At 36.6% G+C, this 144,179-nt stretch overlaps 1 protein-coding gene across 1 annotated transcript; it reads right to left on the bottom strand.

Annotated features, from left to right (window-relative positions):
- Positions 1-40,769: 40,769 nt before the first annotated feature.
- SLC15A5 (solute carrier family 15 member 5) lies at positions 40,770-110,653 on the bottom strand. The gene is given in 11 exon segments (XM_019744690.2): positions 40,770-40,917; positions 45,450-45,558; positions 66,916-67,047; positions 75,069-75,257; positions 82,861-83,047; positions 87,101-87,321; positions 95,335-95,505; positions 106,209-106,430; positions 110,305-110,526; positions 110,529-110,581; positions 110,583-110,653. Coding segments are annotated over 11 exon segments (1,725 nt in total).
- Positions 110,654-144,179: the final 33,526 nt, after the last annotated feature.

Raw genomic sequence — 144,179 nt, 5'->3', positions numbered from 1 at the left:
AGGCTATATAGGTTTGTAGAAAAGATCAGCATTATGCAGAAAAATTCAGAGACACACTAACATTTTTGGGAACTGTGGGTTTACCATAGAATACAAAGCATCCAATATCCCAGTAAGAAAGTTATGGGTTTCTTAGGGTGGCCATGGCTGATCCACAATTGACTTCGGCAGATGTTGCAACTGGTATTATCTTGCATTTCAACATTCATGAACAAATTCCCTCAACCTAAAGTATATAAACACACATTCATGAAAGAACCCACATGACTATTTTTAGGAGATTACATAAAATATTTATGTTCTTCTGTCCTTCTAACCAATTATTTTCACTAAGAAAAAAAACACATATGAAATGTGATTAAAAATTTACCTTGTAACAAATAACTGGCAATTAACTCATTCATTTCCACGTTTCTTCATTCTCTGCTACTGTATTGTAAAATAACTATCACTTTTGAACCTTTCACACTGGAAATACACCATATCAATGGTGGCAGGCAAGTCAAAACACAATGTAGATTTCATATCAATCAGAATGTCAAATGATCTCATTAGAGTTTCAGGTCTATATGTGGGTGCATTTCAGCTACTCCGCTTTTCCTGCATAAAAGTTTAGCAAAGATTAAGTCATTTACCAGCGACAGTTGGCTAAGGCGGTTGAGTGGAAGCTTTGATGAAATGTGTCAGTCATTTTCCAGCAACTCTGTCTTCGACAGGAGACTATCGGAGGAACCGCTGTCACTGAGTTATTGCCAATATGGCTGGAATTCTTTTGACAGAATATTTCTTCTCCAATTTTTTTCTTTAACTTGTTTGTGAGCCTTTTCCTTCTATGAATGTTCATTTACCACTAAAATTAACCTTCTGAACATCGGGATCTGGAATTCTTTTTTGAAAATAATTTTGGGGAGTAATGAATTGAAAGGATAGATTTTAGTATTTGTATAAAGAATAGAACATACGTAGCAGACAATTAAACAATGAAAGCTACATATGATCCTATTATATATTTTGTTCTAAGTTTTACTTAAAATTAATTGCCCGTTCTTATTAGCTTCAAAATGAGAGTCAAATATCGTTCTGGTCTTGTCCCTCTCATAAGTCAGAAGCAAATCCAAATGTCTGGTGGTGCTGGTACCCAGCATAAACTCTAAACTCTAAACATCTGCTGTGGCCCTTTTATGTAAAGGAGAAAAACCTTGGCCTCCCATGGCCAAGTAACAGATCACTCCAGAAACTATTCCAGTTATTTCAGATGTTGAGCTTCCAAAATTCTGCTAGTACTTCTCTTTCTTTGAGGAATTGGTAGTGATCAGATTTTAACAAAATTCGGAGTCTCTGAGCGTGTGTACACAAATAACACATAAAATGATAAGCAAATTTACCACCTAAGAAAATGAATTTGAAGCATTGATCCTCTGTTATTCAAACAGTGATTTTACCTAATCTTTAAATATCTTTCTTAAACTAAAAGAAGCTACTTTAAATTTATCTTGTATAAAAAAAGCAGCATAGGTCTGTGACTTCTGCCTCATGAAATTCTTAGCCACACAACACTTCTTTCAGCCAGTAACTTGGTAATAACTGCGTAGACTAACTGTTTAAAATGAAATGTATTATCCTGAGGGTCATTGTCATCACGTGGAAGCAGAGGACCTTCTAGTTCAAAACTACTCTCAGCTTGTTTGTATTTCAAAAATTGAATATTCATTGTAGGATTTTACATGTTGATTTAGCACTTTAGTGAAAGGCATGTATTACATAAACTGAACTCAGCAGTGGAAGCGTTGTTAAGTATTTTCTAATTATAAAGGACCTTTATTTTGGGTAAACTTTTGAAAGAGAAAATTGTACTTTAAAAAATTGTGTTGTGTTTTGAGATCTTGAAAACTTTTAGTAGGTGAATTATCAAGTGGTATTGATTTGAGGAGAAAAAGACATGTCAACAGATAATTACAATAAAATGTGATAAGTGCTATAATAAGGATTTGTGCCGAGTCCTCTGAGAGGGCTCCTCCCCTTCCATATGGGAATTTTGGCAATGACAGAATCAGGGTGTGGGTGAATTTGCTGAAGTGATTGCAATCAGGTCAGAGGATTAAAGAACTCTTGAAGCAGGGACTTTAAACAGTCTTCCTATTGATGGTATGTTGAATATGAAGGAAATAATGTTAAATAGGATAAAAAAAGACATTATTAAGATTATCTAAGAATTCACTCTGGCATTCTAATTGAAATTAAAATTCCACCTAAAATTGAATACAGTTATATTGCTTAAAATTTATATGGCACTTTGTGCTCTTTAGAGTAATTTCTCATTATATTAGCATTTGCCTTAAAAAGTAATTTAATTTTTAATGTATCCATTCATATACCATTCACTAATTCATTCAATCAGTATGCTTTGTGTCAGATACTGTGTCGGGAGTTGATAATCTCAAGCTGAATAAGATGCTGTTGCTGTGTTTATAGAGTTGTATTCTTGCTAGACTGTAAACATTTTTGAGGGCAAAGATACCTGTAATTAAAAGTTACTCTCTAAATGTTTGTTGAGTAAGTAAATGAATACACGTTTTGATCAAGTTGACAAATAAGGGATTATTTGACCAAATAGAAGTTTGGGGACAATAAACTCATAGGTGATGGAGTCAGAAAACCTGGCTTTAAGTTTTAGGTTGATACACTAGTATGATACTGGGAAATTCACTTAACCTTTTCCAGTCTCAATTTCCTCACTGTGTAGATGAAATATGTCTCTTATAAGGTTATTAAGTGGATGAATGTGAAAGTGCTTTCTAATCTAACATGTTGTTTAGATGTTAGTGATTATTACAATAAGATTCAAATATTCTACATTATAGTGAAACATTTAAAGGGAAGTGGCTCTATCAGGAGAAAGGAACATGGCTTTTCCAGAATGGGTAAATCGAGTGCTAGTCATGGCAGGATGCCAGATACCCTGGGGGGAGCTATACCAATGATTAGAATCTGAGGTCAAGACGGAAGTCACTGTATAGACAGGCAGACAAAAGAACACTGGAAATGTTGTGACTTGGTGGTAGCACAGACCCCAAGCAGTTGTAGGTGAAAGAACAGGGTGCAAAGTCTGACTAACAGCAAGGTAAGCTTGCTCCAAGGTCAATGAATCATCCCAGCAGTCACCTCTCAGGCAACTCAATCTGTTTCTGCTATTTTGACGATATTTGGAACTCCACTGAAAGGGATGTAAGGAACTGGATGAGTTTATTGATAAAGGGCTATCATGTTTGTTGCTTAAGATATGCAAAGACAGAAGTAACTGAGCTGAGGTGGGGCTAAGAGGCAGTTGGCGAGGTGACAGATGATAATTATGGTACTATTACTATTAGTGCTGCCACCACCACCACCAACATCAACAACTCTATTTTGACAGTTTACCATGCATTCTCCATCATCTCTGTTAATACTCATGAGAAACTTGTAAAGCATGTATTCTCATTCTATTTTATAGAAAAAAACCATACATCCAGATACATCAAATGACTTGTCTGGGCCAGGTTGACTCAGCTCCTGTGAATCCAGGTCCCCTGCTATTTCAAATAAGATGCCTACCTCTTTATGTCAGGGTGCCAGGATGTCAGGGTGCCATGCAGAGTGGATTTGGGGAACAGACGTTGCTATAGGATACCTTGAATTATTAGGTTGGTGCAAAAGTAATTGTGGTTTTTGCAATTTTTATCCTTTTAGACCTCAATTACTTTTGTACCAACCTAATATTTTTTTCACTTGTGTATTTTCTCCCTTATGAAGTGAAAACTTGAGAGAAATAAACATGATCTTCTCCCTTTTCATTCCATGCAGCTCCAAGGGCAGTATTTGTATCTACTAGACTGGATAAATAAATTTTAGCGATTATTAATATTATAATAAATACTATTTATTAAAAGTTTGCTTCCCATTCAAATAGCTCATTAGCCATTCCTCCCCTCTGTGACAGATATACACAGATTTCACTACTGAACCATTTATTTTCCATATGGCTAGATCCGTCTAGTGCATTCCCTAGCTAGCACATCACAATAAGTCCCATGGCAAGTTGGGAAGTTCCTGAGCATGACCTCTTGTCATCATGTTGCCCATGACGGTGATCCTCTTTTCTATAAACATAGCACGTGGCATATCTAATCTACAATACATTATCCCATTTGTTTTCTTCTCCATTATTCAAACTTAATATTTCAAAATTAAATATTCAGCTTATTAAAGGAAGGAGAGACAGAAGGGAAAGCATCATAAGTTGAATAGGTGAAGAAAAACAAATTAAATAAATATTGGACTTTAAAATATTACTTGCATTCAAAATTAATTTGTGTGTCTCATCTTTACTGACTAGACTATAAGCTTATTCATGGAATGGAAGCTTAGGTGTGACCAGAATGTGGGATCGACACATATTTTTGTTGTTTATGAAGCTTTCTCTGGTAAGGTAAGATCTGTCTGGCTCTCGTCATGTGAGGCTCTGTCTCTCCTTGCCTGATGTTTCAAGAAACTGGGTAGCAAGGGCTTCACACAGTAGCCAGCTAAAATTGACCATGCTGAAACTGATGCCTGCACAAGAAAGCCTTACTCAGTAATTCTCAACCAGCAAGTTATAACAGAAAAACACCACTCATCCTCTCTCTAATGAGATATTAGAACGTCTAGATGGGTGGCATGTTTGAGTTGAAAAAGTTTTCTAGTTGATTCATCTCCCTCTGCCTGTCTTTGCTCTAAGAATTGCTGTCCTCGTGGTTAAGAATATGGTCTTTGGATTCAGTCACTTCTGATTCATATCATAGCCCAGCCACTTGCTATCTCTGTGACTTTGGATGAACTCCATAACCGCTCTGATCATCTTGTTCTTTCATTTGAAAAATGTAGTTAATAATTCCTGAAATACTTAGACAAAATTTACGGAAATATGTGCAAGACCTGTACAGTGAGAAACAAAAGAACATTAAGGGAAATTAAAGAAGACCTAAATATGGGGAGAAGTATATTATATTCATAAATTGGAAGATTTAATATAGTTAAGAGGAATTCTTTACAAAGTGATACGTAGAATCAGTCCAATGCCAATAAAACTTTAATATGCATGCGATGTTTATAGTTGATTCTAAAATTTATAAGGAAATACAAAGGATCTGGAAACAATTTTGGAAAGGAAAATTGAAGATGTGAAGTGTATACCACCTGATGTCAAGACTTACTATAAAACTATAGTAATCAATGAAATGTGATATTGTCATAGTGGTGAATATGTATATCAATGGGACAGAATAGAGTATAGACATATGTTGTCAGTTTATTTTCAACAAAGGTGCCAGGGTAATTCAATGGGGAAAGGATAGTCTTTTTAATGAACTTCTTTTTAAACTGGCACTCTATATGGGGGAAAAAAGAAAAGAATCTCTACCCATACTTTGCAACATATACTAAAATAAACTGGGGATGGATCATAGATGTAAAGGCAAGTGATAAAACTATAAAACACCTAGAAAAAAACATAGAAAAAAAATTTTAATATTGGAATGGATAAAAATTCTTAAGAAAAAAGCATACAAAAAATAGTTGATAAATTGGACTGCATCAAAATTAAAAGCTTCTGCTCTTCAAAAGACACCATTGAGTAAATGAAAAGAAAAGCAACAAACTGAGGAAAAATATTTGCAAAGTCTAACAAAGAACTAAAATTCAGATTAGATCAAATACTCTTACAACTTATTAAAAGACAAACCACTTTCCAAAATGAACAAAAGATTTGAACAGATACTTTTATAAAGAAGATGTATAATGGTCAGCAAACACATGAAAAGACGCTTAACATCATTAGTTATTAGAGAAATTCAAATTAAAAATTAAAATTAAAATACTACTTCACACACACTAGAATGGTTAAAATGAAAAAGATTGACAATACCTAGTGTTGGTGAAGATGTGGAGCAACAGAAATAAAAAGACTCTTATTGTGTGGGTGGAAATGTAAAATAGTAAAATCACTTGGTAAAACAGTTCGACAGTTTCTTACAAAGTTAAATATACCCTTATCATATGCCCAACAGTTCTTCTTTTAGATATATATCCAACAAAAATAAAAACATGTCCGGAAAAAGACGTGTATACAAATCAGTGGCTTTTTTTCTCCTTTGTGACAGCCCCAAACTGGAAACAATTCAAATATCTATTCACAGGTGAATAGATAAACAAATTGTGTTATAACCACACAATGGGATAGTACTCAGAAATAAGAAGGAATGAAATATTGACACAGCAATATTTGTTAATCTCAAAATATAATACTGAGAAAAAGAAACCAGTATTAAAAGAGTATATACTATATAATTCTATTTAAGTGAAATTCTAGAACAGGGAAAAGTAATCCATGTGACGGAAATCAGATCAGTGGTTGCCTGAATGGGAAAACGGGGTAGTGTTGACTTAAAAGCAATCCAAAGGAATATTTTGAAATGTTTTGTTATTTTGATTTCAATGGTGGTTACATGATATATTCACTAATCAAAACTCATCAAACTCTACACTTAAAATGAATGCATATTATTGTTTAAAATTATACCTCAATATAGTTGATTTTAAAAAATCCTGCCTCCTGTAATTGCTGTGAGAAAAAAAATTATAGACAACTATGTGATCTTATATAAATGTGTGTGTGTGTGTGTGTGTGTGTGTGTGTGTGTGTAATACTTGGCAAGTGTCTTGTGTATAGTAACAAAATAAAAATGCATACATACATACATACATACATACATAAATATAGTTCACACTTGAACAATGCAAAGGTTAGGGATGCCAACCCCCACACAGTCAAAAATCCACATAAAAGTTTTGACTCCCCAAGAACTTAACTACAGTTATTGCTCAGTGTCTGTGAGATGTTGTTTCCAAGATCCCTGCATATAACCAAATCCACAGATGTTCAAACCCCTTATGTAAAATGGCATAGAACAATGCATGCAGTCAACCCTATGCATCTGTGGACTACCAACTGCAGATGGAAAACATATTTTCCATCTGCAGTTGGTTGAATCTACAGATGTGCAACCCAGGTATATGAAGGGCTGACTGTATATTTATTGAAAAAAATCTGCGTATAGGAGTACCTGTACAGTTCAAACCAGTGTTGTCCATGGGTCAAATATATTTAATCAACTCACAACAGTAAGAATATACTGTTGTCATCAGGAGAATTTGAAAGAAATACAGAAATGTAAGCTATGATCATTATTGAGTGCCGGAAGCTTATAGACAAAGACTTTGGTAAAACAAACAAGATACTTTGTTAGTATAACAATCTTTTAAGTTCTTCAATGACAGCTGGTCAATATTAGTGAGAGAAAGGTTTGTTGGTCTTTTAAGTGCTTCATTTTGAAGCATCTGGAAGACACTCTTTACTATGCATTGATGTCATATCCATACTAAGAACATGGGTATAATGACTTCAGGTACACTCATGTACCACCAAAATGGAGGTAGAAACTTGGGAGTTGGCCAGCAGTGAGAAGGGATGCTAGACACCTTTCTGAGGCCACCCATCCAGAGAAATAGAGTATGGATTTGTACCATCTTCTGGGGTCTGTATACTTATGATAGGCTAATAATGAGATTGTTTTGAATCTGGTAATGGACTTGACTCATGTGCCTTCCTGAGCACTACCTACAATATTATACTTAGGGAAAGAACAAAAATATGCAACATGTTTATACAATGGCTTCAAAAATATTTGTAGTTTTAGTAGTTCAATGTTTAACATGTCTTCAGAGTTGATTTTCTACTTAAAATCATCTAACCATTCAACCAACCAACCAACCAACCAACCAACCAACCAACCAACCAACCATAACATAAAAAGCAGGTGCTGTCTAAAGCAGCAGAGATGGCTAAACTGCCCTGAAATGGTAAGATCAGCATGGAGAGGTTGTAGAGATTTCATTAGGAGGCAGATCAGGTAGGTTAGTGAAGAATATGAAAACTATGTTGAATGAAGAATTAATGAAAAGAGAAAGTTCAGATATTTGAAAGTCTGTTACATAGAAAAGAAAACAGAATTTTTCTTAGTATCTCTCAAGGCTGCCAACAAAGCCAATGGGTAGAAATTACAAAGTGGAAGATTTGGGCTTAAACCATTGTGTCATAATGGGTTTTCAGATGTTTTGCCTCTGTTGGCGTATTTCAGGGGACAGGGAGAACTCACTTCACCACAGCGTAGCTCAGTCGTCAATGAACGGCTGTAGTTAACAGTGGGAAACCATTTCATAGCGAAGAGAGTAGACTCTAGAGTCTGAAGTCCATCTCTGTCATGTACTAGCTACATGGCATTGGACATGCTGCTTAACCTTTCTGAGTTCATTTTTCCCAACATTAGAACTGTACTTATAACATTTTTTATGAAGAACTAATACATAGATGGTACTTAGAACAGGATCTAGCACTTAGTAAGTGTACATTAAATGTTAACTACTAATTACAATTATTACCTTTCTGGGAAATTGAGGTGTTGATTTCTGTGTGAAGTGGGAGGCTGGGCAAGATAATCTCTAAAATTTCTTCTAATTCTATGTTTCAGTAGATTCAGTATATTGGGAAACAGACTTATTTTTAGAGGTTTGAAGATCATTGGAAAGTGACATCCAGACTTGAATGTGGAATTCGCTTCCATAAAGATTTTGACATGTCATTTAAGTATGACATCACATGAATTTTCAGACCACTTAAAACACTTGCAGATGAGCCTCGCTTTTCTCTCCAACAAGTCCTTTATCTACACTCCTGGGTCAGTTTTCACGTGTGAAAATGTCAGTGAAAAACAGAGTGGGACACAATGCTTTTTTCCATTTTTTCCCCAAGCATTTACAAAAGTATGGAGGGCATAGTTATATGCTATGAGTTTATTAGAACATATTGACTAAAAGTCTAAAATAGATAGATTGCTAATCAACTATAAATGAAAAAATATTTATCAAACACATGCTATGACATCAGCATTGTGCTAAGCATTGGAAATCATACTCTTCATTTAAAATCCAAATTAAATATGACTTAAAAATCTGATCCTGATGTATATCCTTACCCATTGCTGTATAACCAAGCACCCCCTCTCCTCCTCCCCCAAATTGATGAATTTTTGTCTTGGACAGCCAAGCAGTTCTTCTGGTCTTGGTTGTAGTCAGCTCCATTTTCGGTTAGGCAGCTGTGTCAGAGAGTGGGTTGGATGTTGGCAGTGCTTATTGGGTGACTGGGGCACAGATCTGTTATTTTTCATCTGGCTAGCTTGGGCTTGTTCTCATTGCAGAAACGGGTTCAAGAGAAAGAGCAGGATGTGCAAGGCCTCCAGAGACTAGGCTTAGAACTGGCACATCATCCGTTTCACCAAACCCTGTTGACCAAAGCAAATGACAAGCCTTGCCCAGATTCACGAGGTGGGAAAATAGATTCTACCTCTTCATGGCAACATCTGCAAATTTACATTGCCACGAGCATAGCTACAGAGAGGCCAATAATTGGGGCCATCAGTGCAATCAGTCTGCCATAAAATGCAATCATTAAGTAGATGAGAAATGCTAATATAACCCTCTTATAGAGTCAGACACTCTGCAAGATGTTGTGAGATTGTAGTCACTGTACAAAGTTTCTTGGAAGTGATGCAAAGGTGAACCATACTGGGGTTCTGTCTGTCTTTATTTTTACTTAATGTTCCCAACAGATGTTCAATAAGCTGACAAAGATATAAAAATTTTAAAACAGCAGATGATATCAATTATGAAATTATAGTGTCCAGAGTAATTTAACCAAGAGTGTCAGAGTAAATAGCCAACGATGTGAGTGTTCTAAGATTAATTACATAGTGTGAGACCAGGGACGTCTGTTTACAGACAAGGAGTTAAACTCACAGCAGCTCCAGAGAAGACTTTTGAATTAATGACTAATTTCAAACAAAGCATATAATGTCACCACTTGAAATGTTTCAACAATAATTCAAATGGTTTAATTCTAAGCCACTTATGATTAAATTTCAAATATGCTGAGGTATTATTAGACATTTATGGGAAAAATCATTTTTCCCCCTGCAAATTAAATGTTCTTCTTTGACAGTGATTCAAGTTATGATGGGGATTCTTGTTTCCTTTTAATTATAGCCCAAACACTTATATGGATAAAGTGGCAATATGATCACTATTTCATTTTGGAGCCATTATTACTGAAATGCAAAATATCTCAATCTCTAGCCCTCTCCCCCTCCCTCTAGGTTTTCTTTTTAATCCCATAAAAGCATCTGTCTTTGATTTCAAGTGGAGTACCTGCTGTGCAGGATGCAATGCAAATCCAATTTGTGTGTAACAAAACCAAATGGGCTGAAATGAACTCTGCATTTTAAAGATGTTTTTGTTTAATCATCACCATCACTCGTCTTTAATGAATGCATAATCAAGTTAAACTTCAGGCATGAACTGGAATGATTCTTCTTAAGACAGAGAAAGCAAATTCCTGTGATATCCCTCATTGCTGATCTGCCTCCTATCCCTGGGATGGCAGGAAAGAAAGAAGAAAGGTCTTCAAATGCATTTTATGGCAAACGGTTGAGAACCATGGCGTGAGCAGCAGCACTGCTCATTTGTTTCTCTTTCCCTTGTCCCAGAAATTATTGTAATAATTGTTCAGAGCAAAGAGTGAGGATGCGGCATTCCTGGGTTCTCATTTCATCCTCTTCCATTTTTCTGCATTTCACAGAAGATAGGAGGTGTAATAAAGTCCTTCGGGAGTTTAGAGGAGGATGCACCACAAACCTTTTCTGTGCCATGCATCATGTAGCCTAATTGTTGGAGTATAATTTCCTAAGTACAGAGGATCTTTCTGGTAATGAAACTTCTGTGGTTCTTTCATGTAGAAAGAGAGAATCTTCTACAAAGACATCAAGGTGTCAGATGGTTTAATATATTCATAATACTGGACAAATAGATTAATTACAAACAAGGAAATGGGATGAGAGAATGTTGTATAATGTCAGACCCTTGGAGGTCATCTAATCTACTCATTTTACAGATGAGAAAGCCAAGTTTCAAGTGTGCGCTGAGTAATGTGGGGTCAGATGGTTAACGAGTGGTTGAGTCAGAGCTGGAACACTGGTCTCTTGATCCTCAGTCTTTCCAAAGCAATTCTAACATATAACATTGTGTTACTACAAAACAGAGATGGCTGACCTCAAAGAGGAAATATATTTTAGAGGAATCATTAGGTGATGAACTGTCAGCATGAGCTTGGTATTGAAGGCGAATGTGGTTTTTCCTCACTGAAAGATTTCAATTTCCAAATTGCCTAGCTGGTCAATGAGACCTCTTGACCTCTCAAACTTTTTCATTTTTTTCATGCTGTCAAACGGACGACTCCTTCAACATTGATGTACTATGCACACCCTGGGGCCAGAAGGTCATCCATATAAATGGATTGAGTCAAACAGTTTATTATATTGAGGGTTTTTTAAAAATAAGTTAATATCGTCATGTACTTTGGTTTAATGTGGTGGATAATTTTGAGCAGTGGACAATATATGACCCAGTTATCCAAAAATATGATTTTTTTGGAAGATACACTTGCCAATTGAACTCTAAATACAAGTATGCTGGCTACCAAAGCATCCCACTTCTAATAATTTAAAAATTATCAAAACCAAAAATGTCTTAAGACTCTTTGCAACACAAGAGTTTATATGAAATCATAACATATCGTTATAGTGATATTTCAAGTTGTTATCAACCTATGTGGCCACTGGATGTCCCCACTCTTCCTCAGATGCAGCTGAGGCATCACTTAACTGGCAGTGATAAAAACAATGCATTTTGCTGGGAACCTTTAGAAAAAGATTCTGTGTAAGTCCTAGTGTGCTTAGCAGCATAGCCTGCCCCTGGCAACTGCAGGATAGGATAGAAATGGGTGACTCAGAGACTGAGTTCTGTGGAAGGAATTCTTTGGGTCATATCACACTGTGTCATTGCATCTTTAGTTCCATAATCCTCTCCAATTCTAGTTTTTCTAAAAAGCTCTAAAAAAGAAGTTAGTCGGAGGATACGGCTGTTATAATTTCTGCAGGCGAAACAAGTATGAGTTGGGAAGAATAAGAACATGGAAGCATGCCAACCTGGCAAAACACATGAAAAACTCCTTCATGGGATAGAAGGTATATGGGATTCTTTAGCATGGTAAAAGCTCTGAATTTTTATCACTCATTTATTCTGAGCAGTTGTCCCTACCCAGGTAATAGTGATAGTGCAATTGAGTGAATATTGGACTTAGAGTTAGGAGGCCAGGATTTGAATCTTATTTCTATTATGTACTTGCTCTGTGACGTTGGACAAGCATACTTTGTTTTTCTGAACCTCGGGCCCTTGCTTGTAAAATAGGGATAATAGTACTGTCCTCAGATTTGTCGAGAAACTGAAGTAATATTTTATATATATCAAAGAGCCTAGAACATAGTGGTTACAGAATAAATGTCAAATATATTAGGAATTTGGAAGGCAATTAAAAAAGGATTTTATATCTTAAAAAATCTTTGGTCTGGTTAAAATGGGAAATAGAAAGATTTAGTTTTACTTACAATATATTTTATGATATACTCAGAGTTAATGAAAATATGTTTAACTACATCAGCTCTTCCTTTTGTGTGGAGGGAGGGAGATGGTCCAGAGGGGAGAATTATGCACAGCTACTGAATGCTTCATGGAAAACAAAACAAACAAACAAAAAACAAACAAACAAAAGAACTCTTGGAAGATGGAACCCTCTTAAAAATAAAGTGCTACAGACAGTTAATTCTTAGGATTTTATAAAGAGGGAAGGAGAGTGCAAATTAAATGAGTTGCTTTACTGATGAAAAGCTGAAGCACAGAATGCTGTAGAAAGTTGAGGAAAACTGATTTTGTATCATCAATCACATGGCTATGTAGAAGTCAAATTCAGAGGGCAAAGTGTAGTAGAATTTAGGTCATTTGTTCTGGAGCCATCATCTGAAACAGAGAATATGGAAAACTGAGAAATTTTCCTTTCTGGGTAATTTCAATCAGGCTCCCAAATGAAGTCTTGTTTCTCTAATTCCATTCTACCACCAGACTTGTTTTCATTTAGGGAAAAACCATAGAGCTTGCTTGCAACTGAGGAGCAGTCTCCGCACACAGTTCCTGCTGGGAAAACAGTGTTGGAGCCCATCTTCTGGGAGAGCGCCTGTGCTCACTTCCAAGCATTGACTACCAGGCTACTAATCAGTACTTCTTAGAGGAGGAAGCCAACTCCTTTTTTGGGTTATGCGTTCTCTACAATCTCATCAATGTTTCTATATGGTTTAGGGAAAAAAAAGATCAGATAGTACTTCTGACATCGGCAGCTTAAATGAAAGTTAATTCAGATTCAGAAATACTGTGTGATCTAAATGAGGGTAAGATTCAAAGGCTTTCCTTCGCTTTGGCTTGATTGAGAGTGATTCTAAACTGATGAGAGGTTTGGTAGTTCAGGAATTGAGTGAATGAAGAAATCATACTAATCAGGGTCCATGGCTGAGACACAATTCTTGTAAATTGGCATTGGCTTGCCCATTGAGAGCTTTCATTCATCATATTTCGTAAAAAGAATCCACCCACAATGTAACCATGCAAGATGCTTGTGCGGCAAATTACGGGCTCTGCTGCCTTTAAGATCTTTGGACAGAATGAGTAAACATGCAATAACATAATCATGAGTTAACCAAGAACTGGGGTATGTCTCACTGATGGTTTCCCTTTTTTGGAAACTAATACTATGTCTTGATTATGTTATTGCATGTTTACTCATTCGAGAAATGCCAATGGAAAAAAATAATTGCCCATTGTGAATAAAAAATGTGCCCTTTATATTAGTTTTCCAGTTTGGGTAATAAGCTTGACTTTATCTATGCAGACTGTTTCCCAACATCCTGCTGTCATCTAGCTGTTTGTTGTTTGAAAGACCACTGAGTAAATGAGGAAAAGGTAGGAGAATTAAACTGTAACCTAATTAGCTCTAACTAGCTGAGGTAACCAATCACAGAAGTCTAAATTGAGCGCAAAGTTTTGTATGGGATCAGAATCATCTAAGGTGCTTGTGTAGAAAACAGTCTTGGGCATCTTCCTTGGCAATTTTAATTCAGGGGATTTATGGTAGGTCAAGAATCTGCATTTTTAATAAGCATTACTGGTGATTCATCCTCAGATGGTTCCTGGGCCAAACTTTGAGAAACAATGGTTAAATGATGCCTGAATCATTTGGATTCATTGGAGACTAGCTGGGATGCTATGAGGAAACAAAGCTTTACCTTCCTCCCAAGGGAAAAGAAGCAGTAGAGCCCAGGAAACTGAGGGAGAAAAGGAGACAGGGAGGAAATGAAGTTGGTTAGATGTCTGTAGTATTTACTGCTATCATACACCCTGGGAAATGTATGGAGGCTTTCTCTCACAGTTAGATAAATATCACCATTGTCTAGTTAGGACTGTGGGCTACACGTAGTTTGGAGGGCAGAGGAGCCAAGAACATGGACGCTGGGATCAATTTGTCTAGGTCTGACTCTTGGTTCTGCCACTTATTAGCTGTGTGACTTTGGGAAAGTCACTTAATCTCTAAGTGCCTGTGTAGCCTTGTCTGTAAAATGGGAATTATAATAGTACTTATCCCATAGAGTTATTGTAAGGGTGACATGACTGAATGTATAAAAAAGTGCTCAGGGGCAGTCGCATGGCTCAATTGGGTAGAGCATGAGCTCTGAACAACAGGGTTGCCATTTCAATTCCCACATGGGTCAGTGGGCTGCACCCTCCACAACTAGACTGAAGACAACAAGCTGCCGCTGAGCTTCCGGAGGGGCAGCCAAATGGCTTAGTTGATTAGAGCGCAAGCTCTTAAGAACAAGGTTGCCGGTTCAATTCCCACATGAGATGGTGGGCTACGCCCCCTGTAACTAAAGATTGAAAACAGCGACTAGACTTTGAGTTGAGCTGCACCCTCCACAGCTAGATTGAAGGACAACGACTTGGAGCTGATAGGCCCTGGAGAAACATACTGCTCCCCAATATTCCCCAATAAAATTTATAAAGAATTAAAAAAAAGAAAAAGGAAAAATGCTCAGAACAGTGCCTGGCCCTTAGTGATAGATACAAGTTAGCTATCATTACTCTTCCAAGTCAGTGCTTTTCTGGAAAGAAAGGGGATGCAGGTAGAGACAGAAAATGAAGCAATGGAATAAGGTTATTCAGAATTAAAAAAAAAAAAAAATGTAGAGCTTGTGAGCCCTTAAATTGTGCCATGCCATTTTTGTGACTGGACTTCACCATTTTAAGATAGCTCTATCTTGTAAATTGGTATTTGAAAATGTGTGTATTTGAACTTCTTGTTTTGATTTTGCTTTGCTTTTTGGGAAAGTCCCAAGAAGAAAAATTCCCATGTTGATGTAAAAGAATTAATGCCCTAGAACATTAATTCCGGGGCTTGAGGGAGTCTTGGAAGTAAAATTTTGCCTATAGATACTTAGGTGCACTTGTGGAAACCAGGTGAAAAATTTTTCCCAACTGAATTCTGTGACAGTACTGAGCCACTTAAAAGGTTCCCAGTCATCCTCTGAGAGCCAGTGTACCTATGGCCGCTTCCTGACCCCACTTTCTATGACCCAGGTGTGGGTTTTTAGCCCAGGGCAGCTTTGCCCCCTCCTTCTCTGGGGGCATTTGGCAATATCTTGAAATATTTTTGGTTGTCACTAGTGGGTACCACTGGAATCTAGTGGGTAGAGGCCAGGGATGCTGCAAAATAACCTACAATGCAGAGGATAGCCACTTCCAACAAAGAATTATCCAGTCTAAGATGCCAGTAGTGTTGAGGGTGAGAAACCCTGCCCTGGAGGTAATGTCAGTAGAAGCTCAGCTGGAGACTAGAGGCAGATCTGGGGAAGGTGGGCACTAAGTGAGGAGGGGCAGAGCTGGGGGCAAGGGAGACACCACTCCTTTCCTTCCTTTAACAATAGCAGGGGCTTGCTGTCAGTGCTGTGCCAGATGCCAGTGGCAACTAATCTTCATTTATGTATAGAGATATTCCTACCAATACTCTTTTTGGGTCTTCATGGCTTGGTACTATGGGGTACACTTCTGTCGAGTTGAATTTTACCACTTACCCCACTCATAGGTCAAATATTAGTTAGGCTCACTTAAAATTTGAATGTTTGATTCATAGGCAGACAGATTTAAATTTCTTTGTCTATAGCATAGACTTTATCAGGGGAGACATTTCCTCACTTGGGTAATGGAATCCTTATAATAAGTAGCACTAATTGAGAATCAAGGAGGCAGTTTTGGTAGAAAGGCTGACAACTAATTCACTCATTGTGGTGACCTAGGGGACTAGTCTTGCAGTCCTCATTTTGTCACATGGATGAAGAAGAAGGAGGCAGAAGTGAATGAGATTATTAAATTGTTTTTCAAGAAGCATTACATTTGTTGTAAACAATCAGGAAAATATGTATTTGGGCCAAATGCCGTGAACCAAACACACACACACACACACATACACTTCTCTCAAAGAGAATCTGATCTCTACTTAATTATAGATAGAGATCAGAGGGTCAGCAAGATTATTCTTTGAATAATATATAGGTTCTGTTTAGTAGCCTGGGGATAGGATCACATGTGTCCCAGTCATGTCCCTAGAGTGTCTTTGTGTGACTCCTACTTAACTTTTCTTCAGTTTCTCCATTATTAAAATGACCTAAACTTTTATTGTTTTCTGTTCTGTGAAAACTCTTCCTTCCCTCTGGAGAACTACATTTGAAAGTGAGGTCAACATCAGAAAGAACTGTGAAATTTAGAGAGATGTGAGTTCATTAGCTTTCTAGAGTTATATCTTAGTTATCAGGAAATAGAATGAGTATGAGAAAGTCATTTAGATGAGAACATTCCTTTTTGATGAATCACAGATGAGAAAAAAAAAATCAATGAAAAAAAAACTGGAAGAGCTAGGTTACTTGCTATAGAAAATGAGGTATAAGACTTTGGCTTTGTCATATAGACCTAGGGAATAGATGCCAATCGAAGTTTGCAGGATTTTGAGTTTCTCTCTTATATTTCTCATGAGAGTACAGAATAAGAAGTGGTGTGGATTGTATGAGGGCAAGTTTTCCATACTCCAGGACAAATGTGGCAGATGCCAAAGCTATGAGAATATCAGTAATCTCTGCCCTGTTGTTCTTGTGATTTTTTCATGAGGAGTAAAAAGAAAGAATTGTCTGGATTCTAGTTCCAGCTTTGTCAGTCACTAGCTGAAAAAAGAAAAAAAAACTTTCTTCATATGTCAAGAAGAAGGGATTGTGCTAGATGACATTTGAGTTCCCATGCGGAGCTAAGTTTCTGTAAAACTAGACTCCATGATGTTTCAAGAACACAAATTCAATCCCCAAAACTTTTTATGACAGAAATTTCTATGAGAAATAGAGTAACATTTCTGTAATTTATATCCCTGTAACTCCCAGTTCTGAACAAGATCTCAAGCTCAGACTTTCTCCTGGCCAAATTCATCATCAGAATTAAATTACTGCTAGTGAGTTCCAACCTTGAGTCTAAGCTGCTGTCACTGGAGACAGTTGGACATGTCTCCTTTTGGCAAAATAAAGCCAGTGAGATCACTCACCAGGAGCCTATTTGTACAATAGCCCTGCCAACTCTGTGTATTCTCTGTCCAAGGAAGAAATTCTTAGAGAAGAGAGTTCTAGGCACCCAAGCTTGCTCTAACTACTGGCCTTGGTAGTTGAAAGGGTTTTGAAAACATAATGGTGCCTATTATTTCTATTTGCCTGTTTCCACTGACATCTCCACAAGACCTAAAAGTGTGTGTCCTCTGTTTTTGGTAATGGGGGGCGGGACAGAGCACAAAACGGGCAAACTGTTTGGCAGGGAAAAAGTGTGACTTCAGCGAGTTGAAGGCTTCAGAATACAGAATCTAAGAAGCTTTAACAAAGTAATAATGTCAGGAGCTGTCAAGACACCTAGAGGCTCCAACAAGGGTATCTGGTAATGGTGTTACCTGGGTGGGGTGGTCTCGGGTATACTGGAAAGCAGGACTCTTACAGTAAGTGGCTTCACTGTGGATACATGCTGTAGCTGTGCCAGCAAGAGCCTCTTGAGTGTTTTTTTTTTAGTGAGTATGTATGTGTGTGTGGGGGGGTGGGACACGATGACGTGTACACCACATGGGGTGGAGAAGACTCTTCCATGAGAACTTGTGAGGCCCCCAAGGGTGAGACTTTGAGTAGGGCAGATGCTCCAACAATTCCAGGTCCAGGGGTGAGTTGGATAGACTTGGTGTATAACTGGAAATATGACTCCCTGTTTTCACTCTCCCTCTTTTACCTCTAATAGCCCTCCACCCCAAGCTCCTCTCACCACTGCCTCTCTCTGTCCCCCAAATGAAAACTACTTAGAAGTGAAATCTCACGGGAAGTCTGAACAGAACAGAGCGAAAACAGTTACAGTAGTGGGTACTGCAGTGTTTGAAAGCAGTTCTTACATACAAGTTAGAAATAGAAATGACATTTTGGGGTCCAGGATAATTTGATGGTAAATTTGTGTTGATAATGGTAATGCTAAAGGAAAATGCTAAAAGAAGCATCCAAATGGAATATCCTGGGACACGGAGGTGAGTAGAGACAGATAATGGTTAAAGGTACATTGAGTTCTGATGCTATTATGACCTTTCTATAGCATCATATCAGACTGGTTTCATGGCTTTATGTCCTGCGCAGTTGCACAGGACCTGTGCTCAGAAGGACATTGTACTTGGTTTAATGTTCAGCTGTTGCTGTCTTGAAACTCTTACTACATTTTATGTTTGAACTTGTGTTTTGTAAGTGAAGTTCAGTGGGACGATAAAGCATGCTTGTGAACAGAGGAGTACATGTAATATGTGTCTGCCATTCCTTGTTACCTCACTTGCATATAACATTCATGATGAACCAAAAGCACAGAATTCCAGTGTACCCCAGAATATGTAGAGGTTCAGTGAGACTCAAAGAGAGTACAGGGTAAGCCCGTCATGTTTATGACTGAGTAAGCATGGGTGCTAGCAGTCCTGAGAGGCCATGCTTTCCCTTTGAATCAGAACTTGCTTTGAATGCAGAAAGAAGTCAGTGACATTCTAAGAAACACAAATGACCAGAGCACCCTGTCAGAGCTTCTCTTACTTGTGTGTAACTTCCCTGTATTAGTCAACCATTTATACTGAAAATTATGACGTAGGTGAAAGGGGAAAGAGAGGACAACCTTCGGTACTGTTTCTGTTCAGTCCTTCCATACTCATCAATAAATCTGGGGTAGCAAGTGCAGGGAGAATATGGATGCATCAAGAAGTGAAATAAAAATAGTTGAGTGAGTTTCTGCAGTGTTTCCATTGTTCTGGTAAGAATGACATACATATGCAAGTACAGGCTACAAAATATGAATTGTGCGATCTTGGTGATCCTGCATGTGAGTTAAATGCGCTCACATTTGCATTTAAAACTAGCATTGCATAATATAGAGGTGAATGGTAAAATTCATGGTAATAATTTAACATTTAAATGTTTTCTTTTCTTAGAATCATTTAAATAGCAAAACAAATAAAAAAAAACACACCAACCAACCAAACAGAAAAACCACTCCAAAAATCCAAGCAACAAAACCACCATGACAAGTCAGAGGAAGGCTCGAGAAGAAGGAAAGAAGCCTAATGTTTTAGTATCTTAAGTGGCAGTTTTTACCTGCATTTTGAAGCAGAAGCATGATATTTGCATTTTTCACTGGATTCTGCAAATCATTTATTCAGTCCTGCAAGGGACTTGTGTTAGTTTCCTGGGGCTGCTATAACAAAACACCAGACTGGGTGACTTAAACAACAGAAATTTATTTTCTCACAGTTATGGAGGCTAAAAGTCCGAGATCAAAGTGCTGTTAAGATTGATTTCCTCTGAGGCCTCTCCTTGGCTTGCAGATAGCTGCCCTGTTGCTGCCTCTTCACTGGCCGTGCCTCCGTGCACACTCATCCCCGGTGTCTCTCCTGTGTGTCCACATTTCCTCTTCTTACAAGGACACCAGCTAGACTGGATTAGGGCCGACCATAGGACCTCATTTAACCTTAATCATCTCCTGAAAGGCCCCATCTCCACACAGACTCACATTCTGAGATACTGGGGGTTAGGGCTTACACATATGAATTTTGATGTGATACAATTCAGTCCATGACTAGACTTTGCAATAGCATGAGCCAGTACATTGCCTTTGTCTTTACATGAGGTGTCTTGGGCGGCCTGTAGATGGTGCATTAAACAACTGAGAATGTGCAGATGATGAGCTGCTTGAACGAGGAGACACAAGCTGCCCACGCGGACTTGGTCAGTAGCTCCCTCAGCATCTGAGCTCCCACTCTGGGGAAGTGAACACCCCTGGGTCGTTTTCATTGAAGGCGTAGTTTCAATACACTCACTCAAAGGGAGTAAAATCATAAGATTTATTAAAGATCACAGAAACAGGGTGGCATGGGGGTGAGGTTGGCGACTGCAATGAACCTGGGGAAGGGCAGTCCTTCATCCCAGGTCATGACTGAGCAGGAGATAGAGAGCAGGGTAGCAAGAACCTATTACTTATAGGTGGTTAGGGCGGAGGTCACTAACTTTTCTTGAGCTCAACTCTAAGTATTATTTTAAAAAGTATCCTAGGATACCCTACCAAATCTTTATGGACAGTGTAGATGCCTGACCACTGCAGTGTACACTTGACGCTGAAGTTGGTTAATACTGAATGTCAACTGTAATTATATATATATATATATATATATATATATATATATATATATATAATTATTAGATTCAGGTGTACAAAACAATGTAATAGTTAGACATTTACACCTCTAAAAAAATGATAACCCTCCTCCCCCAATCTTCTACCCCTCTGACATTGTATATAGCTGTTACAGTTCCACTGATTCTATTCCCTATGCTGTATATACTCATATATATATATATATATATGTTGAGTATATATGAGTATATATATATATGTTGAGTATCTGAATATATATTTATATATATATGAGTATATACTCAACATATATATATATCCAGATTCTGGGTGTGAGCAGAGCTGTCATACTGTAAAATGCCTAGGCAGCAATTAAAAATAGCTGTTTTCTCCTCATGTCAAATTAGGTCATTTGTTTTTGTTTGTTTTGGTTTTCTGTTTTCATCACTAGAACTTGAGTCTAATTGAGACTGCTTCCCAGTGCAGCCTCTCAGCGCGTACTCCTCGGTATTCTGATCTCCGTGACAAAATATTTCTTTTTATTAGTTTCAGGTGTACAAAACCATGTACTGGTTAGACATTTGTACCCCTCACAAACTGATAACTCCCCTCCCCGAATCTACTACCCCTCTGACATCGTATGTAGCTGTTACAGTTCCACTGACTCTATTCCCTATGCTGTACTCCACATCCTGTGACCATATATATATATATTAAATTATGGTTGACATTCATTGTTATTCAGCTTCAGCCTCAGGTGTACAGGTCAGTGGTCAAGCATCTATACTGTCTATGAAGTGATCTCCCTAATAAGACAAGTGCCCGTCTGATGCTCTTCAAAATCTTTACAACATTATTGATTATATTCCCCAAATTGTCTTTCGTATCCCCGTGGCAATCTTGTGGTTACCGATTTGTGCTTTCTAATCCCTTCATGTTCTCCCTCATACCCACCCCCAACCCATCTAGCAACCCTCAATTTTTCTCTATATCTCTGAGACTGTTTCTGATTAGTTTGTTAATTTATTCTATGCTTTAGAGTCCACAGATAAGTGAGATCATATGGTATTTTTCATTCTCTGTCTTATTTCACTTAGCATAATGTTCTCTAGGTCCATCCATATCATTGCAAGTGGTAAGATTTCATTCTTCTTTATGGCCAAGTAATACTCCACATGACAAAATATTTTTAATGTTCTCAAGAGACCTGGAAATGAGGGAAGAGAGACAGATAAAGTTGCCGCGAAGTGCAGCCAGGTGCTTAGGAAAGTATAGTTTCACACTTTGTGCATGAAGCTCTGAAAATATCAATGGTAATGGAGATCAGATATCAGTCAGCCCCTTCATTGGCACAGATAATAAAAGAGAGTTTGGAGAAGTCAAATCCAGATAGCTTGGGAAGCAAGTACTATAGTAAACCCACCTCTTCTGATGCCTATGTTAGGATTCTTTTCATCCTATTGAATGGTATTTACCTCAGTTGTCCATAATACAAAGATGAAGGGAATAATTTTTATCCCTGAATTTGCTCATCTTTGTGATAAAAAACTCACCTCTCAGGTGGTGTTTGCAATTTTTTTTAAAGCAAAAGATCATTTGAATGAGATATGTACCGATATACCAAGATGCCTGGCTAAATTCAAACCAGCAAAATATATGCCACAAAAGAGTGTTTTCTCATTTTTAACAACTTATTTTATAGAAGTAATGCAAATAAATGAATTTCTTATTCAGGAAAAATCACTAATGCTACAATCTAAACTGAGATCTTTGTAGATGTGACTTCAATTGCAGTATGTGCGAGGTAATCAATAATTATAGAAGGCAACTTCTCTAAGGCAGTATTGGGCTTCAGAACCAGGATTGAGATTTAAAATTTAGAACACCCTCCACCCATCCCTGGAGTCAATTCCACATGCACAGCATAGACTTTGGTCTCAAGAACAAACAGGGAGCAGAAAAAACACTATTTTACTTGCACAATTTTCTAAAGAGGAATCATGTACAGGGTGGATGGATATTTTTTATTTATTGAATGTTCTCAGCATTTCTCATTGGTGTCTCTAAGCAGCGGAACTAAGATCAATATGAAGACATAAAGTTGCAAGATGGGAATGAAAAATGAGATTAAGAGTAATGCTTGTAAAAATGCAAAGATCCTTGTAGAGAGACAGTACAGGCTGCATGACCCAGACTCCCTCACGCTCTCCTCTCTTCTTACCTGATAGCACTTACGCTGCAGCTTCCTTGAAAAAGCTCTTTCCAAGATGTGGAGAAATAGAAGGCATTCTGGAGATTGAGACAGTGACAGAGAGCATACGATTTCAAGGAAAAAAATGATAGTTCAGTCAAAGTTGAGATGTTTGTCACTGCCCTAAGTACCCATAACTACAATGTGGCTGTGTTTTGGATTGGTTTTTGTTTTTCACATATATACAACTACATCCAAATGAATATTTTCATTCAAAATAGTCACCTTGACAACACATGTATTACAAAACAATAGCCATTGCTTCAAACATCTTTGGAATTGCCTTTATTCTTTGAATATATTCAGAGCTAATAAACATGTATTTGTTGAATTTTGGAAACTGCTAGAAGCCTGCAGGTGCCAAGTTTGGTGAATAAAGCCATGATTTAAGTGAATCATTTTTTCTTCTTTTTTTCCCACTCTCTTTCTTTTACGATTGGTAATCAAACATGAAGAATCAATATAAACTAATGGAATTGATTTTCTTGTATGGTTTGTACAATGATGCTGAAGGTTTAAGAAAGAGTTTGAACAATGACAGCACCGTAAATAGAACCTCCCAAGGTAGATATTCTGAAAGTTCCAATATTCAAGTACATTTGGTTATGTTTGTAAACACACACACACACACACACACACACACACACACACACAGTTTGTATTGTAGTATTTTCAAATATCATGGTTGTGTAAAAAATGTAACTTTATTTTATATACATTCAAAAGCACTATTACTCTTTTCTTATAAACAACAAATCTAAGTCAATTCTGAGTTTCCTCTAGCTCTGGTTTAAGTTCTACCAAGTCATAATTTCCCCTTTTTCCTGGAACTAATCTAAGCTGTAAGGTTTTCACAGTCTCACAGCAATAGTGAAGAGATAGTACTTACTCCTTGATCTTTGCTCATCCTGCACTGGTCTCCCCTGACATGTGCAATTTACCCATTTGGTCCTCCATGGTGCTTCCTGCTGTGTGCCCCTCATCATGCCTGCAGGGCCCACTGGGCTCTTGTGTTCTCTCTCTTACTTTTCATTCTCCTCTCTCTTTTAGAGAATAACTTCTGTAAACCAAAAAAGGTGGGAACAACGGAAGGGTCAGTGTATCTCCCACACCTTTTGAAGTGCTGGGGACTTGGAGAAATCTTGGGACCTCTGCCCCAGACATTTCTTAAAGTTATTCGGCTCTACTGCTGCCTTGCTTTAGTGGCATAAAAGAAAAGCCCTATAAAGATATGCCTGGGACAAAAGGATCTCTATGAATATTTGTTGATTGGCTAAACTGAACGTACATGCTATATCCCAGAGTTCCAGAAGGGAAGTAGGGAGTCAGTTTTCCCTTCTTTTGGATTCCCCAAATTACCTAAGGATTTGATTCTCTTCTCCACTCTCTTTGAAACTAATCCTCAAATGGAAGTGGAGAGAAGAGGATGAGGCCCTTTCTAAAAGGCCTCAAAAGAGTAATTCTAGATCTCTAAGGACTTCCTATACCAATGTATTCACTTGAGGAGGCTGCCAAGTGTCCCATGTTGTTTGGTTAAATTATACTCATCTTTTAGACTTTAGCCAAGACCTACCTCTTGATTCTTCTTTGGATTGTGTGGCCCATGAGGAGTCTTTTCTGTCTTCATCACCTTTGTATTAGTAGGTATTATGCCTGGCATATCAGCAGTCAATACATATCTTTGAAACAATGTGAACATGGATAATTGAACTATTTGAATCAAGCTATATTGACATTTCAGAGGGTTACTGGTGAATAAAGCCATGATTTTGCTAGTTCAGTCATCTCAGAAGACTGAGAGGGAGTACCAATCTAGCTCTGGCTGCATCTTTACAAATCTGGAGATAGTGACTTAAGAGGGAAAGGTTACTATTCCCAAGTAAACATTCCTTGTACAGCCCAAACTTAGAGAGATGATCTGGTTTTAGGATGTAATTTATCTAACTTTTCAGATAGTTGGTCAAAAAAATTTTTTTGCACACATTTAAGGTCCTATTAGAGTGCTTTGGCTCAACTTGAGATGTGACAAAGTCTGTACCCATATGTAAATTTCTGGTTATATAACTGATAATCCATTTCTTACAGTTCAGATTCCTCAGTGACCATAAATGACTTTGAAAAGAAAAGTAATCGTCACCAACTAGTGTACAGGGAAATCTCCAATGGACACTTTGCACAGTGAGGATTAGGAATGGCTGGTAAATCTTTAATGGACAGTTGGCTCCACTCTTCATGGGTTTATGAGAACAGCTGCACCAAACTTACTAAATTGAAATATTTTGCATTCTGCTGAGAAGGGTCAGTTTTTTTCTTCTTTCTTTCCCTCTTCCCTTCCCCTTGTCCTCCCTCCCTTCTTTCCTTTTTATTTTCCCATTACATTTCTAGCCCCCATGTCTTTAAACTAGTTAACTAGATTTGCACAGAAGTAATTCTACTTATGATTGGCATGTGGGGATAAGAAAGAGGGCTTATTTCCACTTGTTCCACCTCATCCATATCCAATTCAGCTGTACATGAGAGCTAAATATTTTTAGGGGTGAAGAATAATATCCAAGGAAGATACCAGTAGTCTGAAATTTCTTCTGGGCATAAGCCTTCCTTTTATCAGATACAAATGATGGAGGGTTGTTATATATCCTCAGAGTCAAGACAAAAATTTATCATGTGCATGCAATATTTGCTCTTTATTAACTTGAATCATCACAATGAGGCAGTCAGCCAATAGGAAGGGTGGGAGTTAGAAGATGTTAGTCCTTAATATTAGATTTGGGGTATATTATTTAACTATAATTTTGAAATCTGAAACTTTCCCTGGAGCAAACATACACGTTCAATATGGTTTTTTTCTTATTTCCTTTTTCTTTGTTTTGCAGTGGATCTTCCAAACATTAGATAAAAAACCTGGATTATTAAGAATCATCTATTAAGCACCTACTTGCATATGTCACTGACATACCAATAGCATTTATAACAAGCACACTTTAAACAAAAGTTTTTAGTATGGAACACTTTAAACACATATACACAAAAGTAGTGAGGATGGATTAATGAACTCCTGTGCACCCAATCCTAAATCAACAGTTATGAACTCATAGCAAAATTTGATTGATCTAAACTCCCACCACTTTTCATCATCCTAAATTATCTTGAAGCAAATACTAGACATCTTGCATCAGCATTTCTATGTGGATATCCAAAAGATAAGAATTCTTTTAGAAAACCACCGTGTCATTATTATACCTAAAAATTAACAATAGTTTCTTAATATCATCAAATATTGTCAATGTTCAAATTTACTCTGTATTTTTTTTTACTTTTGTTGATTGAATCAGGATCTAAATGAGTCCAAGTGTTGCAATTGATTGATATGATTTTTAACTTTGTTTAAAAAAAATATATATTTTTCTGTGGTAAGAAAATTTAGCATGAGATCTACCCTCAACACGTTCTTAAGTGTACAGTACAGTATTGTTAACTATAGGTGCAATGTTGTACAGCAGATCTCTAGAGCTTATTCATTTTGTTTAACTGAAACTTTATGCTGATTAGTAACTCTCTGTTTCCCTTTTCCTCAGCCCCTGTAATCACCATTCCATTCTTTGATTCTATGAGTTTGATTATTTCAGATACCTCATCTAAGTGGAATCATGCAGTATTTGTCTTTCCGTCTCTGGCTTATTTCACTTAGAATAATGTCCTCAAGTTTCATCCATGTTGTAGCAGTACTGGGTCTGGGGTAGCTCCACAAAAAACCAGGATACACTGAGGGCTGCTGCCACCTGCCTGCTTCCTTAAGTTTCAGTCTCTGATAAAGTCTCGTGCAGTGCACAAGTTGGGTGAGGCAGGGTCTTGGGAAGTCACTAGACTTTTATGGTCACCAGGTTAGTGCAGATTCTGTTTTGATGCTGGTGCTGAGCCTGGAGCTAGTCAGCAAGTCTCAGAGCAGACCGAGGCCAGTCACTACCTACTCGGGGCCCGCGGACTCCAATAATTTTCCAAGAAAAAGTACAATGTGGCCAGTGCTGGCTGCACAAGGAGAAAGTGCCTCTGGTGTTGGGGGAGGGTAGGGCAGGTTTCTAGTGAGTCAGTACCATGGAGCAGCAGAGCTCACCAGACCAATCAGGTTCAGATTTGGCCGTGTGGGGGTGGGCTCAACACAGAAAAGATGGTGCCATCCTGCTGGCTGCACAGAAGGAGAAGGAGGCTCCCTCACAGCAAAAATGGCAACTGTCCAGCCCTCACCTTGGAGCCACATGCTTCAGTCTGCCCCCCATATGACTCTGACGTGTCCCATTGCTGGAGCCCAGGGTGAGTGCCTGCAAGTGAGTGAGTCTGTGAGTGTGTCCCTTAAGAGGACATCTGGGTTTCCTGCAGCCTTCTGTCCAACTCAGAGGGTCGGGATCCCCACTGTTGTTCACAGCCAGATGTTGTGGGGACTCCTCTTCCTGGCACCAGTACTACGGCAGGGGAGTGTGGTGTGGGGCTGGGGTCACTTGCTCCTCTGGGAGGAACTTCCATGGCCCAGAAACCCCTCCTCATTCTCCACCACCACACGGAGGTTTGAGCCAGCCCTTTTTGCGTCTCCACCTCTCCTACCAGTCTCAACGTGGCTTCTCCTTTATAGCCTTAGTTATAACAACTTCTGTTTAGGTAGACTTCAGATGATTCTCCAGGTTGATTGTTCTATTATTTAGTTGTAATTTTAACACATTAAAATTATTATAAATTGTGCATGGAAGGAAGCATGCACAGTGTTTATCTGCTCTGCCATCTTGGATCTTTATCTTTGCCTTTTCCTAATCTTAGAGGAAACGCTTTCAGTTTTTCACCATTGAACTTATTGTTAGCTGTGGGCCTTTCATTTGTGGCCTTTATTGTGTTGAGGTAATTTCTTTCTAATCCTAGTTCGTTGAGAATTTTTATCATGAAAGATTGTTAAATTTTGTCAAATGCCTTTTCTGTATCTATTGAGATAATCATGTGATTTTTGTCCTTTGTTCTGTTAATGTGGTGTGTCAAATTAATTCATTTTCATATGTTGAACTATACTTGCCTCCCAGGGATAACTCCCACTTGGTTTTGGTGATCCTTTTAATGTGCTGTTGGATTTAGTTTGCTATTATTTTGTTAACGATTTTTGCATGATATTTATCAGGAATATTGGCATGTAATTTTCTTTTTTTGTAATATCTTTGTCTGGCTTTGTTGGCAAAGTAATGTCAGCCTCATGAAATGAGTTTGATATCTTCTCCTCTTTAAGTATTTGAAAGCGTTTGAGAAGCACTGGTGCTAATTTTTCCTTAAACGTTTGGTGGAATTCTCAGTAAAGGCTTCTTGTCCTGAGCTTCTCTTCATTGGGATATTTTTGATAACTGATTCAACCTCCAGGCTAGTTATTGGTTTCTTTAGATTTTCTATTATCTGCATGACTTAGTCTTCATAGGTTGTGTATTTCTTATAGGTTATCCAGTTTGTTGGCTTACAGTTGTATGTAGCAGTCTCTTCTGCTCCTTTTTATTTCTGTGGTATCAGTTGTAATTTCTCTTTTCATGTCTTAATTTGTTTATTTGAATCTTCTCTCTTTTTAGCTTACATAGTCTAGCTAAGGGTGTGTCATTTTTGTTTATCTTTTCAAGAAACCAAGTCTTACTTTTGTTGATTTTTTTCTATTGTTTTCAATCTTCCATTTCATTTGCTTCTGCTCTTATCTTCACTTCCTTTCTTCTGCTAATTTTGAGCTTAGTTTCTTCTTCTTTTTCGAGAGGTAAAGTTAGATCATTTATTTGAGATCTTTCTTCTTTTTTCATGTAGGCATTTATTGCTACAAATTCCCTCTTAATACTGCTTTTGCTGCATCCCAAACATTTCAGTATGTTTTGTTTTCACTTTTATTTGTCTCAAGGTATTTTCTAATTTTTTTGTTGTTGTTTTTACTTTGACCTAATGGTTGTTCCATTGTTTAAATTTTACATTTTGTGAATTTTCCTTCAGCAATTAATATCTAATTTAATTCTACTGTGGTCAGAAAAGATATGTGGCATAATTTCAATCTTAAATTTGTTAAGACTTGTTTTGTGATCTATCTTGTGAACTATCCTCAAAAAAGTTCCATGTGGGCTTAAGAAAAATGTGTATTTTGATGCTGTTGGGTATAATGTTCTGTATAGGTCTATTTGTTCTATAGTGTTATTCAAGTTCTTTGTTTTTTAATTGATCTTCTGTTTGGATGTTCTATCCATTATTGGAAGTAGAGTATTAAAGTATTCTACTATTATTGTATTGCTGTCTGTTTCTCCCTTCAGTTCTGTCAATGTTTACTTTCTCTATTTATATGGTTTGATGTTGAGTGCATATATAATTGTTATATCTTCCTGTTGAATCTACCATTTTATCATTATGTAATATCATACTTTGTTTGTCTCTTGTGACAGTTTTTGTTGTAAAGTCTATTTTGTCTGATTTGACAGCCCTGCTCTGTTTTGGTTACCATTTGGATAGAATACATTTTTTCATCCCTTCACTTTCACTCTATGTGTGTCCTTAAACCTAAAGTGAGTTTCTTATAGACAGCATATAGTTGATTTATTTTATCCATTCAGCCACTCTGTCTTTTGATTGGGGAAATTTAATTAAATTACATTTAAAGTAATTTTTGATTGAGAAGGATTTATTGTAATTTTGTTTTTTGTTTTTTTGTTAGTCTTGTATTCTTTTGTCTCTGTTTTCTTCTTTTGCCATCTTCCTTTGTGCTTTGTTGTTTTTCTATTGTATCAATATCTCTATCTTTTGCACAGGCCAAGTAGGAGAATTTAATGGGGATGTGGTGGGAATAACCACACCTGCATCTTTCAAGTCCTTAATGGTGACACTAATTTCTGCAATACCTCCAGGAATGTAATATTGCTTTTGGTTTACTATTTTCTATCCCCCCTTTGGTTTACTATTTTCTATCCCCACTTTGTCTATCCCCCTATAATAATGCTTATTATATAGGTCAGGGAGTTGCTAAGTATGTCTACTCTAATTATGCACTCTGGAACTCAGAAAATAACCAGAGGATGGGTTTGGGGACTCACTGGATCCACTGTCAGATAGATCTGAACTAATACTCCATTGATCATCTCGCCTCCATAAATCCCTACTCTTATTTGTGGGCCACAGTCATGTTTTTGGTCTCCTGGAATCCGAGTCAGTTCAGAGCTAGTATCCTATAGTCCCCACATGGTCTGATTATTTTCATTTCCTCAATGTACAGGTACTCTGGTAAAGGCCGTAAGTCCTTTTTGGAGAAGGCTGGGGGGAAAATTAACAGTATAACATTTCTATAGTGCACTGAGGTCTGTTCTCCAGGGGACTCCCCTTCTTCCAAATGGTTCTGCGTTTATAAACTGGCTCAAGCCTGGGAATTGATTGAAGACCTGTGACTCTGTTTTTATGATTCAGGTTAGACTTTTATTTCTTGACCTAGAACTTTTCTGCTTATACAGCTCAAGTAAGATTCTAGCATTTCACATTTAGGAACACCATGATCAGCTAGCCAATGCCATAGGGCTGCATGAGTCAGGATATTCTGATTGCTGCTTTGACTCTGCTGTCCATTATGGTAACCATACTCACCCTGCCTTTGGTGTTTGAATGCTGCCACTTGGCCCCTGCCACCCTGGGATCTGATCACTCCCACTGCATTTAGGTTTCCCAATTCGATGACTCCAGTCCCACTGTAAATTTTGGCCTCCAGAGAATAGTAATTACAGAGTTCTTCAAGGATGCTGGGTTTCCCTTACAAACTTACTTCTCATACTGTGTTTCCCTCAAAATAAGACCTAGCCGGACAATCAGCTCTAATGCATCTTTTGGAGCAAAAATTAATATAAGACCTGGTCTTATGTTATATAAGACCAGGTGTTTTATATTATATTTATTATATTATATTATATTATATTATATTATATTATATTATATTATATTATTATATTATATTATATTATATTATATTATATTATATTATATTATATTATATTATAAAGACCCAGTCTTATATTATAGTCAAATAAGACCGGGTCTTATATTAATTTTTGCTTCAAAAGATGCATTAGACCTGATTGTCCGGCTAGGTCTATTTTCAGGGAAACACGGGTGGTATTGATGAAAGGTATGTCTTCTAGACCCTCCCAGTGTGGGTGAGTAGATCTTAAATGATAAATCCAGACTAGCATTCCAAGTTCTAAGCCTTTGAATCCCTTCCTATCCATTAAACCAAGGCAGGCTGGGCTTTTCCAGTTTGCTCACTGGCGGCCACCCTTTGGTCCATCTTTTAGCCAACCACCTGAACAAACTGTTAGAGAGCTTTTTCTAACTCTGAGCTGCAACAGTGAATACAGAATATTGGCTTAGTGAACCCATATCATTAAATTCTGCCTGATCCAACTTTATATTATTTTTATCATTATTCTTTATCTTTAGTCTACATACCCATACATGTTTCCTAATTTTCTGCCTGTATAAATTATAAAACTCAGGTAGTTCTTCTGGAGTGTAATGTATCTCCTCATGGGTCACATGTTGTACCTCACCTTTGGAGGTCTGGTGGCACTTGAGTTTAGAGGCAAAGGTCTAAACACAAAGAGGGTTGTTGGGGTGGGTCCCAATGATACTCAGCATTGTCCTGTATGGCACCTGCCTCAGGGGAGGCCATAACAGTTTCCTCAGGCAGTGCAGGGCTACTCCCCAAACCTAGGTGGAAAGGTAGATACTATTATGGGTGGAGAGGCTGATTCCACTGCGTGGGGAGTTATTAGGGGAATCTGTCCTTCTGGCAAAGACTCAGAATTTAGAGGTTCAATGTCCCCAGCTTCCCACACATTGCCATCCCAACCTACAGGATTCCATTCTTTCCCAATCAATGCCCTCACTTTAATACCATGTTTCCCTGAAAATAAGACCAGGTCTTATATTAATTTTTGCTCCAAAAGATGTATTAGGGCTTATGTTCAGGGGATGTCATCCTGAAAAATCATGCTAGGGCTTAGTTTCTGGTTAGGTCTTATTTTCGAGGAAACATGGTAGTAGACACATGAGGCTAAGAGTTCAACTTGCATTGTACAACAACCAGTCACAGGATGTTTCATTTGATTTTCAACAATTTCAGCCCTGTAGCTCCAGACTATAAGGGTCTCCTGCAGGGCACACATCGGAACTCTGAAGTCATTTATGTGGTGATTAAACTGGGAAATCAAATGTCTGAGCTTGTCCTTTTTTTTGCACCACTGTGTCCAGCAATGTTAGGAACAACGAGTTAATGTCATTATATTTATTACCTTTTCTAAAGTATCCAAAAGTATCATATACAGAGTTACTTAGCTTCTTGGTTCTTATATGTGGTTGATTAGGGATATCTAGTGCAGATGTTTTGTGTATCTCTATTGCCAGATCATGGACTATCAGTCTTCTCTTTACTACTGGAAACAAACACATTAGCATCTTTAAATCTAATCAGATTAGACAGCCTATTCCATAAACTCCAGAACAAATTCAGAAAACGTATCCTTAACATTCTGTTCTCCAGAATCACCGAGTACCAAAATTAGTATTACTTGAGAAATAGAACCAATAAGAGATGCATAGAGGGAGATTTATTATGAAGAATTGGCTCACATAACTATGGAGGCTGAGAAGTCCAATGACCTGTTGTTTACAAGTTGGAGACTCAGGAATGCCAGTGGTGTAATTCTAGTCCAAGTTCAAAGGCCTGAGAACCCAGGGAGCAATGGTATAAATCTCAGTCTGAGGGTAGGAGGCCAATGTCCCAGCTCAGTAGGCAATAGAGAGGGAATGAATCCTCCCTCCACTTTTTGTTCTGTTCAGGCCCTCAGTGGATTGGATGATGTTCTCCCACATTAGACAGTCTATTTTACTGAGTCCACTGATTCAAATGTTAATCTCATCTGAAACATTCTCATAGACACACATAGAAATGGTATTTAATCTGGACACTCTGTTGTCCAGTCAAGTTGACACATAAAATTAACTACCACAGTTTCTTTCCATTTTATATAATGATTATCTGTCTGAGGCTCTATAACTCCATTTATAATTCAGTTATGAGTATCAAGGAAGAGGATATTTATTAATTGTATATCTGGAAAAATTCCAAATTACATGAAGTAAAGACTTGTTATAATGAATCAATAGGAACTTCTTATTTTGATAAATGATGTTTCTGTTTCTCTAACTCTTCCAGCCCCCAAATTGAAAGAATTTAGGGTCTAGTATCAAGATGATTTGATGTTAATGGATAGAAATTTTATTTGGAGTAAAATAGGAACGATGGAATGATTTTAGTTTTTCTGAAATAAAAGGGAGGAACATAATATTAATTAAAATATATCTGTGAATGGTTTGGGAGTATAAATGATATTCAATAAATATTGGCTGATTGAAGAGGAGGAAACAATAGAATGTGACTAATTTGTACTGACCATCTTTGTGTCTGAGGGTCTTTGCTACATGCACTATATATGCTGATGTATAAAGTACTGTGAAGACTATGTTCTTACCCTATTTTTCAGATGTAGAAACTAAGGCTCAGAGAGATTAAATAACACATCAATGGCTGCCCAGCTACTACCCAGTGGAGATTTAATTCAAATCCAGTCCTGTCTGGTTTCAAAGCCTATATATTTCCCACCCTACTAGCATTTCCAATTTACAGCAAAGTCCAGTGCTGAGAAGTGTTCTCTGAGTAAAAGATCGTGTGGCCACATGAATTTAGAAAACTCTTTATTTAGTTAAATTGCATTAATAGTCACTTAATTGCTTAAGTCAAAATCCTGGTGATAATCCTAACCTCTTTTTCTTTGTTACCACCACATCCAATCAACATAGCTTAGTAATTAAATGTGTGGGCTTCATTGTTGGACTCTGTGAATCCTAGTTCTAATTGTGGGAAAGTGGGCAAGTAGCTTGATTTCTCTATGTCTCAGTTTCCTTGTGTAAAAAAATAAAGATAATAATTCCAAGATCTTAGAGTTATTGTGAAAGTTGAACAAGATGATTAAATGCACAATGGAAATTCAATAAATGGTTTCTTCCTATTATTCTTTGAATCTCTTAAGTTCTTCCTGTTTTCCCTATCCCCAGTACTGCCACCCTAAGCTCAAACCTCATTGTCTTTTACCAATATCCACTTCCAGGTAGTCACCAAGCTGGGCTAACTCTTATCTAGTCCTTACCAATTTATCCTTTACTTTTTTGACTGAGTGGTCTTTTTGAAACACAAATCTGTTACATTTTTCTGCTCTTGAAGTGTTTGCTCCAGTCAGAAGTCCAAATGACTTGCAGTTCTCAGAATACGCGGTGCTATGTCACACTTTGCTCTTTTGCTTATGTTACTTCCTAATTGTACCTGAAATGCTCATGACGCTGCCTTTTGTTCATCTAACAGATATCTGGTCATCTTAAAACTTAAAACGCCATAGCAACATTTCTGGTCCCAGCTGAATTTCTAGCATCTTGCTACTTCTCATAAAGAGATGGAGCCCATTTCCCCTCTCTTCAAATCTAGATAATACTTTCTGATTGCCTCAGCAAATAGAATGCAGTACAAGTGATTCTATGTAGCTGTGAGGCTAGGTCATAAGAAGCAATAGGTTTCTGCCTGGCTTTCTTTTTTGGGATACTTGCCCTGCGATAAAAGCCACCAAGCTCCAAAGAAGCCCAAAGTATCCCGTGTAGAGAGTCAACATGAGGAAGTCCATATGGAGAGACACAGAGGCTTCTAGCCAATAGCCAGCATCAACTACTGGCTGAAATTCTCTCTTGCTGTGTGTGTGTGTGTGTGTGTGTGTGTGTGTGTGTGTGTGTAAAATCTCTGCCTTCATGGACTACAAATCTTCTATAACCTTGTGGTCATGTGTAGGAAATAAGGATGCTATAGTAAAAGAGATGTCGTCAATGAGGCAAGAAGAAAGGAAAGTATCTTTCTAGATAGACGTAACTCATTAATGTGAAAAATCATTTACAATTTAGCATAAATTAGAAGACAAAGATAGAAGGAGAGAAGGCCTTGGATTTTTTTTCCCACCTGCTCATTAAGCCAGTGGACTTCATGGATGGTTATGCATTGGAGCTTCTTTGTAATGTAAGCCTTCTCTGTGCTGCATATGGCCATCTGAGCTAGCTGTCTGGGATGTGATTCCTGCTTCCAGAGTTATGATAAAGTTTCTAGCTCTCACTGTGGTTGTGGGAAGCAAACTGTTGTTAAAGTGTTATTAATAATGAGAATTACTTCTGGACAGCTTGATCTAGAGGATAATTTATTCTCCGTTAACTTCTAATTGCAGTAAAATGGTTCATCCACTGTCACACTTGTCCATCTTGTTTGTTTCTGTCTTTCAGGCACAGTTGGCTGCAATGAAATAACGCACAACTGCACAAGCTGCACGAAAAACAAAAGTCCGCATTTCTGGAGACACCATGGAAACAGGTCAGAAAGGTTTAACTTGTGTAAGAGAGGCTTGGGAAAATGGTAGAAAGCATTCTGGCATGCTCAAAGGGATTATGATCAATTCATATGAATTGAGGCACCTACTGTGTGCAATGTATTATGCCAAAATGGGAAGTCAGTGTTTCCAGATGGCCTCTCACTGCTCTCGTTTTTTGAAGCTCACACTTTCTCTTTGGCATTTCTGATAGCTCTTTCTCTTATTTTTAAAATTTAGCATATTCTGTCTACTCTGTTTATCATTTTGCTTCAAGAGATTGCATTGGGAAAATGAAAACTGTCCAGGATGATGACATATATGCTTTTTCAGTAGTATCTTTGATGATATGGTGTCTTCCCCCTGATTTTTGCCAAATTTCTGCCTCTCACAGATTCCATTTTTCTCCATCTTTTCTCCCTGGTGGAACTGTTGCCTCGCTCTTTGCATAAATGTCATTAAATGTGCTCCTGACTTGCTGCTACCATGGTAATAGACACTTGTCATCGGCTATTGACTCATTACTGTATTTATATGAGATTTGGTCACTTGTGGTTTAGCAGGTTTAAGAAGCAACCTGATTCCCAGCCAGTAAATTGATTCAAAGCTGTCTAAGATGGATGATAGATTAGGGTTTGGGTGCTGTTATTATTTAATAGTTAGTAAGGTCTCTGAGTGGACTAGTGACAGTGTATCACCTTGGGATGTGATCTTGGCTGTCAAATAGCATCCATTCTAGACAACCTTAGTGGGACAACAGCCAGAGAGTGGGGGATGGGGAGGAGGCGGGGGTAGAGTGAGAGACAGAAAGAGGAAGAGAAAGAGAGGAAAACTGAGTCATGTCATCACTATCCTTGATTATCTTTGACAATTTTACACCCCCTGGAGAACAGGAAGCCTGGAGGAATTCTAGGGAATGTCTGTGCAGATGATAAGGAAGTGGAGAACCTAGTTACCTCTGGTTCCCATCTTGATCTAATAATGATGACTGTTTTATTTGAGGAAAAGATGGCTTATGTTGTAATTTAAAGAACACTGGAAAAGTACCCATACAACAATTCTTAGATACATACACTCCCACAGAACCTGAAATTCTGCCTTTTAAGTCATACCTTTGGGTTTAAGCAGGAAACAGTGATTATTCACGAAAGGGGAGGCAGGGGGCACAACCTGGAGATGGTAAGAATTGCTGTTATTTCAATCCAGCAACTACTAATGGAAGGAGTCATATTCTGCTGTGTTGGGACAGAAAAAGAGTGAAATCTCTTGGGCTAAGGTATCGCCTTCTGTGGAAGCCCCCTGACAATATACAAAAGTCTATTGTAGACAACAGCTACACTGAGAGACAGTTATGTAGAGAGGGCTAGCCCAGATTTTGTAGCCAGACTACGTGGGTCCAAATTTTCACTCTGTCCACAGTGCCTTTATTACCTTTGGAAAGTTATTAACTCTATGCTTCATGTTTTTTGTCTTTAAAATGGGGTTAAGAGTTATGCCTAGCTCATAGGGTTATTGTGATGATTAAATGCACTAATATACCCCCAAATACTTAGCACAGTGTCTTGCACTTAGCAAGTATTACAGGATTGTTCACAATTATTAATACTATTTTGGAAGGTAAATTTGTTTACCTCAGATTGTTCTTGTTAAAGACAGTTTGGAATCGACCGTAGCACATTCAGGTTATTTGATGAAAACAAGAAGAAAAGGGTGTTTCTGAGCCCGAGATGGCCCTCGTCCAGCCCCGGCTATGGTCAGTCTGGGTGCTGTTGTCAGGGGGGGTGTTTCTGACGGCCTAAGGTCTGCAGGAGGACAGTGCATAGCCTCACAGAGGAAACTGACTGAGGGGAATAAATGTTAGAAAAATGCTTGTTTCTTGTTAACCATTTTGTCAGGGTCTCTGACCCCAAATGGGCTTTCCTCTTATTCGTGTTCCCTATCGGATGATGTAGAGAGCGTTTTGCCTAAGTGGTTGGGGATGATCCAGTTAGTGACATTTTGAGTGACGTTTGTAGAAGGAGCTGGCACTTTAGCGACAGACCAAGGTTCAAGTCCTGTCTGTGACATCTACTGTCTCTGTGACTCTTGATAAATCAGTAATGTCTGGAGCTGCAATTTTCTCATTTACAAAACGGGCATGCCAAACTGTGCCTACCTCCCAGAGGGGTGGCGCTAATCAAATGTGATGATATGTGTGACAGCGACTTGTAAACGGTGAAAGGTGACATAGACATGAGTGGTTATTATTAGTGGTTCCTCTAATTTCCCTGTTCTCTACACGCAGACCTGACTTTTAGCAGCGCCTGTGTGCTGTCATCGCTTGGCTGTTAGTTTTATTGGAGGGCTTTACTCCTAAGCTGGTGACCCGTCGTTATCTCTGGCTTCTCTCACAGTGGAAATGGCATATGCTCATTGCTGGACTGGCTGGGGTACTGACACCGAAGCTCTGTTCTCATAAAATAAGGAATCCTGATAATGTTCAGAAGGGGTGATTCTCCCTCCTTCAATTTGTAAATTGCACAATATTAACAGGAAACTTTTTGGAACGATGAGCTGTTTTTTTGGTGATGCTGTTAATCTGATAGTCGATAAAACACTTTCAGAAACCAAGAGAATTAGAGGTTGGCCAGGGCGGAAAGAATGCTATAAATCAAGATTACCTGAAGGGGAGATGAGAGATAAGGGATTAAGCCAAGTAAAGAGATAAGGGGAAATATCTAAGAGCTTGGACAAATTTAACCAACTTCCAGGAGCAGATTCCGAGCGCTGTTAAAAACATCACTCTGATGGCAACATTTTCACTAGCAAATTCATATAATAAGAATATGGTTTTCTTAATTTTGTACACGGGTTCAGTGTAGTGATTTTTTGGCTGCATTGGATTGAAGTGTTACAGGAAAAAAAGAGGCAAGAGATGTCCCTGGCCGTTGTAGATAGAATCAGGTGGGGTCAGACCTGTGCTCGCCGCGTCACTGAGGACATTCTCACACACCTTGCCTTTCAGGTCTCGATCACGGACAGAAATAGAGCACAGAAGGTGCTTGTTAGGGAAGACTTCATTTTCCCCATCTTTCACAACTGACAAATGGAGCAACTGAGTGGCTGGATATAGGCCCTTGGCACCAAGTGACTGGGAGTAAATGGCGCACTGCAGGGACGCAGAACTTTGCCTGCCATTAAGCATAATACTGGGGAAGTGCAGTACAGACCCAGCAGGCTTCTGCAAACAACGCATCCCTTTGAGTTAATTGGTGTTATATAGAAGCTGAAATGCTCCGCTTATTTACAAAGCTACGGATTTATGTAAAGCAAAACCAATTACACTTAATGCCTAAACTATTCCAGGTGCTCAATGATAATGTTGCTAGGCACTAGAGAAGCAACTGCTGTGTGAATGCATCCTGTTCCGAGTGGAAGCTTGTGTAGTTACTTAGTGACTGCAATTTAGCTAATCATGAGTGTCAACCTCAGTGTGAGAATTCTAAGCTCTTTTGGTGTTTGCTTTGGGTCAACTTTATAATTCTGTAGATCTCTTCATCTGTAAGGACACGTGAAAGCACAATGAGAAGCTTTTTCTATTATGCTGTAGAAATAAGGAGAGGAACGCACACTGTTTTGGGAAAAAAACAGCAACAAAATAAGACAGACCCTTTTTCCAATGGTGAGACAGACTGTTAGAACTTCTCGTGTGTACTGAGATGAGGTGTTTAAAGGTTCCTTGATCTTTTGGGTGTTCATTAAACTCAAATTGCAAACTTGGCATTTAACCTTTTGCAGCAAAGAACGTGTCTAAGGTATATCAGGGGTTGGCCTTACTGTTTTGTCAGAGAACAAATGTTAAAAAAAAGGATTTGAAAAAGTTACAGGACAAGAAATAATATCTGTAAGACCTAGACTTTTCACTTGTCCTCAAAACAAGCAAACAAGAACAACAAAATTAGTTTGAGTAAGAGAAACACCTGGTACTTTACAGCTGCTCTTTAGCAATTAAAAATGCATATCATACCTAATCAAGGTGACTACATCTTTTATTCTACAGATCTGAAATAATTTAGGTATACACAAGGGAGGTGCTTAATTGCAGAATCATTTGCAATCAGCTGATAAACCCACCTATCCTATCCAGCATGAACTGTCCTGGAAAGCAGTAGTGCTCAAATTTTAGGGAACTTAAGAATAATCTGGATGTGTTTGTTAAGCCCACTGATTCCTGGAAAAAGATTTGGGTAAAGGCAGTGCTTCACCTGAAGCACTCAAGCAGGGGCTCTGCAACCAAACTTTCACATGCACATCTACGAAGATACAGAACATTAGTTTTATTTGGGGTGTGTGTGTGTGTGTGTGTGTGTGTGTGTGTGTTTCCATATTTCTTTGTTTATACAGGAAGAATCTCTTTTGGAAGACAGTTTTCTCAGTGTGTATGAATTGGTAGCAGTGGTGACCCAAAGATGTCTTTTGGGTTAGGGAATCCCTTTAAGCATCTCCATTTGATCTGACCACTTTCCCACCCTCCTCTCAGCATTCATTTAACCTTCCTTAATTTTCTTCATTCCTTTCATCTCCATAATTCCATAATTTACAATTCTTATACACTTTCTTCAGTATGTGGGTATTCTCTCCTTGGTAAGGTCCTCTATTTTAGTAGCATTGCTTTTCAATTCTGAGAAAATTTCCTTAGTTCGTATCTTAATAATATAATGTCGAGATCAAATATAGTAAAATCATGTGTAGATTTATTATTTGTTCAGAATAGATAGTATATGATCACAATGCCTGGCATATAATAAGTGTTCAATAAATAATCTTAAAAGGAAGAATATAACATACTGTTATTTTGATTCTAATGGCACATTAAAACTTCAGAAAATATCATATACGTTGCTTTCAATGGCTGAACCATTGTAAAAAGTTGTAAACTATTGTGATGCATAGGAAACTGTCACTTGTCACAGAGTAATCACCTAGACTTTGCAATTACATTATTAACTCTAATGTATTAATTCTAATGTATAACATATTAATGCAAAAGCACAATAGTTTACTAGAGGAGTCAGAATTACTCTTTGTAAATAAAGTATACAGACAGTATTCATAAAGCCACTCCCATACGTATTAGCTCAAACTAAAATGCATCAAATATTCAGCTGGAGAAAACAATGAACACTTTGCTCATAAGACAGGTGGAATCAAATATAGTTTCATACGGTTGTCTCCCAAAAATCAATACTCGAAGAAAATTCCTGCGTACTGCCATAAAATTTCAGAGACTTTTCATGGAGGAGAAGTGTTTCTTCAAGATTACTTCCACTGATGTTCTGGGCATTAAAATGATTTAGATTACAATATCTAAAAAAGAAAGAAAGCAAGCTTTTTTTTCAGGACCAGATGTAGATGACTTGATAAATCATTTGCTTTCCTCCTGTGCTTGTCTACCTTTTATTATGGGCCCATAGATACTGGCACAGCAGTGATGATTATTTAAGAGCACCCCTCACCAGAACAGTCTTTATAACACGACAAAAGGAGTTTTAGTGCATATGACGGTGTCTCATAAAGACCTTTAGATGGCGCTCTTTTACAACCTGCAATGAGTCTGACAGCCAGAGACTGAAGTCTGAAACCCCATCAACTTTACAGATTTCATGACGGCTAAGACTCATGAAAGGTTTATCAGACACACTAGGGATTTTGTAAATTTGGTGCTGAGACTATGTGGAAAACAACATTGTCGAAGAAGAAATACAGGAATATATTTCTAGAATGTGTACCCTCCACCCCGACCCAAGAACCTCCTGGCTTTCCTGAGTGTCTTCTAAGTGGCAGGCACCAATCACGCTAGGGCACTAGATTTACCGTAACATACTGAATTATCACTACAATCCTGGAAGGATGAAATCATGCCATTTCACTGAAGTTCTGAGAGGTTAGATGACTTGCTTCGAGTTCATATGAATAGTAAGTAGTTGGCAGAGGCTGGGTTTGGAATCAGAATCTCTTGCTACTCGGAATCCTGGCCTTTCCCCTCTACGGCATGCTGCCTCTGAAGACAAAATATTTTCTTAAACACTTTTGAGTAAGCTCCAGGAGGGTAGGAATTTCAGACTGGTTAGTCACGGCTGTATTCCTAGTGCTTTGGCCCATGTGTGGTACATAGCTGATGTCCAGTATAGATTTGCTGAATGAAAAAATGAATATGGGTTATAAGTTCAGTTTTATCAAATACGTATAAGTCTCTGGGGTCAGACATCTATTGTTGACTTGTGAAGCTTTCCAAATCTAATTTTCTTTTCTTTTCCTTCTCAATATATGGCTAAAAAATAACTGTAAGAGAAGAATATACATGAATAACTGGTCATTGGTCTCTGACTTATGTCACTTTCAATAATTGTTACAGGTTATGCCCAAAAGATTACAGGTATCATTGACAAAATAAGTACAATGATAGATACCAAATTTATAAGATGTGTTTTATAACATGGGAAGGACAGTAGGGTTGTTATAAAAACAGATACCCATTTGCCACCTTCCCCCAGAAACATCCACAGTGTCTTTTTATTTTAGCATCCAGTATGGTATATGTGTTTATATTAAGCACTATAGAGGTTTTATCTAATACTTTTCAGCAAGAAAAAGACCTTTCTTCTGTCTACTTCCTTCACCTACCACCTGTAGAACCTCAGGTACGACATTTCACCATTGCCCTTTTCAGCTTTGATTGAGGAGGACTCTAATACAGAGTCAGGGGACTGTTTTTGTTTTGTTTTGTTTGTGCAAATGAAAGGTAAAACATCTGGCCTGACGTTCATGGATCATCCCTAACTGTACCCAGTTACATGATATCCCAGTAACCCTGACAGGGTCCGTTCGGTTCTAGGACTTACACCAGGATTACATCACTCTAATATAACTTGGTGGTGGGGTACCCTCCCGTGCTAACATAGATTTAATGCCACCTGTATATTGGTGAGGGTGCTGTTTCATAATTAATCCACTGTCCTCAAAATCTTGGGGACAAGAATAACTTGGGACTGCCCTGTTCTTGATAGATTAGCCACTGTTATGTGGCTCCAAACACCTTTGGATTTGGTAAAAATTGGATTGTGGTTGGATGTGTATTGTCATCAAACACTATCTGACTCATTAGTAATATATTTCAATAATACTGTCCCCTGGGACACCTGTATTTTCTCCTATTTCATCTCATACTTATTGTTTGTTAGTGTTTGACAATAATAATCAGTATAGAAATAAATCAGAATCATATACTCCTCACTGCAGACACGGATCTTCCTGCCTTAAATCGTATACACCTTCTTGTTTCACTCTTCTGGCTTGGCCTGTCCTGTCCCAGTGGGCAATGTGTGCCATTGCTCTAATGTAGTTGGTTCTAGCTACTTAATCTCTGCAGGGAAATTTTCCAGACTCTCCTTTCTTCTGATAGTTGGCATCCATTCTTTTCTTGTGGAGTGGTCGATTAACAGGTGAGGGTGGGTATAGTGACTTTAACTGAAGAGACTGGTTTCTCCCTACCCACCAGAATTAAGGGGTTGTCAGAGAGCAGGTAGCGGGCTCCTCTATGGCAATTAGAAGCAGCAGCATATAGGAGAAAGTGTATCGGCTTTAGAGACAAACAAACTTGGATCCGGTGTGAACTCACGCTATGTACTTATCTAGATTCTTTAGTTTTCTTAAGTACAGTGATAGGATCTATGTAACAGGGAGGGGGTAGAGATTACATGAGGTTATTTGTATGTGTCCACCATGCTGCCCAAGACACAGAAGTGCTAAGCACATGGAAAATTTATTTTTTCCCTTCCTGCTTGTTTCTTCCTCTTTCTCTCCCTCTTTTTTTCTTACCTCAAAAAGTATGCAGAAAAAGAGAAAAGAGTTTACAGGAGATGGACATTTACTAAAAATCAGATTTATTTCTAAATAAACCCTATAATAGTACTTAGTCCCTTCTCATCTTTGGTTTCTCCAATCTCTGGTGCTTTGTATATTTTATTCTTGCCTCCTTCTCTGCACCCCACTCTACCATCACCCATTTCTTTTTAGTAACGTATTTGCCTGACAATCACCGAAAATGAATCACCCTTAAATATTTTCATTCCAGCACTAGATGTTAGCTCCATGTCGACTAGTAGTTTGCTTTCTTCAATTCTATTTCTCTAGTGCCTGGAACAATGCTTAGTGTGTTGATGGCATGAATGGATGAATGAAGAAAGGAGTGAATAAATCTCTGAGCTAATAGATTCTGGTTCCAGTGCCAGTTCTACCTGAACTTAGCTCATAATGGTCGTCATCTTGGCCACACCTCAGCTGAATCTAGAAGAAGAATAAAAAGGTGGAAGGAGGGAGCATAAAGCAAGGTCGGAGGCCATTATTATTACTGTTGCTAACATTTTTGAGCATTTACTCATCCTAACAACAACTTTATGGCACAATTACTATTCTTACTGTTTCCATCTTACAAATGAAGAAACTGAGGCTGAGCAAGGTTAGACAGCACTGACGTGTGTGCTGCTCCGTTGTGAAACTGAATTCAACTCGGTTTACTTTAGAGATGGCCTTTTAAACTACTGCATGAAAGACAGGGTCAAATCTTACCCTGGGAGAAAAAGTGAAACTTGAGAAACAGTACAAATTTGTGAGTATTGGCAAAAAGGCACCACTTATGTGTTTGAAGGCAATGGACGGAGTGGGGAGAGGCCCTGCCCTTAGCCTCAGTTTCTGTTGTTGACTCTGTTTTGCTACAAAGCTGAGGACATTCTAGTTGGATTCTTCTTGCAAGAGTCTGATTTTCTAATTTGGTTTTCAATCGAACAATGAGATAAACATTTCAGGGAAATTATACATTGCAGAGGGTCAATTCGATCACTTGCACATTTTAGAAGGTAAGAAATTTTATAGTTCAGATAACCATTAAGACTTTTGATTCTGTCATTAATTCTGCCTCTCTCATACTGGATCATAAGCTTCATGAGAGCAGGAGCGTAGGTGTCGCAGTACATTATTGTCTGACTGTTTCTATCCTTCTGGTTGACTGCAGTACTATCACATGACTGATGTTCCAAAAGAAATTTATGAGCTGAATAAAAGAATGATTTAGGCAAGGGAGAAGTGGCAATGGATGTGACAAATACAACTAATTGATAAATTAATGGAGGGAAGTGAGGAAAATGAAGATCTGCTTCATTCCCACTATGTGGCCGATATTATGCTTGTACCTTTATCAAAATTCATCTCTCTACAGCCCGCAAGAGGTTGGTATTATTGTCTTTATTTTTATGTGTGTGAAAACAGAGGCTCAGAGAGGTTAGACAGTTTTCTCAAAAGCACACAGCCATCCAGTATATGTCAGTGAGAGAGAGAGGTGGACTGCAATGGATGAATGGTAGATGAAACATACTAAGTCACTGAATGGTCTCAGGTGACTGGCTAATCATTTTGCCCAGCTTGTTATTGACCTTGAAATGGTCACTGCTGATTTAAAGTCCTGAATGGAATCCAAATCTGAAGCATCATTAGATTTCTAGCTATTTGTTTAATGATATTTGCTTTTAGTGATAATGATTCATTCATTCTTATTACCAATATGGTTATTTCTAATTCTAAAGTGGTACTAAAAAGTGGAGAGAAAAATAAAACCTTCCTTTAGAACATGATTGAGAATCAAGTAAAACATTGTTTTATTATAAGGATCTATGAAAAAAGTGAAGCCTAAATTGAAATTTCTTGCTCTGAATAATCTGTTAAATTTCTCTCATATGCTAATTTGTCCAGTCATGGCGTACAGGATTCCCGTTGTCTCTGTGATGGTTCTGAGATCAGTATTTCCTGAACTCAGGAATTGTTCCTCCCACCACACACATACTGACCTTTGTGAAATACTCCAGAATCCCAGGACGTTCAACAATGTTAATGACGCCAAGAAGAAGAAGAAGCTTTCTAAATTGCCTTTGTTTAATGTGTTTGGAAACCAATTGCCTGTTTGGAACAAATGTAATTGTTATTCAACTGCAGAGTTGTAAGTTTCTGTGAATATTTTATCATTCCACATTTCATAGAGCTTTATTCGCTTCAATAATATCTACAAAGCAAAAAGCTCATCTGAAACTCATTGTCAAAATTCATTTAATTCTGTAAATAACAGTAAAATGACAAGCAAAGCACCCCAAATATTTTGAAGGTCAGAAAAACAATTTGCATAACACAATATAGGTGTCAGAAGAAGTGGACTGTAAAAGTAACCCTGATTATCCTATTAATTTGCAGGAAATGTGTTTGTCTTATTCATTTTTCTATTTCTAGTATCTAGCACAGTGCCTGGCATGTAGGGACTGTTTAATAAATATACATCGAATGAATGAAAAATACTTGCCATGACCAAGTAGTCTGTTGCATATGCTAATTGTAAGGTTAGTGAGATACTGTGTGTAGATGCCAGGCATTATTTTGGCGACTTAAATAAATCCAGTGTTGCCTTATTATATACCAAAGACCCTATTGGTCAAATTATTTGCAATCTTTGGTTGACATGAAGATAGTCTTCTCAACTGAGGAACAATACCTTTAGTTTAATTCTTCTAAAAATAAGTTATCCCCACTTTCTTCTGAAGTGGAACTGGTATGTATAAAACTACTCGTGAGTATATATAAAACTACTTAGGATTCAAGGTAATTGGTTTTTTTTGCTTCTAAATTTGACTAGTGTTTTGGATTTTTGCTGCAACTCTTTCCTCTTTCCATACCCAAATATATATATCTATGTATATGTATGATTATATGTATATGTGTATGTATATATCTATCTCTATTTCTACACACCCTCAATTTTTCTTCAGTGAGTTTTGAGATATTATTTAATACATTATATGAAATATATATGCAACATTTATTTTTATGTAACTTTTAAAACAGCAATGGGATAGTCTTAACAAATATATTATAGATATATAGTATTATAGAATGTTTAAAAGATTGCTTAAAGGGCAAAAATCTCTCTTCACAGAGAGAACTTAAATTCAATTGCAGTTCTGAATGGGCAGAATATTTCCAAAAAATGTTATGCATTATGAGAACAGAAATTGATCATCTTTTAATAGCCAGATGCTGAGGCTTTTTGGCATTTTCTTACTTGTTTATAGGAGCCGCTCCTACAGTGGGTTATGAAGAGGGGTGTGGAATCAGCACCGTCTATGTGCTAATAGGCTTGGTTTTCAGTGCCATTTTTGGCACATGGGCTGTGGGTTGCCTCCTGAACTAGAAAATGGTTCTTGGCCTCTCTCTTGACAGTGCATACTTTGAAATGGGATTTGAATTAAATGCTCTGTTCAAGGTTGATAGTCAGCAAGTGCATGAGTATGACAGCTGTGATTAATTGTGCCACTTCCCATTTAAAGCTGTTTCTCCTCTGTCATTTAACTTCTCAATGACTATTATTATGGATCAACCATGAAAATTAGCTTGTGTCCATTATAGTCTTGGACCTATAAATGATATGTGGTATTGAGTTTAAAGCTATTTTGTAACTTCTACTTCCCCATTTTATTAATTTGTGTTCCATTACAATAGAAATTTATGGTTTTATTGCTATATTGACATGATGCCTTTATCTGATATTTAGGAGCAGTTTCACTGAATGTTTCCCTCTGTGTCTGGCTATTGGATATTTTGTAGCCCTCTTTGTGTGTGTGTGTGTGTGTGTGTGTGTGTGTGTGTGTGTGTAAACGAAACGTTTGATTATATGTGAATGAGAGTATTTGGGGTGAAAGTCAAGGTAAGGTGAGATAACATCACACATATTTTCAGGAAAAACTAAACCATCCTGCTAAACCTATTCAAACAGTCCTATTTTCTTATTTCTCTTGAATTAATATCCCAATCATATTTCTGCCCTTTTCATTTCGCATCAGCACTTTGCATGTCATATGATTATACCATTTTATCACCATGTTTCTCTGGCTAGAGTAAGGAGTTTGCACAGAGTATGTGAAGCCTCAGAATTAACATGACATTAATTCTTCTTGGAGCATGAATTTTGGTCCATAATAAGTAATTGAAAAGACTGTCTTTATATTGTAACAAAGTCAGATGAGGGAGAAGAATATAAATTGTATAAGATCTGTAAAGGTAAAACATAATATTTCTGAGGAATTGTGCAATTACAGCAAATACCAGTCTGTCAGGAGATAGCACCAGAACCCCCGGGGCATGCCAGTATGCTTGCGTCTGTCACTGGGGTTAGTGTGGCGGGCACAGATGAGACACACTGTGACTTGGTATTATGGGCATGTGGGCTGACAGAAGGATGTCTTACTAGAAAGGTTAGAGAAAGGCAATGGAAATTCATGAGTAACACAAAACATTTGTGAGTGGAGTTATTTAAAAAATACAATGAAAGATCACCTATTCAAACTTCCGATAGCACTCTTATAGTCCCTCTTAAATATCATTTGTAGAGTTCAGCTTTGTTCCTAATACTGGTCTTCCTTCTAGCCCTGTAGTTTTGCCTTATTTAGCTATAATTTAATATTCTCTGTGTAGCTAATTTATATAGTGAACTTCATGGTAAAATCATCACCTGTATTGATGGCATGGAACAAACACTAGCATCAAGTTGGAATGAGAGATTCTTTATGAAACTTAAAATTTGCTTTATTTATGTAGAGATTATCTGTCTATGGAAAGAGATAGCATTGGATATAGAATGAGATAGAAAGACCATGGGCTTTGGAGTCAGAGAGACTTTTGAAGTCAAACATTGTTTCTAAGAGCTTCGTTGTTGGACATTTGCCCAACTGGACCACTTTAGCCTCAATTTCTCTGCTCTAAAATGACAACAGCACCTCTGTCACTGAGCTGTTATGGGAAGTAAAAGATACAAATGTGAACGGTTGAACACAGAGGAGGTACTCCATAAACATGCAATTATCCCTCCCCATCTCTACTTTTGCAGTAGCTCATACAAAATCACATAGCCTAAGCTAGATCTTGGTCGCATTTCCTCAGATATTTCTTCATATTCTGTGTGCCATTTTTTTTTTTTTTTATCATTATCCAAGGACTGGTTGTAAAATGTTCGATTTAACATTGTCAGTTGACTCAGCTCTTAGGTACTATAACTTTATTTTAGTAGCTTATAAACTTTTATTGTCATAATTCACATTTGTGCCATTTTTCATCTGACACTTCTAGTAGCGGATTGAAATCAGGAGCATCCTTGCAAAAGGAGATAAAGAGAACATATTAGCCCTAGAATAGAATGAACTCAACTTCTTTAGCTCTCAGCTTGGGTGGATAAGAAGGTTAACATGAGAAAAAAATGTGCCACGTAAAGAGTCTAGTACAACCAGCTAGTTAGTAATGAGTGTGAGACCACTGAGATAATGTAAACTCGCAAAGTATTTGGACTTGTTCAAAACTCCCCCAAATGTTTCTTGTTCAGCTAGATTTATTTGTTCATTTGAAAATCCTTTAAGAAATTTCCATGTACCAGGAATGGACACTCCACGTTGTTCAATTAAAGGAACTCATAGTTTAGTAGGAGAGACATGCAAACAGGTAATTATCTATAGACTTTATAGATACTAAATAAAATGTTTCTATTTATCTTAAATTGTAGTGATCATTTTAGAAACAAAAGGGCTATCAAATTATCTAGATTAGTTCTTGTGTTTTACAGATTAAAGAGTGAAGGCACAGAGAAGTAAAGCGAAGCGTCACTGAGTACAACACTCATCTTCTTACTGTGACAATAACCGCACTACTGCTATCGCCCCCACTAATGCTAACAGAACTACCACTTTTATGACTTAACATCTTCTTAACAGTTTAAAAATGTCTGGATAGCAGCCTTTGAAATAGTGTATCCCAAATACCCTTTAAAATACCTAAGCCGACATTTCCACCTAAATCCCAGGATTGACATTTAACCTATTGTGAAAGTCTTAGAGTCATTTACACTAAATTTAAGGCTTTTGAAATTGAATTGAGAAACATATGGTGACCTACACATGCATACTACAAACAGCACAAAGTTGCTAATATGAAAGAGGAATATATTTTATTCCTATCCCATTTATGACCTGTATTGTAAGGCTCACAATTTCATGTGCTGCCTTTCTGTCTTTGATTCTCACAGGGCCCTAAAGGCTTAACCACATGTTTCCCTGCTCTGGTCAGATATGCTTCCCACCCCGCTGGAAGTTCTCCCCACCTGACTAATTCCCCTATTAGCAAGACTAGGTGCACTCTACCTAACAGCTTGCACTTTCCTATCGGACTTCAACATTATTCAAACAAGCATAACATCCTCCTGCAGGAACCAAGGGGTCATCCCATCATTTGTTACCACAAAGCCTTCCCCTACAGACCCTGGTTGTTCATTCTATTCCCCAGTGCAATTGCCCTATGGCCCCATGCTTTCCTCCTTTGGGCTGTGAGTACATGTGACTAATAGACTGATGTCAGTGTCATCTGTTTAGTGTCCGGTGTGATGTTTTCAGCCATCTTATACTATTCAGGTTGAGGATTCCTCCCTCACCGACAGGATGAATAGAAGGTGACCAGAACTTGCCACAACCATAGAAATCAAGGTCAGTTCTAGACAGAATACTAGTAGCTGCTGTTGCTCTAATGCATAATTACTGTTGGAAAGGAGAAGTAGCCCTTCCATGTATCCTTCTAACCAGTATACCCAGTGACAAGTTCTTCTGCTTTTAAACTACACCAGGGAGTGCATGAGATAACTAAACCATGAGATAAGAAGTAATGGGAGCATGCCATAGTCAGAGGACACTGCATCCAAAAAGTGTAGCTCCCAGAAGTAAAGCATTGTAGAAGATGGTGAATTCTGGGGAGCACCTGACAATCACGTGTGCTTAAGATTACAGTTTACAATCATATCATCTGATTGGAGTGTTGGAAAACTAAAAAATGGCATAAAGTTCTCACTTTAGCTCAGCAGTCTGCTTCTTGCAGTAACTTGGGTTTTAATGAAGGCACTTTCACAGAAGATTTTAGCAAAAATATGGAAAGTAACCAGGGCTAAGGGAATCCACACACATTCCCTGTTGGTAAATAATGACTCTCAGTAAATCTCCTTTCGAGGATGAGTAAATAGAAAAAAGGCCGAAGTGAGAAAGGAAAAATGACTATAGTATATATTATAACAATTGCTTACAAAAAACAACTCTAACACAAAATGACATAATAATAATAATAATAATGATAATAATAATAATAATAGAATGAGGAATTGATAAGGCAAAGACAAAATTAAGATAGCAGAAAATACTAATTTTAAGCAAAGTTGAATTCGTAGGGAAAACCACGTCAAAGGAAGGGACATTGAGGATCTTTTTATATTTTATATTGATAAAATGCACAATCCAAATTAAAGAAAAGTCAATGAACATCTCTTAAATAGTGAAAGATAACAAAATCTGTTAGAATTGCAGGGACAAAAACATGTAAATAAACAATTCTTGTGAATAATTATATCACACTTTGATTAGTTTTTGATAGAATAGGCAAAAAATAAAATGATGTAGGGAATTAGAATAATGTGATTGATAGTGGTTCAATAAAGATTACTTTGTTTAGTACAAAAAGAGAATATACTCTCTTTATAGAGGTATAACATAACATAAATAACAAATCAAATCTCCTGGAAATTGAAGATACTGTTCCTAAATAACTACAGTTGACCCTTGAACAATGTAGGGGTTAGGGGCATGGACCCCCTGCACAGTTGAAAATACATGTATAACTTTTGGCTCTCCAAAAACTTAGCTACAGTAACCCTTGGTATCTGAGGGGTATTGGTTCCAGGAACCCAAGTTCATACCCAAATCCTCAGATATTCAAGTCCCTTATATAAAATTGCATAAAATAATACATACAGTCGGCTCTCTGCATCCTCAGATTTCCTATTATGGATAGAAAATATTGTTTTCTATCCCTGGTTTGTTGAATCCAAGGCTGCAAAACCCACAAATATGAAGGACCAACTATAATTATTTAAAAAAAGTTGTGTATAGTGGACCATGTAGTTCAAATCTGTGTTATTCAAGGGTCAACTGCAGTTGGTCAAAGAGGAAATGAAATCCACAATTACAAATTATTTAGAAATAAAGAAAATGAGGAAACTGAATTTACAAATTTAGGGATACAGATATAAATTCTACCCTGACGCACATTTAAAGGCACATATGTTTTCATTTTTAAGGAACTATTAATATTAAAAACAACAACAAAAACCAAGAGGCCCCAAATGGAGTCACTTGTCCCCATGACAGCAAACCAAGACTTTATTGCAATTTCAAATTCTCCCAAGAATGTTACCTTTAACCAGTCAATCTGAAATTTCCTATTTCCTGATCAGCACTAGATAAGCAGCACGACAGACTTCTGCCCTTCCTCTCAAAGGAGGCCTAAAATAATCTTTTTCTTTTTTTTGCTAATAACTTTTCTTGACCCACCCATTTCTGTTTTCCATATTATACAGCTACCCAAAGCTCGTTTTTACTAGCTAAATGGGATGCTGCCTGATTAATGAATCATTGAGTAAAATCAATTAGCTCTTCAAATTTACTCAGTTGAATTTTGTTTTGTCACGGATTGAAAATAAATAAACTAAGCATGGAACACACACACAAAAAATAGAAAACATGAAACAAGTCTAAGGAAACTAAATTGAAACAAAATAAAGATGAGAGCAGGAAATCAATATATTAAAGTATATTAGATTTAATAGTTCTAAGAGCTTATTCATTACAGAAAAAAATGTAACGACAAAAGCACCTGACAAATCTAGTCAGGATACGTAACAAAAGAATCAGAGGAAATAACAATGTTTAGTGATAAGTATGCTATATTAATGTCCAAAATCTTACAGGAACAGGATAATTACCTAGGAAAACATTAATTGCCAAAATTGAACCAAGAAGAAATGAAAATTCTTAATGGCAAGAAATAGGAGAAGTTACAAAATATTATCTTCAAAAGAGACATTAGGTCCTGAATGCACCTTTTAATTTTAATGGAAGAAATGAATCTTTCCTCTAGATCTTTCCAGAGCATAGCAAAAGGATCATCAAGTATTGATGCTACCAAGTATTATTTATTCTGTGTAGGTAAAGCTGATTTAATATTGAAAAACCTGTTAATTAAATATATTATAATGTCAGGAGCAGTAAGAAAATCACAAGGTGATCTCAAGAGCTGTTTAAGAAGCAGTCAATAAAATTTAACCTGATTTGTTTAAATCTTAAAAACCAAGAAATAGAAAGTTTCTCATAATAAAGAATATCCTTTAAAATTATCTGTATAAGCCTACAAATATGCTAAATAGAAAAATAAGAGATGCACATTAAAATCATGAGCAAGATAAAATGTGACTGTCTTCTGGTCTTAAAATGGTCCCAGAAGTTCTGTGTCCTGAGAAAGACACAAAACATAGGAGTTAATGTTGGAAATATGGATGAAAAAATTATATTTAAGATTAGACAATGGTACTGTAAACTTTGAAAGATCAGCTAAAATACTCATAAATGTACTAAGGAAGTTTAAGAAGTTGGATGCAAGATGAAGACATAAACATTAATAATATCCCTATATAATAGATATAATTATCTCAGTAAGTTGTAATTGTTGCTGGAAAAAGGGGTTCTTGGTGTTCGTGGAAGGCAAGAATATAAATACGTGCTAATAAGCTGAGCAATTGGTAGGATTATTAAGAGGATAGTACACTCACAAGATGGTGTGAGTGGGCAGGCCCAGAGAAAACCAGCTGCCCCGAAGAACAAAGAGGCTTAGGAATTTATTACTTCTAAAATGAGGGTGAGAAATACTCAAGATTTGGGGGTGAAGGGTGGTATAGGTGTTCGTAGGCGGGTCCTCCCTGACCACTCCTTCCCATAAGGAGGAGGGATTTTTGTCCTTATTTGGCTTCTGTTGGCACTGTCATGGCAACATAGAGGGTGGAGATTTTTCGTCAATGCAATGCTAATTATATTATAATACATTATAATTAGCTAAAGTTCACTTAAAGTGACAAGATGGTGTCCTGGGTGCGCTTGCTGCTGCTGAAACCTAGTTCTAGCAAGTATGGTAACTGCACTTTTTCTTAAGGATGATCCCATCTCCTCCCTCCTTTGTCTCCCCTCACCTCCTCCTTTCCTTTCTCCCCCTCTCCTTGCAGCCCTATTCTTTCTGCCTACTGTAACATAATGAGGGGGAAATTATTCAATTCATAACAGCAAAAAGAAAATGAGTATAAAATGTCTACAATAACTCCAACAAGAAAAGTTCAGAAATGTTCAGCGTACATATGAAGAAAATGTTCAGGGTACATATGTGACTGAACTAAATTTTTAAACATTGGGTAAATAAAAAAAAAGTTACATACATAGATGGAGCACTAAATACTGAAAAACCTTGATATTTTCTAAATTAACTAACAAGTTTCACTTATTTCATTAAAACAAAAATAAGATTTGGGAAATACTGATAAAATGATTCTAAAATTCATCTCGAGATATAAACCATAGGAAATGTTATTTTTATAAATGAAGAATAACCATAAGGAGAAGTATGATTATTAATACCCGATATGTAACATATATCACCAAATTGTAATAATTCAAAAGAGGGTGATACTCTGTTAAAATCAAGAGACAGCTGAAAGGAACAAGACAGAAAGACAGACCTGAAACAATCTGAAGATCACCTAAGAACTAAGAATATATTAGAATATACATCATTAACTGATTAATTTCATTCCAGTTTTCCCATGGTTGTGGAATATTTATGGTTTAACAAAGTTTCCACAGCATATATCAAACGTATATCAATATATATCATTATGCTGTGATACTTGGTTATCTGAAGCATTATTAAATTATGAAAATTCCACAACCATAGATAAATGTAATAAAATTAATCACAATGAAAAAGGTTGTAGATTTGATTACATATATCTGCATATAGGTGAGTTAAAACAAACTCACCTATAAAATTAAATGTTGAGTTAAAACTGGGAAAATATTAGCAAGGAATATGACTAAATGATAAGAGCCCTAAAGAATAAGGAACATGTAAATCAATAAGAAAAAACTCATGGCAAAGATGTGGGAAAAAGGGAACCCTCGTGCACTCTTGGTGGGATTGTAAATTGGTATAGCCACTAGGGAAAATGGTATGGAGGTTCCTCCAAAAGTTAAAAATAGAACTACCATATGACCCAGCAATTCCACTTCTGGATATTTATCTGAAGAAATCTAAACACTAATTCAAAAAGATATATGCACCCCTATGTTCATTGCCGCATTATTTACAATAGCCAAGATATGGAAGCAACCTAAATGCCTGTACATCAATAGAAAAATTGATAAAGGAGAGGTGGTATGTATATACAATGGAATATTACTAAGCCATAAAAATGAAATCTTGCCGTTTGCAACAACATGAATGGACCTAAAAGGTATTATGCTAAGTGAAATAAGTCAGACAGGGAAAGACTAATACCATATGATTTTCATTTATATGTGGAGTCTAAAAAAATATAAACAAACAAAAGAGAAATAAACTCATAGATACAGAAAACAAATTGATGATTGCCAAATGGGAGCAGGGTTAGGGGGATGGGTTAAAAAGGTGAAAGGATTAAGAAGTACAAATTAGCGGCTATAAAAACAGTCACAGGGAGGTAAAGTGTATCATAGGGAATATAGTCAATAATAATGTTAGTAATTATGTATGTATGGTGTTAGACGGGTACTAGACTTATCTGGGTGATCACTCCATAAGTTACATAAATGTCTAGTCACTATGTTGTATATCTGATACTAATACCTGTATAATACTGTATGTCAACTGTAATTGAAACATTTTTAAAAATTATTTTAAAAAAGTAAGCAATTGCCATTAAAAATAAAACAACACCCCCAAAAAGAGACACCCAAAAAAACCAAAAAACACACACAAAAAAACAAAAAAATCAAAACCAAAATCCCCCCCATACAAATAGAACAAGAGCAAAATAGGCAAAGAATATGATTAAGCATTCCATGAATGGAAAAAATTAAAATGTTTATAATGTTAAAAATGTCAATTTCCCATTCTAAAAACTACATATTAAAGTAACAATGGAATATTATTTTTGCCAATCAGATTGACAAAGATCAAAATATGCTCATGGCTGATACTAATATGCTGACACAACTATTATTCTACCACAACAGTATTACGTTGGTGCAAAAGTAATTGCGGTTTTTGCAATTATTTTCAACCATTTAAACCATAATTACTTTTGCACCAACCTAATAGAATAATTGATGCAGCCTTTTAGAAAACAATCTGCTATACTTCTCAATAATCTTTAAAATATTTATCCTCATTGAAGGAAGAATCCCATTTCTAGGATTCTGTTCTAAGGAGACAATAAAATTATACAAAAGAACATTTGTAATTAGTAATATTTATAGTATTGAAAAATTGGAAACAACCTAAACATTTCTTAAGAATGGAAAAGCAAATTAATATATATTCATGCAATGAAATAAGCCATATAGTTATTTAAAATGAACATCCTTTTTTTTTTGAAGAATTTCAAATGACATGTAAATATGTTCATAATACTATTTAAAGGAAGAAAAAAGTGAGTACTTGATACAAATTTGTTTATTAAACATTTAGCAAGTTTTATTCAGATACTAATTTTGTTTAAAATGTATACATGTGTAAAAATTTAATACTTACACACACATATGCACACAAATAGAAAATGTTGAAAGAAAATTTACTCAATAATTGCTTTTCAAAGTCTTTTTCCCCCCTCCTTTGTAGTTTGGACTTATTTCATCATATATTACCTTTACAGCAGAAAAATTGTATTTTAAAATCATTTAATCAAACATACTTTTGGAAAAATTGATTTCCAAAAATCATTTCTGATTTATTATAAAACAACACAAAAAGGGGTGGTTTTTCCATCACAACCAACTCTTCTGGATGGCAGCCTCAATACTATAACATGGACGTTACTATGAAACTATCCTAAGATATTATTTGGAAGTCATAATACCTCAACTAACAATAACCAGTTGATTCTGAACCCTAAGATTCACTCACTTCAGTATACTCAGTATATTCACCTCAAGTATACATAGCATTATTTTAAGTGCAAGCATATTGCTTTTGATACGAAGAAGACTTCTGCTGTCTCTTTTTGAAGAAAACCAGTATTTCCTCTTTTTACTAATTATTGCTTTATTTTGAATGCAATGGAACTTTGAAATTTTTAATATGTGGCTTTTGGAATCTCTTCAAAAAATAGTTGGGCACAGCAAACAATTATTTTTTTCAGACTTTGTTAGATCTTTGTTTTTTTTTTTTGTTTTTTTGTTTTTTTTTGTAATGCTGGTGATCTAGTAAACATCCAAAATTGTTGGGACTAAACTGAAATGGATTTTATACCTTATTTTATTTTAGACACAGCTATCACTTCATTATGTGCTCTTTGCTTGGGAATGAAGTATGCAATTAAAAAGATGTAACGGTTTTTCTCCAGGGTGGATGTGCTTTTGTGCGATGGGAAATAAACCCTGTGCGATGAAAAGAGCTTTGATATCAGAAATCCACTATTGCTGTATGACTTAGGCATCTTGTACACATTTTTTAGCTTATTTTCCTCTTATATATGATGGGGCTACAAATATCTAACACCAAAGAATTTTTGTAAAGATTTAGTGAAATAATATCTTTGTGAAGTGCATATAGCAAGGTCTGCATGTAGCTGACACTTAATAAATGTTAATTTCTTTCCTTCCTCCTTTCAGTAACCTGATTTAAATGCTTCATTTGAGATTCATAGCTCTCCTACCTGAGTTAATTTTTAAAACACATTAATTTTCATGATACCTGAAGGAAATAATACCTAACAACTATATTCTACTTTGACTTCTCTACATTTTTTTCGTATTTATCTAATACATACTGAAATTATTACCTTCAATTTACAGACGAGGAAACAGAGGCACAGAGAGTCTAGGCTGTTTTCCTAACGTCATGTAAAGGAGACAGAATAAATATGTGTTAAATGAATGGGTGAACTGAGATTGGGCCCCAAATCTACACATGCTCAATACTTTACTCTCGTAACAGTGTCTGCATGGAGATTTTAATTTGCATTCCCACTTCTTGGGAATTGTGGATTAAAATGAAGGCAAGTTGCTGTTTCAGGAAGGGACACTGTGTCTTTCAAAACTGTAGAGAAATAGCTATGCATTTTTCACCTCAACTGCAGAGAACAGACATGGGTGATATTTGGGATAACAAGCTTTCTTATAAGGGTGAGTTCATTCTCTTGAAGAGCATTGGGAGGTAAAAACCCATCAAGATAGTGTGTTCTCATGATGATTTCAATGAATTATCATGGAAATGAGTTTCAGAAGAGAGGTAATGCTCTGTGATAATAGCCCGATAATGCCATTAGCTATGAACTGTAATTGTAATAGCATTAGTCAAAGGAATATATCTGATATATATATTTGAGTGTCAACTATTTCTACAAGGTTCTTCTTGTTAATTAAATATCAGCCTTGGTATTATTAATTCAGTATCTAGCCAGTACTTGCACATAGTAGGAACCCAGTATGTGTTTGTGGACTGAATTAATAAATCAATCTCTTTGTGGAGCTATTTAAAATAGTAAAATATTGAATTGAAGTCATATTATGGATACAGCAGGAACTGATTTTGCCCAATATCTGCTTGTTTGTACAGTCTTTTCTCTCATTTGTAACTCTAATTATCTAATGGTATAGACTTGTTAATTACAGAATTTGAGAAGAAAGCTTCTCTCTCTCTCTCTCTCTCTCTCTCTCTCTCTCTCTCTCTGTATATTTGGAAGGAAATAGCCTATAAGATTTACCCCAGGTTACTTTAATTCAAGAGTAGAGCTTGTGTCTTTCTTCCTGTGTCTTGTCGTCTTTAGACCATTTTAAAATCTACCAGGCAGCTTCCTGCCTACCTCGAGCATCTGAATGTCAACCGGACGAAATCATACTTCAGGTCTTTTGTATCACTTCATGAGCACTGACATTAACTGGGTCTTCAACACTGCCAGCAGTCTTCACTTTTCTAAATCAGCTTTTCTTGCTCTTGTAGTGAGTTCATATCCCCCTGCTCTTCCTGTTCCTCATTCTCATCCTAATTCCCTTTTGCTCTCATGAATGACCTGCTGCTTCATAAAGAAAATTGGGAACCTTGAAAGGAGGCTCCAGCATCTTTCCAAAACCAGGACTACACATGCACTTGTACCAGCACCATCTCCTTTTTCTCTGTTTCAGTGCAGGAAGGAAGTATACATTCTTCGGTAAGTCAATTTCCCTTTCACTTACATTTTTAACTTCTCCATCTATACCAGATACTATCATCAGTTAAATATGCTCAAGATCTCTCAAAATAAAAAGTATCTTAAGCCCACATCTGATGCTTCCGGGATAAAATACAGGGCTCACAGTTAAATTTGAATTTCAGAACAACAATGAATTATTTTTTAGGATAAGCATGCCCTAAATACTATACAAATAATTTTTTTGTGTGTGTAACATGCCCAGACTCTTTCATGGGACATACTTAACACTAAAAAAAATATTCACTGTGTCCCTGAAATTCACATTTAACTGGGCATCCTGTATTTTTATTTGCTAAACCTGGCAAATCCTTCCACATCTCCATCCTGCCACCACTGTATCTCTTAAATCTTTAGTGCCAAGTTCTTTAAAAGAAGTGTTTGAGTGTGATACCTTTATTTCCTCACTTATTAGGTATTCTTCACCCTACTCCAATCTGGTGTTCATTCCCTTCTCACCACTGAAATGACTCTTGCTAAAGTTATCAGTGATGATAATGTTGCTAAGTCTATGAATACTTTCCGTTTTTCATTCTACTGATTTCGCAGTAGCATTTAACACAGTTTACTGTTTCTTGCTTGAAATAACCCTTTCTTTTCTTCAGCGCACGCACACACGTATGTAGATGTAAATTCCCCCCCCTCCCCGCCCCCATCTCTGACTGCTCCTCTTCTTTATTTGGCAGGCCATTTTTCCTCCATCTAACCTCTGATATTAAAACCTTTTAGGTCTAGGTCCTGGGCTCCCTTTTCTCTTCATTTTTAATGTTCACACTGGGTAATTTCATTCACATCTATGGATGGGTTCAAACGCTATTTTTGTGCCAGAGAGTCTTTTATTTATACATCTAACCCAGATCTTTTCTCTGAGCTCCAGATATTTCTATTTGGATGTCTCACAGGTATGTCATACTTAATGTGTTAAAAATGAATGGGTGACAAGTTTTTAAATTTATTTGACTTCTAGTATTCTCCATTTAGAAAATGGAATCTTTGCCCACTGGTTGCTCTTGGCAGAATCTGGGACGCCTCCTTGATAACGTTCCTCTCTCTTGCATCCTGCTGCCTCCTGACTATCAAAGCCATCACTAAGCACTATTGATTCTACCTTAAAATCAAGCTTATAGCCATTAATTTCTCTCCATCGGCCTCTTCCTCTTTAGTTCATCGCTATCTAGACTTGCCTGGATTACTTCAGCTGTACTTTTCCTGCTTCTCCCTAACCATTCTCTTCCCTTCCAAATTATATTGCATCCACAGTGATCATAAAACACAAATAGATCATGTCGCTTGCCTGATGCCTTTATGATTTCTCATTACATTCAAGTTAAATAAATCCCTGAAAGCCAGTGATCCTATGTGATTTTGCTTCTGACTCAAACCGACTTCATGTGATTCTCCCTCAGATTCTCTCTTCAGAAAATGTTTGCAGAATATTTTCAGGTGACTGATTGATCTTCTCTGAGTTCCCCTGATGCACCTAGTGATTCTCTGCTTCCAGGCTTTGGTGTGTGTGCTCCCTGTCAGAAATACTTCCTCCTATATTCACCAAGCCAAATACCACTCACCCTCCTAGTGTCCACTTCAGTCCCAATTTCAGGCACTCTTAGTATGAACATGGATGTGTATCTAACTCTATCCAGACTTATAAGTTTGCCATGCAAAGGAAGCTCCACTAACGACATGGGTCCGTGAGTGCAAGAAGAATCTCAGAGCACTGCTTTATTTCATCTCAATCCAATCTAGACCTGGAATTGAAGTTGAATAGGATGACTGAATTCTGCATTTATGGAACTTACTTTTTTTCTGAAGAATTATTAAAGTGCCATACCAGACCATCATATCCATGCTCATGCTAACCCACCTGGAAAATGTTGAGATCCCATACAAATCATAATAACAACAACAACAATCATTTTTGTGCACCTCTCTTTATCTGATGCTTTACATTGATTTCTTTTGTCCTCTGAGAATTCTCCGAAGTTAAGTTATTAGTGACACCATTTTAGAGAAGGAGAAAATGAGGCTCAGAGAAGTTAGGTAATGTTCTCAAGATCTCACAGCTCATTAAGAGCTGAGTCGAATTTAAACTCAGGTTTATGTGACGCAAAGTTTTGCCCTTTCTGTCTCTTGTGAGCCAGCAGTAATGGACAGTTGCTTTCCACAGTCTAAAGGGTACTTCGGGCTCTGCCCTGAGACTGTTATGAACCCGAAGGCCTTTGAGCAGCAACAAGGGTTTCTGTGGAGCCAAAGGTTGAGGGTGTGGAAGAAATTGTTTCCGAAACACATAACTCCATTGTACAAGGAGGGCACCGCATCAAATTCTCACTGAGGACCAGAAGCAGGGCTTGCCTGTGGGAACTGTCGGGAGCCTGCCTAGTTAGCCACAGAAACTCTTGCACTAAACCAGTTGACAGACAGTAGAGTTTGGGCTGGCTAACGATAGATTATGGGGTAGCAGGCCACTCCTTTTTCTCTTCTGGGTTTAAAATTCTGTCATCTCAAAACTCATGTGAAGTTGGACTTGAGACTTTGATCTGAATTTGAAGTAACACATCTCTTGAAAAATAAAGCATGGGTCTGTGAAATTCAGATGAATACCTTTCCAGATGCATAAATATTTTCTTCTTTCAAGTTTATAGCAACTGCAAATTCCTGTTTTAAGAGTGACTAAATGATTCATGCTGACATGGCTGTCAGTGGCCTCACTACTCACAGATGTTTAAATGAGAATTTTAAAATATCCCATTTTTAATTTAAAATGATCTTGATGGAATTAAACAATTAAATTCTTTGTTCCTTTCCTGAATTGAGGAGGAAGGACTAGCAGGGAAAGAAGATGTATACCTTGACCTCTTGATTCTGTCCAGTTATCCTTTTTCATTTTGCTTTGGATCTTTCAATCACCTGCACGTCCATAACTAAGATGTTATTTTTCACTGAATGCTATTTTGTTATTTTTACCAAAAGTTAACTTCGAACTCATGAGTGTGAGAAAACGATCTGGTTGCTAATGGGATATAGTTGAAATAAGCAGTTTGACTGACTTCTTCACTCCCTTATATTAGCATTGCTACTTTTAGATAAACTATTCCTGAAATGATTAGTGTAGGAGGATGGGTTTAGTCTTGTATCTTCTCCTTTAAAGCACTCAGAGTTAGAGATCCCAGAAGGATCGGTTTTCTCACTTGTACTGAAAATGTCACTCTAACAGTTATCTGTCTGCACAGTCAAGTTTTGAGAAATCTTTTGAATTTACCGCATTCACACCATCCTCCATCATGGTGCTAAAAATGACTAATGAAGCTTGGAGACTGGGAGACTGTGATAGCTGATTATCTTTTCCAATCATACACTAACACTCACACACACATTCACATACACGAATCCTCAAAGGATTAAAATATCCTATATGCTAAATGGAATGAGGAGGCATGTGGCGTGCCTAAGCACACAGTGATAGCGTTGGTTTCATTATGGTCGGCTCTGTCAAAAAAAAAAAAAAAAAAAAGAAAAGAAAAAGGTTTGGTTGTTTGACTAAATAGGCTGATCTTGTTTTGAGCCAAATGGGCCACTGTCATATATGACTTAATTTGTATTTAAAATAATCTTTGACATGAAAATTTTCAAGTGCTTTATGTAATTTTATCTTCTTATCATCTCTGAGAAAAGTGAAGTGCAGCATTTCCTTTTTGAAATAAGAAGAAACAATCTTAGAGCAATGATGGTGACTTACCCAAAGTCAGGTGTAAGGTCAAAGGATCCCTTTCTTTTAAGGGCCCTAATTAGTCCCTATAAGTCAGTATAGGGTCACTAGAAGCAAATCACCCTAGAAGCAAATCATCTAAATGAACATCATTTCCTGTCTTGATGAATGTTACACTGATAGCTTAAGGGACTGTCATAAACACCGCCATATCTTCTTTCAAGAAAAACATATGACAGCGTGTCCTGTGATGTCATTCAAGGAATGATGGAAAAGTGTGTGGGCTGAATGATAGTTATTAAGTGAAGTGGGAACTGATTAAATCTAAAAGGGAAGGATTAGTTGATTGTCATTAACTTGCAGTGAGGTCCTTGGGAATTTTCTGTAGGTTCTATTTTTGGTCCTGTCCAATTCAACAATGTATCAATTACCTGGAAGAAGTCTAGGTACTTGCTTACTAAATTTGCAGATGACACAAAGCTAGTAAAACAGCGAAGTTTCAATGGATGACAGAATCAAGATGTAAAAATGTGTTATTTAGGATGATAGGCTCACATTTATTAAGGTTAAGATAAATTCCTGCATTTAATTAGGAAAAAACTATAATAAAATGAATGGAACTGAATAAAGAGCAGCTGTTAAAAATAGAAAAAGCTTCAGGTTTTAATTGACCATAAATATGATGCAAGTACTGAAAAACTCAACATAATCCCTGCTGGAATTCAGAGAGACAGAGAGTCTAAGAGAGAAATCGAGAGACCAAGAGACGGAGAGACCAGGTTGATAAAAGTGATATATTCTGGTTGTGCCCATCTTGAGTATTGTGTTTGATTCTGCAAACCATATTTTAAGAACGATACTGACAAATTGTTGCTTGTTTAATAGATGGAGGGGGCTTTTAGAGTGAAAAGTCTGGTAATCAAGCAATGTGGAAAAAGTCAGAGTGGTTTGTCTATGAGATAGAAGGGAATTATGATAGCAATCTTTACTGAGTGCTTACCATGTGTATTAATTAGTTAACCCTTAGAACAAGATGATGGATTATTTATTGGCATTATTTATTATTTATTGGAGACTGAGGACACATAGCTAGACTACCTGGATTCAACTCCAGAACCTACTCTCTTAACACTTTGCCACATTATTTCTCCAAATATTTATCAAATTTTTGAAGAATTGCTATGTGGAGAGAACATTAGACTTATTTTGTGGAACATCATTCTCAATAGATGGGCAGACTCAGGTTATATTTCAAAGTAGAGAATTTTTCTAGGTACTAGAAGATGCTAGTACATCTACTAATTTTTGGTACAGTGTTAGACTAGACAACCTCTAAGGTAACATCCAACGGTAGGATTCTAGCTTATTGGGATATGATTTGATATAACATAGTATTATTATGAAAAGAAAAACAAACCTTAAAAGAAGTATGTTAAATTAATTAGTGCTAATTTATATGGTGCTCTCTTGAATACAAGTTTAGAGACTGCCCCACTGCCCATCTCATTTTACTAAGATGCCTTCATCATATGTCCTTAGTAAACCTTCTTTCATGGGCAACAAACTCTGCCAGAATTATATAAAATTTGTTTATCCATCTTTTAGTTTATCCAGGGTATTATCAATAACATCTTATATGCAGAACCCCATCCAAGGAAGTTGTATTGCAGAAGTAACAAACATTATTAAAAAGCCATTACTTAGGGTGACCCCTAATAGCTGTTTGATGTGTTGAAATCAATGTTGATACGGGTTTCAGAACACTGAGCGGTCAGATAGTAGTTGTGATGACTGGAGCCCTTCACTTTCTTTTCTTCCCCCTTAATTGTTACATTTAAAAAACAAGGATCATAATATCACCTTTATAAGGTTGTTGTAGTAAATGCAGTCATGTGTGTAACAGCTGCTACCATACTATGCAAATTCACAATAAAAATTTAGGTTTTGAGTGAAACAGTTGTGTGTAATAAAGAAATGCTTGGCCAAGTCCCTGGTTCCTGGGAGGTAAAAACTCTAAACCCTTTGAATTTCCTGATTGGAATATCTTTGTTGTTCATGGTGAGCCTTCTTCAAGCCCCACCTGATGGTTTATGCCAAAGAAATGATTCAGAATAGGGGCTGGACAGCCAGGAAGACAAACCGTGTGATTAGAGGATTGAGACTTTGAGACTCTTGATATCAGCTCAATTTCTGGAGAGGGAAGAGATGCTGGGGATTAAGTTCAACCAAATAGCCAATGATTTAGTCAATGCTACCTACATAATAAAGCCTCAGTAAAAACCCTGATGCTCAGATGAGTTTCCCTGGTGGCCATACTCCGCATACTGTCACACACTCATGTGCCAGTTAGGTACTGCATCTTTGAGGATGACGGAAGTTTTACTTTGGGAACCTTCCGAGAGCTTGTTCTAGGTGCCTCTCCTTTCAACTTGTTTTGTATTCTTTTGCTATCAGAAAGCTGTAATCATAAGTATTCTATTTTCCTGAGTTCTGTGGGGCATTCTAGCAAATTATAAAATCCGAAGAACTCTGCAGGGGACCTCCAAATTTATAGTTAGCTTATCAAAAGTGATGACAGTCCTGGGGACATCCGAACTTGTGGCTGATGTCTAACGTGAGGAACAACCTTGTGGAGACCTATCCAGTGACACTGGTTTGGCCTAACATTTAGATTTATATGAAAGATAAACTGGTAGTAATATTTGACTCTGCAGTTCCTCTAGACTATGTCAAATGGGGTTTGATTGTAGAACTTTGGGTTTTTAGCAAATCTTCAGAAACATTTTCACTGAGTAATGAGAAGAAAAGAATCATGTTCAACACCTAAGATATTTTAGGTAGAGATATAGGTAAAACTTTTCCAGGCTATCTTATAAGACCCTCACACCAATGCTTTGTTCCTTGTTTACATATAAAGAATCTAATCAACCAGAGAAGTCAACAACTTGTCACAGTTTACACAGTTAGTTCTGGCAGCTTAGATTTGAGCCCTTTGAGAATTGCCACTATACCTCACGTAATTCAGTGTAGCTCAGGGCCTGGCATATAGTAAGTATCCACTACATGTTTTTGCTTAACTTGCTCAGTTAACTAAGAAAAAGGCAGGGCTCGATCTTGTTAATAATCAATCATGGGTTGTAGATTTGTTCCCTAAAACTCTAGTATACTTACCATTGCATTTATCACTCTTAACTTTATTGCTTCCCTAAGACCCTGGAAATTTTATGGGTGTTTGGAAGTGTTTATTCTGCTTGCCATGGTACCCTCAGTGCCCATATGGTACCTGGAACAGAGTGGGTCCTTAATATATTTCTAGAATGGAGATCTACTGTTAAAAGGTGTCTCTCATTTATAAAACTTGAATTACTGTAGTTTGTAAGTAAATAAATTAAATTTTTTGGTTTCAAGAGAACATAAACCAACACTTTCTTTACATTATTTTAAGTATACAACTATAAGTATTTTTGAAAGTAGAGAGGAATAAGTTTGTGGTATTCTCCATAAAATAAGCAAAAGTAAATTTTAAAAAGTTTTAAACGATATTACCATCTTAGAACAAAGAAGGGAAAAAAGCCTCTAGATTTAAAATACAGCCAAAGACATTTCACTGTGACAGCTAATCATTATTGTTATCTTGTTTGATTTTTCTACCAGCACATGTAAGAGTAGCACTTTTTATGTTTGCATGTGAATTTTTCAGTTTGGTTGCATCGCGTGACCAAAATATCTATGGGGAAAATTTTCCAAGATCATTTGTTATTCGACACACAGTTTCTCTTTGGTTGCATAGACAAGATTTCTGGCAAATCATAAGGAAAAAAGATCATCCAGATACCTCATTCTCCCATATTTATACAGGACTTACTTTTCTAAGGATTATCTATGCCAGCCATGAGGTATTGAATATGGCCTCACTGAAAGACCTAATAAGAATATAATGGCTAGTTTGTTTAAAAATACACTAAAGAAAGACAGCAGGCAGGGTCTCATTAGTAGTGACATTCTGTAATTACCTCCTCCTATCAAAAGAAAAACAATTCCCAGAAATTAATGAATACAGCAGAGTCTATTTCCTATCTTAATTCTATCTTAATTGCAAAAGTGGATCAATTAAAAAAAAAAAGAGTACACTGGAAAAGCCCCTCTTTTTAAGGTTTAGTCTCCCAATTCTCTAGTCATCAAATCAATATATATAAGCATACTGTAAACCTATTTTTACCTTCAGAGATGAGATATACCAACTCTACCAGCAGTGCCCCAGTGAAACAGCCAAATCCGTTGAACAGTGTCAAAAGATTCATAAAGTTTCCTCTCATGGTACTTGGAACAAATCTGTATGATATTACAGAGACTGAGAGAAAAAGAGAAAATCAGAATTTAGAACATTCTCTCTAACATAGTTTCACAGATATATTCAAGTTAGTCTTGATGATACCTCAAAGAAAATTTACTGATACAGTTAAAATTTGGGTTGGACTTTGCTAAAATTACTACCGTAAGATATATTATGATCTTAAAATTTATAGACATCTACAGGAATAAAATATGGCAAAATATATCCTGTACAGTTACCATAAAATTTTGATCACTTGGTGGTTGAGTTTCCCAATATATTCACCCAAATTTCATCCCCACTTGAATATTTCTTATGAATTTTGGATTGAAGTGAGGCTTGTCCTAGATGATATCATGACAATCTATCAATATAGTCTGTAGTTCTATGATTCTATGTCAACCATTAGGTTCTCTACAGAAAACTCGAATTTATCACATAAAATTAGCATGGAAGTTAAGAGCATGGGCTCTGAAGTTAGACAGGATTGTGCTAAAACCCCAGGTCCACCATTTACTACCTCTCTGAATTGAGGTAAGTTATTTAAACTTTTCAAGCCTCAATGTCCTTCTCTATAAAGTGGGAATCATCATTACACATTTACAGAGGCATTGTGATTCTTACTTGCTATAATATATGTAACGTGCTTATTACAATGCTGACTTGTAGGAACTAAATAATGTTAACTATTTTAACAATATTAATTTTACTAAAGTAAATAGCTCTAACTTGTGCAATACACTGTGCAAAGCCCTTTATGTGCATTTAAATCGTCCCATTTAAGGAGAGGGTTCCTAGAGGCAATAGCTTAAGCACTGGGTCTCTAAAATAGTTACATTTTTCATCCCAAGTCATTGTCGGGGTAATAGTAATGATGGTGGAAAGAGGTTGAAAGAAAATCATGGGAGAATTTTTTTTTTAATTTCAATTAAAATTGGTCTTGCCAATCATTTTGTGATCTAACTCTAAAAGCAAGGGCGGCAAAAGCAAAAATAAACAAGTGTCATTTTATCAAACTAAAAAGCTTCTGCACAGCAAAGAAAACTAACAAAATGAAAAAGTAGACTACTGAATGGGAGAAAATATTTGCAAATCATATATCTGATAAAGGGTTAAGTACCAAAACATATAAAGAACTCATACACCTCAATAGCAAAAAACAAAACAAAACAAAACAAAAAACCCCAAACAATCCAGTTAAAAAATGGGCAGAGGATCTGATTAGACATTTTAAAGAAGACATGAATGACCAACAGGTACATGAAAACATGCTCAACATCACTAATCATCAGAGAAATGCAAATCAAAACCACAATGTGATATTACCTCACACCTATTAGATTAGCTATTATCAAAAAGATAAGAAATAACAAGTGTTGGGAAGGATGTGGAGAAAAGGGAACTCTAGTGTACTGTTGGTGGGAATGTAAATTGGTGCAATCACCATGGAAAACAGTATGGATGTTCCTCAAAAAATTAAAAATAGAACTACCTTATAACCCAGCAATTCGACTTCTGGGTATTTAATCTGAAGGAAATGAAAACACTAACTCAAAAAGATATACATGGAAACAACTTAAGTGTCCATCAGTGGATGAATGCATAAAGAAGAAAATGTGTTTGTGTGTGTGTGTGTGTGTGTATGCCATAAAAAAGAATGAAATGTTGCCATTTGTTTCAACATAGATGAACCTTGAGGGTATTAAGCTAAGTGAAATAAGTGCAACAGAGAAAGGTAAATACTGTATGATTCCACTACATGTGGAATCTAAAAAACAAAGCTCATAGATACAGAGAACAGAATGTTGGTTGCTTGCGGGGGGGGGGGGGGGGAATGGGGGTGTTGGAGAGCTGGGTGGAACAGGTGAAGGCTATCAAGAGGTACAAACTTCCAGTTATAAAATAAATAAGTAATGGGTATGTAATATACAGCTTGGTGACTAGAGTCAGTAATTTTGTAGTACATATTTGAAAGTTGTCAAGAAAGTAAATCTTAAAAGTTCTCATAAAAAAAACCCCACCAAAATTTGTAACCTTGTATAGTGACTGATGGTAAATAGACTTATTGTTGTGATCATTTTGCAGGGTATACAAATATTGAATCAGTAGTTTGTATACCTGAAACAAATATGTTATATATCAATTATACATCAATAAAAAAGAAAAATTCAATTAAAACATTTTTTTGATATCAGAAATAGATGAAAATAAGTATATATGATTTTGTACATACAATAGTAACATAACTATATTAAAATATGCATGACAATCTTAGGCATACTTGCTAAAATATTTACGATATTTATTATAATATGATATCTGGGATTTGCTTCAAAATTATATAGCAAGGAGGAATGGGGTATGCAAATGAGGATAGAGATGAAACAAGTTTGGCTGTGAGTTGAAAATTGTTGAAGCTGGAACACGGGTACACAGGAGTTTATGATACTAATTTCTCTATTTTGTATATGCATGGTAAAAAGTTGCAAGAAAACATTAAATAACAGAAACAGTTTTAGCTTTGAGTGGTTGAATTATTGGGTTTTAATTTTTCTGCTCCTTACTCTTTTGTACTTTGCATATTTTTCTACAATGAGAGATCATAAATATACATTAAAGCTCATTTAAAAAAGAAAAGTGGTGATAGAAAACTGACATACTGTAAACACTAACCCTTTAATTTCCTTCTCTATAAGAAGAAAGAGATGTTATCTCCTCCCTTCCCTTTCAGGAAAATTTCACCCCAGTTTGCCTATCATACTTTACCCCAGTAAATGTATCTGCCGAGCACTTTTCAACCAACTTACTAATGTAAATATATGTACGTTCCTTCCTGTGTTTAACCTTTCTGCTTTGCTTTCTGTGTGTCCTTCACATGTTTTTATTTATCCTCCAATAAACATTGAAAGGTGTTCTTATGTGTATCGTAGGAAATGTGCTGAGTGCTGGGGATGAGGGTGGGAAAAGGCGTTGTTACATGTTTCCTGGAATTTAAACTCTGGGAAGGCAGAGAGCAAAGATATGCATAATACGAAGGGCAGTGCAAACAGGCACTTAATACCACAAATATTTATTGGAGATGCAGATGATGATAGTGATAAATAGAAAACTGTGGAGACAGGCTTTAAATATTGGTGACAAGGGGCTCTGGGTACCCCGGCTTTCTTGTGCAGTGCAAATTACCAGCAGGAGCCTGGAGTCAAGCTGCAAGTTTTTTCAGGAAGATCCAAAGGAGAGTATGAGGGAAACACTGAAGAGGTTTTGCGAAGAAATGATTCACAGTTATAAAAAGGATTTGGCTTATGAACTTTCCTCTCTATAAATATGAGGAGACAAACAATGGGCAGAAAGACTAAGTAGACCGATTTCTTTCACAGAGAAAAGGCAGAACGTATGAGCCCATTATTACTCAGCTAGTTAATTATTAATCCTGTGCTTTTCTCTTGCTAGAACTTCTGGTGCGGTATATAATTCATGAACACATTTTGCCAGCCTCTGCCTGCTGGTTAATCTCTCTTTGGTGTCATGTTAGTCGTTTTGAAAGCCTCCAGTTCCCTTTCATAGGACTTAGCTTTTCAAGTCTTCGGATCTCCATATTCATGCATCTTCTTGCATGTTCTGATCTTTTTCGACTTTAGTAGTCATCAACTCGATTTTTTAGGCTTCATGATACTCCTTTTAGTACATTATAGTATAGATATTATCAACAAGTCTGCCACTACTCTAAAATTCTTATTTTACTATGAAGACACAGTAAAAAAATATTCAAAGTGTATGTGAAAGCAGCTCTTCCTGCCAATGAGAGCTGAAATGTGCCCCCAGGTGGAGACTGGTTAGTGTTTGCAAAGATGCCCATCACAGCATATTCATAATCTACAAACTGTGGGGCCATAACTACCTTCCTGAGACACCGGGTACTGGGGACTCACTGCTGGAAATTTCTATTACTCCAGTTGCTCTTAAGCAGTACAAATGTGTTTATTGTGCTTGGTGAGCAGTTATTTTGAACATGTGGAGGAGAAGTACCACAGTCCCAGAAAATGGAACTTTATCTGATTATCACTTTCAGTTCATTATTCCTTTCTCATGTCTAAAAAGCACCTGATTCAAATCTGTTATCCGATTATATGCCCTAATACTTCTCTTTTGTGCTGTCATCTGCCAGTTTCTAGGCCATTTTCCTCTATTATTCAGTCATCAGCTCCTCTTTTATCGTCACACCCTCTAGTACTACTCCTGCCGTGATTCTTGATAATTTTAACATGCATATCGATCATCCTTCCATCCTGCCTAGTCTTGGTTTCTCACTTCCTTGACCTCTTCTCCAATGTCCTGTCCTCTACTCTACCTTAGCCATTCGTACCCATGGTCACACTCTGAACCCTGTACCCTAGACCAGGGGTTGACAAACTGTGGTCAGGTAAGTTTCAGCCCGACACCTATTTATAAATAAAGTTTTATTGGAACACAGTCACACCGATTCATTATATGTCTATGACTGTTTATACACCACAAAGATGGAGTTGAGTAGTTGTAACAGACTGGTGTTCAAAACCTAATTATTTACTGTCTGACACTTTTCAGAAAAAGTTTACCAACCCATGCTTTAGACTGATAATTGTAATCACTCCATCATCTCATCTTTGTGCATCCCCCTTTGACTACTACCTTCCATCTTCCCAGCTTGCTCTCTAATACGCAACCACGCAAATGCTTGTACTCCTCCAGGACCTCCACTCCATTGCTCCTTTCATTATTTCACCTCTTCCGTGCTCTTCCCATCCTCACTATTCTTTTTACCCAAGTTAAATTTCATGGTCAGTTGTTATAATCATATTTGTTCATACTCTCATTCCTTTGCCTATCTCTTGCTTTCTGGAACTTGACTGGCGAAACAATTCACTGCCTGCCATCTCTGCTCCTATATGCATACAGCCTAATGTAGTGGAAGAAAAACCCATAACCATGTTGGCCAACTCATTTTAAATTCCTGCCCACCAACCTCAAGTGACCTCCTAATGCTACCTGACAACATTCTATATCCCCCTAGTTCATTCACTCCCCCATGTCTTAGACAAATTTCAAACCTCTCCAGACTTCTTAAACTGCCAAGATGTCCTCCCCGTCCTCACTCACAGCTCATGGGCTGGCATCCTACTTCACTGAAAAAATTGAATGAGCTAGAAAAGAATTTCCACACCCATGATCTTCTGCACCCACATACTCTGCCATCCAAACTGTTAGCGCTGATGAACTATCATGCAACTATCTAAAGTCAAATCCTCAACTTGTAAGTTATATCTCAGCTTCTCCTCCTCCAGTATTTCCCCTCTCCCTGATCCTATTAATTTCCCCTCTTTATTGAATTTGCCCACTATACTGTGGCATTACTTTTCCTTCCTTAACCCTCCAATGTCCCCCACCCCCAACACTTTTAACCCCATTCCTTTGTCAGCTACTGTTCCATTTCTTTGTTCCACTTTGCTGCAGAATTCTTCAAATGGACTCCAATTCTTTTCCCGTAATCCCTTCAACCTATTCTAATCAGGCTTTTGTGCATCCCCAAACCCCACGTGGAAAAGCTCTTGTCAAAATCACCAATAACCTTCAAATTGCTTAATCCAATGGTCAATTCTTAGTCCTCATCTTGTTTGATCTATCAGCAGTGTTTGACACAGTTAATTGCTCTCTTCCTTGATAGCTTTTCTTCATTTGACTTTTAAGATATTGCTCTCTTGGTTTTCTTCTTTTCTCAGTGGTCACTTCTTTTCTGTCTTCTTTACAAATTTCTCTCTCTGGAATGTCATAATGATGGAGTACCACAGGACTCAGTTCTTAAATCCGCTTCTTTGTCTACACTGCCTCTCTACCTACCCTAACTCTCTTGGTGATCTCAACTAGTACCATTGCTTTACATACCATTGATATGCTTATGACTCTCAAAAGTGCATTTATCCCCTACTTGAATACCAAATTACAGACTTGGATATCCATTCCTTACTTAATATCTCTATTTGACATCTCATTCTCAAAATTTCCAAAACTAAGCTTATAATCTTCTCCCAATGCTCCACCTGTAGCTTTTTGTCATGCTGTAGATGGCAACTTCATCCTTCCAGTTGCTCAAGTGATAAACTTTATTGTCATCATTAACTCCTCTCTCTCTCTCTCTCTCTCTCTCTCTCTCTCTCTCTCTTTCTCTCTGCCTCTGTCTCTCCCTCTGTTGGTTTTATCTTCAAAATATAAACAAACTTTGAGCATTTCTCACTACCTATTTTACTACTTCCCTGGTCTGAGACACTTGTTTGTCTTCCCTGGGTTACTGTCTCAATTCATTTATCCTTTTCAAATTTCTAGTGAAGTGGTCAAAGGGAAGAATGTTATAAAATGTAGCTGGAGTAGTACTACATTTTACTGTTTCATGCCCTGAACATGTAACAGTAACAGAACATGTAACATGTAACAGGACACATAACATGTAACAGAAACATTTTACTGTTTCATGCCCTGAACATGTAACAACACGTAACATGTAACATAACATGTAACATGTAACAGAGGGGGTCCAAATCATGTGTAGTCTTATTCACCATTTAAGAAATTTATCTCCAAAATCCTACTGTGGAATTCTAAGCAGGGAAGTGATAGGACTCATTTATTAGGAAGAGCATGGTAGCTGTTTTGAAAAGAATAAATTCATGGAGCAGGAGAGGAAGAGGAAGACAAGTTAGGAGGCTCTGATAGAATTTGGGCTAGAGACTAGGCAAATAGCGAGGGAGACAGTGAGACAGCCAGATTTAGATGATATTTCAGAGGAAAGACTAAGACTTGCTGTTGTATTAGGGATGAGAAATAAGAGAAACGAGGGAATCTGGGATAACTCATGTGAGAAAGTCATGATTCTTCTCACACTACCATGTCTCCTGGCGTTTGAGTTGTGGTAAGTTTGGTAGAAAGAGCAATGAGCTATGCTTGAGTCCTGAGTCAGAGTTTGGCACTATTAATTTATGTGAAAGATGAAGATGATGATGATGATGATGATGATGATGATGATGATGATACAACAGCACACATTACAGCTGCTAATTCTTGAGGGCTGTGCTGTCTATATACTAGACATTCTGCTTTTTCCTTTACATAAAATATTTGATTTAGTCCTTACAACAACCTTCCCCATTTTATAGATGATGAGAAAGGCTCAGAAAGGCAGAATTGTTTTGCTAAGATCACACAGCTAGTCAGTGGCAGAGCTGAGTTTGAACTTAGATCTGTCTGACATTAAAACTATTATGTCATGAAGATAACACCAGATATGAACCACTGTGCTGTACTGCCTCCCAGAAGAGTAATTCTTGGTTTTACAATTCAAAGCACCCTTTCACATTTTACATATTGCAATAAGTCACTGAAATATTTTGATGAATTTTAAATTGACCAGTTTAATTAATATCGGCAATCTAGACAAGCCAGAAAACCCTTGATATTTAATAAAGTTATTTTGAACGTGTCTTATGAAACACTAGTAATCACACTTAATTTATTGTAATTTAATTTAAAGACACTGAGTCATCTGGAAAATTGCCCCAAGTTTTCATTTCATTTGCATGTTCATAGACTCTCAAAGTACATTACAAATGTCATCTTTGGAGGGAGTATGTATGCAAGTTCATCTATGAGTGAAAAGAGGGAAGGTAGAAGAGAAGCGGTGAGTTTTCATCTGAATACATTGGAGTTTTCTTCTAAATTTTAGCAGAATTTTTTTCTCCTTTTGTATCTGATCAAATGGTCACTGCCTTTAACAAGGTTAGTAAATCTTTCATTCCATCTACATTCAAAATTAATAATTGTTCTGTATGTGGTAGAGAAATGAAGAAAAATTAAACTTTTTTTTTTGTTTTTTGTTAATGAGGGTGATAAATAGGCTTGTTCTGAAATGTGGGAAATTTCCGGGGAGTGAATACAGAACACATCACCCATTTAAGGTGTTCTGTGTAGAAACTCAGTATGTTCTAACATGAAATGATACAGTTGTTACTCACAGGCTGAGTTGACCAGTGTTTCAGCCACTCCAAGTGAAATGTATTGAAGAATGAGGTGGAAACAGGGCATGGAGGAAACAATGAGAACTTTGCCTGAAAGAGGCTGTTCCACTCGAGGAAAGTGCTTCCTGTGTATTTCAAAGAAGCCAGCAACCATTACAGACAATGCCGCAGAAAGATTTCCAACAACTGAAGGAAAAGAATGCAAAAACGAAAAAAATTAAAGAAAAAGCCCAAATCAGTGTAATTGGCCATAGTATTTCTTACAATTGGCTCTAGGGGATGTTTCTTCAACATTTTTTGCCCTGAGGATATCCAGGTGTCCCCTAACTGTGCTTAGGCCCTGGTAGGCTGTGGCTGCATTGACTCCATGTTTCCTGACTTACTGGTTACATGGCCTCGGGCAAGTTATTTAACCTCATTACCACTTTCTTCAACTCTAACATAAAGTTAATGATGCTTTCTTTGTAGGGTGGCTATGAGATTTAAATAAAATAATGTACTGGTATTATTATAACAGTTCCTGGTAGCAATTAGTAGCAATTAGTATTAAAGATAAAGCAATACGTTTGAACTTTTATCCTCAGATATGTCATTCTTGATAACTTTTTTAGATGTATAGGAATCAAAAATGATATGGGAGAAATTTAAAATAAAATTCTCTCTTCATAAGGTTTTAATCATTATTTTTAAAGTGGTTTTGAAATAACCCTTAAGCATTATCAGTCTTCAGTTGTCTGAGATTTCTCTAATCTTTACAGAAAAAGTAAAGCAGCTATTAGAGCATTAAAGACGAGAAACTTTTGTTTAGGAAAAAAAATATTAAAGGTGAATTAGCTAAGTGAAGAATATAAATGGAAGCCATTGTTCAGATACTGGTCCAGTTCTTCTCTTTCTTTTACTTTTAAGGGATTTTCTAGGAAGTTTTTATTGAAAATGTGTGGGGATTTTGTTAGTTTTGTTACAGTTTATATCTACCACAACCAGTCCATTTCTCAATTTAGCATTCACATTACCAGACTTAATCCCATCGTTAGAGCAGAGGCAAACTTGAGCTTGATGGAATTTACTTGAAATTTAGAGATAGTCACATTTTGCCAACTTGCATAAAATTTCAGATAAGGCAAATCTTTCAACTCAGAAAAATCAATCTAATGTTTAAATAGCTTAGTGTTTGTTTTGGTTGATAGAGAAACTGGTAGGTATATTTTTTGATTATATCTCAGCATTTAAATGTATCCATAAAGCTTGGTCTTTACCAAGTCCCCAAGAAATGGAAGGCGTGAAAAAGGAGGAAATCTGAATAACAGTTAGAAAATTTGAGGGATTCTGTAGTTATTACTATTTTAAAGTTCCATTAAGGCCAATTCACAGGGAAGTAGAGACTTTGGTTTTGTAAACAGCTCATATGAAAAACATGAATTTCATTATTATCTATCTTTAAGATCAGTCTCAACACATAATTGCATTTATCTAGATTACTTGTCACATTATAGACTCATCAGAAAGAGAACTAATATGTCAATTCAATTTAATATTTATTCTATTCCTGCTATAAGCAAGGCAGTATGCTAGGTGCAGTTGTCTGATATAAGATGAAAAATATCTGTTCTCAGTCATTGCAGGCTCATATTCTGTTGGGGAATATAAGAGGAACTTATTTCTAGTTGGAGAGGTGAGAGAAATCATTTTATGCTTCAAAGGAAAAGGGTTTCAATACGAAGAGCTGAAGGCAGCACAAATCACATGAGCAAAGGCATACAGTTGACAAAGTGTCAGACAAATTTTCAGAATGGTGAGAAACTCAAGTTATTAGGAATCAGGAGAGAAGATAGATTGGGGTCAGATCATAAGAGGCATTTCATATATTTTTAAGGAATTTTGAAATTACTCTGAAGATAATGGAATCATTGAAGATATTAGATACAAGTGAAATGATTAGAATTGTCATTTAAAATTATTACTCTGAAGGCCATGTGCTGGTTGATAGAATGGGAGAGATGTTGGAGGTTGGAAGATAGTTAGGAAGTTAAAACCTAATCCATGTAAAATACGATGGGGGCTTCAGTTACAAGCAGGGCACCCACTTCCAGAAAATATAGAGGGTGGAAGCACAAGCTGCAATGGATTCCACTGATAAAAACGTAGCATCTGAAGCAAGGATTGAGGAAGCAGATGTCAGTGCTGACCGTGAGTCCCGTGATTGGGAAGATGGTAGTGACAATATAAATAAGACCCACAGTAGACATGGAGAAAATTAATTTGATTTTGAGCTGAGTGAGAGGTACAAGGGGGTAATCTGAAGAGAAATTGTGGCATCTTTTACCTGGACCACAGCTGCTTGTATACAGGCAAGAAATGGGAGAAAACAATCTGTTGGCCTCTCCCTCTGTTCTTGAAGTGTAGCCCCTGACCCGTAGCATGGTTACCACATGGAAGCTTGCTGCCCTGGCAGAATCTCAGGCTCCACCCTAGGAGGACTGAATCCGATCTGCATTTAAATAAGATCCCTGGAAGATTCCTATGCACTTTAAACTTTGAGAAGTACTACTCTAGCATAGAGCTCTCTGAGAACTGATCTAGGAAAAATCCAACGAAAGACAGTTCTCTGGAGAATTTCAAGCAAAGCCCAAATATTTAACTCATTTATCCATACATTTTAGGGCAATGCGTATTTTACCTGAAGAATCTAGGTAACTACATTCGCTTTTTATTTGCTACTGCACTCTGGTACCAGTGAAAAATGACTTTTTTGAAATTCAAAACAAAGTTTGATTCCAACCTAAATTTAATCTGCTCCATTTTTGTTTTTAACTTCTGTGAGATCATAACTTGTCCAAAGCAGAGTGCAGTTTATCAGAATGTACACATTTTAAACCTCTAGCAGACCTGTATTTTCAAGATAAAGCACGTGATTCCAAAGGAGATATTATATTTAGATAAGTAATATATGTTTTAATATTGGCTGTGTGGTTGTAGACAAGTCCATACAATTCTTGAAGCTTTTATAGTTTTTATCTTACTATGTAATAATTTTCCAAATTAGACCACAATGAAATAAAAGTCAGAATTTATTCAAACATTAAGGTTGCGCTTGCCATTTCATACTGAAGCAAGCTCTCATTCTAAAAAATAGATACGTTATGATTCTTCAGTTATTGGCAAAATTTACTCATTGAGAAATCTATGGATTTTTATGGATGGTCTGATGTATGAGTCTCTGATACATAACACAACCATAAGTATGGAATTCTGTTGCATACTTGAGAAATAGCCCTGGGATCCATGATTTTGGCAAATTCCCAGAACAGGAAATTTGCTCATGTGAGAACATACTGGTATCCATAAATCTCTCTCCTACAGACAGCTGTGATACTGTTGTCACATGTATCTGCTGACTTTGCGGAAGATATTTCTCATGTGCTATTAGAATGGAGTGTTTTCTTTTGTGTTTTACTTTTATTGTATCTCTGATTAGTTGTGTGTTCCTCTGTTAGAAGTGAGCTATCCATATTTTGTCTTTTGTTTCTCTTTAAACTACTGTAACTCATTTCAGGAGATTCAGCTTCAGTTTGTATTTTAATTTCTGAGAATGGAGCCTCAATTATTGCTTTAGATAGTGCAATAGATGTTCTACTTCACCTCAAATTTAATTCCAATGTTGATGTCAACTTTAAAAATAGAACCTGGGAATATTAATTTGCTTTTATTAAACAAATGAACAACTGAATGAATGAGTTATTCAGGCTAGATATTTACACGTTACTTCTTTTAGTGTTTACACAGTTTCTCCTGTCAGGTATTTTGCAATGGATATACACTGTGATATTTCTTGGAAAAATTTGTCACTTCTAAAACTGTAATGCAGAAAAAGTAGTTTTGCCAAAATAATCCTATTTTCAATGAAATAATTAGATCCCTGACTCGGTTTTTAATTTATGAAGTACTTTGGTTCCAACCAAAAAAGAAACTTTGTATCGCTGCCAATCATTAGAACTAGTAGAAATTACTGGTTATGTAAAAAGGGACCAATACCTTGACTGGAACTATATCATAAAGAACTTTGAGTTAGAATTTAAATTTTCACGTTTTTATTTTAAAAAGGAAGGTCTGGCATATATTTGAATGTACTTCATCTGCATTTCAATTTAAATGTCATTTAAAAGCCAAGATAATTGCTACCTACTGTGTTGTACACTTCTGCTTTGTGTAAGGCTTAATAACAATCTTAATTAGGCTAATTTTAGTCAGATTAATACTTGTGTGTGTCAGCACTAACTACTAAATGCCACATACTGCAAGATTTTAATTAATGCTAAAGAAAGGAAATACCCATGATGTAAACATTTTTGAACGGAAAAAGGCTAAAATGAAGTATGTCCAATTATGACATATGGATAAATCACAATGATATCACTGATTCTAAAGTTTTGGTAATTAAGGTTAACTTTTAAATAGATAAATCCGCTCCTATGCAACGTGAGGGAAATACAGTTTTGAGAAAACACTCTGAGTACACGAAGCCTTCGCCTTTCACAGTTCTGGAAGACGTGGAGATTTTTTTATAGCTGGTACTGTGATATTTCTTGATTTCTTTAGGTGATAAACTCAAGAATGTCATATCTTGAATCAGAAACCCCTCTTGTGTTGCACTGTTTATGAGCTAGATAAGAAAAATACGTTTCTTTTTTCCTTTATTAAATTTTTAGTTTGACCAGCTGAGTGAGATTTCCTTGTGCAGATCTGCCTCGTGGCCTGTGCTGTGATTATCCATGTCAAACACTGCACATCGGCAGTGTCAGCACCATCTGTCTCCTTAAACAGGGTGGTCCTTGGAAAGGGAAGCCCGAATGTGAGGGGTGTGGGGGAGTCTAAGGAGTAACTGCTCATGGTGGTGACAAAGAATCTTTTCATTAACTTCAGAGCCTTATTGGAAGTAAGGATTCTGAATTAATACTGGTAATTTAACTTCGGTAATCTACCACTGTGTATAACTGGTGAGTGGAATAATAATAATAATAATAACAGTAATAATAATAATAATAATAATAATAATAATAAGCAATGGTCTTAGAATTAGGAAACATGAATTTAAATGGCACTTATGTTTGAGACCTTTGACCTATTAAATGCTGGTTTATCATGAGATTTAATGGGATATGTATATGAAGGTGCCTATGGTTCAAATTAAGAACTCATAAATATTTGTTCATAATTTATATAGTTACATATCACTCACATTTTCAAGGCACTTGAGTTCAAAGTGAAAGGAAATTTTAGTATTAGACTAATTCAGTTATGTATATTATTACCAAAAAGTACTCTAAGTTTGTGCTAACAGGTCCTGGTAAAATGTAATCTTCCAAAATCCTAAGCAGAATATGGGAAACTTAAACAAAATCTAGTTAAGAAGATGCATATCATCATACTTTTTTATATTCCCATAGCAAAATATTATGCAAATAAAATGAACAAGTATGTAAATGAACAAATGAACGAAATCTGGGTTAGAAACAATTAAATTCAGTATTGTGTACTCAGAGAACGTAGCTCAGTTTTTTAAAACAAGTGTAGTTTTTCCCTTTTGCTGCCCAACAAGTCTGTTACCAATATTAAAGGGGAATATTTAGTTCATTAACATCAAACAATACATTAAATAATGCTGTCTAACTTTCCTCTATTCAGAAAAAAAATCATACCTTTCTTTAAGAATAGACATCATTTCAAATATGCAAGATTGGAGAATTGTCCAAAGAAAGGGTCTTATATGTAAAGTGAATTGAAGATTTCATATTCTCTGGAAGAATTTCTAATGGTGTTCTTTCAGCCATGTTGTATAGCATATTTTCCTAAAGTAGTACAATTTAAGGAATTTTTTGTAATTAAGTAATTTGGAAGCTCAGACTGGATTATCATGGTACTTACTGTACAAGACTGGCAAAGTTTTTGGCATTTTGCAATATAAATTTACTCCCCTTTTATCCTGCATTCATTCTGTTTTAATAATATGCTTACTGAGGGTATGTACAATGTCTTTTCTCTTGAGTTTTCAAATAATGCTGGACATTCACTAAGTACTGGTTTTGGGATTTTCACATTGGCAGACAAAAAAGCACTTTTTAAGATTTAAGAATTTTCAAAAACCTATTAATATTTATCATTTGCCTAAACGTATTACAATAAATAATGTTGGGATTACTGGCTTTAGAAATAAATCAAAAAAGATTATGTACCAAAGGCCTCTATAACTGAAGATAACAAAATAAACTAGGGTGAGTTTAGTCTATTTGAGTTCTTCCCCAAAACAAATCTTCCCTGTGATGTGATCTGGAGTGATTGTGGCTTTGGTAAATGACAGGAAGCACACACACTAAAATGTAACTTCTATAAACAGATAAATAGCAAAACATATAATAATGGGTTACCAGAAGACTACATGGTCTCCACAGATCTCTAAAAAGGAGGAATTAACAACAAGAATAGGTTAACGAAGGAAAGAGACTCTTCGAAATGCTTGCCCCTGACTATTTCAATGGAATCATTTCTCATCTAGATGATAAGACATCAGGTTACCATTACATGATATTCCACAAGAATTTCAAACTCCCTTTGCTTTCTGTTGATGCCCACCAAACAATTAGACCCTTCCCTTGCAAATGATGGTTCACTCAATACTCGCTAACATTTATAGAGCTTTCCTTCTATGTCAGGACTATGCTCCAGGCACTGATGTCATCCTTAGTGATTCCAAAGGTCTTACAAAATGGAGGAACCCAAAGTTGTTTTAAGGTATGCCCCTCAATGAAAATAACAAGTGAACTAGAAGAAAACAAATATTAGGTGGCTTTTCGAAGTCTCCCAACAGCACCTCAGTGGTAGAGCATAGGCTGAGATCCAGACCTCTGATTGGTGGAGTGAGCCTGGTTTTATTGTACCAGCACTGTCCTCTTGTTTCACATCAGTGCCCAAGGGGCCACGCTTGGTAGAGGACAGTGTGATCAGAATGGATTTCAGCTCCTTCTCTCCCATGTCAATCAGAGAAAAGTTATTTTTATGGTTTATTATTTGTGTTCTGAGTAAGATGTTCTATTTTTTTCTAAAAAGTGAGAGTAGAACTTTACTGTCCTCACCCTAACAACAACAACAGCAGCAACAACAACAAAATGGTAATTATGTAAGGTAAAGGATGTGTTAACCTTATTGCAGTAAACATTTCACAATACATATGTGTACCAAATCATCACATTATACACCTTAAAATTACATAATGTTAAATGTCAATTATATTTCAACAAAGCTAGAAAAACATGTTTGAAAATTATTGCTATATACCTTACTATTTGAAGAAGTACTATAGTGAAGCTGTGAATCACAGTAATAATTTTAAATAAATTTTGCCAGTGGTTCAGAAGTTAATGCCTCCCAAGTATAGCCTGGCATTATGTTTTAGGTTTGTTACCTGTGTTAATTTTTAAGAACATACTCAGTGTTGACTCAGGAGTAAGGACCACCTTCCTTGAAGAGGATAGGCCATTTGATGATACTGGAAGTTTTACCGTGTCTTTATCTCAGGTGTGTCTTCTGAAGAATAGAAAGAAAATGGGACACTGATGTCTGCATAGAGATTTGAGAAGCTGGAGGTTATCACTCTCAAATTCACCTTCTTCCCAATTTGTCAAAATCAGACTTTTTTTTTAGAGCATATAGCTAGCTTAGATGTTAGCAGAGTGGTTTTTCCTTTTCTTTTTTTAAAGTTGCAACCAATTCACTTGAGATGGTAACTGGTACTTACTAATGCACGCTGACAGAAATGGTCTATCTCTCTTAGAGGGAAATAGGCAAGTGCTGAAATATTCCATACAAGGAGCTAGAATTAACAGTGGCAGGATGCTGATGACATTCATTACTGCAATGGGCAGAAGAAACCCATCCAAATTCAGGTTGGAATTCATTGTCTGCAGATAATATCCTGAAGGAATCTGTATTTGAGGGGAACAGGAACCATGCATTAAGACAAGGGTTTAACTTTGGTGTAAGAGTCCTGCCGCTGATGCCTTGTCCATTGCATGTATTCTGTGACAGACGAGCTGGATGTTCCCTGGGTCTTCAAGTGTCCAATTGTGAGCTGACGAAGGGCAGTAGGAGCTCTATTTAGCCTACTGACAACACTATTGATTCTTTATGGAGAAATCTTTTGTCATCTAGTCTATCTTCTTAATTTTCCTGTGAAAAGTGGCCCTGATTTTGTGCTTAGGATGACACATAAAATATCAAATGACTTAAGCTTTGCATTTAACTTATTTTTGAACAATGATGTAAAAACCAGTGGAAAGTATTAAGGATGTCAGTTTTTCCCTGATGAAAATAAGTTTAAGGCTAGAATACATCCTTTAAAAAGCATCTGGTTTAGTGATGAGATTTTTTCTGAAGAAGAGGGGCCCATGGTGGAAACACATTATTTGTTAGAGACCATCTTTATGGGCTTCCTGGATTGGCCTCATTTATAACATGAGCCAAACAACATGAGAAAAAAAGAGAGAAGACATATTTGTGTCTAAACTCTCCTTTTAATTAATTGCGTCGCACTAGAGGACCAAAAAGAGAACTATATGAAAAAGGTTTGTGTAATAAAGTAGCAGATAAAAAATGGAAAAAAAAAATCCTCTGCCCCACCCCAAACCTTCAATGTTATGTTAGAATTTCTTCATTTTTAAAATAACCCTAATACTCTAAGCCTAACTTAGAGCCTCTTCATGCATTCCAAACCTCTTGTTAGGTTATAACATCAGAACTAAAGCACATCATCACCGGAAAGGGGACCTCTCCTCACTTTTCTAGTTTATGAACTTTGTGGAAACAATCACATCTTTATCATAATCATTAGCAGCACAGAGTTTTTCTTTAATTCCCAGTGGCACACAAGCTCCTAAGTGTCTTAGAGAGAAAGTCAACCCGAGCCTTGCCTTTGAGAAATGAACTCTCCAGTTTTTCTTTCAGTACATGCACTAACCACATTAGGATTCCTGCCTTCCCACCATGCCGGAAGAGCAGCCTTGCTCAAACATCCAGAGGATAACTTCTTGTTTGAAACCTTCACTAACCCCTTCTGTATCATCAATTGTGCAATCTGAGAGGGTATAGGAGAAGCAGTCATAAGTCAGTACAGCTGTTGATGAGCCCACCAATTGTAAAGCGAGCCTAGTGCTGTGTTAACCGCTTAAACCCAGGAATGAGCCACATTTGCACTGAGGTGTTTTTTCCTATCTCTAAAAAATACGTCTTGGTAATAATTGATCTTCAATCTTTAATTTGACTCTTGGCATTGTAAACTAGGATTGTTTTGGTTGGGTACAGATGGAGCTAGTGAAGGGAACATTAGCTAGTTCTGCCCTAGTTCAATAAAATTAAGCATGTATCACCCAGTCAAAGGAGAATGAATAATGTTTTTTCAAAAAAGTGCTGGCAGCAGAACTACTATAAGACTGAAAGGCTCCCAGCACAACTTGGAAGTTTCTGTTACTGATTTCAAATGAGAATTATTGTTAATAGGAATAAAGTTATTATCGGCATGAATCACAGACACAGAAACCTGTTAACTTAATAATGTGGCAAATGTACTATTAATCTTTAGTGAAGCAATATTAATATATTGCCTAATCTAAGAAAAGGCTCCAGTGTCTTGAAAGCTTGAAATCATTTCTGCTTCTGCCTCAAGTTCTGAAATCATCCCCTTTTAAAATTTTAAATACTTTTATTTCACACAAGCCTCTGAGTATTCAGAAATAATTGCTGTCAATAGAGATTCATTTTCACCTTTGAATGACCAGTAATGTCAAATGGCAACATCATTGGCCTTAATATCAACATATTTTAAATGTATGTCTTGGAACTGAAGGTCAGTAATGGCTATTAAATTTAAAATATGGAATTCTATGATATTTCATTCTTGGTACTTTGATTGCCTTTATACCAGTGATTATTTCATCTGGAGGCAAAAATTTAATTCCAGCCTATCCCAATGGAAGTTTTCTTTGCCTCCCTTGAGAAGTACTTTCTAACCATTTCCTTTAAAGTTTCTGGCAAACATAGGTGTATATAATTTTGGAATCTATGTAGTCTGTATCAGGATTTTTTAATCCAGCTGCAAGAGAGGCATTGTGGGTAATTGCAAAGTATGGGCATTGATGCCAGCCCTGAGTTGGGATGGCTGCTCTGCCATATACTATTATTAGCAGGGTGATCGCCAGCAAGTACAAGTCATTTAATATCTCTGAGACTAAGTTTTAGGATGATAATCTCAGCCATGTAGACTTACTGTAGAGATTAAATTAGATACTGTGAAGTCATTTTTTGGAAGCTAGGACATATAGAAGTGATCGATAAGGATTAATTTTTGTTCTTTGCAATAAATTGGGCATCTAGATATGGTAAGACGAATAAAAATCAGTTTATCAGAAATTATTGTAATTTATGTCAAATTAAAAAATATATGACATTTTTCAGAGAAGGCTCAGTCAAAAGAAATATAAGATGTCACTGCATTATAAAGACAAAGACTCAGTAATTCGTGCTATTTGCATAGAAGATTCAAGGCTAGCTATGGACCACTTAGTAATTTTGTACTCATTATTAATTTGTTCATTCTAAGATGTTTTTATGATATTAATTATATCTGTGGGTAATATTTTTATGTTTTTGTGCCAGCTATTATTGTGGAGTCAGGAGGAAGGTTGAATCTGCTAAATCAGCCTAGCTTTCCTGCATTATTTAGAGCAAAGGTCAGCAAACTTTTCTGTAAAGGACCAGATAGAAAATATTTCCATGTATGGATGCTATTGTAACTACTCAGTTCTTCTGTTTTCACGTATAAGTAGATACAGTATGACAAACAAGTAAGAGTGGCTGTGTGCCAATAAAACTTTATGGACACCAAATTTTGAACTTCGTATAATTTTCATGAGCCACAAAATAGTTTTTCTTTTGATTTTTTTCAACTATATAAAAATGTAAAAACCTTCTTACTTTGCAGGACATACAAAAAAAGGCAGTGGGCTAGGTTTGGCCTGTGGGCTGTAATTTGCTGACCCCAGGTTTAGAGAAGCAAGCATTCTACTAGAATCAGAAGGCAGATTCTGCTTTTCCTTTCACTACTGTTAACTGTGTGATCTACCCATACCCTCTAAAATCACTTAATTTTTCTGAGCCTCATCTCCTCTTCAACAAATTAAGTAGTGAGTAAATTAACCTCTAAGTTTCTTTTCAGCTCTTTTGTTCTATGATATATCAATACAACTTACTCGTTAGCCATCTAAACTCTAAATTGGGGGGTAGCAACGAGGATAATACCAAATTTCTTCAAAGACTTTTATAATCATTTGATATATGAAGAACATATGAAGAAATTATATTTCTTAATAAGTAAGTTAGTCTTTGAGCATTATCACATTAAAAATTTTTTTTAAGTCATATATATTTATAAAGCATACTTTGGACTTGGTGTTTTTTCTCTGATTTCTCTACAGCATAGGGAATGATTCACCAAGGAACTAAGAGTGGGTGGGGAGAGAGTCACTTGCTCATTAGTACTTATACTCAAGAGTACCGTGGAGGTGATCCTCAAATCAATCAATTTAGCTACATGTTAGTACCAGTTTTTAAAGGCTTAATGAAGAAGGAAGGCAAAACCTTTGGCTATAGAGAGGTTGGGTAATTGCTCATCGATCTCATATTTTCATGGGCTGCTTTTATGCCTTATAACTATGCATTCTAAAGTATTATCTGCACCTACTGACAGACATTCATAGTTCTACAGGAGAAACAGCCTACCCAGATTCTCCTGAGGTTTGCCTCTGCCTGACCCAACTTAGCTCTTGAAATTAGAGCCTGTAATGATTAGAAGCATTTATAGAATAACTGCCTGATGAAATGTTTGGGAAGAGCTTTTGTTGGGATGAAAATAAGTATTTACTTATAATGTTAAGATGCAATTATTTTATTTTTGTTGGGGGATAGTATTAATTACCCTTCCTTACCTGCATAATGCACATTCTGTAAAGGAGCTGAAAAACAAAAAGAGGGAGAAGGGTCAAGGAAGATTTGGTGTCTTCCACTTGGAGCTCACTGTAGTTGCCACCATTTTTTACCCTGGCATGGTCTAACCAGCTTGTTACATCTCCACGAAGATGGCAATATTGCAGACAGCATGTTTTCAGTGCATTAACAAACACTCCAAAAGTTGTGAGGAGGGTGCAACCTGCAAGTAATTGGAAATATTATGTATTAGTAAAGGAATTGCTCTTCAGTTTTCCAAGATGTCAATCAGGAAGATGACAATTATAAGAATGAAGGGCAGTAAAGTGACTGAGAATGTTTTAGCACCCAAGGGGTTAAATTCAAAGGAACAAGCTCTGACAAGAGTTCTGGCCTCCTGGTGACCAGCCCAAGGTGGTGCCTGACAGCTGATAGAAAAAATGAAAAAGGTAAGATCAAGGGGAACTGTTAAAAAGGGAAGAAAGGAGACAAAACACCAAAGTAAAAATTATAGAATCTCTCAGAAGTCTCTAACTTTTACTCATTAATGAATATGACAACCTGAACTTTCCTTTACAGCCTTGACACAAAGAACTGGTACTGTTTTTTAATATAAAATGTTATATAAATAATCTTCACTTTACTTGTCATGTAGAGGGTGGTTTCTTATTTTGACATGGGGATGAAGGGAAATGTGTTCTCTGCTTTGACTTTATCCATGAATTTCAGACGTAAACTTTGAACTCTCCAAATAACTTCATACATGTTGATAGTGTCACTAAAAGTTCAGATTGGAATCGTTGGCTTTTGACTTTTCCAGTAGTTTCCTCTCGGTTTATGTGGCTGTCACTTTAGCATCAGAAGCATTTTATTGCTTTAGATGTTTGCAGTCGCTTACTGCTAATGATTTGCAACGTCATTGTTGCTTATTTTATGATCTTTCAGATTCCAGCTTTTCTTTGATTCCATTAGAACTCCCTGATACAGTGATGATAAGAGACCCCTGTTTTGTTAACAGTTCAGTTGTGCCATCATGATTGTTACAATTTTTTTATAGAACCCCTTTGACCAGATAATCCTTCCGCAAATTACGTAGACACTAAACCATAGTTTCAGGATAAATGGTAAAATAAATGTGAAAATCTTTGAGTTTCTCTAAAGAAACTCAAAGTATAGTTTGGTCATGATTTGATCATGTTCAAGTTTCCTGTAAAATTCTAGATGAAATGCATTCTAACCAAGTTCATTTAAATGGCACAGAATTTTTTATTTTATATTGAAATAAAGAATATTTATTAATGTTTCTTTTTATGGTTACAGAGTGATTATATTGATTTGATCTGGTCTTTTCTTTAAGTGTTATAAGAGACCTATTATGTCATTCTTTGATTAATTGAGGAAGCTGGGGGTCTAGTAATTGGATATGGAGCCTTTCACCTCTAAGTCACTGAATCAAATCCAGCCCAAATTGGTAGTGACCAAGAATGATTACAGCAGTGGCTTTTTGTTGGCCTCTGTGAAGTGTGTAGAGGTCAAGTGGAAGTATGTTGGGATAATTGCTGACAGGAGATGGGCTCATATCTATAGTAACTATTGCCTCTTTTTAGTCACTATTTCCAGACACAAATAAAAGGCCCAGGGACTGAGAAGGCCCAGGGGACAGAAACACCTATGAGTGACCAAGGTTTGTGTCTCTTAGGAAAGAAGTAATAGGAACATCTCCTTATTATTGCAGGAAGAACAGCTCTATTATGAGACTTTCCTAGCTATTTCAATTAGTTTACTTAAGGTTTTAGTAAGATGAGAACTGAGAATGTCTTGATGAACAGCCTAGAGACCAAATTTGAACAGGTCTGGGCTAGGAGGCTTAACTTTCTGACATTTCCTTATTATCTTGTCTCTGTTGCTCATCAACCTGTTCTCTGCTCAACTCTTGCAAAACATCGCTATATAGGTTATTACTGGCATTGATCCAGCTTACTCTATGCTTTCAAAAAGGCTTTATTATTAACTGATAGCTATTTCCAGGATGAAATACTATTTCTAAAGATATTCCCCTCAATTTTCTGTCTATGTTTCAAATTCAGGGATTTTATTGAATATGACATGTTTTAAACTCATTATTCTTTTTCTTTTTTTTTGTATAAACAAATCACTGTTTGTTGCAGGATAAATTTGGATCTGTCCTTATACGTGATAAATTGATACCTGCAATTTTATTAAACAGTTAAATATCACTATCATATTATTTCTGAAGGTTAGATGAATGCTCTTAAACTAGCAGGGTTAAAAGACAAGTCTTTTTTTTTTTTTTAATTTCTCAACTATCATGGTCAATATATTTGTGAAATACAATAAAAATGAAATACCAAAAGAATAAAATAAGAAACAAGGACATATAAAATATTTCCTGATTTTTTTATTATTAGATTCAACGGATATAAAATATAACTTTCCATAAGAACTTTTACATGTTTTCTTTTAGCATCTGTATTTATTTTACTGCATACCAGTAATAAACAGCTTATTGACCAAAGCTGCTCCATGGATTAGGCTTTGAATATCACTGGCTTCAAACCAATAAACACTTTGAAAAATGAATTTATTTAAGCAAGTAAAATTGTATCTGATGTGGTGATATGAAGCAACAAAAACAAAATGGTTAAGAACAAGAAATGGATAAGCATGAAGGAGGTCTAAAGTTTTAGCTAGCACTGTGAGTGCACATAATTTATGCCAAACAAATGTTTCTAGTTCTTGAGAATATGGCAATAAACGTGACCTACAAATCCCTGAGTTTTCTTTCTGGTGGGGGTCACACTAAACAAGCAAGAAACTGTTAGGCAAATTCAACGATGAAAACAAAATGGACTGATAAAATAGAGGCCCATGGTAGGGTTTGGTGTAGAGGAGACTTAAAAAGTTGAAATTTGAACTGAGGATTGAATAGGCAAAGAGATCCAGAGGAAGCATATGCCAGGCATGTCATGAGGTAGAAATGAGCTAGGAGACATTCGGGAATAGTAAAGGCCAATGGGACAGTAACTCAGTTAGTGAGAAGAAGATTGGAAGGCGATGCGGTTCAAGAGTTGTTCAGGGGTCAGATTTCACAGGCCAAAAGAAGGAACTTGGGTTTTGTCCTCAGTGTTATGGGAGACCATTAAGTTTTGTACAGAGTAGAGATATCATATGCTGTATAATTTAAAAAATATTCTCTGAGCTCTGATAGCTGTATAGATAATGGATTCTAGGAAACAAGAGAGGAAGCTGGGGGACAGGCAAGTAGTGGTGACTTGTACATAGTAGCAATGAAGAGAAGTGAATAGGATGGGACTTGTTTTTGAACAATTAGTAGGATTTTCTGATGTAGGGAGGGGTTGAAGAAATGAGAAGATTGGGGATGACTACTTTTGTTTCCCTTAAATAACTGGTTATTGTTGACTTACATTGATATGGAAAGTCAAGAAAGGGGTCAGTTTGCAACTAGAAGAATCAAGAGTTGAGTTTTGGTCAGGTTAAGTTTGAGACCAGTATTAGATAACCAAGTCAAAACGTTGAATAGTAAGTTGGATATCTGAGTTTAAAGGTGAGAAGAAAGGTCACTACTGTGCTTCCCCGAAAATAAGACCTAGCTAGACAATCTAATGCGTCTTTTGGAGCAAAAATTAATATAAGACCCGGTATTATATTATATTGTATTACATTACATTACATTATATTATATTACATAAGATCCGGTCTTATAGTAAAATAAGACTGGGCCTTATGTTAATTTTTGCTCCAAAAGATGCATTAGAGCTGATTGTCCAGCTAGGTCTTATTTTCGGGGAAACACAGTATGAAATCGAGTGCTTGGTGTATAATTGGCATTAAAAACTGTAGAACTAGAGGTTACTTAAGGAAAGAGGGTGGGAAGAGAAGAGCCAGGGTCTCTGGAATGAATCCTAGGGCTTTGCATCAATTAAGAGGAGAAAACTTCGCCCAGGTGATGGAAGAAGAGTGGACAGTGTGCTAGATGGGTTGTAAGTCAGAGGGAAAAGGAGAAGTAATAAACCTAACTTGATCAGCTGGGCTGAGAGGAAGCCAAGAAGCTAGGAGATGGCAGGAAAGGAACAGTACAGTGATCTCCCTGTCCCATCAAACCGCAGAGTTATCACTGAATGTTAGGAGGGATATCTTGTTGAAAACATCTACACCTATACATCACGCCACCTCCTCGGATTAGTCCTTTAAACTTAATAGAAAATTTGTGCCTTCTATACAAATAATTTGGGGTGTCATGTTGACTCAGCCTTTAAAAGAATCCATTGTCATTAAAATTCTCAAATTGCTTTTTCTGCACCAGGAGCATAAATGGGAAGTTGGGAAAAAAAAAAAAAACTGGAATGAAAATGCAACTGAGACTTCAAGCTCCAGTTTAAATGTGCAAGCACACCAGGTGTGTACATTTTTAAATAAAACAGATGAGCTATTTAAAATTTTTTATTGCAAAACTTAAAGACTGTCACCATTACTATTTTTTTAAAAAAACTTTAGAAAGCAATTTTCCATTCTTTGTACCTTTAAGTCCTTGGCTCTGATGCTCTGCTCCTCTGACCTTGATCTAATCATGAATATCTATGCTACTTAATTATAATAAAAAAGCCTACATTGCACTCTAGATGGTAGATGCACATTTTTTTCTTCTTTGGTCACCTGCCAGTTCTCAAAATTATAGCAGTGGGAAAAAATGCAAATGAAGGCCGTGCTTGACAGCTAAACATAATGGAATGCATGGTCCACATTTGAAAAGTTACCTTAAAATAAAAGGTAGCATATAAAAAATCATTTCTTTAAGGTCACCTATGGCTTTGAATTACAGCTTGGAGGAATTTCCAATTTAGTCATCAGAGAGGAAGGAGCCAAAATAAAGATTATATACTTTGCTAGAGGGAAGACAGAGTTTTACTTCATCAAGTTGGGTGATCTTATAACTTGGAAATAGAAACAGAACAAAACAAAAACAAAAATAACTCCAAAATATTCATTTTATGAAGTATTATGTAAAGTAAACCACCAGAGAACATTTTCTATTATAATTTTACTTGCAGCTAGTAAACTTGTCTTGTTTTGTTTGTAAATGTCCAAAGAAAGGTTACCTTATCATATGTTAAAAAATGTAACATATGGACTACTATAATAGGGCTGACAATACACAGAGTTAATTACATAGATCTATATAACCTAAAAATCATATTTATTCAGATGAATATATTTTCAAATAGGAGATTGGGAAACAGATGAATGGATGCTAAATAGTTATTTAGAAAATATGAATCTAAAAAATTATATATATGTGTGTATAGATACATATATATATTCATAAAAAACAGAATTATTTGATAATTACACACTCCAAAAAATGTTAGTGATCTTTCAATAAAAGTTTATACTTTACATTTTCTTCTTTTTTGTTATTCAGGGATGACAGAGAGGTTCTCTAAAAATTGAAGGAAAATGTCCACAATCCCATAGAAAAAAATGGACTAGATATATGAACAGGTAGTTCACTGAAAAAACAACAAAACAAAACTCAAATTACTCTACAGCAATGAAAAGATGTTCAACTTGTCTCATAATAAGAGAAATGTCAATTAATACTTAAGTGAGATATCATTTCCCACCCTCAAATTGGCAAAAATCAAAAGTTTGACGATGTACTGTGTTGGAGAGACTATGTGAGAATAATCATTCTTACACAATTTGGGGAAAAACATACAACATGTTCCAATGACTGTAGAAGGGAATTTGGCAATATGTAGCAAAATTATCTATGGATTTACTTTTTGATTTAGCAAACTTGTAGGATCTAGCCTAAAGATATGCTGGGGGACAGTGTAAAGAGAGGTTTACACCAAGCTATTCATTAGAACCTACTTAACAGCAAAAGTAAAGAAACAACCCAAATGTGCATCAACATAGGACTGGTAAAATAAACAATGGTTCACCATACAGTGGAGTACTATGCAGCTATAAAAAGGAATGGGGCATATTTTTGTAAACAGTTATGAAGCAAGCACTAGGTTATATTAAATTGAAAAAAGCGAGTGAGAAAACTGTGAATAATATGCTACTGCTTATATAAGAAGGGGGAAATACATATACATACACAAGGACACATACACACATATAAAATTTTAATACTTTTGTAAATTAAAAAATGAATGTTAATTTTTAAAAATAGGTAAATTGACAGCTAATGGAATAGGAGGGGATATAGGAATATATAGACCTTGTTTTGGACATAAATTTTACATGATTTAAAACAAATTGTAAATTTTAAAATACCTGGAAGTATAAAGAAAAATGGAACTAATGCAGTTAATTATACACATAAATTTAGTGGTATAATCAGAGAGAAACTATACCAAGTGACTTTAAACCATAATAATTTTAGTGAACATTCCCAGGGTTTATGACATTAAAAAAAAAAAAAATGCAAGAAGAATCTTAACACTCTTTCCAACAGTCATGTTGTTGGTGGTAGTGTTAGTTTAAGATTACTGAGTGTGTCTTTTGAAATGAAACAAATATGCAAATCTACTGCTGTCATTGAGAACTGGGATTTTTGGCATGGGAAGAAGTAGAAAAAGATCTGAGTTTGATAAGGTTAAGTAAAAATCCTGTAGCACTGGTTTTGATTAGGATATTAGTACAATCCAAAATGTATGTTATCTTAGAAAGAAGAAAAAGAACATTTTCTAGCTTTGTGCACTGAAAGACTAGCAACCGTGATAGACTCAGGAGCAGTGAGCATCCCTAGTGCTAAGATTGTAGTCTCTACATTCCTTTATATACAAAAAGGAAACACAATTTTTGGAGAAAGAGATGGTTCAAAGTTCAGGGAGGGAAATGATGACCGTACACTATCTTATCATAGCCGAAAGCCAGGGAGCAACAAAGGACAATAGAGGCTTGTCTGAAGAACGCAGGCACTAAAGTGGAGCGGACATCACGGCCCAAAGACAGAACACTGTGAGCATCAGTAATTGGAGTGGACAGAAACACGTTGAAATTCTTATGTCCATGAATTAATAATAATAGTTAAAGAAAACTAATAGGTCATCTTTGGAAGATAATGAAGCTCAACGTATTAAATCCAAAATCTAAAAACAGGGAAATAATTAGACATTTATTTCTTTTTCTTACATAATCTGTACCTCTGTGTAATTAAGTAGTTGTTGAGGAATTATTTCAGCTAATAAGAGAGAAAGAAATATAGAACATCACCATCCTGCAGCTCCCAATAAAGTCATGGATTTAGGCAAAAATCATCCTTGGGTGCTGACACTGCAAAAACAGAGTAATCAGACATTATGTCTCTTGATTGAAGCACATACCATCATCTATGAAGGAATTCCCCCTGCCAAAAAAATCTGAATTTGATTAAGTACCTAGGTCTGTTAGACGATTTACAGGAAATAAAGAGAAAAATCTGTTGGATCACACCAGGTGGATGTAATCAGCAAAATCCAGACTATTGCAAATGCTCTATGAAAAATTGAAAAGAGAGAGACAGAAACGAAGGGGGAATATATATGATTTAAGAGATACATCTCCCATTTGGAATATATGGGCCTTATTTGGATTTGATTTGAATAAAGCATAAAACAAAACAAAACACAATTTTTTTTAATGGAAACAATTAGATTTTAACAGTGACCAAGTATTTGATGATGTTAAGAAATTCTGTGTGTGCGTGTGAGGTAATGACATTGTGATTATGTGTTTTAAAGTGTATATATATATATATATATATATATGTATATATATATAAACATATATATAACATATAACATGAACATAATACACACACACACACACACAAATGAAATGCTATAATATTTAGTTTTTGCTTCAAAATTACCATGAGGGGATGGAAAAAAGTGAGTAGAGATAAGTTCTTAATTGCTGAAGCTGAGAGCTATAGATAGATGGGTTTCATATATGATTTTTTTCTCTTGTTGTTTATGTGTGAAATATTCCATTATTAAAACTTTTTCTAACAAGGGAAAACTAAAAGAAGATAGAGATTATTGATATTCTTGCAGACTCTGTTGCTCCCGAGTGTAATAACCAGCAGCATCTACAAATTCTATGAGTTGAAAGAGAAGTTATAAGGAATCAAGGAGAAGGGAGCTGTGTCAAAAAAGCCAGAAAAAAACCCAAAAATTAACGTAATGTGTGATTTACTTACATTTTTCAGGCTGATAAATCAGGTTATAATGCATCATATGAAGAGTTATCAGAGCCATAAGTGTAGACATAAAAGGAACAAGTAAAACCAGGGCCCACGGCCCCGAGTGCTGAACGTATGCTATTCCCAAAAAGACAACAGTTGCATTTAGGTTCATGATCCAACAAAACCTGAGGTACACAGAGAGACAAAAATAAAAATACCATTGAGTTATTTCAGATAACGATTGCTAATTTTAATGCTTTTACATAAATGTAAGTTATAAAATAGTGGCATGTGAGCTGAACTACACTTTGCAAATATTGTTTATTAGATTTCTAAAGTTTATACTTACCAGCTATGTTTTACCAGTTTCATTATCTTTGTTTCATTCTTATTTAGAGAAGATGTAGAGAGAGTGTGTTCTCTTTTACCTAAAGCAGACGGTGACAAATATTTTCTGTGCAGGGCCTGGCAGTAAATAGTTTAGGCTTGGCAGGCTATGTGGTCTCTACACAAGGACTCCACTCTGTGTTGTGGAGCTAAAGAAGCCACAGACAACTGAATACAGCTAATGAACCTGGAAAGTTTAAACGGTTAAGGAAATAAATCTTCTTATTTATTCCACTTTTCAAAGTAGGGGAAAACTCAGGAATACTCAGGTTATGCCTAGACCATGCATTAAATCAAAGAAATAAGTGTCATTTGAATAAAACTTTCCATGTCTTCTCCTTGTGTATTACAAATAAGTACCTATCTCAGTAGTCTGATGTGCAAGTTCTGGGAAAATAAGCTCTACCTCCCAGCCTTTCATTGGGTCTAAATCCTGCTGCTAGAATCCCGTTGCAGAGGAGGGTGTCTTCGTAGTAACTTAAAAAAGGTATTGAAGTAAAATTAAATATAATAAAATGTACCCATTAAAATATATAGTTTTATGAGTTTTGGTAAATGTTTCAGTTATGCAAACACTAATAAATCTAAGTTTTAGAACACTTATATTGTCACTAAAATTTAAAGCGATTAGATCAGGGCCACCCAGGATACCAGGATAATCTCCCCTTTGATTAACTCAAAAGTAACTGATTAAACCTTGATTACATTGCAAAATACCTTTACCTTTGCCATATAACATAACATAATCAGTGGGTGATATCCTGTCATCTTGCCACATTCTGTTGGGCAGAGTCTGATCACAAGTTATTCCCACACTCAGGGGGATGGGTCTGTCAAGAGTATGACCCATTGGAGGTCATACTATGGCATTTCCTGTACATCTTTTAACTGAAGGAGAGAGCAAATGAGAATATGGAATTAGATGGTTAATAAATTAAAGACCCGCCTCCTTTCCCCACCTCATTCCACTTGCTGACTGGGTGTGGAGGCTTGGGTCCCTGCTGTGCCCAGCTGACAGTGCCCAGGAGGATGGGTTAGAGCACTATCTATTTTTGCTGGGCAGGGGATGGAAGACCAGCTCCTCGGGTGGCCCTCCCAACACTGTTCAGGATGTGGTAGCAGAGTGTCCCTGCCTGCTTCTGCTTAAGAGTGTGTATGTGTGTAGGGGGGTGTGTGTGTAAAATATCAGTTTCCTGTTTGCTGCTGAAACTATGGAGCCAATGTGGGGCAGGGGCAGTTTTTCAATAGTGTTTGAAGTGGGGCAGGTATTGTCAACAAGTTATTTATTTATTTATTCATTTATTTATTTATTTAGCAGTTTTATGGTTTAAATTTTATGTAAGGTCAATAATCCACTTTGAATTAATTTTTCAGTAGGATGTTATGGGTAATTTTTTTCTATGTGATATATAGTTATTTCAGCACAATTTATTAAAAAGATGATCTTTTCCCATTGAATTTTTTGGGCATTTTTGTTGAAAATCAATTGACCATATAAATGTGATTCTTTTTTCTGATTCTTTATTCTGTTCCACTAATCTATTCTTATGCCAATATCATACTGTCTTTATTGCTATTGCTTTTTTTCTTTTTTAAAGCAGCTTTGTTGAGAAGTAACTGGCATACAATTAACTGCATGTATTTAAAGTGTGCAATTTGATAAGTTTTGAGTATGTGTGCACCCATGAATGATCACCCCATTCAGGATAATGTACATAGCATTACTCCAAAATGTTTTTTTATGCCCTTGGTAATCCCGCCTTCCTGACACCCCCTTCCCATCTCCAGCCACTGATCTTTTTTCGGTCACTTAGATTAAGCTTCAATTGATAGACTTTTTTTTTTAAATGTAATTTTCAAGTGTGTATTCTTTTTATTTGGCTTCTTTCACTTAGCATAGTTATTTTGAGATCCATGTTGTGTTTATCAGAAGTTGATTCTTTTTTATTGCCAAGGAGTATTCCTTTATATAAACACACCACAATTTGTTTATCCATTTATCTGTTGATGGACATTTTTCTCAGCTTGTGGCTAATACAAATAATGCTGTTATGAACATTCATGTACAAGTCTCTGTATAGACATAAACTTCCATTTGTGTTGGGTAAAAACTTAGGAGTGAAATGGCAGGGTGATATAGTAGATGTGTATTTAACATCTTAAGAAATTTCCAAATGATTTTCCAGCAGTTTTGACATTTTACATTACCACCACCTGTATATGAGAATTCTAATCTCTCCACATCTTGGGCAACATTTGGTATGATCAGTCTTTAATTTTAGCTATTTTAGTAGATACGTTGTTTTATTTTTGCATTTCCCTAATTACTAATGATACGAAGCATCTTTTCATGTGCTTTTGGCCATCTGTATGTCTTCTCTAGTGAAATTTCTGTTTGAATCTTTTGCCCATTTAAAAAAATGGAGTTGTTTATTTTCTTACTGTTGAGTTTTAAAAGTTCTTTATATATTCTAGATACAAGTCCTTTATCAAATATGTAATTTGCAAATATTTTCTCCCAGTCTGTGGCTTGTGTTTTTATTCCCTTAACAGTGTCTTTTGAAGAGCAGAAATTCTTAAATTTTATGGAATCCAATTATCATTTTTGTCTTTTACAGGTCATGTTTTTAGTGTTGAATCTCAGAAATCTTTGCCTAACCCAAGTCACAAAGTGTTCCTCCTCTTTTTCAGAGAAAAAATCTAAGCATTGGAGAACTGAACTGACTGATTCAAAATCTTACAGCTCTGTTTTTACACAGCCATGAGTAGTAGCTGCCATTCTGGTACAGCCTCTAAGGATAGATTAACTGGGCGAGGCGTCCTTTTTATACTGCTTTCCAGGTCTTTCCAGTTATAGATTTCATGACACCACCATTTCCTCATTAATCCAGGCTTTAACATTTGAAAGTACCTTTCACTCATGTCTCTTACCATGTTTTCTATATCATTAATTATGAATATTGTCCTTTCTCTTTAGAATGATGGTCAGAAGATACACGTTTGAATCACAGCTCGATTACATGATCTGTGATTTTTAGGCTCTCTGGAATTCTGGGTCTTTATCTTTAAAATAGGGATCATACCATCTGGACAGGATTTGGGTAAAGATTGAAAGAAGAACACAGACTGTGGCTGTATAGTGCCAAACAAATGTTACTGTTCTTCATTTTTCTCCCTTCTTGATTTCAGGTACAAAATGTGCAGTGCAGTTGGAGCATAGTGAGCCAGGGATAGTGTTAGAGGAGAGGGCCAAGCAGTGCAGTGTGGCCCAGATTGTTTAGGTCCTTGAAGTCCATAGCAGGGAATTTGAGTTTTATTCATAGCACGTTGGGAAACCATTCGAAGGGAATTGAACAGGGGGCTGCAATGATCTGATTTTAAATGCAGAAATAAAAGATTATTGTGTCAGCTCCATGACTTCTAGATAGGGCCTGGTAAGAACCCATCACAGCTATTGTAATAGTCTGGATGAGAGCTAAGTGTGAACTGGACGAGTGTGGCAGTAAAGGAAAGGGAGAGAAGTAGATAGATATGTGATATGTACTTGGGAAGGAGACATGTCCAGTTAGACAAGTCTCACTGTCTTATAAACATTCCTCCTTATTTTTGGCCCTGGGACTTTTCATGTTCCTTGGCTTGCCCTCTCTCACTTTCAAAGTCCCTTATCAAATCTCTTTTTCTTCATTTAGTACTCTCTTGAATATTTTATTTCTCTTCTCTGAACTCCTAAAGCAAATATTCATTCTTCAATTTTCACTTTTATCGGTTTTATTTTGTCATTTACAGATTGTCAAGCTCCCTGACAGCAACACCTTATTCTTTATCTCTACTTCTTTGCCTCCATGGGAGCTAGCACAGTTCTAGGTCCACAATAAATGGATAGTAAATAACTAATTGATTAATAACATGGTGCCTCTTTTAAAAATTCAGTCAGTCAAACAAAAACAACATTTTTAAAAAACCCAAATTTTTAATCATTGACCTAGGAAAGTAATCAAATATCAAACATGGCCATGCTGAGGAAACTGATTTACTATGAGGTCGGACAATTATGTTCACAACCTCATCCTAGAAAAAATGCTGCATACCTCATTGCTGAATATCAGTATGGTCACTTTCGAAGTATTCCCTTAGCAAGCTATGCACTGACGCCAGTGTCTAGTCTACCCTTCAAAGCAATTTTGGAACTTTTTTTCTGGAATGGCCATCAGAGCTGTTGTCATATTACCCTTGATGTCCTGAATGTCATCAAAATGTTTTCCTTTCAATATTTCCTTTATCTTGGGATAGAGAATGAAGTCATTGGGGGCCAGATCAGGTGAGTAGGGAGGGTGTGCCAATATAGTTATTTGTTTAATGGCTAAAAACTCCCTCACAGACAGTGCTGTGTGAACTGGTGCATTGTCGTGATGCAAGAACCATGAATTGTTGGCGAAAAGTTCAGGTCATCTAACTTTTTCACGCAGCCTTTTCAGCACTTCCAAATAGTAAACTTGGTTAACTGTTTGTCCAGTTGGTACAAATTCATAATGAATAATCCCTCTGATAGCCAAAAAGGATAGCAACATCATTGCAACCAGTTCGCGAACTTAATTGTCACACCTCTATCCACCAATAGAAACTTATCACAACATAGGTGAGGTACAAAGTGAGAATTTTCTAGGACAACAGAATAGAGTCCCTATGCTCAGCCTTGGGGCTTCCTTTCCCGCTGTTGCAAATTGCACATCTGAGTTGTGGCTGTAGCAACTGAGAGAAGCTGGAGCTGAAAGCAAGGTTATATTTCCTTCCATCTTTAGAAAATTATTTTTTTAATGTCAAGTATTGCTGAGAAAATCCAGGAGGACACTGTGTGACTCTCCACTACACCCACGGTGATATAAACTGAATTCTCTAAAGAGGGTCAAGGAAAATTACAATTAGTCCAAGACTTAAATCTTATGAAAGGTAGCTAGAAACCAAAGAATTATAGGCTAAATACATATAACTGATAGGAACAAGTGATAGGAAGAGATTTCACATAAAGCACTAAATGTATTTGAATAAATGCCACCCAACATATTTGATTGTGCAATTTTCTGAAAGAATTAACCAGTACAGGCATGTTTTATACATGTCTTTGTTGATCCATAGACAGGAGGAGCCATAGATAATTAAGGGTGAAATTACATGTATAGCAATTGTAAAAAAAAAAATAAAAGAAATAAAAATCTACAGTCTTCAAGCTCACCATTAAGACTCCTTTCATCTCATAGCTCACTAGCAAATTGAATATATAAAGCACCTTTCACACAGAAAGTCAGGGAGCAAAGCACTAAAGCAAAACAAATACCAGTGATTAAGGAAAATTGAAAGCAGCAGTAAAACTATGTTTCTTTAGTCTACTTTTAAATACAGACTGGGAACTGCAAATAACTAGGAGTATATATAAGTGGAAATTATTTTTTTGTCTTCATGATTCTATGGTGTTGAATACAAATAAGGAAAAAAAAACCTGTTGTTGCAAAACTCAGCAATATTTTTGATGTTATTTATTTTAAATATTTACCTTAATTTATTTTGTTATAATTTTTAAACTCACTCAAATATTTTGTCATTCCCTAGTCCAAACAATTTTGACATGTTTTAGACTTATTTTAGGAGAAATGGTTTAAAATGGTCTTTCCTAACCTGAAAAGTATCAGAGAAAGGAGGCAAACTTTCAGGTCTTCATAGCACTAGTGGGCAATTTGAAGAGTTCAGAGTGAATGTTTTATTCTGCATTGAACAGGACTTAGATAATTCATCAGGGGATTTGCAGCTCTTCAGTGGGATAAAATTAGGCTGTTTAGAAGAGTTAGTGAAACACTTGGGTGAATGGCTGTTATCAATCATTGCTTCTTTTAGTGTAACCACTGGCCCATTGAAGTACCTCAAAAAATACTCTGGCAGCCATGAATTTGGAGAAAGAAGGAGCAAATAAAAATTTTACAGTTCTTACTTTTTATCTATAATTTTTTTCAATAATGTTGTTAAATAAAAGGCAGTTTAATAAAAGAAGATCATTGATTTTGGTGAATAGACAGCATGATTAAAGTAAAAGGTATATTTTCAATTAAGAAATTTGGGAGAATGTTTCGCTCTCCTTCTCTTGGTCTCCCTGCCTTTCTTATACTTTTAACTTGCTCTCATTCCCTTTCTCTCTGTCCCTCATTCTTTTGCCAACGTACCAGTTTCAACTGGTGTTTATGTATATCATTCTCTCCTTTCTGAGTTGAAGAGCTTTGAGCCAGCTCATGTTTACTGATGAAAATAAGTCCCTACTCGTTCACCTACCAAACTTAAAAGCTACCAAGCAGAGCTTAAGAAAAAGGAGGCAGCAAGAGCAGTAAGAAATAAAAGGAATTTGTCTTTTCTTAACCCTAATTATTCTTTGTTTTCTACTTAGATGTTGGAGAGAAATTCTGAGTGTATTTCCTGAGGGCTTACAATTTTGGCAGCGGTGAAGTAGGAGGTGCCTCTTGCAATTAGGGTGAATGGGAAGCATTTATTAAATTTGGCTCAAACCCATGCAAATAGAATTTTGGAAGGCCTAGTGATTTTTAAAAAAAGGCTATTTAAAAGCTGTTCCTCGTTATGCAACTCAGAGGATATTTTGAGTATTAATGAGTATTAATAAGATTAATCCGTGAACTGCATTGATTTTGTTGGCTGAAATGTACCTTATAAATTATAACTTCACTGTTGCAGAATGCATGTAGATTCATATTTTGTTTCTTTCCTCAAAGATTATGTAGAATTTCTTAATCAAGTAGATTTTGAAGTGTGGTAGAAAGTTGCTGAGTCATCAAAGATTTTCAATGATCATTTAGTTCCATTTGTTTCAAAGGTAATCTCTAGATTACTTTTGGAATCCCCTTTCTTTATGTCTCTGGAACTGTTTTCTAAATTCTGAAGCAGTTGCTAAAAATGTACATTCCCTAGCAATGTTCCCAGGAAATTCTGAACTAAAAGGTTGGGAGTGAGACTGTCAATCAATGCTCAGGTGAATATTAAAACAGCTTTTGGAAAAATGCTGTGGGATAATAAATTTTTATCTCAACTATTTCACTAAGATAAAAGACATTCAATTTGAGTAAATAAATATTAAAATCAGAACATTTTAATATAAAACAGATATCTTGTAAGGTCAATTGAGTACTAGATAGTCAAAATTTCTGGAATGGAATAAGTCTCCAGACTTTTTCAAGTACTTTACCAATATTCTATTCAACGCTTAAATAATATATAATTAACTCTGGTAACTAGTTAGTAACAGACTATGATATGCAGATATGATGTAAATTATCAGGTGAATTAAGTAGAGAAATGTGGAAGAAAGGTTTGAGGTTAATTGTGGTAGAGTTTAAAATTATGGTCATGAACAGACTTTAAGTATCCACCTTATTTTGGCTTCCAGAAAAGATTCTGCACAGGTGTATTTACCTAGATGATCTCTAGTGTGGTGAATCTTAATTGTATACCTCAGATTTTGGAAAATGCTGAAAGAGCCAGGTTCTGATCTGGATAATGGAGTAAGAATGTTGGCAGATTATTATACCTCTTGATTTCTGGGAGTTTAGCTTTAGTCTTTCAATGAGGTACATCGTTGAGGAAGATCCAGTACCAGATGGTAATGTTGGCTGGGAGTGGTTTTCTCACCTACATTTGGCAGCTCTACTTTGAAGTGGTGCTTTCAATGCCTGAAACTTCCAGTCTACAGCATTTCACATGATCATTGGGGAGCTTTATCTAATTATCTAAGTAGATACAATGACACATCTCATTAAAGGTCCTGTAACTGAACATCTGACATCTGTGCTGAAAATAGAACTGGATGCGGCCTTCAAGAGGTATGTTGTTTTTTAAAGACCCTACTGAAATTCCTTATATTAGCCAAGTTTGTAATTTCTAGAGGCATTTTTCACTTGAAGAAATAGATTATAAGTGATTGGGCTGCCTATTTTAAAGATAGCCTCCTGTTAAATAGGTACCATCTTTTCCAGAATTTAGACAATAATTTTAACTGATGACTTATTTGTCATTTAATAATAGTAGTAATAGCTATCCTAATTTGAGTATCTGTAATGTGCTAAGATACTTTATGTATAGGCCATACAACAGCCCTCCAAGATCTTCCCATTTTGTAGATGAAAGAACTGAGGCTCTGAGAGGTTAAGGCACTTGCTGAAGACCATAAAACTGCTAGGTGACAGAGCCAGGATCCTGCCAGCTGTCTGGCTGCACAGTGGGGTCTCTTACAGTCTTGCCACCAACCCGTGCAGTATGGACAGGAATAGAGTTACCATTCATTTCTATAAACTGCTACAAGCAGCTGTTCATAAAAGTTTTCATGCAGTTTACAGTTTATACTGAATATTTTCCTAAGAAAAGAGGAAGCAATCAGATTCAGCCTTTAAGGAGCTTACCATTCAAATAATCCTTTTCCACATTAAAGAATAACACCCTGATTCTTCATACACATTTCTAGGTGCTTTCACTTTAGGTTTGAAAAATACTGCATGGTTCTTATTATTGAAGATTTTAATGAAGTTAGGAAATAATAGGTAACCAAATCGAAATGTGTTTATCCTAAATTTGGTCTGGCTCCTCACAGCTGTAGAAATTCATTTTCACTTCTCTCCTCTGCCCCCTCTACAAAGTCCTAAAGCACAATCCCATTGGGAGTCCCCTCCATTGCCCAAAGGAAATATTTCATTCATATAATGTCTCCTTTGTAATCAACACTGAGAAATGTCACTTTGATTAAACACAACTCTGAATGACTAAGACCACAGTACAATAAATTCTCCAGAGCTATCTTTCAGAACAACTGATTGCTCTCCAGTCTTAATCCTCCAGAGTCTTATTTAATCAAAATGATGTTGCTAATTAAGGATTAAAACTTCCGAATAGAATAAAAAAGAAGGATTTTTCTTTCTCCTTTGGGCAGGTCAAGGAGGCAGAATTTGCTATAAAGAAGTAGAGTCCTTTCCACCTTTGGTGAAACTGCATTATTCTCTGACATTTGGACTTAATCCAAAATAGGCCTGAGTGCTTTGTAATATTAATATAATCAGAGAAGGGGTGGGGGTGGGAGGAAGAAAAAGAGGGAAGGAAAGAGAAAAAGGAACTGTCTTGGATAGCTGCATATACCTAGATAACATTTATTCTAAAACTTTTTTATTTAATAATTTTAATATAAGTTTTCTTTAAACATTTTCTCTGATGCTCTCTGTGCATTGCTGTTATCTGTTGCTCCATTATCCATTACTAATGTTGGAAAGAATATTTTAGAAAAATATTGGCAACCCACTTCACAGGAAAGGGAACAAAAGACAATGTGTTGCAGATCTGTTTGACATCACTGATGAATAACAATAAAAACAACAAAATTCTCTATTAAATGCTGAAATACTCTACCTTAAGATCAAAATTTCAATTTTTTAAAAATTTGTATTTGATAATAAAAATTGATTCCTTAAAAACACATAGAACTGTATAAGAACTCATTGGGAGAGGCAAAGATTCACAGAAAGGTTCTTTGGTTTTCAGGGAATACAAACTTTCAGATGGTGGGGCCAAAGTGGATGTGAAACAGGTGCTGGTTGATCTTTTAACAAACTGTAAAACACTTCTTCTATTCTTTTCATCTTCTCTTTGCATTGCCCTGTGATTGTATAATCCCTGCCAAATTAATCTACTCCAATATAATAACTACCAATACTAGTTACCACTTACTGATCGCCTACTATGTGCCAGGTTCTCTGCCAGCAATATAGATCTGATTGTCTGTAATAAATTCCAAGAAGAGGCATTATTATAACCTTTCAGAAATAATCACACTGAGGCTTATAGAGAATAAATGACTTGATCAAGGTCAGGTAGCTTATGTTAACACTTTGTAAGCGGGCATTTTCCCGCCAAATCGTGTTGTAACACGGGGCTTTTTTGACATTTTCTCGCCAAAATTAGACTTTCCGTAAAATATTCATATCTTTCGATCTATTTGATATTTTTCTATGAAACTTTCAGTGTTTTAGTTTAAAAAGAGGTCTCTATTTATTTACTTTGCAAAATTTTTGCCGGTTCCAACTAGAGGCGATATGACGAGTTTACTCGTTTCCCACAAAAAATGTGTTAAGTAGAGTTGAGATTTCCACCCAGGCCCATTTGGCTCCAAAGCCACATTCTATTCAATATGACAAGCCATTTCACACTTATTTACTTGGAGGATAAATTTATCAATGTATTTCGAGAAGGTGCTGATAAGTTGTGTTGGTCTTTACCTGACTCATAGGCTCCCACGGTTACTGACTGAATCATTGTCACAGGCATTGTCGTGTTGTCCATTACCCATCCCAATCAATAAAGAAGGCTGAAGTACTACCATCAAAATGGGGCCAGAGAGCAAACAATGAGAAATCCCAAAAGGGAGAGGAATGTCATCAACCTTGTTTCTCTCCCAACCAGTGCTACTTAGCAGTTAAAAAAACACATTCAATTCCGTGATCCATACTCCTGAAGGCTGTAAGCACCCAGTGGGCAAACGATGGCTCTTATTCCTCCCGTGCCAAAGCAGATGGCCAACAGTGCTACGTAAAACAGCCTGTTCTGCTCCTTCTTTGGTATTCTATTAACCATATGGTGAGTACCTATATAGAAATCTTCCAAGGGAAAAGCAGCCATAGATAACAAAGCAGTGCCTATAGACAAAGAAAAAAGGGGAATAAATATGGCATAATCCAATTGAATCACCAAATCACATCACACAAAAGGGTTTCCCTCAGAAAGTAGCATCACTCTGTGATTGTCTTATTAAAATGTTTGTTAATCACTGACATTCTGGAGGTAGCATAATTTTTCTAAACCTGAAAATTTTCTTCAGTATGTATTTTAACTAATCCAGAGTTCTAGTTCCCTCCCCTTCAAGCCTGAACTGTCCTTTTTTCTTGGAATGCATAAGAAAATCATGCCCATTTTAAGAAAATTAAAACAATTCAGAAATATGTCATGTAAGAAACTAAATATGCCTATAATCCCACCCCCCCAGAGAAAACCACTGCTGACAAGGGTTATTTTTTTTTCATCAGTCAAGTGATAGAAAATGTGATGATCTCAGACATCTCAGAAGCCTGTTCAATAAAATGTTTTAAGAATAATATTATTGTACTTAGAGGAGAACATAGCCTCTCTTAGCCTTTTCTACTTCTCTTCTCCTTTTAATGCCCTTCTTATTTCTCCATTTCTCAAGCAGTGGGGTGGAGCCTTCTTTGCTTCACACCAAGGTAAGAAAGCTGGAGAGAGGGGTGTGAGCTGGGTGAGTCCACAGCTGAAGGAGGGGAGGACAGGTCGTGATAATGGAGGACTGAGCATTCCCTGCAGGGACCACACCTGGAGACTTCCCTTGTCTAATAGAAATTATGATTCAATTCCACACTTTTGCTAAGCTCTTTATAGTCTGTATTACATTGTTTCCTTTTGGAAAAACTTGTGATGTCAAAGGATAGATTTTCTTATTCTGATTTTGCCAAAAAGGAAAGAAAGAGAGAACAAAATAGAAAAAAAAGAAACAGGTTCAGTAAGGTTAAGTGATTTGCCCTGTGTTACTGGGTAATTCAGATATAATCTCCCTTTTCTTGGAATTCCTGTCAAGTGGTCAAATCATCCATTTTTTTGGTCAGTTTAATTAGAGAAAATGGCTTCTCCATGTTAGTTTTTGTCCTCCATTTTATTAATTTAACATTCATATTTTTGTTATAAATTTTTATATGATTAGTTTTCTCAGTTAGACTACAAGCTCCTTAAAGGCAAAATATTTGTCTAATGTGTCTGTCTCCCTTACAGTGGCTTTCACATGCAATAGTTATTTGGTAACAGATTGATTTATCATGAGGATAGGCCCTTTAAATTATTGAGTTTGTAGTGTTCCCTATTGGGGTTAGCCAGACATAAAACACACTACTGTCTCTGCTACTCAGTGCTCATCTCTGGAAGGGTGACACCCGGCAAGCTAAGGTTATCCAAAGAGGATGGGCAGAGGAGTTAGTTCTTGCAGCAACCGTTTATTTAAAGACAACACTTTTAGTGGTACTATTGTGTAAGTTACAAAGGCACTTCACTTCCATCTTTTGAAAACATGTCATAATATACTGATTTCATTAGATCGAAACTTTATTTCTATCTGCTATAAAATTGATGTAATAAAAATACAAATCAAGAACATCTCTGATTATAAAAGTGTCTTTTTGATATGTGCTATTGTGCAGTGCATAATCAGCACCCTCGGACTTGCTAGCCCTGTGTAAAGCACGAGGATGTGCCATATCCCCTATTAGGTGGTGGGAGTCTGCTGGCTCTTCTCTCCAGGAGCTAATGAGGCCAAGAGGGCAGATGTGCCGGTGGACAGTTATATTTTGATGTGAATACAGTCATAGAGGTATGATCAGTGTGTTGTTGAGCACAGAGAAGTGAGCAGTAAACACTACATGGTGCTTGAAGGAAAAACAGGAGTTTTCAAATCTTGGGTATGGGGTGGAAGGATAAAGGCAGGTGAACAATTTCATGCACAGAAAAGAGCACATATGAGATTAGAAAAGTAGGGAAATAGACAAGAAGTGTTCTGTGGTTGAAGTTGTGTATTGAGACAGAAGTCTGGAGAGGTAAATTTGGGACAGATTGTAAAGGTTCTTATGTACGAAATTGGATTCTATTTTTTAAATAAGAGAGCCAGTATATATAGATTTAGTCTTTCAGGAAGTCAGTGTTGTTGGTAGAAAGGTGTATGGACTAGAGTCACCCTGATGGCTGAGCTCAGTAAATAGGCCATATGATGGTTAAGAAGCCTTTTTGAGCTAAGGTTTTAACAATTCAGACAGAGACACATTTTTTGATAGAACCTCTGATACGTAGTGACTGGTTGGAAATTGATGGCAGCTGTGCGTGGAAGTCACAAGGAAATAACTTTTATTTAAAAAAAAAAAAGAAAAAAAAAGAATGGACATGGAGTTTGACTTAGGTGTTTTGCTTGCCAAATTACAAAATTTGTACTTCAGTCCTAGTCTGATGATTCACACAGGATTTTAGACTAATAGAAATTACCATGTTAAGAAGTTACCAAGTGCTACTGATATGCCTTGTTACCAAGTTAAAAAGAGTAAATCACTCAGGCCCTTTCTTAAATGTCTCCTTATCAGAAAACATCCCCTGATACAGAACAGCAACCATGTCACTCCCTAGTCCGTCCTGTCCCCTTACCCAGCATATTCTTCATCATGACGCTCATTAACACCTGACATAGTATCTATTTACTTATTTTCTCTCAACACCAGAAAGTCCACTTTGGACTTTCTTCTCTGTTGCATTCCCAGATCCTAGAACAATGCCTGGGACAGAGTAGTCAATGAGAAATATTTGTTGAATGTTCAATGAATATTTGCCATGCAATGACTTGGTTTTTATTTCAAAGAATTGAAGGAGTGAAGAAGCTTACAAGTTTGTATTACACTCTAATCAATTCAGTGAGTGGTAATTGACCATCTGCCTGAAATTGCAGAGTATGTTGAATACCTGATACCCATCCCTTCCTCATGTATCTCCCTGTCTATTCCCCCAGACCTGCATTTTTCTTGTACTTCTCCATATTGATGAACAGCACACTACTTTCCTGAGTTCCTCAGCTCAGAAGCTTGGAGCTGATTTTTGTTCCTCTGTCATATTTGTGTCCTTATTTAGTTGCCTAATTTTTATGGTTTTTCATATGTTCTCTCCTGGATTGACACTTCTCCATTGCCGAGACCATCATCCTGAGAGTTTCTGCTCTGTATTTAACCTCTCACTGTGATTGCCCATCCTGTTTATTGAAGAAAAGTATTTCACAAATATTTTCATATCTTCAGTGACTCTTTGTTGTCTAGAAAAACAACTTGAACTTTTTGGTCTAAAATACTGGACTGTTAATCGACTTGCTTACCTTATCAATCTTGGTATTTCCCCAACATTTCTTGTAATCTCTTCATTCCCAAACTTTTCTAGATATATTAATTATTCTCTATGTAAAGGAGCACAGTGTAGTGTTTGAATTCACTGATTTTTTTAGCATATAGTCATAGGTCACAATATAGAAAGAATGTCTTCATAAGCAATTTTAATTATTATGACATTAAAAGACCACTATTTGATGAAAACATTCCTCAATTATTCTACATGAACTTCTAAAACCTTTTTAGCACATTTCATCTTAGTTGTGAAGCAAATGAATTTATGTTTCGCATAGCATTTGTCATGAATTTGGTCTTAGGGTAGGAAGGGGGAAAGGAAGACATTCTAAGGAGTACAGAAAACAGAAATGTAAAGTATTCTAAAATATAATCAGTGCAAAAATCTAGATTTCAAAGCATAGTCTAACACACACACACATTTACTAGCATCCCTCAAATAATACAGAAGATGAAATAAATTGAAAAAACATCCTTATTTCATTTATTGCATTTTATGCTAAGAATAAGGTAGAAGTAATAATAAACTAAAAATTCTAACAAAAATCTTTGCAAAACAGTCCAGTCAGAGGAGGACACTCACCTAGTAAATGTAGAAATAAGCAAATGTATACCAGTTTGTTTCTTCCTAGACAGACATCAGCAAACCATCCCGCAAACACAGGGGTAAGTATTGAAGTTCCGATAAAACACAAGTTCAGAATGGCTGCCTGGTAATTGCAGTAGCCAAGCCTGACAGTGGAAAAGGGGATCATATTGCAGACAACTTCAAAGAAAGTGAACTTCTCACACAGCTCCACCAGATTCCAACCCGAATTTTTTTCACAGAGTATGATGAATTGAAGTAACCAGTATGTCTTAGTTTTTTCCTTCTTGATGCTGTGATGCAAGGATACTTCCTCCTCAGTTATTTTAAAATCTATAATAGACATGACTACCCTCTTTGAATACAACTTATGTTAGTGGTTTGAACTTGGTGATTCTTTTTTCACCCCCACCCCTCTAATGAAAAAAAAAAAAAGATCTTTGCTTTAAATTTCACAATTCCATGCTGAAGTTTCATAAGGTTTTTTGCACATTAATGTTGTTCATTTTGATGATAGAGGAGCACAGGAGAGAAGACATGAGTATTTAAATGTTCATGGTAGCCCAGAGTAGCCAAATCTGATTTGTCTAATTACTTAGAGGCTAAATTAGGCTCTTCCTCCAAAATTATATTGAATTACATGAATCCACTTGCATGCGTGTAGACACTCATCTGCCTCACACTGATAAAGGTTTAAATACTGAGGCACAAGAAGCAGTTTTACAGGAGAATTTGAGCACTAGATCAAGAAATAATTTGAGTCTAATATTTTCTGATACTTTAATTAAACAAGCCAGAACAGTACCGAGAGATAAAGCGTGAAAGGAAATCTGTTTTCAGGGGGCAGGATACCTTATCATTATTACATTTCTTGTTATTTTTGGTTGGAATTCTGATAAGAAAGCTAATTAAGTAACAAAAGTGCTAGTACATTTAGGTAAGAAGCAGAGTTTGCAAGAAAGTAATTTAAGTGCACTAATGAAAGGCAAACATATTAAACAAAAACCCTCTTCCTTTAAGTTGACCCCAAGCTTGTAGAGCAGCCTCTCGGAGGAAATCAGAATCAAAAGGCGCCATTTGACTCTGTATTGCTCGTCAGCAGCAGGGGTATAGCAACCATCCTACACATGCTTTGGGGAATATTGGATCTGGTCTCACCCTGACCCTTCAGCTGGGTGAATGGATGTTAGCATTCTATTTTGGAAAGCAGGAGGGCACCAATTAAGCTAAAAAAGCAGCAGTAAAAGAGAACACTTTAACATTTAGGGGTTTAGCTGCAAGGACATACAAAGACAAGGGAATGGAACTATTGGGTCAAAGTCATAATTCAACACATAGAGAGTGAGGATAGGAATGTTGTTTTCATGTTGGAGTCAGAAGCAAAACACTTGATAAGGGCTTTTGACTCTGATTCTTATCTTTTGACCTGAAAGATTGGGAGCAAAACACTTTGTTTTGACCCCTGCTAATAGTCTCATTGTCCTGGTAGCTATTTTCATCTGCTCAGCATCACTTCCCCCCTCTTTGGTAACAATGCCCTATTTTTCCTTTGTGTAGAGTGATAATGCAATTTATTATCCAAACTTGGACACTTTTGTGAGTGAAAGTGATGCTATTTATAGTTATTCCTGAAAAACAATTATAAATTGGGACTGTCTAGGGCAAACCCCAACATGTGGTTGTCCTGCCTTTGGGGAAAGACTCCCATCTATTACATGAGGCCCTGGTGGGGCTGTTAATCAGGGTATCTCTTTTCTTCTGATCACAGAGATCAGCACATGGTCAAAGACAGTCCTTTTAGTTTTTCTGCCCAGGAATTTTAATCATGAGTGCAAGACTCAAGAATGGACACAGTGGAAGCTGAGTCATTCAGATGGCAGTACCCAAAAAGGGATTGCCCCTGAGACTGATGGAAAACTCAGTGACTCCTTGGTTGTTGTCTGACATGATAGGATTCGTTTTTCCTTCAGTAAAGGACTCAATTTCCAGTCAACCTTGATTTGATTAAGTTAACCTCATTTGGTTCCTGTGGCTTACAGAAATCCTAGGTGTTTGACCCAGATGCAAGGGACAGTCTTTCTCCAGCGCCTAACAAAGAACTCCTAGAGTGTTATTTCACAATAAAGGGAGTGTGAACCCTCCTAGGGCCTGATGATGGTTATGTTTGAACTCTTTGGCTCACTTGTGAATTCTTTGGCTCTTTTGCCCAAGAACAGGCCACCTGGGTGGGAACCTGTGGTTTGGGAGTAGCTGAGTTAGGGAGAATAACAGGATTTGCTAAGTAGAGTTGAAACAATAGGGTAGACACCTTTTTCTTACTGGTGTTTCTCAATACCAAACTCAGAGTGAGCTTGAAGGACAAATACCAGCTCCACTTGAAGATAACACTGGCAGGGAACATTAAATATCATCCTCTTTATCAACAAGTTTGAACTTGAGTGGGAACTTACACATACTTTAGATTTGTACAACTCTCCTCACCCCTAGACTTATTCTCTGTCCCTCTCCCTTCCTGCTCTACACCCCTCAATAATGTCGAATAATGCTCCTCCATTATAGAAGCGATGTATGTACATTAGAAACTATTTAGAACATCTGAAAATAGATATAAAAGAGAAAAATAAATAGTGAAATTTTGGGGAGCATTTCTTTTGATAGTTTTCTGTCCATTACTTTTTTATTAGTAGGTTTTAAATATTTAAATAGTATAGTTGTATACAATTACTGTATAATACATTTTTTACCCCTTTGGTAGGTAATGTTATAAGCACGTTAACATGCCATTATGAACTCTTTGTAAACATAAATTTTTATGGTTACATTAATAGACACATCATTCACTTAATTATTCCTCCACTTTTGGTTACATTAGTCTCAAATCCTTTATAAGCAATCTTTCTTTAGCTTTTGACCATGAACCCACATTTAAAAGAAAAAATAAACACCTTTATTAACAATGCAAGAATGAATATTTGTGCATAAAGTTTCCCCCATGCTCACACTATATTCTTAGGCTAGTTTTTCAGAAATGCATCACTGGGTTAAAGTGTGGGAAAGATTTCAGGTGTCTTAATATATAATGTCAAATTAGAATACAAACTTCACACAGTTTTATTTTTTAATTGGAAAGCCCATGTTGTTTTTGGAACACACAGGCTGTACTTAACAGAGAGCATGCTCTCCAAAATACAGAACATTTTATTCTTGAAGCACCTAAACAAGTTGTTTTTACTGGTTCAAGGAGCAGATTTAGAAGGCCAAGATCAGGGAGCTTCATGGATGTGGGGAGAAATGAGTGATGAAGCTGAATAGAAAAAAATAAACCAGATCACAAATGGCTCCATAAGGCAGAATTTTGATTGCTTCTTGAAGTCATTCCTCTTTATATGCTGGACCTGTCCACATAGAATGAATTTCTACAATAGAGCAGGGTATAAAGGCCTAAAATATTTCCTAACAAGTTATTTTTTTTAATAGTAAAGATCAGAAGTATGAGCACCAGTTAAGAGCTTTTGACAAGACTCAATAATCCTTAGCCACTTATTTTACTGCCACCATCACCTAGAGTACTAGTATAATAATCTATGCAAAAATTTGTGGAAAAAAGTACCAGGATTTGGTAGAAAATTGGACACAGAATTTTTAGGACTAATTGGATGTGTGGCATGAGGAAGTGAGGGAGGGCTTCAAGGATGACGTGCATGTTTCTAGCATAGACATCTCAGTGGATAGTTGTGCTATTCAGTACAAAGGAACAGATCTGGGATAAAGGAAGATGACTATTTGACATACTGAGTTTGAGACACCTATGGCATATCCAACAGGTGATGAAAGAGGGGAATCAGAATCCCTTTTGTGTGTATGGGGGAAGAGTGACTTCTTTCTTTGAGTGGAGGTGAAGCATAACCTCCAATGACACTGTGTGTAATAACGGGAAGGATTATCAAGGCAAAGGCTGCTTAGAACATTACCATTTAATCACCTCTGCTGAATACCATTCGGATTCCATGAGAATTTATGGGGACTCCATGCTGTTCCTATGCACAGCTATAGGAGACTATAGCGAATGCTAAACATAAACTGTGGAACAATAAACTTTTTTTTTTTTTTGAGAAAAAGTTAGAGTTTTTATTAAAACAGCAAAATGGATATTTTAGTTATTTTAAAATTAATTACAAAATACTAATCTACTTCAATTTTAATTTGAACTTTTATTTCGTAGAGTAGACTAAACAGTTTGGCTGTGATTTTAACACTGGATTATATTTTCATAAAGGGAAAATGCAAGCGGTTGGAGCATGTTCTATGCTAATGTGAAGGTAAAACTAATTCCTTGTCATTCATTTCAGATTTGGGTTTTGCCTGCACAAGTTTTAGGGAAGATGCATAGGTGGAAATAATTAACCTGTATAGTACTAGCCTTAAACACTTAAAATATCGATGAACATTGAGGCCCCCGCTTTTAAACCAATTATTTCCTTAGAATATGAGCTTGACCGTAAGTTAACAGACAGGTTTTGAAGGAATGATGGCTTCCTTAAGGACGGCATCTTACCATAAAGGGAGAGAGCATTGAAGATGGTGGAGACACAGGTAGAACGGTGGCACTTGATTTAAAAAATTCATAATTTTAGACCAACTATCTATTAATTTCAAAATGATACAATTTTAGATCTGAAGGAAGGCATTTTGGCCATACTCCTTGGTTTACAGTGCTTTGCAACTGAAGGTCTGAGAGTTGAAGTGACTGGTCTAAGCTAACTTAACTAGTTAATAGCTTGTGCTGCAATAATATTTATGCCCCTTTGCTGCCAGCCCAGTTTTATTTCTATAACATTGTAGCTGGGTAAAAATCTGTCTTAGAACTTTTATGTTTGAGTGTCTTGAAAATTAGAAGTTCACCTGGACCAACAGAGCTTATTATGCTTAGTCAAATCCATAATATTGTAGAAGTGCTTTTAGACCTGGTTCTTCTATTATCTACACAAATTTGTACAATGAACTTAATAAATATTTAGGACCTCAGGTTTCTTATACAGTAACTAAGGGCTTTGCATTAGATGACATTTAAGGCCCTTTCTAGTTCTCTGCTTCTAATTTCCCTTGCTAAAGACCCTGGAAATTTACAAGAATTATATCCTTTTCACAGTAGTAATAGAATTGTCTTCCTATGAATTCTGCTTTTCATATATGTAAACTATGCAGACAGTGTAAGTAAGATTGAACTATTTTAAAAGATGCAATTACCACGGTTATGGCTAGATTTCTATCTTTGCAGTACTGTCCCTGCGGATCCAATTTGAGAGGTGGGGAAGGTAGAAAGCAGAGGAAGAGATACTGTGTTCTCTCTCTCTGGACCCCAGAGTTAAAAAATTATCCCTGGCCTTTCAAAATTTATATTGGAGGAAAAACACAAAATTTAAAAATATATAGTTATAAATAGCACTTTGGTTTTGATTTCACTGTTTCTTCAAACTCTGCAAATTTTATTCTGGGGACTTCATTCAAACACATGTAATTACCTAAGCTAAGCAGTTTTTCATACTTTCAAGGCTCTTCTTGCATTATTGCACCTGTACGAAGGCTTTATGATTCAGTAGTAATTGAACAGCAATTATTTTTCATGATGCATGTACATTTTTATATCAGATTGTTGGCAGATATTCTTTATGATGATGTCGTTCTCACTAATGAGGAAATTAGAGTGAGTTATCAGAGAGCGAGCTATCTTTTTCTGACTCATTTCCTGGTTCTTGACTTGGATTTTAGAACATTTTTGTATTGTAAAACAGCATAATAAGATGGGGACAATGTTATCTCTGAATCCATGGAAGGCAGGGGAAGTATTTATAGGGCTAGTAAGATCCTGTTTCTCTTGTCCATGTGATGGAATCTGATGTTACATTTATGTGTGTGTCTCTATGTACATTATATATTTAGATGGTAAAATTGTAAGCGAACAAAGACCAATCTTTCTAAGCTTTTCACAGTGCTCTGCCCAATATAAGTCCTCAAATGACAGATGAGCGTACTCGACATTTTGGCATAGAACGAGAGAACAGAGGGCTGACATGGTTTTCCAGAACTCAGACACCAAATCAACTCAATCTAGACTATTTGAGACCAATAAAAATTCAACACTTATTGAGCACTTGTTGTATGACAGGGACTCTGCTTGATACAAGAGATTCAAAGGTGAATAAGGTCTGATCTTTAACTTTCGTTCATTAAATATATTATGTATTTTAGATATGCCATATATACACCTAAACTGTAAGATTACTGCATTCATTCAAGAAGTATTTGTTTGTTGTGTGCTAGAAAACTGTGATAAATAGGGAGGGCCCAGAAAAAAAGACACAGATTTTGGATTTCAAGGAATTCATAGTCTGATAATAGAGACTGAAATAAATATACAATTAGAAAACAGTGACGTTTGTACCCATAGAAGCACACACAGGCACTATGAGACAACAGTGCACCTTAGTGAGATTGTACAGAAAAGACTTTCTGGAGGAGGTAATGCCTGAGTGAAATCTTGATGAGGAGCAAAGGATTATCCAGGCCACGAAGGAAAGAAGGTGCATTCTGGGAAAAGGGAGAAGTAGGCCACAGGCAATGATTTGTGAAACAAAATACAGAGCTGAGAACTGCAGATATTTTGTTAGTACTAGAACACAGTGTAAAGAGAAGGAGTGGTGAGAGAGATGAGTTAGATGGGGCAAAATTGTGGAGAGTCTTGTGTCATGATAGTTTAGATTTTATTCTGAACTCAGTAGAAAGCCATCAAAAGTTTCCACCTGTGGACTGATGGAGTCAGAACTATATTTTAGAGAGCAATGAGGAGGATTTTTCTAGCAGCAATGGGGAAAATGGACAGGAGGCCATAGAAACTGGCTAGTATAGAAGTAATCTGGGTGATAAGTGATAAGAATCTGTTTATGGGTGTCTTAATGAGGATACAAAGCAGTACAGATTAGAGGGTCATTACAGAGGGAAGTTTACAAAAATTTCTGGCTGATTTAAATATCTGTGATAGAGAAGGGCAAATCAATCTTGACTCCCAGGTTTCTGGCTGGAGAAATTTCACAGCACTATTTATTGCCTGGGACCCATGTTAGTAGAGGGTGTTGGTAGTGAGGAACTTGATGAGGGTAACGGAGAGAATGAACTAAGTTTTGATATATTGCTTTTGAGAAGGCTGTGGGACATACAGAAAGAGATGTCCAGAATATTCATATCTGAAGTTGACGAGATAAACCTATACCAGAGCTATAGATTAAGAGTTATAGGTTTACTGATACTATATGAAATCATAAGAGTAATTGAAGCCATTCAAGGAGGGTGGGGAGAGTAACACAAAGGCAAAACAAGACATCTGGTAGGATTTCAATATTTCAGATAGAGAAAGAGTTGCTTATTTGAGAATGTAGGAAGAAAATGGGAGTGGCGGTGGGGGTGGAATTGCCTGGTAGATTTAGGAAGAACTGAACATTCAAATGTCAAGTTAGATAAGAAATAAAATGTATCCATGTGTTTTAATAAAAAACAAGATATTGATATTTTTGATGAGGGACCAATTTCATTAGCACATTAAGTGCTATACTAAAGATGTCTTGATAGTACTCAGAACATGCTACTTGATATCTGTATGAGAGGGAGGGATTATTTCCCCTGAGATGAGGAGGACATTCAGATGATACTTGAGCAGGCCCTAAAGAAAGTGGGAATTTGCCTTGTTTTTGCAAATTTGAAAAAGTGAATTCTATTTAGATAAACAGCATGAGCAAAACCTTGCAGACTGATAAACATGGAATATTTGAGTTCCTGTGTGGCTGGAAAGAACCAACCCCCTCCCCACTCCAAGCCTCCAATTTAACATGTTCTCTCACTCCACTGCCCCATAAATCAAATTGAGGTAAAAGCCATTTGGTAAGGGAGTTTCAGAAACAGAGTTTCCAGAAGTCAGTCTCCAGTTATATAGAACAAAGTAAACAGAAGGGTGGGAATGGACCTGAGAGAAAGTAATACTGGAAATGGACAGAAGGAGATAAATTCAGTAGACATGTCGTAGGTATTGATGCCGTAATATGCTGATTTGGTTGGAATGGGCCAAGGATATTGGCTCCAGAAGGATATATAAAAGGTTACTTCATTCCCCTTCCCCCAGGTACCCACGCACATTCTCATGAATGATGTTTAACTGGGATGGAGATTACAGAAGAAAAAACAGATTGGGGTCAGATATTTAGCTTGAATTTAGGCATATGACTGAAGTGACTGGGAAACATTCAGATATTGATAGAAATATAGGCCCGGGGAACAAGAATATGAGCCATAATGATGTTGATTGGGAATCATCAATGTATAATCACTAGAGCCAATAAAATGGATGAGGTCATTCAGGGAAAGTGTGTATAGTAAGAAAAGGAGATCACCAAAAGCACAACTCTGTGGGGGACTCGAGAATTCTGGATTAGATATTTATAATGTCTGTTTTCATCAATCACCTTTCTAGATTCTGAAGTCATTGTCTCCAAGGGGTATCCATGGTAAGTAGGTAAGTGAAGTGGACAATTGAGGTTATTCTAATATTGCTAAGGATTCTAATATTTTCCTTAAAAAACAAACAAAAACAAACAAACAAAAACTTCTGCTACTGAGAGAAAGTAAACTTTGGATTATTTAATTCATTATTTGCTTGTATATTTATTCTTTTTAACAAAAAACAAACAAACAAAAACACTGAAGATTTGGGTTGACTCATTTTATCATGTAATTTCCAAACACCTCCTTTTTTTGGCTTGTGTACTTATAGTCATACCCAGTTAATCTGCTTTAAAAAAAAAAAAATCTACTTCGGGCCTTACTTTGGCCACCTCTACCGAGAGAAATCAATGACTATTTCCTGAATCTTTTTTGTGCTGTGCTGACAGTCTCCATTTAACACCCAGAGAGCACAGAGCATTTAGTTGTTGCATTCCCTTACATTTGCAATTCATTTTCTGTGTCAACTCATGTGGTTGATATTATAAAAATCATTTTACTTTTCTTTTTTAACGTTTGGCTTATTCATAATTTTATGAGCTATAAATTTTATTGCATTGTGAATTGCCTTTCCCATCTGCAGATAACTCGGAGGAAGTCCTTGGAGAAATTGCTTAGGATGTGGTAAAAATGAAAAGAAAGGGACTTCTGTTGTGATTTGGTCCATGTTAGGCCAAAATATATCCTTGAGTAGAAAATGACCAGGGAGGAAAGATTTGGAGCTCTGTAAATAAGGTTTTATTAGAAGTATTCACTCTAACTGAACAGGTAAATGCTGCTCACAATAGGCAAAATGAGAATGAAATTTAATATAATTGCATGGTTTGCTGAAACAATAGTTCTAACTAATTCATATAAAGCCCTCTGCAGCTAAAGATTTTTTTTTCACTGAATTATTCAGATAAGCTGTCAACAAGAACTAAAATAATGAGAAAATGCAAGTTTCTGGTGTGTGTGTGTGTGTGTGTGTGTGTGTGTGTGTGAAGTGCTGACTTAGTTTTGGTACAGATTATGTAAAGCTGAGGTTAATCTGGTCATGCCAGATATTTATGAAATGTTTTATGATTCCCTCACTCATTTTATTATTATGGCACAAAGCAGAAATATGTGGAAGAAAAATTATATTGACTGATTTCATGTTGGATTTATGTTGGGTTTATTTATATCGACAAAGTGTAAATGACTCAAGGGATATTAAAGAACAGCTACAATGAATTTGGGGTCCAAGTTCTGGTTTGCTGATTCAGCACAAATAATACAATTTTATCCATTCACTAACCATTTAAACCTACTGTTTTTATGTATCTCATAATGTACAGTTATTCCCCTAGAGAGTTTGGAGAGGTCCAGTATCAGAGTATTAAGAAATAGAAGATCCTGGATTTGAACACTGCTCTTTTGACTCAAACCTCACTCTTTCAATTTTGTTGCCTTATAGGCGTAGTCTATCTGTGATATTTATTTTCACTTCGTCCATATATACCAAACATGTCCCCACTGTAGGCACTTTTCCTAAGCTCTTTCCTCTGTCTAGAATGCTTTCCCCCAGACATCCTCATGTCCAGCTTCTCCACCTCCATCAAGACTTTGCTCAGATCTTCTCAATTAGACCTACACTGAACTTCTTTAAAATGTTTTACTGTGTCCTCAGTCCATACTCTAGGGTGACCAACTCATCCTGGCTTGCCTGGGACTTCCCTGGTTTTAACACTGCAAGTCCCACATCCCAGGAACTTTCTCAGTCCAGTAACCCTTACTCTATTTTGTTTTTATTCTATCTATCTATCTATCTATCTATCTATCTATCTATCTATCTATCTACCTACCTACCTACCTATCCATCTATCCATACACACACACATACACACACACTTAATTGAACATTTCCCTTTTGTTGAATTAAGTTCCATAACAGCAAGAATTTTTGCTGTTTTTTCCTCTGACAGGAACATCCAAAGGCCTCAAAATAATGTTCAATGAATACTTGTTAAATGAATAAAAAAATTATATGTCAGGGCAGATTAGTAAAAATTAGAATAGAAAGGCCATGTTGATGTTCCGTCTGTCCAAATAGCTACCAAAATTATGTTTTGATTTTTATCATTTCCTAATTCATACATACAGGTCAGCTCTGGATGAATCAGAGATTCTAAATGGCAAGAAATGTAATGCCTTATACACTGGTAGTTTGAACTGAAAATTGAGATTTATGTAATGAAAATGCTGATTCATATCAGAATTGTGCTGCAGGATGATCAGATTTGATAGAAACTTTCAGCTGTGTCTCCATCTTTTGGAGATACTGATAGAAAAATAAAGAAAAGAGAAGGAAATGATGGGCCTAAGAAAGCATTACAGAACTAGCTTGGCATTGGACTTTAAAGAAGGCATGGCACAGTAAGTACTAGCAGATTTAGAGTCACGTTCAATCAACCAAAATGTGCTTAAGCACTTTTATATGTAGCGTACAGATATATATTTTCTAGTAAAAAAAACACAAACACAAAAAACAATAAACCAGAAGACAAATATAATAGACCTGGATATGTTATTAGATGGCCTCAAACCTAGTACTCCAAGTAAAAATGAGGACATTAACCGAGGGAAATGAGATGATTTACCAGGGTTACTCAGTCTCTCTGTCTACATGTCTTTATCATGTTTTCTTTTAGCTTATGCCCTGGCCCCATGGATCAGTGTTGTTACCTTTTATTATCTCCCTCCTCCTTTCTCATTTAAACTTCTGAGGTTTCAGCTACTTATTTTCTTTCACTGTCCTCCACATCCAGACACTCATCAGGCTAGACCCATTTTGTCTTCAGATATTTTTTCAGATTGTCTTCCCTTTTTTACCCTGGTGTTCCTCGTTCAGGCCCTCATCATCCCTTGCCATAATTAATTGTATAGACTTCCTACTGATGACCCTGTCTTCACTTTGTTGACATTACAATCCTTTCTCCATTCAGCCGCCATTGTCCTCTATGTACCATGTTACTCTCTGAAAGGAAGCTCTAGCTCCTTGAGAAGGCTAACATTGCTCTCATAAACTGGCCTCCCCCTGGTTTTCATCCTTCAGCACTTGCTCTGCTTCAGCACTGCACTACTTGTAGTTCCCAGCACAACTCTGGCCTTAGTTTCTTTTCCTTAGCCCGTGCTGTCTATTTCATGAATACTATTCTTTCTCGTCGGCTTTTATTCATATTTCAAGATTTATTTCAGGTTTCCCGTCCTCTCGGAAGATGTCCCCATGCTGTAGTCCATGATAGGTGATGTGTTCTTTGTCCATGCTTCTATAACACTGTGCTTCGAGGCATTACATTATAATTACCATTTATATCTCTTTTCCCCAGTTTGCCCTTCCATCTTGCAGACATGGATGGAGTCTTACTCCTCTTCAAATTGACAGCATCTGGCAAAGTACTTGGTTACAAAAACAACTGTTTGTTGAATGATTGAATACATGAATGAATGTTTATATGACTTCACTGTTATCAGCGTCACGCTGATGGGCACATGTAAGTCATTCATTGGTCAGCAAAGGACTTCCATTAACTCTTTTTTTTAAAACTTTCTCTTTTGTTTCTCTGATGGAGAATCTTCTTTTATTCCACACCTGACAAATGAGTCACACCTCAGCTGTAATGAAATTTTCCTTCTGCCAATTCTCTGTTTCTGATGGAAGGATCCGTGTTAAAACTTTTTATTTTATTCCCTTCAGACTATTGTCATGGTCTTTTGGCTGGTGTCCCAGCACACATAATTAACAGTCTTCAGTTGGTATGAAATGTTGCTGCTAGAAACCAATTCAACACTGGATCAAATAAGCACATAACTCTGGTTTTCGTGTCATCAAAATTAGAGATGGAAAATTATTATTAGTTCCACATAGACCCTGTTCCTCTGGGGAGTTAAGGCAAAATTGTTCCCCTCTGGTGTTTTGTCCACTGAGTTTGAGTGAATTGAGCAACAGGTTCTCTACTATTTCCTTTGGGAGATTCTTTCACTGTCAAATAGAAGTGATTAAAAAGAAGAAGAAGAAGAAAAACACTACAACTTATATTAGGTTTACTTTCTAGCCTCTGCTCAGTTGAATTTCGAAGCATCTACACATGAGAGAGTATATCCTTTGGCCTTTTGGTTTATTTTCCTTTGTGATGGTCCTTGAAGGCATTGCCTTTATAATGACCCATTTAATCCCAGTCACTTGGAAATGAGTTAAATACTACCTCCTTCACACAATCTAAATTGGTTTAACATCTTTCAATGCAAGTTATTTGTGTAATTCACTGCACATGCTAATGTGTACACCTCGTTGTGACTATAAAGACATCAGGTCCAAACAAATGATTTCAGGGGCCCAGCAGCGAATTACCGTATTGATCTATTAAATAGACCTAAAATGCTTGTTTGGCTTCGGAAGTCACTTGCAATCAGCAGCATTTTAGTGAAAGGCTTAGCCTGTGCATGATTTAGTAGTAGGAGGCAAGGCCATGTTGCCTAACTACCTAAAGGGATTGGTATTCCAAGAAGTTTCCCAAAAGGCTTTCACTACTGTGTTTCCCCGAAAATAAGACCTAGCCGGACCATCAGCTCTAATGCATCTTTTGGAGCAAAAATTAATATAAGGCCCAGTCTTATTTTACTATAAGACCAGGTATAATATAATATAAATAATATAATACCGGGTCTTATATTAATTTCTGCTCCAAAAGATGCATTACAGTTGATGGTCTAGCTAGGTCTTATTTTCGGGGAAACAGGGTACTAGCAGGCTTTGCTATGAGGCTTGATGTTAGTTTTCTTCATTAAGGTAATCCTTGAAATTAGATTGTGGACATAGAGGAACTTTTTCCCATTCTACCTCTTCACAGTTACCTACGACATTCATTAGGGAGGATTTTAACACAGGGCAAAGAAAGCTTGCTGGGATTTGAAACTGGATGGACGTCCATTCAAATACTGATTCTCCCACCTTTTAGCTGTGAAACATTAAACAGGTGATTTGCCTTTCTAAATCTCTGATTTCCCATTTATAAATTGGGATTAGTAATATAATACTCATGTGATTATAGTGGGGATTAAATGAAATAACATATATAATGTGTTTTGGAAAATGGTGACAATTAAATTTTGATTTCTTTATCCTGTCCCTTTTGCTAAGAAGACTATTCTACACAAATCAATGAAGTTGTGTTGGAAAATGTAGATGAACATCAGGGATGAATTCAATATGTATTTTATAGAGATAGGAAATCAACGTACACTTTATATTCAATTATTAATAAATTACCACAAATGACATTAAATAGAATGTTCCACATAAATTCAAGATACTACTGCTACTGCTGGTATTATTATGCACTCGTGATCAGTCACATTCCTTTAATAGCTCCCTCTTGACCTATAAAGCCCTTTAAATGTTTTTTCCAATGCACCTCTCTATACTCAGTATTATTTGGGGCACCTCAATCTTGCCTGTTCATGTCAATATTATGTAAATGTATCATACCAAAAAGTTATATGTTCTGGAAGCCTTTTTTCACCTCTTTTTTAAAATTAATTGGTCAATAATATTAGTTAAGTTCTCAGAGTAAGCAAAGTGTGTGTGTATGTGTGCATGCATGTGTGTGTATGTGTGTGTGTGTGTGTGTGTGTGTATTAGGGGTAGGAAGGAGTGTTGAGCCAAAAACTGAAAGAGACATTATGCCATTCGACAGGATCCAGCCTCCCAAGCTTTCAAGATCCTCCAGGCTTGTTTTTGAGGTCCTTGAAGTTTTCATATTTGTTTTGTATTACTGTATATCCTACTTTGTTGCCTAAGTAATAAAAAGCAGTGGAATATTTGGATTTAGGATGTGGGTGTGGTATGGGGGTTGAGGAGGAGGGTCCCAGCCTCACACCACCTGATAGATTTCTTGCTACCTACAAGAAGCCTGCTTGATCAAAGTCCTTTAGGAAACCTAGAGGAGGGTGAACTGCTTTGCGGATTGTAGTCTTCAGCAAATTAGCTATAAAAAAAATTGATGGCAACAAAGATTTCTAGGTTGTATTTCAAGCTAAGTTATGATTGAGTGAAAAGAACTCAACTTTTTTTTGCTCTCTGATTTGTTCCAAAAAACAACAACAAATTAATTTTGTTGTCTTAGCATTTAAATCACATATTTTATTTTAAGAGGTTTCTAATTTTTAAAAAAGATAACTCTGTGAGACATCAAAATCAACCCTGGTTGAAGAAAAATAATTTCTAAAGGCGATGTTTACTGTAACTTGTTTCTTTCTAGAACTCAGCTGTGGTCCCATTAAAGAAGCATCAGAGCAGTGTTAATTTGGTTATTTTTACATAAATCTGCATTAATATCAAAGAAACCCTACTTCAGGTATGCAAATAAAGTAGCATTAATTAATTAGTGCTACCTCTGTCAACCCTATTCAAGCCCAAAGTTCAAAGCATGCAAGTGGCTGAAACACACAAAGGTATTTAAACCAATCAGTGCTGATTCATGCTTAGAGGAGACATGAAGAGAAAGTTTTCAGACATACACACACAAAGGAGGATGTCACATACAGATACCCTCATGTTGTCACTGGAAACACGACCACTGCCTTTCAAATCTGCACCTCGCCCCTAAAAAAAGCTTCCACAATTAACAACAAATACAGGCTGGAGAAACAGAAGGCCTTGGTCAAGAACTTCATCAAACCTCCATATATAGTTTTTCAAAATTTATTTTAGTTTTTAATTTTCCTCAGAATTGTCAGGATACACTTTTTTTCCAAGTAGCTGTAACAATTTGAATTATCACTAGCAATGTGTTAGACACTCTTACCTTGTTTTTGGTTGAATTTTAATTTTTCGTTTATCATCATTTTAATTGTCACAAAGTTAATTATTCATATCTCACTGTGGTTTTAGTTTGCATTTTTCTGATTACCAATGAGGATAGGCATCTTTTTATATGCTTAAGGCTATTTGTGTTGCCTTTGCTCTGAAATGCCCATTCACGTTCTTGCTCATTTTTCTGTTGAGTTTTCTTTTTCTTATGGATTCTACATATAAATCTTTTGTTAAAAATATGTATAGTAAAAACCTGCCACTCTGTAATTTGTCTTTTTAACTCCTTATGTCTTTTGATGAATGCAAGATTTTAGTTTTAATGTAGTGATAATACTATTTTTTACTTTATGGTGTACAGGTTTTATTATTGTTTAAGAAATCCTATAGTTTTACCTTTCATATTGTCTTAAATCTACAAGTAGTAACTGATGTTTGGATGTGATATGGCTTAAGAATTAAATTTAATTAATTTCCTTATAGATAACCAATTGTCCCAGTCCCAGCGATTGAATAACTTATTTCCCTCTCCCCCCTCCCACCACCCAGTGATCTCTAATTCCTGCTCCGTATTATTTGTGTGAGATCATTTTTAAGTATCTATCTTTTTCATTATTCTGTTAATCTAACCCCATGCGAATGCCACACTGTCCTATTATAGTTTTAATAAAAATGTTGGTGTCAGATAGGACAAATCTCCTATTCGTCTTATGGAAGATTACCTTGGATAGTCCTGTTATTTGCTCATTTATCTTACCTGTAGAATCAGATTGTCATGTTCTACCATGTTATTTGCAGATTCCATTGTTTTTATAGATTAATCTGGGGGAGAATTTCTGGCTTTAGTTCTTTATTTGTGTTTGAAGTTTACTTAAACACATTTCTTCTGTATAAGTTTATCATAAGCCTGATCTTTATACTTTTTTTTCAATATGGGCTGTAATTTCTGTTCAAAAATTAAACAGAGAAAGTAAAGAGGTAATTGGTAAGTAATTGTAAAAAAAGAAAAAAGAAGAAGAGACTTTTGTTGTTGCTTACAGGATAAATTCATACATTCAGAAAAGAACAATAAAATCTTAGATGGAAACAATGAAAGTACAAGTCATAAAAGATAAGTGTGAGGAGCAAAGTGTGTGCCTGATCTTACAGAGGGAAACAAGGAAGTGAAGGCCATGGTGGCTATTGCCTGGCCTAGATTGTCTTAGGATGGCTCTGCTGAATTCTGGAGCACTCCCCCAGGGAGTGAGCAGAGGACTCTCTGGTAAATACTGAGGGTGGGAAAGAATGAGTTCATTATGTAAATAACAGTTGCAAGCCAGATGTTCATAGCTTGGGTATACCTTACTTGCCTACGGCAGTTGTACAATGCATTTTGAGGGAGTTTTCATATCCTCAGGGGCCTTGCTATCAAATTCCAAAATTACTCCCTCTCCTCAGACAGCTTTCCTCACAACTGCTGAAAAAAGAAACTGTTAGGAAATCTCACATTGAGGAATTTGGGTAAAGTGCCTTACATGCAAACAGGAAGATAGCGGGAATTAAGCAATTCAGGTAATTACTGTCATGAATGCTGGACCTTGTGAAAAAGGGAAAAGATTTTGCTTTTTAATGTTTACACTGAAGTACATAAAATGGAAAAAAAAGAAAAAAAAGAATGCCATGGAGCTAATTTTTTAAAAACTAAGCGGGCTTTTAGCTGCTCAGATCCCATAAAAATCAAAAGGATGAATGTGACTTAAACTTGCTTTACTGAAGCAAATTTTCGCAACTTGGCATTTAAATTGAGCTTTGGGGCACTCACATAATCCCACAAGCATGTAAAATCTGATACTCTATCTGCATCTAAGTATTCTGCTCTGGGATTTGCAGTTCCAATTGGCAACCTGGGAAAACCATGTTACTTACACTTGCTCAAATAGTCTCTAATTAGTTCTTCTGACCCTCTTGTATACTAATAAATGACCCATTATCAAACATTAAAACCGAATTCTTTCCATTAAAAATAATTTTCTTCCTAGTGAACACAATCTAGGTTTAATGTACAATGTTGATTAACTTAGATTATTCTAATGTACAGTGAATGCTTTCCAGTATGAAGTGATTGTAGCACTAATTAGACTTTCTGGTTCAGTTAGCTGAGGTGGGTGAGTCTTCCTACAGTGGTCTAAATATTGCTTATATTCTTAGTTTGTTTTGGGTCTATCACTTTTTGATCTGAAGAGTTGAAAACGCTAATGTGAAATTGTATAATGAGCCTTGGAAAATTATGAGCCGTAAGAGACTTTTAGCTCACCTCATTAGGTCAATTTTCAAGTTTTATTTGGCTAGTGGTATGAATAGGCTGATGCAATAGGAATTTCTTTTAGGATTCTGGCACACTCTACAGACCATCCAAGGCTTCCTTGGCACCTAGTACAGTGTCACACATGGTAGGTGTCCAATGACTACATGTTAGATTAATATTATGTTTCTGAGTGACTGGTAATTAATATTTCTGAAATACTTATCTAATCAATCAATAAACATTTAGTGAGCACCTATATGTGACGAGAATTGTGCATGACAGGCCCAAAGGAAAATTCCAAAGATGCACTATATATGACTCTATGAAACAATATCATAGGGATTAGATTTTTAAATTTATTTTAGATAATTATAAACCAGCTTAGATTGGTTTCCCAGAAATCCTGAGCCATAGGCTTCCTAACTGCATGATATTCTGAATGTTGAGTAGGAGGAGGTCAGGGAAAATTTTAACAGAACAATCACACTGTATTTTTATTCCTGAGTTGATATGGTGGGAGTTTTACTCACTGAACTAATACTTATCAAGCATCTGGTATGTGCCAGGTGCCCTGCTAGGCCCAAGGCACATATCAAGTGTTATTACTGCCTTTTAAAAGAGCATGGTCAGATGGGAAAGAGGGAGACATGCAAACAAACATTACAGTAAAAGGGAGTAAGCACCACAAAAGCAGTTATTACAAGTTTAGACTGACTGACCCCATCTCCCTGCTGAGCTGGGCTTTGCCTATGCAGGTGGAAAGGCAAGAATCCCATGACTAGACAGGGATAGCAGATGAGGCCAAAGGAATTGGTCAAGGGGGGTGAATAAATAGAAACGTACGGGAGCAGGGCAGAGGAGAGTTGTTGAATGGTATAAAGTCTGGTAGAGCTTTGGGGATTTGGTTGGTACCCAGTTTTGCAAGAGCTTCCCAATGGCTCTTCCTGTTTTCAGCTTGAACTCATAAATATCAAGTCAATCTTCTTCAAAATGTAGCCTTTTATGCCCTCCTCTCAAAGGTCTCCAATTTTTAAAGAAAATAAGCCCAGACTCCTTATTGTGACTTTTGAGATCTTACACTAGTTAACCCCAACATACAATTTTAACCTACAAAAATGGCATTTTTGTATGTTTCAAACACATAACTTCATCTCTCTGCTCCACAAATACATTCAGCTTTAGTCAAACCTGATTCCTTTATTGTCTCTCTGTCTTTTTCAAAAATGCTGCTCATTGCTAAAAGCCCTTTTCTAATACTGCTCTTTTAGGAAGGTCTTCCTGGTTCTCCTTCACCGCCCAACGCCCAGAAAGAAATCCACAGCGGGATTTCTTTCTCACCTCAATATACACTGTAATTTACTTCTCTCTATGGTGTCTTCTGTCTCATAATTATTTATGTACATATATATTTTCAACCTCCTTGATTACAAGAGATTCCTATTACATTCAATTTTTTGCCTTTCATTTCACTACTCGTACAGCAACTAGCATAATGTAAGGTCATAAACAACAGCCACAAAGAAGAAAATTGAATGCTTTTTGGAATTGATAGTGAGAAACTTGAAAAATCCAAGGCAGAAGTAAAGTGTAGGAGAGATGTTGAGTTGTGATCTTCTGGAGGACTGATTGAAGAATCTCTCTCTCTCACTCTCTTATTTTCTCTGTTTTGTGTGTGTGTGTGTGTGTGTGTGTGTGTGTGTGTCCTAAATATTTAAATCAAGATTAGGAAGTCTCTGCTAAAAGTATTAATAACTATGACTACACAAAACCATTATATCCTCTTTATTTATTTTATAATGAGATTGACAGCCTCATTTAAACATTTTGAATAATGCAAAATGCCTCTGTTGAGATTCCAATGCACATTTTTTTCCCAACAGTTTCAATGGATGAATACAAAGTATTCTCAATGCCAACAATTTCTGATAACAATTTGACCATAAAGATTTTTGTCCCCTACTTGCATAAAATTGTTTTTCAAAGAAATGCTATATATTTTTAAAGAACATTATTTAGGAGTGGAGCAGAATATTTGTGGATATAGGTAGAAAATCTGAATTAGATACTTGTATAATGAAACATAAGTATGAACAAATAAAAAGAAACATGCATATGAAATAGAACAGCACATACATTCAAATAAATGATGCTAATCTACGTTTGCTAACATGTTTCCAGATATAGCTGGTTTACCACTCAGGGAGTTCTTCTCACACCTGTAAGAGGTGAACATTTTTTCTGATGTGGAAAAGGAGGTCTAGAACGATCATATAAAATGCTCTAATTTTCTTTCTGGCATTAGCTTTTGCTTTCTCTCTCCTCACCATTTAAAGAAAAACTCCTCATGAATGAAGAACTCATTACTCTGTTCTCTTCATATATTTCACACTCTTGCTCTAATCTATTCTATGGCCACCTTTAAACTCAGATCCTACTCTAAAATAGTGATTTGTTCAGATGCAGACACTCTCATCTAATAGACAAACTTCTTTTTGTTTTGATCCCTTTTCTTTCTTTGCTATTCCATCTTGCAGCTTTAAAATATTGCTATTGATCTTCCGTTAACATTGGCCTTATATCTGTATTATTATTCCCATTTTTCTGGTAAGAATGAGGCCCAGAAAATTTATGAGACTTCCCCAAAGTTACTGGGATTCTGGGATTCCAGGTTGAAATGTGTGTGCCTCCCCCACCCACACCCCCAAATTAATATGCTGCAGTTCTAACTCTTAGTACTTCAGATGATCACCTTATTTGGAAATAAGGTTGTTGCAGATGTAATTAGTTAAGATGAGAGAAGTTGATACTAGAGTGGGATGGCCCCCTGATCCAACATGACTGGAAATGTAGAGACAGACACACACACACAAGGAGAACACCATGCGAGGATAAAGGCAGAATGCAGAATGATGCTTCTACAGGCCAAGGGATTCCAAAGATTGGAAGCAAACCACCAGAAGCAAGGGGAGAGGCATGGCACAGATTCTTCCTTACCATATTCAAAAGGAACCAACTTTACCGACATCTTGATTTGGAACTTCTGGTTTCCAGAACGGTGAGACAATAAATTTCTGTTTTTCAAGCACCCAGTTGACGAATTCAGATGCCAACGAGAGCACTCAGGTCTGTGCTCTTTGCACATCACAGCTGCATTTTCGGAGTACCTGTCATTTCAACTTGGGTCTAAAGTCTGTGTTGTTTATGCAAAGTTCTGAGGAAGAAGAAATGACTTCTGCCTGGGTGTCCTAGAAGTTTTTATTGAGAAGCTATCACTTGTTAGGGGCCTTGCTCAAAGAGTTAGTCTATCAGACATAGACAGATTGGTGAGGGGAAGGAATTCCAGGTAGAAGGAACAATATATCTTTCACTTAAATATAGGAAAGGGGAAGGACAGTAGGTTAGGACAAAAAAAAAAAGATTAGCGAAAGTGGATAGATTAGGTAAAGGTTCCAGAACTCCCCTGGCATTGTGAGTAAAGTGAGAGAAGGCGGCTCAGGGAGGTGGGACTGCTTTTGTTAATATGACTCACTATTTGATTATGGACCCTGGAAGGGCCTATGCTACAAGTAAGAGGATCTTTCTTCACTGAGGCAATAAGGAATTCACTGAAGAGGAGGACACCAAAATCTTAGAGAAACTTCCTGGCAGCTGTTTGCAGGCTGGGGTTGACAGTAAAATATGCCAGGGAATTAAACTCCCTATTTTCTGTCATGATGTTGAGATTCCAGAATGTCAGGACCAGGTGACAGCACTTAACCATCAGAGATAAGATGGATTTAATTACAGAATAGGAAGTAAAAGTAGCAAATCATCTATGACAATTAGGGTTTATTTACCTGCGGGAATCTGTGACAAAGACCAATAAATCGTGGTATTCCTGAGAGTGAGATATAGGAACAGCTAACTATGGTATTGTTCAATTTATGTAATTAAAAAAAATGAAAATAGAGCCGGTAAGTAAAAGGTAGTTGCTATAATGGAAAATTGGAGCCCCTCATTCAGTTTCCAGCTCTAAGTCAGTTCGCAGACATAGGTCACACTGATTGAAAGGGAGGCAGAATCCCTGTGAGGAAAGACCCCACAACACCACCACAGGTATGCAGTAAATATTTCTCTGAACCTTCAGAAAAGGTCACGTGCCCATTTACCAGAGAACAAAACTTTTTCAAGGATATTAAGTTTGTGATCTGATGTGAAGTTGCCTTGTAGTCCTTTAGTTAGAATAGGGGCTTATGGAAGGCAGATGATAAATGGATTGCTGGCTTCAGGGTAGGTCCTGTGAGTCCATGGATCCAACCTGTGGTTATTTCCCTATTCCCTTAAGGTATAATTGGGATAGATATGGTTAGCTGCTAGCAGAATCCTCTCATTGGTTCTCTGACCTGTGGAAGGTCCATTATGATAGAAGGGCCAAGTGGAAGTCCCTGTAACTGCCTCCACCCCTTGGACAACATAGTGAATCAAAAGCAATATTGCATTTTGATTCAGGAAAGATTGCAGAGATGAGAACTTTCATTAAATAGGTGAAGAATGCAAGGATATTTGTTTCCATTATATCCTTGCTCAATTCACCTGCCTGACCTCTGCAATAACTTGATAGATTATGATAAGATCACCATCAACTTGGAACCCCAATGCAACAGCTATGCCATATGTAGATTCTTTCCTGCAGCAGATCAACATAGCCTCTGGTACATGATATACAGATATTGATTTGGTACCTGGAGGCTCCACCTTCTCCAGTGGCTATCCAGAGGGACCCAGCAACCAGGTGGAAGTATGGGGGAGTTAAAACTCCAAGGGTTAGATTCTTCCTAGTAGTGCCTTGTGGAACTGAGGAATTGGGTGGATTTCTTTGAGAAGCTGTGGTAATTCAATAACAGATCATCTATATTTGCTTTTTCTTCTTTTCTTACTTTTCCTTTCCCCTCACTCAAATGTTAACACTTATGCTTTGCCTTATACTCTGATTTTAGAAAGCCTGGGCTAAGATATTGTACTTGAGACATGTTGGAGACCTGAACTACATGAGTCACATTGCAGATGGTAAAGAGGGGTAGATGTGTGAGATGTTAATAATTAGGGGGACGGAATTTCCATATTTGCTATTGCATTGGATTGGAATTGGAGACCTGAGTAAGGATAAGGAAGGCAATTATGAAAACTTGGAAGATTATAGCATTGACAACTGCTGAAATGATGCATTAACTGAGATTTCAAATATTAAATGTTTGGATAGAAGGTAATGAACTGAATTTTTAATACATTCTGCTTGAGATGCTGTGGGACCTCCAGGTGTTGAAGCCTAGGAGGGAGTTGGAGTTAAGATGGTGGCTTTCATAAATAAAAGGTTGAGGTCAGCTTGCTACAGTGTGAAATTTTTATACACATAGATTTTTTATGGTCACATTTCTGGCAGACATGTAGGTGTGTTTCAGCAGTGAATATAATACCTTTTGGAAAATAAATCATCCAATAACATTTATTTGAATGTCCCTTGCCCTAAAACATTTTAACACTCCTGTCATTTATTTCTTCCAAATCATCTATCATTTATCCTTTTCTGGCTAAGGCCACATTTATCCACAGGGCTGGCTCTGATGTGCATTCAGAGGTATCAGTAAGGTGGCTCTGTCTTAGGAAGTATCCCTTGTACTGCCTTGCTCAAGCTTGATTTTCAGAATTAGTGGTTCTACTATTGAAATGAAAGATGTAATTCATCAAAACTCAGTAGGTCATTAGTGGGTTTGGAGAGACTGAGAGTAATAGATTCTCCCTGAGGGTAGATTTTTTTATTGTAAAGAAAGGTGTGTGTGTGTGTGTGTGTGTGTGTGTGTGTGTAAGAGAGATTGAGGTGGGAGGGAGGGAGAGAGTACTAGGGGATGCCATGCCCTCAGTGGTGCAAAATAGTGGTTCTGTTTAGTGGTTAAGAGCTCAGGCTCTTGTGTCTGTCACCTGTGTTCGATCCTATCTGTGTTCCCTGGCTCTATCACCTTGGAAAAATTACTTCACTGAGATCCAATTTCACCGCATCTGTAAGATTGGGCATAATTATGGTAAATGCTTGTAGAGTTGTTGTGTGAATTAAATGAGAAAATGGATGAAGGGTAGTTAGTTTATAGTAAGCTCTCAAAAATTATTAATAATATTTTTTAAAGTGTGGATTGTGATGCCAAAGAAAAACATTACCTACTGTATAATTTTGTCTGGAAAAGGCCATTTAGATCATGTATAATCATTTCTAAGTAAATTTAGATTTGGGATCCAATTTTTTTCTCTTAAGTCATTTACTTTATAATTTAAATAAACAGATTGGTTCCAAGCACCCTACTCCCCCATCCCCATGGAAATCTCATCAATCTGCCTCACTTTTTGGCTCACTGAGAAGACAGCTTCTCATTTTATGCTACTCACCAACATTTACTTGGAAGGTGTACTGTCTGCTTTACTTATAAAATATACCTTAAATTATCCACCTTTCATCATCTACATGACCTTGGCAAAGGCCAAGTGACTTCCTGATAGGACTCTAACTTTCATTTTTGTCCCTCTACAATGTTCTTCTTTCAAAACACAGACCATATTTAGAACCCCTTCATTGATTCCTGTTTTGATTAGAGTAAAATTTAAACTTTTAACGGTGGCCTCCAAGGCCTCCCGTTCATAGATTCCTATCATATCTCCCACCTCAGTCTGTAACAGCCACAAATAAAATTTCACTTTATTTCTCAAAACATCAAATCCTTTTTTGCTTCTGTCTTTGTTGCTTTCTTTCTTGGGCCTTTTCACTGGTCTCATTGGCCTGAAATATCTCTCCCAGCTCATGATGTGTCACAAATTTGTGTTTACCAATGACCTCCCTACTGTGATTTGCAGTCACAACACCCCTTTCATTTTCTTCATAGCCCTTATATCAGAATTTCTTGTAATCATCTTGTTTCTTTCTTATTTCATTTGTATAAGCCTCTTTTCTAAGAGCTTCGTGAGGCCAGACACCTTATTCCTATCTTGTTTCTCTTTGCATCTCCAATGTTAAAAGAGCCTTACATAGTGTAGGTCCTCAATAAATATTTGTTTAGTGAATGAACATAAGGAGGTATTATTGCCCATTCATGTCTCCATGACTAACAGAGTCAGAAAATGAGCTGACAAAAAGGCCACCACATGATGATAATATGCAAAGTGTCTCTGTGTCTATGAGTAGATAAAAAGAAGTATGAAGCTTTTAACAGCTGAGAAAGCAGTGTGTGATAATAACAAGCACATTGTTTTTGTTTGTTTGCTTGCCAGGGATTGTTCCAAGAAATTTAACTATCTTAACTCATTTAACTCGCACTATGACCCCACAAAGTAGAAGCTGTTTTTAACTGTCTTATTTTTGTAGATGAAGCAATGTGATACTAAAGATCACACAGTTAGGAAACGTCAAGGCAGAGTGTGAATCCAAGCAGTCTACTCCCAGGGCCCGTGCACATGGCCACTCCACTCTGTGGTCTCACAGCAGCCTAACAGGCTCATCAATGTGAATTTGATACTAGATGATGAAATCAAGAACCATATCTTATCAATATTTATGTTCACTCGGCACTTAATCCATTGCCTTACCTGTGGTGCTCTTGTATCAAATTGAATCAGATATTGAAGCCCCTGGAAATGTCAGCGGGGTAGGTGAGGAAAGAAAGGTACTAAGCTAGATGTTAAAAATCAACAAGTTAATTGGGAGAACATCCCAGAGACAGGAAAAAAATGATGACTAAATAAAATTGGGGAACATGTGAGAATAAATACAAACAATAATGTTCTTATAAAATCTGAAAAAAAAAAGGGTAAAAATGAATGTGTCTGCAGGGAAAGCGTGGCATTCAAAAGAGAGGGTAAGATGACTAGGGAACACAGATATATGATTAGATTGGCAAACATAACTCTTCAGTGGAGAGCAATGACTCACTAGTCTTCATAGCTTGATGAAAATATCATCTCTTGAGGCGATGCAATTTCCATTTCTCTGACTCCACATTTACCAAGCAACCTTAGAATTTAAATCCAATTTCTCAGTGTTTTCTGACCCAGCTAAGAAAGCACCAAGAAACAAAAAACCAAAAACACAAACAACCTGTCTACTTTAAAGCAGAATTTTCATGGAAAACTATTGAATTTTCTCTTTTATCAATTCAAAAAATGCTGTTGTGCACTTACTCTATACAAGGAATTCTTCCAGGCTGTGGGATGGAACATCATCCCTGTTCTCAGCGTACTGACAAAACTGTGAGGGCCAGATTATGGTTTTGGTATCAAAATGAACCTTATCATCTGCGGTTGCTGACCATTAAATTCCTTGACCTGTACCAGTGGAGGATCAACTACTGGAACCATATTGCCTAGGAGTAATATGTCTCCACCTTAAACACCCCCATTTTCCAGGAGATACATAAATTTTCCCTTTTAGAGAATTTGCTCCCTTGGTCCTGTTCAACCTTAATTCCTGCACCTTCTCTACCCTATGAACTGGTACTGACCTGGGGAAGCAGCAATGAACATTTCCGCAACTAAAGACTAAGATAATACCTGGTCTTTCATGATAGTGGCACCATAATATTCGGGCCATTAGCTCCTTTTTTGAAAACTTAAGAGACAAAGATTGTGTGATCTTCGCAAGAGCTTGAAAAGCCTTTTGCTGTTTTAACCTGCATCAGAAAGCCACGGAAGAATAAAGCCTGTTTTAAGAGTGTTCATTTTCAATCAAGAATTATGTGCCTTGATCTCTCTCTCTCCTTCATGTGTGCGCACACACCCATGCGCACACACACATACACTGCCTTCTTCTAGCATACAATTACGTAATCTGATTTTTATCATTCCCCTAACGCAGGCTAGAACCACACATACCATGTGGGTTGAAGATTTCGGAAAAGAACACGGAGATAACATTATCTTGAAAGATTTGAATGAATTTATTTACCACTGCGACCTTCTCCCTTTGTCCTACTTGTCGGCTCCTAACATGTTAGACTTCTCAGCATCACCCCAGGAGCTTGGGTGCGTGAGTTCCTCCCAAGGCTAATGTCAATAAGTTGACACAAAAATACAATTACACAGATCTTAAATATCACGTAGGATAAAGATAAAACACATTCTAAGGCAAAGGGAGCAGAATTTATCACAAATGTCTCTAGTAGATAAGGATGACAGGTGTGATGGTTATAACTCTGCTTTGACCTCTTGTATCTATGACCTTGACCCCCAGGCTTATGTTGCAAGGCCTTAAATCCTTTTTCAGCCTTGATTAAAATCAGTCTAAACTAAATATGAGGCTTTTTTCCCTCCTATCCCCTTTTCTGCTCCATTCCATTACTTTTTCATAGTTAATGTCTATGTGGAACTAACTCACCACACTGTTTTTCAATTCATACTCCCCGAAGCCTCCTCTGGAGTCATAAAACCATGAATAAGAGGAATTAGCAAACAGAAAGCCCTATGATTTTAGAGTATCTGGGGTAAATGGGAATATAATTAGGCTGGTGCTGGTTTACAATTAGGAGAGGGATTATATCTGCCTTTACTCACTACCAAGGTAACCTGGAGAACTATGACTAATTTGGGGGAGAATTACCATGTTAGCCCATCACTCTAGGTCAGCCTTTCTCTCCCCCATCTGTGGTAACCCTACAGGCCCTTCTCACAGAGAAAGCACCAGCTACCACCCCTGCTGCTTTATAAATGCTCTCTTCAACCTGGAGGGTTTGTGCTCACAGCACAGAGCAATTTTCATTTAGAAATGGGTTTCCAATTGTGTTGACACACCTCATTAGCTAAGCCCTACCTCTTAAGTCAGGACTTTCATACAGGTGTTAAATATGTACTGAAGGGAAAAAAAGAAAATAACAAGTAAACGAAACAAGCCGCATTTTGCACCTAAATAAATAAGGGAGGACAGTCAGTGTTCCTTATTTCTAGTTCCTTGTACCGTATAATTGTGAGGTTTATTCTTGTTGTTGTTGCTATTGTTTTATTTTTCTTCACTTCAATGTAGGAAGTCATATTATCTGTAGATGATGAGGGCGAGGTTAGATATAGGTTTGGCTTTGAGAATTATAGAAAAATTGCTCAATATTGCTTTTCTCTATATGGCTTCGACTGCTGTGCATTCTTTCATTGTCAGGTGTACCATTTGGAAGTATTCAGTTAAATTTATTTAAATGTTTTATTTTATCAGTCTCTGCTGAGGGGACATTTGGCATGTGGTTTTACTTATTGGTTTATCCGAGGAGTGGTTTCTCAGTTGTCTTAGGGAATATGTGTACTGATAACTGAAGCAGGTGTTTAAGCGTTTGGCAGGGTTTATCACTTGGAAGAGAACCAACCCAGTTTGGGCCAGGTCCTATGCTGGTAAATTTCAGCTCCACTGTAGGTTTCTTTGCTCATCGATGATTTACATGTCAGGAAAGGCATCTAGGAAGTCCTGTTGACTTAGATGACTCTGCCATTCTCAGAAATATTTAATGAATCAATTCCCATTATAAGACCAGGCTGGAGACAATTGCTCATCTGTTGTGCTCTTTTTCTTCCTGCTTCTTTCTAAGCACTTTCCTGAGAAAGAGAATTGCATCATAAACCTGCTGTGTGCAATTAATATGTGATACTTGCCTTTTCCTGGACACCTTTTTATGTTGCATGATTAGCTTTTGCTAACAGCAGAAATGGGAGAGAGAATGTTGAGAGAGAAGCTATCGAAACGGCTTTATGTGACAAACCATATTGTCAAACATTACCAGAAAAAACACGGCTGCAGAATGGTGGCAGCACACTGGGGGGGAGCACCACAGATAACAACATACATTTAATTTTCTTTAAGTTCTTTAGTCATGGTTATGCTTCTGCAAAGCATATTCTGGAATGCTATTTGGGTAAATTGATAGTTTTTAGAACCATAACATTTAACTGAGTAAACTCAGTGCCCCCTTTCTAGGTTTTACGGAATCATTTTTGTCTTAGCTCTCATTCTATGACCTTTTCATTTGACCTATTCGTAAACTGTAATTTTGCTTCATTCTAATTATTGGCTGTCTCTAATGATATTTGCAGAGATATCAAAGAATGATTTTCCTTTTCAATTGCACCACCACACCTAAGAAAACCAGCAAGTAGGCCCCTGCCTGAAACACAATCCTGTTCTCTTCAAAAATGTTTTCTGCAATTCAGGAATTGCGTTAACGTCTTTACTTGCTCATTTAAAACATGGCGCTACCTCATAATAATTTTAGTCAGTCTCAAATTATGCTCTGGAAAAACTGCCTTAGTATGGTGTTGCTGAAATTTGAGTAACCATAAGCATCATTTTCTTGAAAATACATGCGCAGATTCTAGTCTGAAATTAGACTAATTTAGATCAAAATCTGCAAGGGGTGAGGCCCAGGAATCTTTACTTTTGACAGAAGCTCACTCTTAGTAATCAGAGAAGTTTGGGAAACACCTCTCTGTGTCTATGAGCTACTGGTATAGGGGAAAGAGAATGGTCTGAGAAGACACGGAGACTTGGGCTTGAGTCCCTGTTTTGTCACTTACTGATGATGTGGTCTTGGGCAAGTAAACGTCTCTGAGCCTCACTTGTCTAATCTGTAGTTTAGGGATAATACTCATAGTCAGGGGCTGGTACTCAAAATATTTGACAGCAAGAATGGGATGGCAGCAACCAGTCAGAATCACCACTGGCCAGGGCTCTGTGCTGGACATCAACCTTCTAATTGCCGGATCATGGGGAGGTGGTGGCCAGAGAGCCTGGGTAGCTGTGGAGTCAGGCAAGGGCGCTTGGAAGACAGGCAGTGGCTATGTACTAACCCATGAGAAAATGTTATAGTGTGTTCAAAATTGGGAAGGCAATATCCGTAGGCCTTTCAGAAGACCATCAGTCCTGTGTAAATTAAAAGGTGATTGTAACTATTAAAATAGTGCTTGAAAACACAGGATCTAGTACACTGTAAGTTTTCAACAAATAAAAATTACTATTATCCTTAATGCTTTATTGTTACTTATATGACACCTGTTATACTTGGGTGTGGAGCTGACCCAAAGAAGGTTAGAACCTGAGGGCTTCTAAAATAGAATTGTAACCACATTATTGATCTAGCCTTGGGAGGACAGAATGTGACTATAGAAAGGGAATGTGAAATTGGGAGATGACACCAAGGAAAGTTAGCATATGTACCAAGCAAAGTTAGAGTGAATCTCATGTGTCACTTGAAGCAGAGATGAAGCAGGTAGTTATTATGGAGTTTACAGAGACCCCATCTCTGCAGAGATATCTGGCAAAGATCCAGACAGGTGGGTATTCAGATATTCAGTAGTGGATGTGAAGAACCTAGAGGTAGGGATGGGGTGCAAAGTAGGCGAAGGACCAGGTAATAAAGATGGCTCAGGGACAGTAACCCAGCCTTGCAGAAACCTGGCTGCACTAGTCACAGTGTCATAATATCAAGCAAATTGATTTACTGTGGAGATAAAACTTCTTAAATATGAATGCTTAAATTCCCTCTGCCTAAGGACTGGGCTGATTGCACTGTATGGGGCAATTCCTCTTTGCCTACAGAGGAATGCTAAGTGGACATTTTCCCACAATACTCTGACCTACATGGCAAGAGCCAAGGACATCATTGCAAACTCCTGGGAGTTACTGGGAAAGGATTGGGTGAGATACTGTGCCAGTGCTTTACAGAGGGACAGGCCTGGGAAACAGGAGAAGTCAGCGGGCACAGAAACATCCTCTGGTGACATGTCAGTCTTTGTCTTCCCACACTCATCTGCTCTCTCTGCCTCTAGCCCAGTGTTCTCTCATCTATTGACATTTGCTCCCCAAATCATGTAATTGTGTGGAAGCATATCTCCCTTGCCCTGGGAAAGTACTACATACATTTATTAAATGGAAACAAAGCTATTTGTAAAAAGCTTAACTATTTGTTTGTTTGTTTTTGTTTTTAATTGAAAATACTGCCCTTAAGGTAGTGACAGCGGTGTGGCCTGTAACCCTATCACTGAACTACTGCTGGAAGAAAGAATCCAGCTGCTGGCACCTCCGTGGGGCTGGGAGAGCCACCGGAGCCAGAATTGAGAAGACTGTGTTTTGTAACCCACAGCAGCATTGATTATTCTCCATTGCCTTCTTTGGGAACCAGAAATCATGGTAGCAAGAAGGTTGGCCAGGGGCAAGAAGAAAAAGGGGTTTTCAAGGAGTTCAGGAAGGACCAGGGAAGGGAGCATCTATTGACTGGGACCTCTGGGTCCCAGGCTGCCTTTCATAACCTGTCTCTACCTCCGCTTACCCGTGGCCAGTGTTGATGGGGTGTCATCAGGGACATATCTTCATCCCATTATCAACAAACTCCAAAGAGAGGTTTTACCAAACTGCCTCCTGATTGCTCTCATTTATACATTTTGAGCTGATGACTACAGTTACTTACAAGGTGGGTACCTTGTACTCGATGACTTAAATAATGCATATTTATTTATATCTTTAAATAAGTTTCTTTGGGCGTGTACTGTTCTAAGAAGTGTCACAGTTAAGCTGAAGGGGGGTGAATTCAGGATGGAAAGGCAGTTTCTGTTTCTTGAGTTTAAATTAAATCCTTGGCATTGTAAAACATTACAGATACATTACCATTGTCGATTGTGTACTGTTCATCTGTTTTTGCTATTGCATTATTCAGAATTAAGTTAAAAATTCTTTTTATTGTGTCTTAATGTTTCTAGGATGTGGACAGATCAATATTTCTACACTGCGCACACACTCTACCTAAGGGCTATGAATCATATTTGCTTTGAAAGAAATAGCACTTAAGGCCTGTCAGTCAAGTCAGTTGTAAGAAACAGAACCCTTTAAGAATTACTCTGCCACCTCCTCACATCTAAATATAGCTAACTGGTTAGAATGTCTAAGAAAGATAGCTCCACAGTATTCTAAAAATGGTGCAATTGCAATTAATCAATGCAAATAAAAAGCTCAAGATCTTTTTAGGTATATATATCAAATACCGTGTTTCCCTGAAAATAAGACTGGGTCTTATATTAATTTTTGCTCCAAAAGATGCATTAGGGTGTATTTTCAGGGGATGTCTTATTTTTTCATGTACAACAATCTACATTTATTCAAATACAGTCATGTCATCTTCTTCTGGAACATCGTCATAATGTACTAAACACATCTGTCTGGTTGACAATCTTAACTGTGGCTTATTTTTGAGGTAGGTCTTATTTTCGGGGAAACACGGTATATAATATTTATTAAATTAAAAATTATATAACAATATGAGTAAGGAATATGTATAAGGAAATAACCCAGTTTCCTAAAGTTATTTGTATGTCAATATTATACTATTTGTCCATATCATACTATTTTGTTTTACTCGGTCTTTATACCCTGGTTGCGAACGCACTGGGAAAGGTGTGTGAAAACGGGATTTCTAGTCTCCATCTGGCCACTGCTTTACTGCATGACTTTTAAAAACTACTGACTTCTTTTCTTCCTTCCCAAGGTCTGAGTTTCCTTTCAGACTACGGCTTAAGGAGTACATATTAAGAATTAACTACATATTTTCAGATTTACTTACTGTGTCTCTGTGAGAGTCTGGATTAATATCAATACAGTTTGATATAAAAGAAATCCTCCTTTAACATTAAAACAGGCTTACCTAATTAATATCTGTCTACTGTTCCTGAAAGTAAATAAAAGCAAAATTGTTCCTCTGGTATCTAATATACTAATAATGTGACAACTATTTATTCACTGACTACTTACTTTAGGCTCAGCATTGTGCTGGGTGTGTATATATTTAATCTTCTCCCTTTATGAGCTTTCATTTACCTATCATCTAATTTATATTTGCAAAGTGATATTTGGATTCTTCTGGCACATTACTGCCAAGAGTGCCAGTAAAGGAACCATACTGTGCCCTAATATCCCTGAATATATTGGTATCAGTGTCTGCAGAAGTTCTATCAGCAGACAGAACAATGGACTGGACCATTAAATTAGCACAATTTTGCAGCATTGCCTGGCAGAAGCTCACACTTAATCCAAGAGGTTATTCAACCCTATCCAATATGATTACTCTATAAATATTTGCCCAAGCTCAGCACCAGCCGTTATATCACTAATCACACACAGGTTTGTTATAGCGAAGACCCCCAGTGTCAGCAATTTGAAAAACAAAGCTAATTACTTTTGATTTAGGGATGGGAAGACTTATTAAGTTGAAAGTGAACAGTTCTCATAGTATAGAGGCTATTTCGAGCACATGTGAATATGAGGGAGATTTACTATTGTTTGTGTAGGATTTTAAGAAGGAATGGAAAGACTGCTGGATAAGAATATGGCATATGTGACAACCAGTGGCAACAACCAGAGATAGCTCGAGAGGGGATGGGGCAATAGACAAACCCCCTTAAAAATACTACTCCAAATAAATATACATTAAATAAACTCTGTACTTTCTATGCAACCAGCGTTAGAACAAGTCCCTGGCTTCCCCTGCCAAACAGATCACTGTTCCTAAACTCCTCCAGTAAAGAATTCCAGTTTTTGACCCATATGGTTTCATTTGGGGGAGGGTAGCAAGGGAATCCCTTACCCCTGTATGCCTCAGCTACCAGTCTACTGTTATTTGAGGTTATTATTTTATTATTATTATTATTATTATTATTATTATTATTATTTATTATTATACTAGTGTGCTTGTATCCTTTACAAAAATTTTACTTAGTAACATATATCTTAATTAGCACTAAATAATACAGTATTATTTATTCCAATTTCTGAAAGACACTATTGTTCAATGGAAAAACCTCTACTCTGAAACATGAAAGGAAGAGAACTAACATTAATAAACCCTTAAATTGGGCCAAGCATGTGCTACCCTCTTTAAATATGATCCCCTTCAGTTTAATACTCATAACAATTTTATTTGGTAGGGTTCATAATTTCCTCTTTAAAGAGGAGGAGACTGAAACCCAGTGGGGTTAAATGACTTAACGATGGTCATCTCAAACTATCCCATTGACTCCCAGATTCTCCTACTCGCAGGTGAGATCTTGGGTAATTTGTTCCCTTCTTTGGGGTCACTTGCCTCCTCTCTGAAGTAGGAGGGACAGGCAAGATCACTGGTCTCTCAGCTTTATTTGTTTTTAAATTATACTATCCGATCAGAAAAAAAAATATTTGAG

The sequence above is a fragment of the Rhinolophus sinicus genome, linkage group LG02 (assembly GCF_036562045.2).
Source record: "Rhinolophus sinicus isolate RSC01 linkage group LG02, ASM3656204v1, whole genome shotgun sequence".
Taxonomy (NCBI): Eukaryota; Metazoa; Chordata; class Mammalia; order Chiroptera; family Rhinolophidae; genus Rhinolophus; species Rhinolophus sinicus.
Note: the sequence above shows the minus strand (reverse complement) of the source record. Positions and strands in the feature narration are given on the sequence as shown.